Source organism: Ruditapes philippinarum, unplaced genomic scaffold (assembly GCF_026571515.1).
Source record: "Ruditapes philippinarum isolate M1 unplaced genomic scaffold, ASM2657151v2 ctg367_1_1_1_1, whole genome shotgun sequence".
NCBI lineage: Eukaryota > Metazoa > Mollusca > Bivalvia > Venerida > Veneridae > Ruditapes > Ruditapes philippinarum.
The window spans coordinates 183,811-327,989 of record NW_026862689.1 but is presented as its reverse complement, the minus strand read 5'-3'; the positions used below and the strand labels follow the sequence as shown (position 1 = coordinate 327,989).

The following is a 144,179-nucleotide window of genomic DNA, read 5'->3' as shown; positions in this document are numbered from 1 at the left end:
GCAAAATAAGGTTTAAAAATTAACAGGAGAGGGTTAACTCCTTATATTATTTAAAAAAAGTTAACCTATTACTGCACTTAGTTGACAATATATCTTCAAAAATGTGTCCAGTTTGATTCAAAGTGTAATTATCAGATTTTTGGTTGAAATAACCCAATTTTGTTTATATGTTTTAATTTGATGTGCATGTTAAATCAAGATTAATTAACTGAAATTTAGCTCAGGTCAAGTTGACTTCTACAACATAAATGCCTTTATTCTGCATCAAGGCATGGTGAAAGATTAACAGAAGATTTTTAAGATGAAATATATATAGCTTTTTTTCAAGTTTTTCATCTTAAATATCCATAACTATAATCAGCATAATATCTAATGAGGTGTCAATACACAAATGGTATAAAAGAGTTAATGTACATACTATACTTACTTGACAAAGCTTTGGAATGTTATTTTTAAATATTTTTACCTGATACATACATCTATAAGGTAACTGAAAGAGTTCATGATTTTATTCTATTTTTTCAGTTAAATGTAAAGCGAGCTCAGGAGAGAAGGAAACCAGACGTGATTGAGTCAGTGAATCAACCATTTAATCCAGCATCTTTTAATTTCTTAAAAATCAAGCCCCCAGAAATCCTTCTAGAACTTGTAAAGGAAGATGATTCAAGGCCGAACAATCAGATTAACCAGGCACAGCAAAATGGTACTGATAAACAAGCAGTTAAGGTATCAAACTTGGGTTCTTAAATTACATTTTAAAAATATTATATGTCATCTGCTGAATTTCTGAAATAAACTTGTTCAGATTCCATTGTTGGATCATTCCATCAATCAATTTTAGGGATAACAAAATGAAAATTTGAAGGTGGTCAACCAACAGTATAGAGCCTTCACAGAACTGCAGACTCATCTGGCTCTGTACTGGTGTCATAGGCTAACTTATAAGTTTCAGCATGTTAATAGTTAAAGCATTAACAATGCCATGAATATAGGTATTTAAAATACAATAGTTTAGAAAGTACATGTGTAATATATGTTCAAGATACTGCATTGCTTTTGTCATAAAAAGCATTGAAATACTCATCTTTTTATGTCCAAGGAGATAATGATAAAAACTGTTTTGGTGATAAGACATTGATCAGGAACAAATAAATAAAAACTGTTTTTCGGTGATAAGACATTAATCAGGAACATGCCTATGTGTATTAAACTTGATTTGAATACTTTATTAATGGATATATAAAAGTGACTTATTAAAATGACATTTGACCTTCATTAAAATATCGACAAGTACACACAAAAAATGTATGTAAATATGCCACTGTTACAGGGTAATTAGGTGGAAGCTTAATGATAACATTTCTAGTTTTTCTATTAAAATAATATGACCATTTTAATATAGATTTGTAACATGCAGTAAGGGCTTCTCATATAATATCTAGCCAGCATTTATTATTATGTACATTAGAATGATTGTATTACATTTATACATTCATTTAGATCATAAAATTGATTCTTATGTTTTTGAAAGGTATATTTGCAGTTAATTGGTTAAGATAATTGACTTTAATTGACTTAATTACTGTTGTGTATGGAATCCTGCCAAGGACATCATAGGAGGAAACAAGTCAATTAGTGCATTCAGGGTGGTTGATTCTACATAAGAACCTATTTGTGCATAAATTGATCCATAGTGGGGCACATCAAGTGGTTATTCTTTGAGAAAGCTGGAAAATTCCCCTCAAACTTTAAAAATATTTCTGTGATATAAACCCAAATAAATGAAGAGGAAACAGTAAGGTAGATGTAGTACATAATATGAAGTTACAAAAATTAAAAGTTACAAAATGTTTTGTTTGTACAGAAGAGAAATTTGGTAGTTATAAATGTAAGCCCCCTGGAGTATGGACATGTTCTGCTGGTTCCCGACATAGATGCTTGTCAGCCACAGGTAAATTAATTGAGCCGTGCCATGACAAAACCAACATAATGCATTTACGACCACCATGGATCCAGACCAGCCAGCGCATCCGCACAGTCTGATCAGGATCCATGCTGTTCACTTACAAACCCTATAACAAGTAGAGAAACTGATAGCGAACAGCATGGATCCATGCTGGTCGCAAACCCATTATGTTGGTTTTGTCATGGCGCGGCTCAATTAATGTTTTAAGCTGCACACCTCTAGATATGAGCCAAAATATTTCAAGAAATTAATTCTTTACAAAAATGTATTAAGATCTTAAGAAAAGTAAAATTATTCAATATTTACATGTGAAGTGAGAATAATAACTGATTTTACAGTATCAATCACTAAAATTCTACTGCGTTACTAAAACAGTAAGAGGTATTTATGCATATTTTGACCTTGTTTTGGTAATTGACGTGGATTGTAAGTGCTGTTTGCAAAGTGTAAATTACTTTCTTTGTTCACTTTACAATATTTAGCTTTTAAATACATTTTCAAAATTTTCATGAAAATTCGCATGAAACTAGAGGCATGCTGCTTTAAAATTAAAAATTTCATTGTCATAGAAACTAACTTAGTTTGTCAATGTTTTCTTCCAAATTAAGTTAACTATCATGTCACAAATTTATATTTTATCAATTTTAGTATAATAATGTTTTGCATGCAAATTCTTTCACTAAACAATGTGATATTATCCTAGTATTTTTTATAGAAAAATAAGCATAAAAGGTTTTATTTTGTATGAAAAATTTGAAAAATGTGTTTTGACAGATTATTTGATGTAGGAATGTTCTACAGATTATAAAGAAAAGTATTAACACAAGTTTTGTTTTTAACTCCACATGTATATGTTGTTGTTTGTTTTTCACAGGTGTTAACAGAATCTTCAATGAGGGTATCCTTAGAGATGATGCTTTTGAGTAAACACAGGTAAAAAAAAGATAAAACTTACCTGTAAGACTTCAGATTATATCATGTTAGGAAGTAATGCAGCTAGTGTACTGTACAGAATATCGTTGGTCCTACTCAGAGATTGAAAATTCCACTTGTCTGCTCTTAATTACGAGTAGAATTTAAGACAATTGATGCAGGATGAGTAGAAAAATGTTGCCTGCACATTGGATTTAGTAGCTACTAGTCCTGCAGAACGAGTGACTCTGAAAAATAATGTTTGATGCCTGGTCCTGCTCAAATGCCTGCTCTTGCCTGAAATAATTGACTTAGAGACATCTGAGGTATTTCTCTACCAGTAGAGCTTAAAGTTGTCATAAAACCTGTACATTTTCAGTGAGTCTTAAATCCCCAAACCTAGTTTAATATCACTCTAAGGCTAGATATATTAGGATAAGGTACAATATATGGGAAGAAAAGTGTTAGAATATTAATGCAGTCTTGTAAGAACTGTAATTTGATTCGTTTACTAGACTAGCTTAACATATACACGTATATAGTAAATAGATTAACTGACACATGTTTTGTTGGATCTTCAGATATACATGTTTTTTTCTTGGTACATCCAGCTATTTTTGCACAGTGAAAATTTAATTTTGAAGTCATGGACCTAAAAACGCCATCACAATATCTTTTCTGTAACTTACTTTTGCTAAGTGTATTGGTGTGATAACACCTAATGTATGATTTTCTTTTCTTTTCTTTTTTGTAACATAACTAAATAAGTTTATTTAATTTATTTTCAGAGGATTTAGAATAGGTTTCAACAGTTTATGTGCATTTGCCTCAGTAAATCATGCTCATCTACATGCATATTACCTAGATAGGGAACTTTTTGTAGAATCTGTAGTAAGTATATTTTGGAACACTGTGTTACAGATTGAGCCTACTTAGCTCATAAAGGAGAGCATTGGATTAATCTGACGAAGCAAAATTTACTCCATGACATTGACAATTTATCTTTGTCATTTGTCTCTCACCACGTTTTAGAAATCATGGTGGATTAGTAGTCAGTCACTTGCAGAGAAATTGCTATCTGGTACTAGTTAGTTATCAAGGAACTCCGGTTAGGTGCATGGACTGCCAAGATATAACCAAAATTGTTTTTAAACCAGCATAAAAACAAGAAATAAATGAACTGAAGGAACATACATGTACTTGATTTATTCTAGTGCTTTAAAAAAGAAGAGAAAATAGTTACTTTATTTTGACAGTTTCAATCGAGGATTAGCAAAGGACCGTTGGTTTTCTTGTATGAAGTATGGAATATTTGAAAATTTTAGTAATGAATCATGAAATTTTTTATTCATGTTTTGTATAAAGCTCAAATCCATTGCAAAATTTCAGCAGGTTAAGGGTTGATATATTAAACCCTGGTACCAGTAACCAAATGCTATCTATGTGCATGAGATATATAAAATATCTTATTTTGTTACAATGCAACATATCAAATTTTTTTTTACAGCCTGTAAAGCATATATGTGGAGATTTATATGAACTAGATGCTATGCCAGCTAAAGGATTTGCTTTTCAGCTACATAAGACTGGAGTAGACAAATTATCAAAGTAAGAATCTAACTATCTTTAAATCAAAAATAATAAAAACCTATTTTATTTATGGCCAGGTGCATTATATTACAACTTACACCATTTTATTTTGTAAATTATCTTTAAAAAAAAGTGTTTTGAAATTTAAGTATTGTGACAAGCAGGAATATCTACACATGACTGCCAGGCCTGCAACATCCCAATTGCTTGACCTTGCCATTGTTTAGCCATTGAAAGCTTTACATCTGAAATGTGTGTTTTGGGTCCAAATACTGATTTCAAATGTAATTACTATTGATTACTGAGATTATTTTCTTGTGCAGAATATTGAAATTGTGATATGTCACAAAGGACAGCAAACACATTTCTTTATTTAATTGGTTAAACATTTCTGGCATGTGAAACATTTTTTGGGGCACTAAAATTATACATGTATTAATCATTTGTAAAAATAACGGATATATTTTTGGTGATTTTCAGGATTATATTCCATATAGCAGATTACTTCCAGAAACATGAAGTAGCACATAATATGTACATGATTCGAGGCCCGGTTTTTAACGAGGATCAACACAGTACTAATAGAACTATACGAGTTTATTTGTGGCCAAGGAAGAAGTTTATAGGTAGCATGTGTATGTGTTTTGCATATATAGCTCACTGGACCCTATTCTTCATTTACAGGCTGTTTTATAACATTTCAAAACAAAATTTTTCAATATGTTTGTTAACATTTGATTTTTACCCTGTAACTACTAGTTAAGTGTTTTCTAGAACATATTTTGTTTTAAGATATATCTTTTATTGGCATTACATTAGAATTTGAAAATCACATCATGTTTTTAAAGTCTGCTCTTTAACTGAGAGTTAAATGTTTAACGGAATGAACATATTTTGTTAAGCCAACTCTTATAGGCATTCCATTAGTATTAGAACATTAAATTATCAATGATTAAAATATTGATGATAAATAAAAAGGCAGGGCTTGGATTGATAAAAAATAAAAAAGTTTAGTATAGCTATTCAGCTAGCTTTTGGAACTTCGGTTGTTCTACTCTGGGTGCCTGTTCATGCTTGAAATAATGCACAGACTGGCACCTGAGGACTTCCTTCACCAGTAAAGCTGGAACGTCGCCATATGACCTATACTGTGTTGGTGCAACATAAAACTCTACAAACAAAAAAACACAAAATAAAAATATTGCTAGATGATCATCTTATTCTTTCACATGTTACCATATATTTCTAACTTTATAATATTTCAGGGTTGAAAGATGAAGAAGCTTTCAATGTAGCACTAGTGGAGCTGGCAGGACATTTACCTGTCAAAGGTATGGTAAATAACTTAATTTTATTGTTATCTTATTTTTTGCAACTCTTGACATAAAACACCATGATTTTCTATCATTGATATCATATTATGGGAGTGTTTGTTTTTAATGTAATATAATCTGTATGGATTTCTTTATCTTACACATGTTTAACATGAGTAGGTTATTTTAGGATGAACTTGATCTAGAACTTACACTTAACTTGATTTTACTAGGATATCGGGTGGCACTTTTTTTTTATTAAAATAAATCAGTCTGTAGTTCCAGCTGAAAAAAAAAATTCTCATTTTTATTATCAACAAAATTCAGGCACCTAGGATTTTGCTTTTAATTAAGTTGCAATGTTTAAGTTATATATAGCATGTATCATTTAAAAATTGCTGTTTATTTTCAGTTAAAGAAATGTTTTACGACTTGGATGAAGAAAAGATAGAGTCGACTATACGAGATGCAGCTCTAGAAGACAGAGAATATAACAGTATCAAACAGGATGTTTCCAACATATGTCAGTCATTTATAAGTTGATGACGACCTCTATTGCTAGAAAATGCCGGTCATTGTGATACTGGATAGACCATTATAAGATCTGTATTTTATCTTCACACAATTATATTGCATTGTATAGTATGAATTATTCATTGAACTAAACTAAAATGTTACACAGTTGTGAAATTTTTTGTGATAGAAGTAGATGGGATGTGGAACTTGTATGGAATTGAAGTTTTCTGATGTGATAATGTCCGCAGGTGCAATTTTGTTTTACTTTTTTAAGAAAATGAATGATACAATTTTTACAGAAATTAATTACACTCATAATGGAATATATAAATTATTGTGCAATTTATCATATATCTCGCTGCTGAATAGGTTTTCTTCGCTCTTTTAAAAGAAAGAGAAAAGAGATGTGCTTTTTTTTTATATTAGAATCTTAGAGAGCTGAGATACTGCCTCTGAAAAAAGGAGAATCACTGAAAGTGATTACAGCATGAATGTAAATCTTATATAACTGTATTTATTTACTTGATTTCCTTGAAACATCTTATTTATATGTATCATGTTTTGCTCTCTTCCATTATTACTTAAAGAATCTCAGAATACTTTAATCCTCAAGTGTTAGTACATTTGATGAATTTAAATTTACACAACATTCTGGTACAGTAGAACAATATACAGTCATATATTTCTCAGTAGAATGTTGTTAAATATATTTACTTTGATTCACTCTCACTATCAAATTTATTGGCTAGAATGGAACTAAATTTCAATTTTTAGAGTGTTTTTGTTTATTTTTATCATTTATTCAATGTATTTAAAGATACAATGCATGATTTTGTTATAACGTAAACCAAATGCCTCAATAGCATACAGATTTGCCATTTGATAGCTAATGATGGCAGTACTTGTTGTGCAGTTTCATGATAAACTTGAATTTTTATTTTTATTTGAGAAAGAGGAACAGTATAATAATTATGTTAAAACAGTTACTTATCAATAACATGTATGTCAAGAAAATGTTGATACAATTATCATTTTTTACTCAGGGAGTAAAATTATTTTAAAGGGTGTTTAAAGTGTATAAAGCTATATCTAATTAAATTTTATCATAAAATGTGAAAAAACAGTTAAATAATGTTGTTTCCAAAATCTTATGGTTAGTTATCGAAAGAGCTGTAACATATAATGTTTCTGTTAATTTTACACTCCTGAATACTGTATGTAAACAGAATAAAATGTTCTGGAACATAATATTATCCTGCTATTTTAATGAGGGTTTTCACTGTTTATTAATGATTATATACATGTGCCATTTGCTCAATAGAAAATATACCAACATATGTTTTTCATACAGGTATTATGAAACTAACCTGTTACCAAAATCCTGTAAACTGAAGACAGCACAGATATAGCTTTATACACTTAAAATTTGTCATAGTTTCTGGTAAAAATGCCATATTTATTATTTTGTATTTAGATGTACTTCGTGTTATTTATTATGATAGTGGGTTCAATCTTGTTTCATACACTGCTTTGTATGGTGGGATAGCATGTTTTGCACCTTTGTTTTATATTCAAACAGAATCACCAACCAGAGTCATATTGTATTGCACCATATAGGCTCTTACATTGTCAAAATGTTTTAAAAAAAATCTTTAAAAAATCCAAAAGAAGTACTGGTTCCAGTTAAATGTTTAATATGAGACAAATGATTGTCTGGTGACCTTATTTACATTATAAACTTTGAAGACAAATGAGGCCCTTTGACATTGGGTGTTAAAATGACTCCACTGAATCTTTTTGACATGACTGGACTGGAATAGTTTTTTTTTGAGATTTTTATACCTTTAATGCGGGTCTGTACCAATAACTTGTGTGAAAAATTTCTGTTCATCTGTTGTTCCTGAATTATCATTTTAGTGTGCAAAATGACTGAGAAATGGGAAATGTTTTTAGCACAAATCAGGCCATCTTCTTTTTTTTTCCATATTAAATGTCCCAATTGATTTATATGTCAAAGATGATGTTTATGAAAAGTAGTTTTTTTACCTATTTTTAGCTCACCTTGCACAAAGTGCAGGTGAGCTTTTAGGATGGCCAACCAAATGGCGTCCGTCGTCTGTCGTCCGTCCACATTTTAAATATTCTAAGGACATCTTCTATGATACCGCAAGGCCAATGTTAATGAAACTTGGCAGGAATACTCTTTGTATGAAGCTCTATCAAGATTGTTCAAAGAATTCCATTTCATGCAGAACTCTGGTTGCCATGGCAACCGAAAGAAAAATCTTTAAATATCTTCTTTTAAAGAACCGTAAGAGCTAGAGCTTAGATATTTGGCATGAAACATCTTCTAATGAGTGTCTACCAAGTTTGTTCAAATAAAAGCCCTAGGGTCAAAATTGGCCCGGTCCCAGGGGGTCATTGATTTTCCCTATATGCATATAGTAAAAACTTAAAAAATCTTCTTTTAAAGAACCCAAAGAGCTAGAGCTAAGATATTTGGCATGAAACATTTTCTAGTGAGTGTTTACCAAGTTTGTTCAAATAAAAGCCCTGGGGTCTAAATTGGCCCCGGCCCGGGGGGTCATTGATTTTCCCTATATGCATATAGTAAAAACTTAAAAAATCTTCTTTTAAAGAACTGTAAAAGCTAAAGCTTAGATATTTGGCATGAAACATCTTCTAGTGAGTGTCTACCAAGTTTGTTCAAATAAAAGCCCTGGGGTCAAAATTGGCCCCGCCCCAGGGGGTCATTGATTTTCCCTATATGCATATAGTAAAAACTTAAAAAATCTTCTTTTAAAGAACCCAAAGAGCTAGAGCTAAGATATTTGACATGAAATATCTTCTAGTGAGTGTCTACCAAGTTTGTTCAAATAAAAGCCCTGGGGTCAAAATTGGCCCCGCCCCGGGGGGTCATTGATTTTCCCTATATGCATATAGTAAAAACTTAAAAAATCTTCTTTTAAAGAACCATAAGAGCTAGAGCTTAGATATTTGACATGAAACATCTTCTAGTGAATGTCTACCAAGTTTGTTCAATTAAAAGCCCTGGGGTCAAAATTGGCCCTGTCCCAGGGGGTCATAGATTTTCCCTATATGCATATAGTAAAAACTTAAAAAATCTTCTTTTAAAGAACCCAAAGAGCTAGAGCTAAGATATTTAGCATGAAACATCTTCTAATGAGTGTCTACCAAGTTTGTTCAAATAAAAGCCCTGGGGTCAAAATTGGCCCCGCCCCGGGGGTCATTGATTTTCCCTATATGCATATAGTAAAAACTTAAAAAATCTTCTTTTAAAGAACTCAAAGAGCTAGAGCTAAGATATTTAGCATGAAATATGTTCTAATGGGTGTCTACCAAGTTTGTTCAAATAAAAGCCCTGGGGTCAAAACTGGCCCGCCCCGGGGGTCATTGATTTTCCTTATATGTGTATAGCAAAAACTTAAAAATCTTCTTTGAAAAAACCCAAATAGCTTGAGTTTAGATATTATACATGAAACATTTTTAAGTAAATATCTACAAAGTTTGTTCAAATAAAAGCCCGGGGGTCAAAACTGGCCCTGCCCCAGGGGTGTCATTGTTTTTAACTATATGTGTATTGTAAAAACTTAAAAAATCTTCTTTTAAAAAACCCAATGAGCTAGAACTTAGATGTTTAGCATGAAACATCTTCTTATGGGTGTCTACCAAGTCTGTTCAAATAAAAGCCCTTGGGAAAAAATTGGCGGGGGGGTGGGGGGCTATATACAGGTGAGCGACCTCAGGGCCATCATGGCCCTCTTGTTGTTATTAATTAAACTACAGATCTTGCTTGAATGTTGCTTGGCAACAGAAACTACATGTATCCAATGAGACTACTATATTGACAATGTAAGCAACATTTAAATGATAAATTTTCCGTAGTGTAGAGTACATGGGTTTAAGCAGTTTTGTGAATAAACATTGGGCTGAAGGCCATTTAAAGGTATACATGTGAATTGATAAATTTCACTATGCAAATAAAAACATAGATATTTTATGCCATGTTAGCAATATGAACACTGTAGTAAGCCTTTGCAAAATCAATACTTGCAAAATAACATCTTTGTTTAACAAGATAAATGGCTCCTTTTAAAATGATGTTCTCCACATATCATTTTAGCCCATTATGTTTAAGATCAGTCTGTATGTACCACCTTTTTTCGGTCAGTATGTAGTCTTAGTAAGAACACTTATTGTAATTAACTCACCAATTTGTGCCGAGATAATGTAATTTCATCGCTGTTAAATTTGTCATTACATTTCATGTGAGGTAACACTGCATAGAGTGGAAGTCAATTCTATATCCCATTTTTAACAATGTCAAGCAGGTACATGTCAGAAGTAATCAAGATCTAATTTTCAATTGTTCCTACTTCTGAAATTTGTGTTTTTGCTGTTGCTGTTTGTTGATGGTGCTGTGGTTGTCTACAAGGTTTGTCTTGTTCTGCGGTAAATCTGGTGTTTGTATAAAAAAGATTCATCATCTTGATAGTAATAGAGAATAACAGGTTACTGTGTTTTGAGAAAGGGTTTCTCAGACGAGGTTAGATATGGTCCTGGAAGGGGCGAGGCTTGCCGAGCCCCTTCCGGACCATATCTAGCCGAGTCTGAGAAATCCCTTTCTCAAAAGACAGTAACCTGTTATTCTTTTTATCATGCCTCTATTATGATTTTGCATCTTATTTTTTTAATTCGGGGTGCTAATTTCTGAAAGTATGGTAACCACAAGAGGGTTATACGCCAAAAAAGTAGTCCGAGGGTTTTTACCAATAATTTTATAACACAACGCAATTTTTGGTACAATTTGCTTTAACAATTTATTTACTGTGTATTATCATAAATATTCAGCAAAGTCAATTAAACAATACCAACAATAAACATCATCAGTGCTGATCTGGCGTAGGAACATAGTGTTCTCAAGTCACTGACTGAGAAAGGTTGCTGTTCTCAGACAGGCTTTATCAGGCAGTTGTCATAGTAATGGCATGATAAATGCTGGGGCCTGCCCGACTGACGATGTGTGAGGTTTTTTGTGATATGAGCTTTGTCATGGTCTTTTGCTCTTTTCTGACTTGATTTGTTGCCAGATACCATGTCCTTTTACTTTCAGTAATGAATTTCAACTCTTTTTTTCAAGATCATCCCTAAACAGTTGATTTGTAAGAGGCATTAGTGTGGGGTACAAAGCTTTTGATATTTCTTTGCCATAGTTGGTTTTTACATTTCCTTCTTACATTTGACAAATCTCAGTGTGCAAATGTAAGCAATTGGATACTTTCTGTAGCTAGTTCAAAGAACTCTTCACTTCCTGTTTACTTTCTAAGCATAATGTCCATCATTTTTACTATTTGAATCAAACCTTGTGTGAGCAAGAGTTTATTCTTCGTAGGGGTGGTATCATTCTTTTTTGTATCAGGAATCAATACTGTCTTGACAAAACAGCTCCTCATTTAAGTTTGGGAAACAGTTTGGCAGCTCTCTGGTTTTTGGTATTTCTCACTCATTTCAAGGCTTTCCCTCATGTTGAAATGGTTCTCTTTATATAGACTTTCATTTATAGGTGGAATAAAGTTAGTTATTTTGTACAAAAAGTTCATCAAGTCATTGTATTTTTCCAGAATGTGTGTTGTCCTTAAAATTAGCCCTTGTGACGCTCTACGTGTCCTATGAATAACCTATATACTATGAGTCATCATCAGAATCAGACTCTGATATGCATGATACCTGCATTTTTCAGGCCTTGAAAACAACAATCCAGTATGTTCTTTGTTCGTAGTAGTAATACAGCATTTAAGATTCTTTGACGGCTGTTTTTCTACACTTTTATCTAGTGATGATAGTGTTTGCTGCTGTTGTTGTAAGAGAAGACGTGTCTATGAAATCTCTGCATCAACGCTAGATTTTATGCCCTTTTCATCCTGTTTCTTTTCTTTATTTTGATGAAATGGATTTTCTAGTTTGATAGCAGAGATAGTTTCGTTGAAGAGATAATATTGGACCTATAGTCCGCAAACTCTGGTTTTAGAGGAAGAATTCTATGAGTATCTTTCACCAGCGCCTCAGTGTACCTACTGTTTGGTATACGTTGACTGCGGCTTGAAGAAAGCGTAATCAATGGAACAAGAAAACGTTGTCTTGAGAAACGCCAGGCACAGTTCTATAAAAAAACCAAGGAAAAGGAAATTATTAATCAAAAAACAAATAAAATAAATCCAAGAAATTGTTTCACGTTTAATGGTAATGCGAAAATACTTGCGAAAATATTATTTCTTGAATTTAATACTGTTTTTATGATATCATTAAATAAGCAAGTTTATGTTTAGAATATGCCTTTATTGCTTGGAGATGGTAACCTTTTAGGTTCTTGTACCCTGATGGTTGTTGTTTTCATAAGGTACTATACCTGCATCTCAACGATGGTATCTATAATCTTTGAGATTTCCAACACAAATGGTCCAGAGGCTGGCTCCGACCTATCCCGGCATCTCTTTCTATCCAATTCTTGTTGTCTCCTGCTTCCATTTCCCTCATTCTCATATTTTCTCGCTTCTGTTTTTTGTCTTTTACTTGGCTACTCCCCACCATATCCACCACCATTATGTCCTCCACCTCCAAAAAACATTCTGATCAATTGGAAGTTGACCCCAACATGCTCCGTCTACCAATACTCTCTCCGTCATCACCTCGTCACCACAAGCCTCGCTATGTTGGAGGAAATCAGTAACCTGATCCTTGTCTGGGCCTATGCTGCTATAAAATTTTGAAAATTAAATAAATTAAAAATTTTTCTTTTTAAATTAAAACTTACTAGGGTTCAAAAAATTCCCCGAAATTACGGGCCAAATAACCCCTGAATCCCTATCCCCGACAAAGCTTTTTGCATTCGGGCCCATTTTCCCTTAGTCTTTCTGGGTTTATTTTCCCAAATTTTTTTATTCCCCATTCATCAATCTGATGTAGGGGTTTGCCGCCGAGCTCCCCTGCAAAGTGCTAACGGTTTTAATTTCCCGGGAAAAAGGGGAGATATTTTTTAATAAAGTTTTTTCTTAAAAGGTACCCCGGCCCAGGGAAAGTGTACAACCTTTTTTTTTGGCCCAATTACCAAAAGTTTATTTATTTTAACCCCCACAAAAATTTTTATTACAAGCTTATCCCCCTAAACTGACCGGGGGGTTTCTTTCCCCAGCCCCCCTTATTCTTACCCCCCCTCAGTAAGGTCCCACGTTTTAAAAATTTTTTTTTTAAAGTTTAAAAACCGATTGTTAAGAAAGAAAAACCCTTTCGTTTTAAACGTTTTTTTATTTTTGATCTTATGTAAAATAACTACTATCCATGTTATTCGAAACGCAGAGACGGATCCTAACATTCCTATTACAAAACAAACAAATAAATAATGTTCAGGGCTCGTCACGATTGTGTCGGCACAAATTTTTCTGCAATGAATCTCCTTTTCTCTATTTTAAAAGATCAAAGGAAAATAAAATTTTCAAAAAAATGTATTATGTCACAAGCGATTATTGCACAGCAATGCTGTGTGGAAGGTTGTGAACACACATTTTCCGTTTTTTGACCTTGGAATAAACCAATTAGAATGGATAAAATCCATGATTACAGGCAATGATCAAGATATTTGATCAAGACAATATGGTCATTTCGATTAAACGGTAAAAAATATCGTAAACGTTTACGAATGAAAATCGAAACGAATCCGTTTAAACGTGTAACCGTGGGGGCCTTACTCCTCAGTGTGTCTGTAGAAGACTCACTGGGCGACAACATCTGTAAAAAAAATTAAAATTAAATAAAAAATAGGGAAAAATTTAATTTTACCCCCCTTTTTTCCGGCCTCACCCAAACTTTTTAATTAAAATTTATCCCGGGAGCAGCACCTCTTCCCACTGGGAAACATTAAAACCCATTACCAAAGTCCCGGGTTTTCCCCGACTTATAAAAATATCTTTGGGCCCAAAACCATTTTCCCCCCCCCTAATCCCTTTTTTGTCGATGACCAAATTTTTTTTCCCCTTTGCCTGCGTTTCAACCCTGAGGGGGCCCAATTTTAACCTTTTCCGGGGAAATCTTTTCAATTTTGGGTAGTTTTTTATGTTTTTGTATAATAGGGTGAAATCCTTTCCCCTTTCCCCCCCAATGCGGGGCCCCTTTCCCAAAGGCGGGGGTCGTTTTTTTATATTGCCCTTTAATCACAGCACTATCCAAAAAAACCTGGTTCCCCAAATAAAAACCCTTTTTCTTGTCTATTTCTTTTTGTTTATCCCCCCAAAAGCAAAACAATTTTTAAATTTACAACTCACTGATGAAAGCAAATCCCAAATTTTTCATGAATTCAAAAAAAATTCCCCAAAGATTACTGATATAAGAAAACTCAATTAAAAATTTTTTGGAAATTCTAAACCAAATCTCAATTTCCAAATCAAAACCTCTGAACGGAAAAGGGAAAATTCGGTTTTCCAATAGCCAAAACGCAAATGTTGTAAACCCTTCCCGAGTAAAAAAAACAAAGTGGCTTCTGAATCTTCTTGGTTAAAAACCTTTTGCCCACAGCTCCCTGGAAAAACCCAGCTAGAGGGCACCAGTTTAAATTTCAGGTTGGAAAAAATTATAGGTTCGGGTTTTTTCCCAAAAAGGAAACATTTAATAGGAAATCGGGACCTCTGCGCTTTGCCACCAATGGACATTAGGCCCATCCCAATTCTTACCAATATTGGTCGTACCAGGTTATTTTCACTATAAGTTCTACATACACATTTATTAATAGTACATGTAAGTTCATAGAAAGAAATAACACTCATTATTTCTTTTGAATATTAAATGTGTTCTATTGATTAATTTTAACTTAAAAAGGATGGAAGGTGGTTAAAAACTTTTGAAATCCATAGATGAGCCGCGTCACGAAAAAACCAACATAATGGGTTTGCGACCACCATGGACTCCAGACTCGGCAGCCTGCCACATCTGCGCAGTTTTGATCAGGATCTATGACTGTTCTCTATAAGTTGTCTCTATTTGTAATAGAGTTGGTAAAGCAAACAGCATGGATTCTGATCAGACTGCGGGGATGCAAAGGCTGGTCTGGATCCATGCTGGTCGCAAACCCATTATGTTGGTTTTGTTGTGACCCGGCTCAGATTTTTATTGCTTTACATTTTGTATATTATGTTGTTGCTTGTCTCACATTTTATTTATTTAAAACTCGTGTAAACATTACATTGAATTATGTTATTACAATTATTTGCAGAGTAAAATACAAAATAAAAGATTTATATTTTATGATTTTGTTCTTGACTTTTATTTGACCACAAAAATTCTTACCAGTAATTTATTTAATAAACCACTGAGAAAAAACTCTTTTAAGCTTAAAGTTACTCTCCCAAACAAAACAGGTCCAAAAACATCTGCATATTGTATACAGTTTTATAAATTTGCATACAAGTAAAATATGCTGTTTTTCCGCAAGATAATTTTGAACTAGGCAGTTATGTTATGCACAACGCAACTTTTTTTGATGATCAGTGGGTAGATTTTTCTTTAAAAAAGAGGGAATTTTTCGAATTTTATCAATAAACTAAGAAGAAATTCTGACATCAAATAATAGGGAGATTTCTTTAATTTATGAAACAAATACCCCTTATTTCAAGAGAAATCTTTGAAAATATGGCTGCAGAAAGTTGGGAGTCTCTCGCGTAAAATTCGGGAGAGTTCACATGTATGTGTTTGAACAGTTTTCACTTGACACAGATAATAAACACCCCTTTCACATAATTATGAACATGTAGCAGAGCAGGTAAGTACAGCTTGATTGCAGGTAATATCAGTTTTAAACTGTATTATCAAGTTATTATCTTCTTTTTTGTCTCGTTTTATAGACATAATTTTTTAAATTATGATATATTGTGCAGCATTGCAGGATAAACAAGGAACATCGCAATGCGATGCAACCAGGTTTTCAGCAAAATATTTCACAGAAGCTTTGTCATGAAGGGGCATTTGTTTTTAATTGAATTTTTAGGAGGAATTATGGCTTTTTTTAATATTCCTCAAACAAAAATGATTGAGAAAATTTTATTTTGTCTATTCGCATTTTTTCCCCAAATGTTTTAGAAAGGTAAACAGTACTTTATTTTTGCTTAATTTTTGAAGTTGCGCTCTGTAGAAATTGTTCACTATATATTCTGTATGCATAAAATTCGGTCAAATATTATCCAATCACAAAACCCCGACAATATGTGCCAGGCACTTGATAACAAAGCTTCTAAGAAAGTTTGGTCAAAATCCGTTGAGAAATGTAGGAGGAGTTGCGCACAGAAGAAATTGTTCACTATATATTCTGTATAAGGAAAAAATATACAAAGGGCCATAATTCGGTCAAATATTATCCAATCACAAAACCCCGACAATATGTGCCAGGCACTTGATAACAAAGCTTCTAAGAAAGTTTGGTCAAAATCCGTTGAGAAATGTAGGAGTTGCGCACAGAAGAAATTGTTCACTATATATTCTATATAAGGAAAAAAAACAAAAGGGCCATAATTAGGTCAAATATATACCAATTGCAAAACCCTGGCAATATGTGTCAGGGCACTTGATGACAAAGCTTCTGAGAAAGTTTGGTCAAAATCTGTTGAGAAATGTAGGAGGAGTTGCGCACAGAAGAAATTGTTCACTATATATTCTGTATAAGGAAAAAAAACAAAGGGCCATAATTAGGTCAAATATTATCTAATCGCAAAAACCCCGACAATATGTGTCAGGGCACTTGATGACAAAGCTTCTGTGAAAGTTTGGTCAAAATCCGTTGAGAAATGTAGGAGGAGTTGCGCACAGAAGAAATTGTTCACTATATATTTTATATAAGGAAAAAAAAAAAAAGGGCCATAATTAGGTCAAATATTATCTAATCGCAAAACCCCCACAATATGCGCCAGGGCACTTGATGACAAAGCTTCTGTGAAAGTTTGGTCAAAATCCGTTGAGAAATGTAGGAGGAGTTGCGCACAGAAGAAATTGTTTACACCCGCCCGCCCGTCCGCCCGCCCGCCCGCCCGCCGACATACCTCAAATCTAATAACCAGTTTTTTCCTTCGGAAAACCTGGTTAAAAACTTACCAAGCACACAATTTTTTTAAACCCCAAACCCAAAGGTCTACTTGCAACCCGGGTTAAAAGGGGGGTTGGGCAAATTTACCCCCCCATAAATTCGGGTTTGGGGGATTAGTGTTAACCCTGTTCCATCTTCCGTATTAAATTCAGGTTAAACCCTTCATTGTTTTTAAAAAAAAAAGGTTTTTTTTTAAAACATGTTTTTTTAAATGGGGGAGGCCTTTAAAATCCTGAAAATTTCAGTAAATTAAAAGGGTTTAAAATTTTAAATGAATAAAAAAAGTAAAGATAGAATTTTAAAAAGAAAACATGCAAATTCTTAAAAATAAAACAAGGGGTTTAAAAAATTTTTAATTGTTCTTGGGGGGATAAAAATAAAAAAATTTTCCCCCGTAGTTTAATCAAAAGGGCATGTTACTTTCTGGCTTTAATAGTACTGGTACTAAGTCCAACTCTGCATTATATCTGGCGGGGGCTGATATCTTTGTTGAATTAACAATATCCAGTAACACAAGTAAACAACTGTTTTTACATACATACTATTACAGTATGTTTATCTTAAGAACAGTATATTGCACTAGTAAATGTCCACTTATATTTCCCTCAGGTTGCACAACTTTTGACTGATTGTTTCTGGAAGGCACCTATATTGTCCAGTATGAATGTCCTAAAAACAAAAATAACATAGGAATAACAAAACCATTTTGGATGGAATAATGTTTTATAATACTAGTATGAAGTAATTTCTCATAATATGAAGTAATGTTTAACAATATGATCTTCGATGTATTATACCAGTATATTGTTTAACCTTAGCTTTATAATTTTTAAACATACAGAAAAACACTACTACTAATGTACTTTGGTTTCCATAGTAACTGTTTGTTTTAAACAAACCAATTTTTTTTTACCCGAAAAAAACTTCAAAAACACCATTTTGTAACCCCAAACTATTTTAAAGATAAAAAACATAAATTCAAATTTAAAGAAGGTTCATTTTTAAAAAAAATTTTAACCAGTTTAAAATATGTGTTTTAACCAAAGTAAAATTGCGGGGTTTTATTAATTCAAAGGGAAAAAAATTCCCATTGGCACAAAAACTTTTTAAGGGTTTTCTTTTTAAACACTAAATATTAATAAAAGTTAATGCCCCTTTAAAATTCCTTTTAAGGCAAAAAAGACCCAAAAATTTGTAAAATTTGAATTTTTTTAAAAACAAAATTTCCAACGACCAAAATAACCCCCCCTTTCTAGCAAATTTACTCACATAATTGGTAATTTTATTACAGAAACTTGCCAAAAAATGGGTACATGGAAGTGTTCAAATTATGAAAAAATCAACAGAAACCATTTTGACATTTAAGGCCCATGTGACATTGACCTTTGACCTAATGACCCCTAAATCGTTAGAGGTCATCTACTACATATGACCAATAACTAGGTGAAAATATGAAGACTTTGTTGATGAATACTTTTTCAAGATAATCAGCGAAACCCTTTTGACATTTAAGGCCCCTGTGACCTTGACCTTTGACCTAGTGACCCCAAAATAAATAGGTGTCATCTACTAGTAATGACCAATCAACTATGTGAAATATGAAGACTTTGTGATAAATACTTTATCAAGATAATCAGCGGAAACCATTTTGACATTTTAAGGTCCCTGTGACCTTTGACCTAGTGACCCAAAATCAATAGGGGGACTCCCAGTGATGAACCAAATTTTAAATATGTGAAATTTGAAGGGCTTTTGTGTAAATTTCTTTTTTGATTAATCAGCGGGAAAACCCTTTTTACCCTTTTAAGGTTTCCCCGTGGGGCCTTTGACCTAAATGACCCCCAAAAACAAAAGGGTCATCTTACTACTATTTTACCAATTTTAATAGGGTTTAAAAATGGGAAAATTTGGAAAGAATCTTTTTTAAAAATAAACAGCGGGAAAACCCTTTTTGGAAAATTTTTAAGGGCCCCCGTGACCTTGACCTTTGACCTATGACCTCCCCGAATCAAATAGGGTCATCTTTCTTTGTGGGGTGACCAATACTAAAGTGAAATATTTTGACTTTGGGGATACATTTCTTTTCAATATAAAACAGCGGGAAAAAATTTTGACATTTTTTGCCCCCTTTTACCCTTTACCTTTTACATTGTGACCCACAAAATTCAATAGGGGTCATCTTACTAGTGATTGACCAAAAATCCCACTGTGTGGAGAATATTTGAAGATTTGTGTACATTACTTTTCAAGATTAATATCATCGGAGAATTCACCATTTTGGGAAATTTTAAGGTACCCTCGTGACCTTTCTGACCTTTCTCACCTTGTGACCCCAAAATCAATTAGGGGTCATACTATATGATGACCAACGACTTATGTGAAATATGAAAGGACCTTTGTGATTAAATACTTTTCAAGATAACAGCGGGAAACCATGTTGTCTTATTCCGGGACGGACAAAAACGGGACCGAAGGACGACCCGACATTAGCAAAACAAATAAACCCCCTTTTCTTTGAAGGGGGGCATAATTTAAAAATCCTGGTAAGCACCTTAAAGGGTCTATTGACTATTTAACCTTTTACCCCATGGAGCATATTGCGAAAAATGGCCGTTTTCATTGAAAAGCCTCCTGAAACAAGTTTCAAACTGCTATGAAACTATGAAAAATGCTTCAATACTAATGAAACTTGGCACAAATATTGACTACACCATAGGCGCTGTAACAGCATGCTCAATCGTAAATTTCCTGTTACCATGGCAACGGGGGGATGTCTCAAAATTGCCAAAAATCACTATTTTGCATAGTTTTTTTTCCATCAAAACTGATTTCAAAGTGCTGCAACTTCTCAATGAAATGAGATAGAGTAAAAGGCTTTTCAGCGTCGGTTACTAGTTACCCTAAGATTGACCTGAGGCCATTTTTAGCCTGTCACATGTCCAAAATTTTCTTGGCGATGAAGGGGACTTCGCCCAACAGAAGGGGGCCCACCCCTTCTGGCAACCCCTGATGTAACATTTGGATGGGGGACGGCGCCAAAAAAGGTCACTTTTTTTAACAACATTTCTCAAACGAAAACCAGTGTTTGGGGCCTAAATAGGGCATTTTTTCACTGTTTGAGGCCTCAAAAAAAGGGGGGTGGGGCAAAAAGCCGTCGAAACACGCTTATATAAGGGAAAAGGTTAAAGCTCATATTCAACCACTAGGATAATGAGACATCTTAAAGACTACTTTGTAAAAATAAATCCTAACATTTCTTTTTTACTGAATTTTAAAGCTGCACACCTGAGCCAAAATATTTCAAGAAAAGCAATATTGAGAAAAATGTACACAACTTTTAAGAAAGATAAAAACATTCAAGATCCAAGTTATATTTTACATGCTATGTGCAGTTTAACACTGATTTTTCAGTATTTTATCACCATATTTCTACTGCATTACTAATGCAGTAAGGGCTGTTATGCATATGTTGAGCACTTTTTGGTAATTTTCATGGATTGTTAGTGCCGATTGCAATATGTAAATTACTTTTTTTGTTCATCTCACATTACTTTACTTTTAATTACATTTCCAAAATTTTTATGAAAATTAACATGAATCTGGAGGCGTGCTGCTTTAAGACCTGTTATCTGGTCCAAATAATAACGAACCTTATTCAAAAACTCAGGGCTGGTTAGGCTGGACATACTTTCAGTCGAATCAAAATTTTAGCTGCTGCAACTTTGTAATTCTTTAAAACCCACCATAAACATTTAACATACAAATTAATGGATTTAATGCAGTGCATGTCCATTAGAAAGAATACACTAACAGTGACAATGGAAAAGGATCACACTATTTTTTTTGGACATATTCTTACTTAGCACGTTCAGCCATCTCGAGTCCACTCCATCTAGGACTATAGGGATAATCATCTTGATGGGTTTCCGAGTAAGGTTTACCTTTAGTCTCATGATAAATTGATTGAAATGTTAAAAATGGCTGTTCCTTCGGAAAATAAGTGGGCAACTCAACTAGAAAAAAAACAATCAATTTTATAATATATTTAAATAGAAAGCATTCCAGTAAGAACCGAATTTTATGTAAATTATTAACATGTAATTTTCATTTGAAAAGTATTTAATGACTTACGAAAATGAAGCTTAATCAGGTTCAGAATTAAAATGAAAATTTGTTATAACGTAATATCTTGGGGAAAATATAATTATATACAAATCATATAATGAACATTACAAGTTTTATTTGAATCTCTGATTTGATTTTTTGTTATATAACATAAGAGGTAAAATCAGAGGAAAATATCTTTGGCAACTTATGATTTAACATATTAAGAAACTCAGACCACTCTGTATTTTGAAATACAGGTCACATATACTTACTGTTTATAATGAAGAAAAAGTCATGCCACTCAAAAAGAAATGAAACTTTAGTAAACCCCTCAGCATCATATTCCAGGATAGACCTGTATCAAAGGAAAATGAAGAATTAAGAAGTATAAAATTAATATATTTGTGATTAATTTTAATGTCTTAAATTGTAAATATGTTCCATATGAAATCAACCAACTAACTCCCTGAATTTACATTATGAGAAACTAACTCCATACTATTGTGTTAAAACTGTTTACTGCATTTATGTTATAACAAGCTAACTCCCTGCACTTGAGTTAAAACTTACTAACTCCAACTAAAACTCTGCATTTGTGTCACATCATGCTAACTGCATTTGTGTTACAACAAGCTTAATCCCTCCAAGAATGTCAAAAATCAAAATGCATATACATTGTATGACAATTCAGCAAACTTTGTCAGACTTCCAAGCCATGCAAGCTAGCCTTACACTATTTTGGTGGCACATATCTGGTATTATCATAAGTAACACTTAATTTGTATTAAAATTATTTCTAAACATAACGTGTCTCACCTTCCAAACATGCTTAAGAATGCAGCTATGTATTCTTTTCTTTTTTCATAACACTGAACAATCTGGTCAACCTAAAGGGTAAAGTTTATATACAATATTGTTATTTATTCAATACAAAGTGTAGTCATTTATTCAATACATAATATAGTCATTAATTCAATACAAAAATACCAAATTTCCCCAAAAAACTATTAATTACAAACAAATAAAAAATACATGTATATTTCAAGAAATCTAGGTGAATGATTTCAAAAAGATTTCAGCGAGGCTAAATAAAAACATGGCTGTGTCTAAAGGAAAAGTTTTCAAGATCAGCTTAGATTAAACCTATTTAAGCTTAATAATGAAAACTATTCTTCTGATTCTTATCATCACTTGAATGATGATGAAAGGGAAACATCACCATGACCTAAAAAAGATCAAATCGGCAATGTCTGGGTTGGAAAGCAGACAGGTTTACCACTAGACCACTCATCTTCTTGGGTCTTTTAACAGACATAATTTAACAATAATTGGTTTCTTTGAGAAATTGAGTTTTTCAACAGAGCCTTTATTTAAAGAAATAATTTTAACAAGTAACTTCAAGAATGTAATGAAAACATATACAGAAAAGCATAATATAAATTTATGTTTTCACATTTAATTCAAGAAAAAGTTGTAACTTCTTAGGTAATAAATACCTTATTTTTAAGAAGTAGTGTAACATCAGGAACATATTCTGAAAGGCATGAACCAACAGGGAACCCTGGGATTCTGAGATTAGCTGATCCACCAAGTGCTCTAAATAATAATATTCAAATAATATTAATAAACATTAACTTATTGTATTCATCTCATGCATTACGATTAAAAAAATATAATAATGTAACTTGCAATCTTTAAAGTAAAACAATGAAAATGTAATGTGTGAGAATTCTCTCAGATATATTTAACTGTGTAATCATTTCTTCATTTATCAAAATATACAAGCACCTCAGCTGAGATATTTATACTTGTATTTTTAAATGACACATTGACAGTTATTCAAATGAAAACAATTTTTCATAATAATGATATGTATACCTGTAATGGAATAGAACTTAGCAAAAATAGTTTTTAACATATGAAAATATTAAAGATAAGGGTATAAATTTGCAACTTATATTTTCACTTGGTTGGTTAGACGATTATATCTTATAGGAAAGTATTCTATTTAAAAGCTATTTATGGTCTACATAGAAAGATTTCACTGTAAATTGACTTAAGAAATACTTTTACGAACACATAACTGCACAAACCTTTCAACTCTTGGTGAGAGGTATAACTGGGGTGTTATTCTAGTTCCCTCAGGACTATTAAATGATACCAGTAATAAAGCTGCATCTTCACCTGGGTCAAGCTGAAATTAGCAATACCAAAGGCAATATCAAACACATTAGCACAGAAGTAGTTATTCAAAGACTTGTTTCAAAATACTTTCTCATAAAAATTCAGGTCCGACATTTGTACCAAGTTACTTGAGAATCTGTATATATATGGCACAAATAAGTAAGTTAGAGCTCTAAAAGGCAAAAAGCACTCATTTTTTTACCTATGACTAAAAATGACCATGACCTTCATTTGTGGTTAATTCATGCAATAACTTAGCATTTGTGCCATTTGTGTAAATCTATGACTATGGAACATTCTTTGTATGATCTTGACCTTTGAATCTTGTATACAACACCCTTCTAATTTAGGCTGATATTTGTTATTTGAAGTTGAAATTTGTTGCTTGATGGTGACATTGTTATTTCTGAATCTATAAATCTACGGCAAAATTTTAGCCAACACAACATTTGATGGACACTCTACCACTAGCACAAACCTACTGCATTGTGGTGACTTAGTCTTCAGTCCCACAAAAAAATATTAAAATAACACACAATGTATTCTTCAAGCTCATGTTCAAAAACAGTGTCTTAAATCCTATCTATAGTACTTATAGTCAAGTTCAATTTTTACAACAGTGTAACACATCAATAGAAATAACTTAAAAGATTACAGCTTAGAAAAGGTTGTGTAATTCAAAATTGATAGACATGGTATAGAATTTAAAAAAAAAACAACAAATAAATAAATAAAATTAAAGTTCTTTCTCTTCAAGTTCTTCTATAATAATTATGTAATATATACAGCTATAACTGGCAAAAACACACAATACTGTCGTGGTTATCTGCATATGAACTGTTTTAGGAAACAGTATGAAATATTTCCTGACAAAATATAACAAGAGCTGTCGGTAGGACAGCATGCTCGACTATTCTAAGTGCTTGATAGTAAAAGAGCCTTGTTCACAAAAGGGCTAATTTTTTTTTATAAATTCATGTTATAGGCCTTAGAGAGAGTCATATTATACAGTATTGGCTTGACTATTCGGAAGGTAATGTCACAAGGGTGTTTTATTAAGTATAATAATATCAATTACCTATGAATACATAAATTTGACAGAAAAGGTACAAAGGCTTGTTATTAAGATGCTTTATCAAGTAAATTACTGCTTTATTATTATGAATGCATAAAATTGTCCCAAAAAAGGCACAAACTCTTCGGTAGTTATTGAGATAACAGCTTACAAGCACAACTTTATCATGAATTTCTAAGTTGAAAAAAGGGGAGAAAAATCAGCCTAAATGCAAGATAGAATTATGGATCTTTGTCAGTGACCTACAATTATGACCCTAAATGCATATGTGAAGTTTTAAATTAATATCTTTAATAGTTATTGAGATATGTAAAACTTGCATGTAAACATTAACCAAGAGACTAAGTAGAAAAGGGGATATGAATCAGCCTTAATGCAAGATAGAGTTATGGAACTTGGTCAGTGACATACTATTATGATCCTCCAATTATGACCCTAAGAGCATGTGTAAAGTTTCAAGTTAATATCTTTGAAGACCATTAACCTGTAACCAAAATTTCTAAGTTTCAAAGGGGCAAATAATTCTGCAAATATTGATGGCAGAATTATGCAATTTTGCAAACTGATGTACATTGTTACTATAAAAAAAAGATTTTAAATTTCAATTGAATATCTCAAGCAATAATTGAAACTTTAACCAAAATTTCTAAGTAAAAAAGGGGCATAATTCTGTCAATATTGTAGGCAGAGTTATCCAACTTGTCAATCTGATGTACCTTGTTACTATAAATAAGTATTGAAAGTTTCAATTGAATATCTCAAGCAATAATTGGGATATTTGACTTTACAAAAAACTTTAACCAAAATTTCTGAGTAAAAAAGGGGCATAATTCTGTCAATATTGTAGGCAGAGTTATCCAACTTGTCAATCTGATGTACCTTGTTACTATAAATAAGTATTGTAAGTTTCAATTGAATATCTCAAGTAATAATTGAGATATTTGACTTTACAAAAAACTTTAACCAACGCAGACGCCGACGCGGACGCTGACGCCGACGCCGGGGCGACTACAATAGCTCTCATATTCTTGGAATAGTCGAGCTAAAAATGTTATTAGTTAAATGCCAACCACTTTTCATAAACTAAATCAATCTTTCAAGTTTGGAACTTTGCTATGATTTTTATCAAGCAACAAACAGACATTCTACCAGTGACTTACCATGCTGATAATCTAAAATAGACTTGTCCATCTTTCAATCTCAACAAAACCATTTATCTTTTATTTTCCCCAGAAAATTTCAAAATATTAACTGACTGAAAATCATGATCCGATGATACAGATATGATTCTAACAATCACTGCCATAAACTTACAGCTATACTTTTTTCAATTTTTTTTTTATATTAATATCTGGATTACCTTTATTATATAGGCTGGTATTCTTGCAAAGTCTACATGGAGTTTCATCAAAAAGTTAATGGGTCCCATTCTGTTCTGTAACATGCAAGAAAATTATAGCAATTTGAGGGGATGTTGACATATTTGACATTCTTCATTGAGAAAAAATTACAATATGCATAGAGTTGTAAACAATAATTGTAATTTATTCTGAAATTATGTTTATTTTGCTTACAGCTCTCTTTCATTTTTTTCAAAGTTTTTAATTATGTTAGCCATAGGTTCAGTAATTATCTATATATAAGCTTTTACATGAAATGTCATTTATAATAAACTTTCATTTTCATTAAAAATGTCTTAATAAGTTTTTAAAGCATGCTTGTGTAGAACTTTCTTAGAATGTAACTACCGGTATGTTTACATGAAATTATAATAAATCGAAGATTCTCATTATATCATAAAACAAGAGCTGTCGGTAGGACAGCAACGCTCGACTATTCTTAGTGCTTGATAGTAAAAAAAATGCTTGATAGAGTTACCTCCTCCTGTTTACAGGTTGGGGTCATGATGGTGAACAAGTGTGCAAAGTTTCAAAGCCATATGTCAATGGACTTTGAAAATATTTGAACTATTACAAAAACTTTAACGTAAATTCTAAGTCGAAAAAGGGGCATAATTCTGTCAAAATGCTTGATAGAGTTACCTCCTCCTGTTTACAGGTTGGGGTCATGATGTTGAACAAGTGTGCAAAGTTTCAAAGCCATATGTCAATGGACTTTTGAAAATATTTGAACTATTACAAAAACTTTAACGTAAATTCTAAGTCGAAAAAGGGCATAATTCTGTCAAAATGCTTGATAGAGTTACCTCCTCCTGTTTACAGGTTGGGGTCATGATGGTGAACAAGTGTGCAAAGTTTCAAAGCCATATGGTCAATGGACTTTGAAAATATTTGAACTATTACAAAAACTTTAACGTAAATTCTAAGTCGAAAAATGGACATAATTCTGTCAAAATGCTTGATAGAGTTACCTCCTCCTGTATACACATTGTGGGCTTGATGGTGAACAAGTGTACAAAGTTTCAAAGCCATATGTCAATGGACTTTGGAAAATATTTGAGGTGTTACAAAAACTTTAACCTAAACTTTAAGTCAATAAAGGAGCATAATTCTGTCAAAATGCTTGATAGAGTTACCTCCTCCTGTCTACAGGTTGGGGTCATGATGGTGAACAAGTGTGCAAAGTTTCAAAGCCATATGTCTATGGACTTTGAAAATATTTGAACTATTACAAAAACTTTAACAAAAGTGGTTACGCCGACGCCGACGCTCGGGTGACTGCAATAGCTCTACTTATTCTTATCGGATAGTCGAGCTAAAAATGATAAAATCTGAAAAAGCCATGGTTGAATTAAGAAAATATAAGATGAAATACCTCTGTACGTGACACATGTATTTCCACATCTTCTGATTTAACATCTGTATCCTCCACTAAAGAACTGTACTCAAACTTTAAACGATGTGTTCCATTTATTATATTTTCCTAAATAAACAAAAAAATCATATTACCCAACATTTATAAACAAATTTCGATACTGTAACCTAAACTACACATGTATGTCAAATAAAAAACTATTAAACAATTTGATATACACAATAAACAGTTACACTCTAAATTAGTCGAACCAGACTGTTGGCTGCTCAGTTTTTTAGTCCCTGGTAAAAATATGAACATCACCCTTAAGCAAGTCCATGTCATGATAAATTCAGCAAAGTAAGTATCTCTAGTGGTTAATTTGTTTGTATGTGTATTTCAGATTTTCTTATGCAAATTTTAACAAATCTAGTCATATCTTGGTGGTTGGTCCAACTAACTGGCTTTCCTTGATAACTCATAACAGGTTATTTCTAATTTCTAAGCAAGTAACAGATTTATAGTATCATTACTTGAAAAAATTATTAATAGTGTATTCACAACAATATTCAATTTCTAATCCAACATGATCTCTGAATCAGCAGTGAGAAACAAATAACCAATAGACTACATGTCCAAGATCAATTGTCACAGAATAAATTCCCCTTACTGGGGGATCCACCCAGAGACCCTTGCCCAGTTACAAATCTGATGCTCTCATTGAGTTCAGCAGACAAAATTAAGTGATTTACAAGATGTCATGTTCAACACATTACATTAACTAAGTGACTGGCTAGTGTTATGCCAAGTTAAAATAGCAGCATATATGTTCATCACTCATTTCTTTCAAGTTTAAGCTAGAAGTATATAGTCACAAATATCACAAAACAACATCATCATTCATAACTAGTACCTGATATTTTTTATACTGATAAAGTAATTCTTCAATCACCTGTCCCAAACAGCAAGGATCTTCATAATCCCATTCCACTAAACTCTGAAACAATTAAATATGAAAAATAAACAATTAAGAATATTTTTTCTTTTATTCCATAACAGAGTACAGAGGTAAAATAATACTTCAGTTCCAAGGACAACTGGTTATAATTACACATTAATTATTGAGAATATCATTAGTATCAAGTTTTACCTCAATTTTAAAAACATTTAATAGCATGTAAAATAATATTGTCGGAAACCATGGGTAAACTGATAATGATGAATCACAGAATGAAGTGTATAAATAATGTGTGCATATGGTAAAATCAGAGAAATAACTGTAACCTGTAAACTGTTAATATCAGGGAAGAAGTCAAGATCTTCAGATCCAAATATAAAATCTGGGGGTCCTTCTGGAAAGTTGCAGTCAAATAACACCTCCCCTACAACAGAATATCAAAATACTGTAAAATTATAATATATATTCAATTGAAACTGAGAAATTTTATGCGAATCTAATCATGCAATTTTAATTTATGATGTTGAATTTATGACATTTACTAGTATGGAAATCAGTTCAACACAGATGTAACTACATGTACATGATTTGATACAAGTCACACCATTGTTAAATGAGCACAGATACACAGACATCATACACTGGTCAACAGCAAAAAAGTGTATCTGTACAAAAAATACAAGTATTATCACAGCATTCACAGAGCTAGATTACATAAAATATTTGGTGTGTTGAAAAGTTGCTTTATCTTATTGTACATAATGCAATTCCAACTTGGAAAATAAGTTTTGTCTGATGAAATTGTATTTAATATATACCAGTATACATTTAATACATATTCAATGTAGAGAGCAAAGATTAACCTGACTTATTCATTTTCATAAACAGAATGATTTGCACAATTAGAAAGAAAATATTTCACAGTTTCCAAACAACAATGTTGAGGTATCTGTTATTATATACAATACTGCAGTGGGTTTAACTTTTTGCAATTTTATTTAATGCAAAAACAAATTGTGCTTGAAAACAGCTTTTCAAGGTACACTGTTTTGACTTCTGTCATTGATGTTCAATTCAAATTACATATTATTGTACAGTACTATATATTATGTTCAAATAATATAATATTTTTACAGCTAGCTGGGAGAAACATAATATCTGGCATGGTATTACTCTTATTTTAAACAGCTAAACTTTAAGTTTTTGTATACATGTACAATCCAGTAAACCAGTACACTTTCTTTAATTTTCTTATATGTACAACAAATAGGTCAATCAAAACCTATTATGACCATATTGTACATATGTACTAATTTTGTGAATCTACTGAAAACTTACAAGTGATTGTCTGCCCAGCAAATGGAATGACAACTTTAAATCTGTCACAGTTTCCTGGACTCATAGCTGTCAAAGTTGTGCAACTGCAAAATTCAAAACATTTCTAAATTTTAGGGAATGTCAGACATGAAAAAAAATGTTTTCTTTGTTTTCTTCTACATAAATTAGGTTTTGCAGAAAAAAAAACAATTATAAGAGACCAAGATGACAACACATAAGAAAATGAAAGATACTGTCTGCAATTCCTTATTTATTAATCCAATGAACAATTAAACCTATCTAATGTCTTTGACTAATTCTATAGTATAATACACACTCAAAAGAAGACTCAAGTTTGTGGATTCAGTATTTTTAATCTGTATAAAAACATTGATATTCCTTTGCAGTTTTCCAGCCTTCTATCACAGGCAGTTGGTGCGTGGCTTGGATAGTATACATGTACATGACCACGCCCACTATATAATATAGTACTACAATAAAAACTCTCAATTAAGACCACCATCAGGACTGGACCAAAGTGGTCTTAATTGTGGGTGGTCTTAATTGTGAATAATCTTATCATTGCTTACATACTTTATGACCATGGTCTATTTTAGTCATTTTGTATGAACAAACAATATGTATCTTAACCTACAAATACAATATATGTTATAATATTTAATCAGATGAGAAAAAAAAAACATTTTTTTTTTCTGAAGAAATTTAATATTTAATTCTATTTGTTCTGATTTCAATATTAATTATTATATAATGCATATATTTCACCTATCATATAAAAAATTATTTCTTCACAAAATAAATGTGCTGAAAGCTACATTGAACCAAAGTAACTCTAAAATTTACTTTTACATTTTATTTCATACAATAACCTTATAATAACAGTTTTTGACACCTTGTTAAAACAAGTATCATGCCTAAGAGCATTCAAGCAGAATCAGATAATAACAACAAATATGTGATCTTGGTAAGTGTTGACTTCAAAATCAGTGGTCTTAATAGTGAATTCAAATAAAGAATAAATCAATGAATTGGGACTGAATCTGGTGGTCTTAAAGTACATAACCAGGGTTGTCTTAATTCTTGAGAATGTAACTATTGACATAAATAACAGAAAAGTCTGTTCTTTTAAAAAATGGTCTGAATAGCGGGGTGGTCTTTAATCTGAGTTGGTCTTAAGTAGGGATTCTTCTTTATATTTAAAGTATATATGGATGAAATTTTTAAAAACAACTTTCCTTTATTGTTTTATTGAAAATAAGATGTTTTAAAAACATTTTGAGTGAAAAAGTATTTTATTAGTTATTTTATTACATGCTTTTCGGTGGTTTATAGAAATATATCAGTGAAATATAAAACTGATAATTTCACTGTTTGAAACAGTAAAATTATCAATTTGTTAATTTCACTGTTTTGAATTTAAGCCCTTTAAGTTGTTCTGATAATACTAGCGTGCACAGTACTGGGAACCAACTTAATGATGTGACGTTGTAAATGACATCCCGTTGTATTATCAATTGGTGACCTTTGCATTTAGTACAAGGTTAAAATGTCTTTTTAAGCATTTCTTTGCATATAATAATCAAAGGGCTGCAAGCTCTGTGGTGTTTTCTGATCTTTGCAATCTAAATCATACTGACTATCTGTATGTATTTTCCTGTATAAGTTTATTTTTATATACTATAATTCATCTTATGCAGCGACTGCGTTTAGATTTTTTACTATAACAGTTTGAGATTGATACATATGGAATTTTGCATGACTAGAGTTGCATAAAAAAAATCATTTATGTTCATTTTTTTATGACGGCCACACTTTATCCTTGCATATCGTGGCTACTTCCTTAAAAAAGACGCTTCAAAAAAAACAACAAGTTGCCTCGACTAGGATTTGAACCCCAGACCTCTCACATCCTAAACGAGCGCGCTTCCCCTGCACCACGGTGAAGTTATATGTAGATAGCCTTAATAAAAACAAATACATGTACATTGTAATTCTAAATTGAGAATTTCCATTTCATGTTTGTAATCCTTATTAATTTCGAGGTACTTTTTTCACGATAAACCTGTTATTTAACACTGATGAAAATAATTTAGCGAAAATCTTCTCGCCAAAACAGTCTGACATGTATATTTTCCACTACTCGACAGTCAGATCTATTTGTGTACTACACTATGGAGTATTGGGTCATCGACATCGCTAAAAATAGCATTTTCATTGATTAAAATGATATTCATCCGCGTAATTTGGCCAATTCTATATTCTTTAAAACTTTGAATGCGTTGTAATTTGTTGGATACATGTAACAAAATAAAAATATTTCTTTTACATCGCTAGTTTTAAGCTGTTTGAGAACTACTTGTTGTTAAGTTTGTCGTGAAAATTCTGTGTCTGAGATTGAATGTCAGCACTGAATTTTCTGCTCACAGATCAGAAAATACAAAAAAAAATTTGTTTCCTTTACTGTAAGATCGAAATATATTTTACTTTGTGAATACCAAAAGTTAATATACCTTTTGTTGCTCACTTGGTGAAATATATTCCGATCTTACACTGAACTAAACAAATATCCTCTATTTATTTATAAAATTAAGTGGGCGTGTTCATGTACATGTTTACTATCCAAGCCACACACCGACTGCCTGTGCCCTTTATCACTTTCCTTGTGTCATATTTTTTTCAAATAAGAGAGATGTATGATTTCTTGGAAACTCAGGAATTAAAATAATCAATTATAAGAACAGTTTCGAAAACAAGCTTATGCTGGACAGTTACCGGTGTATTTTCAAAGTTAAATCACTTTATACAGTGAGTCCTGGCTGGTTTCTGTTTTTTAAACAAATATTTTGCATCGCGAAATTATGTGACAAAATATTCTTAATTACATTAACTACCTTGTATTTAGATCTGTTATCTTAATCTTTCCACCACATATGCCAAAATATCCATCTTGAAGTAATTGTAATATCTGATGACTTATCTTTGGAGATATCAATGTAAGAATTTCATTTTCGTGCATTTTGTTCGTTTTTGTTGTTGTTGTTGTTGTTTTACATCAAGGGAAGCAACTCTTTCCAACTGCAAGGAGATGATGAAGAAGAAGAATGTCCTATCTTAAGAAAATTCACCCTGGAAAAGTCTTTGCCACTGCTGTGAGTAAAAGTTTAAGTATAATCTTTTTTGTCATCATTTCTACATATAGCCTTTCATTATTATTTTAGTGTTAATCTTCATTTATTTTAGAATGATTTAGAGATGATTCGAAATATTTCGATACTCGAACATTTAGAAGCATTATTTTAGTGTTATCTTTATCTTGCCTTGTCTAATTATCTGATAAGCCTTCATTATTATGTTATGTTGTCTTAATTCTTGTTCATTTTACTTTTCAAGAGAAAATTATGATCAAACATAGAACAACTGGTGAAGTCTATTAGAACAAGCTGGATAGGTTTGAACCACCTGTCTTATTCCTTTTATTATAAGTTTGTGATTGTTTACTTATAAAATTTGCAATTTTAACTTGTTCATGTTAGTAAAAAATTTTACCTTAAGTGAACTTTCAATGAATTTGTCAGCATGTGTACTTATGCACCTTGGGGTTTGCTTGTTGACACATTTCTAGTTTCATTTTATTTGCCAGTAAACTGTAATTTCATTTTTGACTGTCTATGACAGGTACATGTATGTGTTTTAGTGTGACATCGAATCACTGGCCAAATAAATCTACTGGCATAAACAACACTGTTTCTAGACATCTGATTAGTTGAATCGCGGTATTAAGTGTACAAGGTAATACATCAATATTGCTGACTACATGTTATAGTGAACAGTTTGTTACCTTTGTTTATCTTTAAAGGTATATTTTCTAGAAGTAACTTTTAGAATGATTACTTTAGGAGGATAATAAAGTAACTTTACAACTTACAACAAATTATTTAAATATTCATACTTTAGCTCAACTAATCGAAGAATAGGGAGAGCTTTTGTAGTCACCTAGGTGTCGACATCACCATCACACATTGGTTAAGTTAAAAATTTGCTTATACAGCCTTCGCCTATATTATTAACCAGTTCGCATTGAAATACATTGACAGATATGAAGGTTCCTAGAGCATCTATTGCCTTTAACAATATTCTATTTATATGATATTTCTTTTACATTAAGAGCTATAAATGTATATAAAATTGCAGCTTAATTGTTTACTTTCAGGTTATTGTCATGGGATCATTTTCTATGGTTAAATTATTCCAAGAATCCAGATTTATGAAGAAAGACTTAAACGTTCTTTCAAAATCAGTAAGTATGTGTTTCATAAAAATGTTTATTGTCCCTTCTGACCACTTCTACATATGTAAATTTTTTTTTCATGTAATCTGAGCTGAGCACAATGTGGTAAAATGTGTAGGTATTGTGTTCAGGACCATCATGCTTCTTTAACCTTTACTTCAAACAACATCCCCTTTTTAGCTTGACTATACAAAGTATAAAGAGAGCTGTCCTACTCGCTCCAGCATCAGCGTCCAAATTTCAGATTAAAGTTTTGGTGCAGTAAAACATTTTTCACTATAACTTTTTCATTTCTTAAGGTATCACTTAAAACTTCAAATATATGTTCCTTATCATCAACCACGTTCTATGTGACAAGATATCACATGGGATAAGTGGTTGGTCACTTGCAGAGAAATTGGTAAATACTCAGGTTAGTTATCCAGGAAAGTCTGTTCAGTGGGTCAAATACTGAGATATGACCAAATCATTTGTTAAAATTGGCATAAAATAACAGAAAAAAAAAATCAGACTGCACAACAGTTTTTGATAAACCTTGGGTGGAACTGTAGTAGCAGTGAAAGTTGTTCTAGTCTGCTGATGGAGATAGATGTAAGGTTTATATAACTTCAGCTTCATGAGAGATTTTAGTGAAATTTGATTGGAAAAAATCAATCATGCATATATTATAAGGTGTTGCTGTAAAAATGGTTTTAATTTGAAAAGAATGGCTAGTAGATCATAACAGCTGAAATAAGCTTTAAAATGTATAAGATATAAATAAGTTTTTATTGATAATAGCTGCCCAAGTGTAGGTGTATATTTACCCTTGATAACCTTTTAGATCATGGTCACTCACCTGCCTGTGATCATACATAGTAATCCACTGTTTCACACCATCTCCTCCTTATCTCTTTATGTACCATTCACAGGAATAAACATGGGGGTGACCCTTTATAAACATTACTGACTTCATACATGTAAATGGTTCTAGTCTGATGCATAAGAAGCACAGCAACTAAGAAAAGACTCAAAAAAATATATATATAGATTTAAATACTACAAGAATAATGAAGAGCAAGATATTTGGCTTGTAGCATTGCTCAGTGGGTGTCAACAAAAGTTACAGAGTTTTGCTCTAGTGTCAAAAATGACATGTCCAAATTCACCAATCCTCACAAGGGATTCTCCCTAATGTGACTCAATGACTTACTGATCTGACTTTTCTAGCAATGAGTCTCACGTGAGCACTCAGGACCATCAGGACATTCTTGAAAAACTATTGAGACAATTCTTTTTAAAACTTTTCAGGATGTTTGTTATTATGAGATGATTACTCATTTACACTGATTTTAGGATAGCCTTTGTTTTTATGTTTTGAAGATGTGTTGTGTCTTAAGAAAAAACATTTTACTGTTTTAATTTATTTTTACACTTAATTTTCAGCAATTAAATGAAAGAGATCTTGAGCGAGTGAAAGAAAAATATAAGTTCTCTGCACTAGACATAGAATCCTTAAAGAAAGCAGTAAGTTCTTCATTTGGATATATATGATGAGTAGAATGACATTGTATAAGATTGTAAGCCCAGCCATTTAAATTATAGAATGCAGGATATTTTGTTCTACATTATTTTCCCCAAAAGTTTTATTGAATCTATGTCACATGCTTCTAACTTTCTGATAAAATCATGGTGGCAAAGATTTAATATCTGTGGAAGGATTCAGCACAGCATTCATAGATGTATATCAAACTGGAATATCTACTCATATGATGATCCTGACTCGGGTTTAAATTTAAAAAACATGTTAACTTCAGGTCAAAGTTGAAAATTGCATACTTTGGGATATGTCATCTAGGCAAATTGGGTTGGGTGGCCATGTGAGAGGGGTTGTGGTGGTGGTGCTTGCCAGCATACAACCCCCTTACAAAATCTTGCTAGTGTATTAAATGATAATTCTTTATTGAATGTCATGCATCATTTGATACAATTTCTTTTACACAAATCAATGTTAGAGAGGGCATCAAGGCTTATATTAGACTTAAATATGTCCCCTTGGCCACACTACTTTCCCAATGAAGCTATGAAAGTCCTGCATCAGGTCCTGTATTTTGTGATATGTTATTAACAGTTCTTTCGTCATATTTTATAACAATTAAGGAATATTTTTAATCGTAAAAAAAATCAAATTAAGAAAATGTGCACGTATTTCAATTGTATGGCAAATCATACTCTCTTACTTAACTGAGATAAAAGATGAGAATAATGTCTTGTATTGAATGTTGTGCATTTGCAGAGCATGTTCAGGCTGACATACATTATGTGTTAATAACAAATAGCAAGAGACATTCAGTTTATGTGTAGCTTTTTGTATAAGTTGATGAATTGTATCTACATGTATTTGAAATATCTAGGTATAAATGTTAAGTACTTTGACAATAGTCATTCCAAATTAAATTTAGTTTTCTTGCCATTATATGATTGATAAGATAAAACTTTCAAGTACCAATAGGTACTTTAATGTGCTTCACAACAGTCACATAAGATATGTTGGAAACTACTCAACCACAAACATGCCAGAACTAACAAGAGCTGTCGGTAGGACAGCAACGCTCGACTATTCTAAGTGCTTGATTGTAAAAAAAATGCTTGCTACAGTTACCTCCTCCTGTTTACAGGTTGGGGTAATGATGGTGAACAAGTGTGCAAAGTTTCAAAAGCATATGTCAATGGACTTTGAAAATATTTGAACTATTACAAAAACTTTAACGTAAATTCTAAGTCGAAAAAGGGGCATAATTCTGTCAAAATGCTTGATACAGTTACCTCCTCCTGTTTACAGGTTGGGGTAATGATGGTGAACAAGTGTGCAAAGTTTCAAAAGCATATGTCAATGGACTTTGAAAATATTTGAACTATTACAAAAACTTTAACGTAAATTCTAAGTCGAAAAAGGGGCATAATTCTGTCAAAATGCTTGATACAGTTACCTCCTCCAGTTTACAGGTTGGGGTAATGATGGTGAACAAGTGTGCAAAGTTTCAAAAGCATATGTCAATGGACTTTGAAAATATTTGAACTATTACAAAAACTTTAACGTAAATTCTAAGTCGAAAAGGGGCATAATTCTGTCAAAATGCTTGATACAGTTACCTCCTCCTGTTTACAGCTTGGGGTAATGATGGTGAACAAGTGTGCAAAGTTTCAAAAGCATATGTCAATGGACTTTGAAAATATTTGAACTATTACAAAAACTTTAACGTAAATTCTAAGTCGAAAAAGGGGCATAATTCTGTCAAAATGCTTGATACGGTTACCTCCTCCTGTTTACAGGTTGGGGTAATGATGGTGAACAAGTGTGCAAAGTTTCAAAAGCATATGTCAATGGACTTTGAAAATATTTGAACTATTACAAAAACTTAAACGTAAATTCTAAGTCGAAAAAGGGGCATAATTCTGTCAAAATGCTTGATAAGGTTTCCTCCTCCTGTTTACAGGTTGGGGTAATGATGGTGAACAAGTGTGCAAAGTTTCAAAAGCATATGTCAATGGACTTTGAAAATATTTGAACTATTACAAAAACTTTAACGTAAATTCTTAGTCGAAAAAGGGGCATAATTCTGTCAAAATGCTTGATACAGTTACCTCCTCCTGTTTACAGCTTGGGGTAATGATGGTGAACAAGTGTGCAAAGTTTCAAAAGCATATGTAAATGGACTTTGAAAATATTTGAACTATTACAAAAACTTTAACGTAAATTCTAAGTCGAAAAAGGGGCATAATTCTGTCAAAATGCTTGATACAGTTACCTCCTCCTGTTTACAGGTTGGGGTAATGATGGTGAACAAGTGTGCAAAGTTTCAAAGCCATATGTCAATGGACTTTGAAAATATTTAAACTATTACAAAAACTTTAACATAAGTGGTTACGCCGACGCTGGGGTGACTACAATAGCTCTACTTATTCTTATCGAATAGTCGAGCTAAAAATGATTAGTTTTTACCACCAGTATTTCGACTTTCATACAAAATAGTATTTTGAAAATACTAAATAACTGTAACTGCACTAATTGCTAAAAGGCAACAGAAATGAAGGATTGTTAATGAGTAACTTTTTTAAAGTAATAACAAGACACATAAAAATAAAAAGCTGTTGAGAAATAAACATAAAAGCATTTCTGGGGCATAATGGGCCTTTAAGCAACATTAAATGTTTTGTTCAATTGATATGTTTTTACTTTGTACATTTCAGAAAAAGCTTAGAAAAACTGCGATGGTAGAAAACGTTATAGAAAAAGACCCAAATTTTGAGCATAAAAGGGCTGAAGGAATGGATTAATCCAAGATTATGAACTTTAAAAAAGTATTAAAGTGATTTTTGTTCAGGTTCAGTATTCTCAAGACTTCAAACTGACTGCACAAAAAAATAACAGTCTAGTGTTGATAACTTTAAGGAAGCAGCATATTAAAATCAAAGAACTTTGTGAAAAGATGCAAGTGAAACAGACTTCTAGAAAATTGTGTCAACTTAAAAATTTAGAAATAAATGTGAGTTATTCTTAAATTGACAAACTCTTACAAATTTCTTTAGTAATGTAGGAATACATGGTATATTTTAAATGTTCCGAATCAAGGCATGAAAACATTAAATGTTATCGACTATGCTTTATTCTTACTTCTAATGATTTATTTTATTGTGTGGTAATGATCTGTGATATTTACGATGAATAAAATAATGTGTTTTTATACATTAATTGTGTCTTTATACATTGTCTGTATTTTAAGCTCAGCTCAGCTTAGTTTTCAGAGGTGAGCTTTTGTTATAGGTTTTTAGTTTATTGTAATGTAATTCTAGGCCTTTGGCACACAATACAATAACCACCAGAAACAACTGCTTATCAGTGTTGGAATGTCAATATATTCTTATATTAAATTTGAGCATAGAATATGTTTAAACAATGATTTGAAGAAATGCCATGACCTGGGGCATTTAAGCTTTTTTTTTAAACAAGGCTTATCAAATTAATATGAGCAAACTTGATAAAAGACTACCTAAGAATGCTACAAAGTTTGGTGATCATCAATTAATCTTTAATTAGTTCTGTAGGAGAAGATGTTTAAAGGTATTTCTATTTTTAGCCCGAGAGACCCCTAAAAGGGGCCAATCAAATTAATATGAGCAAACTTGATAAAAGACTACCCAAGAATGCTACAGACAAAGTTTGGTGATCATCCATCCATTAGTTTTGTAGAAGAAGATGTTTAAAGGTTTTTTCTATTTTTAGCTCTGCTGACCCCTAAAAGGGGCCAATTGGAATGACATGAGCAAATTCAAGTGTGACTGTCACAAGGATGCTACAGACCAAATTTGAAGTAAATCGGCTTAGTAGTTTCAGAGAAGAAGACGATTGTTTACGCAGGACGACGGACGGCTGACGATGGACGCCGGACCATCCCCCTTTGATACTAATAGCTCACCCTGAGCATTCGGCTCTGGTGAGCTAAAAATACACATGCAAAGTTCCAGGTGCATAGTTTCACAGTGATGTTGATCATTATTCCTGTAATTTAGTGATGTTGATCATTACTGTAAAGTTGGTCGATTCTAACTCAAGCACTCAAGGAACAAATAACAACATAATGAAACGGTTTTTACTAAGTCAAGGGAAATAACTCTACAAATATTGGATAAATCCACAAGCGAAACCCCAGGTGCACAACTACATATGCTGAGCAACCTTCCTGTAAGGTTTAATGACTCTATGTCAAATCCTTTTTGAGTTACATGCGACACAAATTGAAAATTGCAAAAAATTTCTAAGTCAAGGCCAATAACTCTAAAAATACTAAATAAATCAACACGAAAATACCCAGGTGCACAACTTCACATGCTGATCAACATTTCTGTACAGTTTCATGACTCTATGTCAAATTATTTTTGAGTAACATGCGACACAAGTTGAAAATTGCAAAATTTTACTAAGTCAAGGGCAATAACTCTTAACAAGAGCCACCGCCGGGCGGGGGCAACGCTCGACTTTTTACTTTTTCTAAACGCAAACATAGAAAGGTTTGAACATATATTGATGTTTCCTTTTTATAAATTTAGTTGGTCTGTCTTGTCACATTAGTTTTGTTTATATATTTTGTATATATATGAATAGAAACATTAAGCATATTTCTAAAAATAGCAACAGTACGCAATTTCTAAAAATAGCAACAATGACGCTATTTCTAAAAATAGAGAAAATGACACAATTTCTAAAAATAGAAAAAAATGACGCAATTTCTAAAAAAAGAAAAAATGACGCAATTTCTAAAAATAGAAACAATGACGCAATTTCTAAAAATAGAAAAAAAAAATGACGCAATTTCTAAAAATAGAAACAATGACGCAATTTCTAAAAATAGAAAAAAATGACGCAATTTCTAAAAACAGCAACAATGACGCAATTTCTAAAAATAGAAAAAATGACGCAATTTCTAAAAATAGGAAAAAATGAGGCAATTACTAAAAAAAGCATCAATGACGCAATTTCTAAAAATAGAAAAAATGACGCAATTTCTAAAAATAGAAAAAAATGACGCAATTTCTAAAAATAGAAAAAAATGACGCAATTTCTAAAAATAGCAACAATGACGCAATTTCTAAAAATAGAAAAAAATGATGCAAATTCTAAAAATAGCAACAATGACTCAATTTCTAAAAATAGAAAAAATGACACAATTTCTAAAAATAGAAAAAATGACGCAATTTCTAAAAATAGAAACAATGACGCAATTTCTAAAAATAGAACAAAAATGACGCAATTTCTAAAAATAGAAAAAAATGACGCAATTTCTAAAAATAGCAACAATGACGCAATTTCTAAAAATAGAAAAATGACGCAATTTCTAAAAATAGAAAAACATGACGCAATTTCTAAAAATAGAAAAAAAATCAAGCAATTTCTAAAAATAGAAAAAAATGACGCAATTTCTAAAAATAGAAAAACATGATGCAATTTCTAAAAATAGAAAAAAAAAATGACGCAATTTCTAAAAATAGAAAAACATGACGCAATTTCTAAAAATAGAAAAAATGACACAATTTCTAAAAATAGAAACAATGACGCAATTTCTAAAAATAGAACAAAAATGACGCAATTTCTAAAAATAGAAAAAATGACCCAATTTCTAAAAATAGAAAAACATGACGCAATTATATACATGTATATATATGTATATATATATATATATATATATATTTGATATTATATATCTATATATGTATATATATATATATATATACATGCATATATATATATATATATATATATATATACACACACACATTTATATATATATATATATATATATATATATATATATATATATATATATATATGTATAGTACATATACTATACATACACACACACCAATAAATGCACAATCTGAGAAAATTCAGTAATATAACCTTCAAGGTCAAGGTCATTAAAGAGCCCAAGCAAATTTGGGTTTGATAAACAACAAGGTCTGGTCCTTAAGAATGTTCTGTTATAATATGAAGTTTATCCCTTCAAAAATAGCAAAGTTACAGTCAGTTACTGCCAAAACAATGAAAATTTCAATAATTTGACCTTCAAAGGCAATGTCATTAATGAGTGAAGGTCAAGGTCTTTCGGTATATTTTTAACAGTTATCTTTGAAGATTATTATGTTCAAGTTTGAAGACAATCCATTCAAAAATAACAAAGTTACAGCCAATAATAGCCAAAAAAAATGAAAATTTCAATAATTTGACCTTCAAAGTCAAGGTCATTGATGAGTGAATGTCAAGGTCTGAATGGTTATTTTTAAGGGATATCCTTGAAGATTATTATGTTCAAGTTTGAAGACAATCCATTCAAAAATAACAAAGTAACAGCCAATAACAGCATGAACAAGCAAAAATTGGACTTTTAACCTTGAAGGTCAAGGTCATTTATGGATGAAAGTCAAGGTTAGTGTGGTCTACTGAAAGGTCTTGTCCCAAGGGTTGTTTTGGCCAAGTATGAAGACAATACACCAAGAAATAAAAAAGTTATGATCCAGGTACAAGTTTTCGGACGGCAACGGCAACGCCGACCTGACTATAACAATACCTCTACTTTTTTTTTCAAAAAAAAAAAAGTCGAGCTAAAAATACTATATAAATCCACACGAAAATACCCAGATGCACAGCTACACATGCTGATCAACATTCCTGTAAAGTTTCATGACTCTAGGTCAAATACTTTTTGAGTTACGTGCGACACAAAAGAGAACGGACGGACAGATGGACGCACGGACAAGGGTAAATCTAAATGCCTGTCACTAAAGTGGGGGCACAAAAATGAAAATTTCAATAATTTGACCTTCAAAGTCAAGGTCATTCATGAGTGAAGGTCAAGGTCTGTTTGGAAAACTTGTAGGGCTATCCTTAAGATTATTATGCTCAAATTTGAAGACAATTTATTCAAAAATAACAAATGTATATAGCCACTTATAGCAAAAAAAGAGCAAAATTTGAACAATTGACCTTGAATGTCAAATACACCTACAACTTAGAAAAGTTATGGTCAAGGTTTGTGGAGGGCAACGACAACATCAACATGGCTGTAACAATACCTCTATTTTCATTTTTTTTTCTCAAAAAATCGAACTTATAAAAATAATTTTTAAAACATTGCATTGGATGAAATAATTACACATTGTAAACAACAAAACAATTAAATCCAAACTGGGATTTGAACCCAGGCCTTCTGTTACAAAGTAACAGCTGTTCTACCATTAAACTATCTGGATGCAAAGTGTTGCTTGATGTTACAATCTGCATTACAAACAAAGTCCTCACCTTGCTCATTTGTATATTTCTTTTTTCTTCTTCGATTGCTATTTATTTGGTTATGAGCTTGACTGTTTTGACTTAAACTCAGTCTTTTGTTAAACTTAATGTTCTCAAAAAGCCTTGTGTAAAGAACACACTGAAATCCGCTTAGTTGAAAAATATCTAAAAACAAAAAGTTAAAAGGAAATAAACAACGCTTGACTTTTTTTAGTGCTTGATAGAAAATTTTACATTATCAAGGCTCTTTTACTGTGTTCAATTGGGGCAAACAAATTTTTTTCAGATCCATATGACAGTTATAGGTCTTTGAGATTGACCTATTAGGCTCTCAAAAAAGTGTATAAAATTTCAACTTGCTTCAAATCCAGATGTCAATGGAAAATGAAAATATTTGAGGTGGACTACACCAAAAGGCAAATATAGTTGGTATGTAATAAATGTAAATAGGAGTCTAAAAAGGGCATTAGAGTAGAGTAAGCTCCTCCTGTTACAGGTTGGGGGCATGATGGTGAACAAGTGCGCAAAGTTTCAAAGCCATATTTCAATGGACATTGAAAATATTTGAGGGGGTACGCAAACTTTAACAAAAGTGGTCACGCCAACGCTCAAGTGAGTTAAAAATAGCAATTAGCTCTATTTATTCTTGTTAAATATCTAGTCAAGCTAAAAATGCCTTTTAAAGGATTCAATTCAGGGTCAATTCAATTTCTAACTATAATCACAGAGCCAACACTCTACCAGTCTATGAAAAAAGGATGAATAATGAGTAATTGATGTAAACAGATAATGAAAGGATACTGAATTTGAGCTATTTTAAATGGACTTGCCTATCTTTCAATCTTATCATTTTAGGGAAAATTTCAAAATATATACTAAATGAATTGTGAACCGAATGATCAGACAATTTTTGTGGATATTACTATAAAATCTATTAACTTCATTTCTTCCCCTCTGCTTTTATCATGGCTTGGGACATGCTAGTTATTAAAACTAGGCAGCATTGGAAGAATTAAACCTTACCATGTTTAGTGTGTTAAATGGACTTAAATCCATCTTTCAATTTAATTACTTTTTTTTTCGGAAAATTTCAAAATATGTTCTGTCTGAATAGTGAACAGTGCAGACCATGATCAGACAATTTTTGTTGACATCACTATAAAATCTATTAACTTCATTTCTTCCCCTCTGCTTTTATCATGGCTTGGGACATGCTAGTTATTAAAACTAGGCAGCATTGGAAGAAGTGTAGTCATAGTATAAGTCGAACGGTTTATACGCGCGACTGAATGGACGTTTTGTTTTTATTTTATTTTATTATTATTATAACGCGCTACACTTCTCCCACCATTCAGTAAACGAAGCTTAATTATGTTGTTGGTATGTGATTTGTTTGTTTTTCTTATTTGTTTTTTTTTTGATAATTATTAATTTTATGTTATTATTATTATTATTATTTCTTTTATAAAAAAAATTTTTATAACTATTTTTATTATTATAACTTATTTATTTATTTATTATTTTTATAATAGTTTTTATGTTATATTACTTTCATAACACGCTACACTTTTTGTTTTCTTTTTATTGTTTCTTTTATTACATGAAGCATCTATTATTATTTTTCATGTAATACTGTCACATTGATTGAAATTCAATTAAAAAAAATATATAGAGGATATTTGTTAAGTTCAGTATAAGAACGGAATATATTTCACCGAGTGAGCACCAAAAGGTATATTTCACGAGTGGCGCAGCCACGAGTGAAATATGAACTTTTGGTGTTCACGAGGTGAAATATATTTCGATCTTACACTAAACTAAACAAATTTTCTTTTTATTACATGCTAAGAAACGTTTAAAAAGACATTTTATCCTAGTACTAAATGAAAAGCGCGCCAAATTCTAATACAACGTGACGTCATTTACGACGTCACGTCCTTAAGCTGGTTTCCAGTACTATGCAGGCTGGTATTTCTCTGAGACAACGTTACGGGCTTAAATTCAAAACAGTGAAATTATCAAATTGATAATTTCACTGTTTCAAACAGTGAAATTACCAGTTTATAAATCACTGATATATTTCTATAATCCATCGAAAAGCATGTAATAAATATTTTTACGTTTCATACCCAGAACATACTTTTACATAACGTACATATAGCTCTTTAAGAGCTTGCCAGAAACATTTTTATGTTAATTTTATACCTTTTTTTATATACACATTTTTCAAGCATATTTTTATAACACATTTGTTAACATTCTGGTATATTTTAAAATTCTTTTAAAACATTTATTTTTACCACCTATTGCACCTTAACTTTTCATATTATAAAGACAATTCATAGCATATCATACCAATGTTAACATGTGTTAACCCTTTGGCCATCTTTGTGTTTAAAATTTCTAACTATAAAACAGAAAGCGCATAAAGTCGCACAATGAGCTCAGAACCGAAAGTTAGTATGTGTTATACCAACATCAAAGATGCACACTTTTTACCTAATACTTTTTTTTAAATTATAATTTTATGATATTTTTTTTTACCACACAATTCATATCATCTTTTGATTTCATGGGGAATATTATGGAGCATACAGCCTACCAGAAACAACTTTTAAATAGATATTCTTTATTTCCACATTCTCATACAAATATTTTTATACACATGTTTTTATTTTTACTATTTATAAAAAAACCTTTGACATGTTAAACAGGATTTCCCCTGAAACAGCCAACCAGAAACCAGATACAATTTAATACCCTTTTATGATACCTTTTTCATACAAATTATTCATACAAGTTATTTTAATACACACTTTTTTTTTACAAATCTATAAACAAACGAAAAATCCACGAAATTTCCACATTGCCTCCGCAGGCACGAACCCAAAAATTATTGTCTGCATGGTGGGTACAAAATGAAAATATTTATTACTCATTTACAGAAACTCTTTATTTTACATAGTTAAAAAACAATCTTTGATATGTTTAACAGGATTTCTCCTGTTTAGGCTTTTTGAAGCAGTCAACCCGAGGCTGAGAGACCCGAGATACATTTTAATACCCTTTTATGATACCCATTTCATACAAATTATTCATACAAATTATTTACACATTTTTTTGCATATCTATAAAAAAAACTTTGACAATTAAGTTTAATAGGATTTCTCCTATAGAATTACCACTTTTTTCCAATTGAACTAGAAACTGTCGATTAGAAACATTATCTTTCTTTAACCCAATTTTATACCCATTTTTTATACACACTTTTTTTTTTTTTTATACCTATTTTTTTATTCACAATTTTTATACACAGTCTTATACACATTTTTTGAAACTCATTATTTTACATATTTAAAAAACCTGCTTTGACATGTTTACAGTTAAACTATTGTTTGTGATATTTTCCAATCCTTTTTTTGCATTTAATACCCATTATACATTTAATACCGATAGTGAAACAAAGATATCACCGAGCCGACCAGTAACAAATTTATATCCATTTATTTTACCAATTTTCATACAAATTTTTATACACATTTTTTCAATATACATCCTTTTACATATTAAATAAAACCTGTTTGGCCTGTGCGAAATACATGTATTAATAATCAGAATGTGGCGGGAGTGTTTGTCATTTAACAATAAAAAATAAACAAAAAACGCCAAAGTAATTGCTATGTCGCGCGAAGTACGTTACATGGAGCGGCTGGTCAACCTTGTCCGTAAAATTCAACATCAACCATATTTCATCAACACGATTACTAGCAAGTCATGTGGGCGCAGGGTAATGAAATGGCCAGGTGTCTAAATTATCAGGAGCAATTATGTATACAAATCATCAATTTAAATAATAATAAACAGGCATATAACAAAGGCATTCAATATGATAGGCTAATGAAAAAGTCAAATGACACAATAAAGTTGTAAAATATCAACACACCTGCACGCCATTTCTTCCATCTTCGCCGTGCAACTCTCCCTCCTAAACAGGCTCTTCTTCTTTTTCTTCTTCTTCCAGTTAAACCTGTGACTGAGAGATCAAATTTTTTTTATACCTTTTTATACATGTTTTTACGTAGAGAGTACGGACCCCAGCCAACCTGCGGCTGAGAGACCAGACATTTTTATACCTTTCAATACATGTTTTAAGTTGAGAGTACGGACCCCCAGCCAACATGCGGCTGAGAGACCAGATTTTTTTATACCTTTTTACACATGTTTTTATGTTGACAGTACAGACCAACCTGCGGCTGAGAGACCAGATTTTTTTATACCTTTTTATACATGTAGTACTGACCCCAAGCCAACGTGCGGCTGTCAGGGACCAGATTTTTTTATACCATTTTATACATGTAGTACTGACCCCAAGCCAACGTGCGGCTGAGGGACCAGTTTTTTTATACCTTTTTACACATGTTCTTAAGTTGAGAGTTCGGACCCCCAGCCAACCTGCGGCTAAGAGACCAGATTTTTTTATACCTTTTTATACATGTAGTACGGACCCCCAAGCCAACCTGTGGCTGAGAGACCAGATTTTTTTATACCTTTTTATAAATGTTTTTATGTTGAGAGTAGGGACCCCCAGCCAACGTGCGGCTGAGAGACCAGATTTTTTTATACCTTTTTACACGTTTTTATGTTGAGAGTACGGACCCCCAGCCAACCTGCAGCTGAGAGACCAGATTTTTTTATACCTTTATATACATGTTTTTATGTTGAGAGTACGGACCCACAGCCAACCTGCGGCTGAGAGACCAGATTTTTTTATACCTTTTTACACATGTAGTACTGACCCCCAGCCAACCTGCGGCTGAGAGACCAGATTTTTTTATACCTTTTTATACATGTTTTTATGTTGAGAGTACGGACCCCCAGCCAACCTGCGGCTGAGAGACCAGATTTTTTTATACCTTTTTATACATGTAGTACGGACCCCCAGCCAACCTGCGGCTGAGAGACCAGATTTTTTTATACCTTTTTATACATGTTTTTATGTTGAGAGTACGGACCCCCAGCCAAACTGCGGCTGACAGACCAGATTTTTTTATACCTTTTTATACATGTAGTACGGACCCCCAGCCAAACTGCGGCTGACAGACCAAATTTTTTTATACCTTTTTATACATGTTTTTATGTTGAGAGTACGGACCCCCAGCCAACGTGCGGCTGAGAGACCAGAATTTTCTTTTTACCTTTTTACACATAATTTTATGTTGAGAGTACGGACCCCCAGGCAGGTCCCAGCCAAGCTGCGGCTGAGAGACCAGATTTTTTTAATACCTTTTTACACGTTATTACCTTGAGAGTACGGACCCGCAGCCAACCTGCGGCTAAAGAGACCAGATTTTTTTTATACCTTTTTACACGTGTACGGACCCACAGCCAACCTCGCGCCGAGAGACCAGATTTTTTATACTTTTTAATACCCTCATGTATTAATAATCAGAATGCGCCGGGAGAGTTTGTCAAATAACATAAAAAAAATAAACAAAAAACGCCGAAGTAAGTTATCTCGCGTGAAGTCAACAACACGATCACTAGCAAGTCATGTTGGCGCAGGGTCATAAAACGGCCAGGTGTCTTTAAATTATCAGGAGCAATTATGTATACAAATCATCAAAGGCATAGGATAGGCTAATAAAAAAATTAAAATGACACAATAAAGTTGTAAAATATCAACACACCTGCACGCCATTTCTTCCATCTTCGCCTTGCGACTCTCCCTCCTAAACAGGCTCTTCTTCTTTTTCTTCTTCTTCCAGTTAAACCTGTGACTGAGAGATCAAATTTTTTTTATACCTTTTTATACATGTTTTTACGTAGAGAGTACGGACCCCAGCCAACCTGCGGCTGAGAGACCAGACATTTTTATACCTTTCAATACATGTTTTTAAGTTGAGAGTACGGACCCCCAGCCAACGTGCGGCTGAGAGACCAGATTTTTTATACCTTTTTACACATGTTTTTATGTTGACAGTACAGACCAACCTGCGGCTGAGAGACCAGATTTTTTTATACCTTTTTATACATGTAGTACTGACCCCAAGCCAACGTGCGGCTGTCAGGGACCAGATTTTTTTATACCATTTTATACATGTAGTACTGACCCCAAGCCAACGTGCGGCTGAGGGACCAGTTTTTTTATACCTTTTTACACATGTTCTTAAGTTGAGAGTTCGGACCTCCAGCCAACCTGCGCTAAGAGACCAGATTTTTTTATACCTTTTTATACATTAGTACGGACCCCCAAGCCAACCTGTGGCTGAGAGACCAGATTTTTTTATACCTTTTTATAAATGTTTTATGTTGAGAGTAGGGACCCCCAGCCAACGTGCGGCTGAGAGACCAGATTTTTTTATACCTTTTACACGTTTTTATGTGAGAGTACGGACCCCAGCCAACCTGCAGCTGAGAGACCAGATTTTTTTTATACCTTCATATACATGTTTTATGTTGAGAGTACGGACCCACAGCCAACCTGCGGCTGAGAGACCAGATTTTTTGATACCTTTTTATACATGTAGTACGGACCCCCAGCCAAACTGCGGCTGACAGACCAGATTTTTTTATACCTTTTTATACATGTTTTTATGTTGAGAGTACGGACCCCCAGCCAACGTGCGGCTGAGAGACCAGATTTTTTTATACCTTTTTATACATGTAGTACGGACCCCCAGCCAACGTGCGGCTGAGAGACCAGATTTTTTTATACCTTTTTATACATGTTTTTATGTTGAGAGTACGGACCCCCAGCCAAACTGCGGCTGACAGACCAGATTTTTTTATACCTTTTTATACATGTTTTTATGTTGAGAGTACGGACCCCCAGCCAACGTGCGGCTGAGAGACCAGAATTTTCTTTTTACCTTTTTACAATAATTTTATGTTGAGAGTACGGACCCCCAGGTAGGTCCCAGCCAAGCTGTGGCTGAGAGACCAGATTTTTTTAATACCTTTTTACACGTTTTAACCTTGAGAGTACGGACCCGCAGCCAACCTGCGGCTAAGAGACCAGATTTTTTTATACCTTTTTACACGTGTACGGACCCACAGCCAACCTGCGGCTGAGAGACCAGATTTTTTTTTACCTTTTAATACCTCATGTATTAATAATCAGAATGCGCCGGGAGAGTTTGTCAAATAACATATAAAAAATAAACAAAAAACGCCGAAGTAAGTTATCTCGCGCGAAGTCAACAACACGATCACTAGCAAGTCATGTTGGCGCAGGGTAATAAAACGGCCAGGTGTCTTAATTATCAGGAGCAATTATGTATACAAATCATCAAAGGCATAGGATAGGCTAATAAAAAAATTAAAATGAAACAATAAAGTTGTAAAATATCAACACACCTGCACGCCATTTCTTCTTCCATCTTCGCCGTGCGACTCTCCCTTCTAAACAGGCTCTTCTTCTTTTTCTTCTTCTTCCAGTACTGTACATACCTTAAAAAAATCAAATGACACAATAAAGTTGTAAAATATTAACACACCTGCAAAATCAACAGAGAACGCCATTTTCCATCTTCGCCGTGCAACGTTCCCTCCTAAACTGGTCTTTTCTGTGCTCAAATGATCACGTGACCTGTAATGTGTGAAGCGGGAAAATTGTCCGGTTTTTTCCGCCGTACTTCGGTCAACTCTGACCTTTTCATTATTGAAAACAACAATAGATTTATCTGTTAAAATAAATATGTTGGGGTCGCAACTTTTCGGCCCTTTCCGTCAGTCTTCGGACACAATAGTATGAATACACAGAACGGAAACGGTATTTCGGTCAAACCTACGCTAAGAAACTAAACGCATAGTAATTTAATGTTGTCCAATATATTAAGTAAAAGTCCACCTAAAAGATACAAAAGCAACAATACATTATTTATATATTTATTATTATAGTTGTGTAGAAACAGAAAATACAAAATGGCAACCCGTTGACATTGATATAATTGTACATCAGTGGGCATATTTAACCTTTTCCCTTATATAAGCGTGTTTCGACGGCTTTTTGCCCCCCCCCCCCTTTTTTGAGGCCTCAAACAGTGAAAAAATGCCCTATTTAGGCCCCAAACACTGTTTTTCGTTTAAGAAATGTTGTTAAAAAAAGTGACCACTTTTTCGGCGCCGTCCCCCATCCAAAGGGGGTTGCCAGAAGCCAAGAAAATTTTGGACATTTGACAGGCTAAAAATGGCCTCAGGTCGATCTTAGGGTAACTAGTAACCGACGCTGAAAAAAAGCCTTTTACTCTATCTCAATTCATTGAGAAGTTGCAGCTCTTTGAAATCAGTTTTGATGCAAAAAAACAATGCAAAATAGTGATTTTTGGCAATTTTGACCGTTGCCATGGTAACAGGAAATTTACGATTGAGCATGCTGTTACAGAGGCTATCGTCTAGTCAACATTTGTGCTAAGTTTCATCAGCATTGAAGCATTTTTCATAGTTTCATAGCAGTTTGAACTTGTTACAGGAGGCTTTTCAATGAAAATGGCCATTTTTCACAATATGCTCATGGGGTAAAAGGTTAAATTAACAAGAGCTGTCCGTAAGACAGCGCGCTCGACTTTTTTAGTGCTTGCCTATAATACAAAACATTGACAGTTAAGAGCCATAATTCAAATAAAATCTTTGACAGAATTACCTTCTCCTGGACATGTTTGGGAATCATGATTGTAAACAAGTATTCCAACTTTCAAATTAATATCTCAAACAGTTCAGTCAAAAAGTGGACTGGTACTAAAAACTTAAGCAAGATTCTAAGTCGATAAAAGGCCTTAATTTTTAAAACAAATCCTTGACAGAGTTACCTTCTCTTGCGTACAGATGGGGGTAATGATGTGAAATAGCATTAAAAGTTTCAAAGCAATATCTCAAAGGGTTAAGGCAATAAGTGGATTTTACCCATATTCAATGTATTTTCTAAGTCAAAAAGGGGCATAATTCTGTCAAAAACCTTGACAGAGTTATGTCCTCTTGTCTGTTGATGAAGGTCGTGATGGTAAACAAGTATGGTCAGTTTCAAAGCAATACCTCCAATGGTTTTGAAATAAAGTGAGGTGGTACAAAAAACTTAACCAAGATTCTAAGTCGATAAAAGGCCTTAATTTTTAAAACAAATCCTTGACAGAGTTACCTTCTCTTGCGTACAGATGGGGGTAATGATGTGAAATAGCATTAAAAGTTTCAAAGCAATATCTCAAAGGGTTAAGGCAATAAGTGGATTTTACCCATATTCAATGTATTTTCTAAGTCAAAAAGGGGCATAATTCTGTCAAAAACCTTGACAGAGTTATGTCCTCTTGTCTGTTGATGAAGGTCGTGATGGTAAACAAGTATGGTCAGTTTCAAAGCAATACCTCCAATGGTTTTGAAATAAAGTGAGGTGGTACAAAAAACTTAACCAAGCTCAATACACTTTCTAAGTCAAAAAAGGGCCATAATTCTGTCAAAAACCTTGACAGAGTTATGTACTCTTGTCTGTAGATGGAGGTTATGATGGTGAACAAGTATGGTAAGTTTCAAAGCCATACTTGTAATACTTCTGAAATAAAGTGGGGTGGTACGAAAAACTTAACCAAGGTGTGACGCCAACGCTAACGCTAACGCCGACGCCGACGCCGGGGCGAGTAGGATAGCTCCCCTTTTCATAGAAAAGTCGAGCTAAAAATGGTTGTCAAACATATTTTTAAACCCCTTTTTCGATGAGTGTCACAATTTAAGCAGAAGAAGAAAATAAAAAATTCTTTTCTGTACTGGCTACAAATACTAAAGAGGAAGTAAGCTGGTGAAAATTAGAAACATATAGATCTTATATTGTATACTTATCTGAAAAAGAAAAGTGGACTTGAAAACGAGTTTGGTTAATGGTTTTCTCTCATGCAAAGTTTAGAGCATTTTTAATTCTGACTACGTTAATACGTCATGGAATGTTATCGTTACAGTATATCTTTTGACTGTAAACTATACTTATTTTGGAAATGTGATAAACAGAATATTTTGTTCTCATATTTTCTATTACTTAATTCATTGAAGTCGTTGGTTGAATAAAGTAGTAATATTTTATGAAACGTGTTCAATAAATCAGTACTGAACCCACAGCGATCATGAGGAAAAACCCGGACACTTAAAAGACTGTTGTTAACTTAATTCTGACACTAAGCTTCATTTTAACAAAATGTAAGATTTTATATATGCAAAATAAAAACACGTCCCCTGTTGTCGCAATATAAAACCCAAGAAAAAAAGTAATCAAAGAATGAGCATCTGAATATGACATTTCTATCGTTGTCCATTTCTCTGTCGTCACATTAAGTAAACCCCAGAAAAAAAGGAGCAAATCTACGGGCATGCTCCTAAACACGCACTGTGCATGTATACGATTCAACTCTGCCAGAAAGGTCCCCAAACTATAATACACTTATAAATTGGTGTTCCTCAGTATGATAATATAACACAGTGACATTTAAAACTGAGATTGTTCTTCATATTCAATAAGTATGTTTTGATAATCTTCACGAGTATCTCTTTTATATGTTTGTTGTTGAACCTGGAACTAAGGTCTTTTTACGTAGAATATTCTACCAATGAAATTTTCAATGGAAGGTAAATAGAAGCAGAACGCCAACATCTTTTTTTATTAGTTCCGATCATTGTTGTGTTCGTGGTATTTTTTAGTTTTTACTTTTCATCATTTTTCTACTTGGGTGGTTCCGATATTCCTAAATCACCCTAAGGATATGTTGCCTGCTTTTTAAATTTGTCTTTTGACGTCTTATCTGTGATATGCAGGCTTCACAACCTCAGACCCCCTTTCAAAATTCCATTTTATTTTTTAGTTCCGCCCATTGTTTTCTCGTTTAGGGCACACACATTTTTTTTAATTGGGGACCATACGCCGCTTTTTATGGAATGGCACTAACATGTCACATTGAAGGTTCCATGATTCTCACCGTATGAACACATCTGCTGATGTATCTAAATTAAAAATTCACTATTTTTATGTTTAAATGTTGAATTCTGCTAAAGCCGGTGCTAGGGGGCGTGGACGGTAGTTTGCACTTGACAGTACCGTCTATGAACAGGCTTAATCAAACCGAGCCTTCAACATTTTCAATTTTGCCTTGTTAGGTAGGGATTCTTATTTTCTCTATTTTAGTAACACAAGTAATGTCATAGAGGAAAATAGCAAAGCTTTACTACAAGGTTCATTTTCTCTTTCTAAATGAACGTGTTATCTTATGACAATACTTATCATGCAAACATTTATACTAGTCACCTTTAACTATGTAATTAATCCTTTCTCCAGCATGTAAATATCACACCATTCTTTTCCGTTGTAAAATTACATGTATGAAATCCACGATTTTCACGTGCATGGACCCACCAACTCTCCCTACCAAAAGAAACTAAATAATCTTTGTAGAAGACACTTAGTTGATCCTAATAGTTTATAATAAAACATATATTTGCGCAAAGAACTCGTTGATAGTAAATACAATTGATTATACCATTATTGTTCATGTGTAACGAACTATTTCACGTTGCGAATTGTATATGTGCTTTGGCTATCGACTTGAGATTACAAGACGCATTATTTAAGCTCTTTGATAAATGTTTAGTATAAAACGAATAAATATTTAATTATCTCATAATTTTTTCCTACGTAAAAACACACTTTATTTATATTTTTATTTTACATTATTTTTTATTTGCCTGCTAGTCATAATCAGAATTGATTGTTAAGCAGTATCATGTAGATTTATCTAATTTTGTTAAGGACACTAGCATGTTTCCTACTCGAACTCTTTATATAGCTTGCAGATTATATTTGTCTTATGTATCTGAGACTAATCAAACTCATGTATTTCTGTATTACTGTACATTTAATGGTTATCTTTAAGGAATATTTAGCCTATCAAATTTTAATCTTTTATTTAAGTCTCACCATTGTACAATGCATAACATCAATATTTTTATACATATACATTGCTAAGAGACTATTAAGCATTATTTACGGACTTTATTACATTACCAGGTTGAAATGATGCATTGGTGTAACAATGGTTTAAAAATCCATCACCACTTGAGTCTATGAGTCTAGTAGTAGACAGATTACCAATTAATGATCAATGTTAAAATATTAATGTCTATTGTGCTATTGTTTATTTTCTTTTAAACATACAATAGTAATCATTTGAAAGTAATATGACATAAACTTATTTTCTCCAATAAAAGTTTACTTTTTTCTTTATATTTATATATACCAGAACAATATCATCGGATGAATGTTGCGCGTATATCAACTTTACACTGAAAATACATTTTAAAGTACGTTTATAGAAAAACTCCAAAAAATATATTTCAGGATTTCTTAAATAAGCGGCTTTAAAGCAGTTTAAACTGAACGTCAAATTTTACACAAAAACCACACGTTCAAATACCGTTTCTTTCCATTGTTCAAGTATTTGCCGGCGTAAAACAATAAATTTTATATCAACATGACGGAAACAGTATTTTCCGTCGGATACTGTTTAATTTAAGATAATCTATTGGCGGGTGGCGTTATTGTACCCGTAATATTTACCAAGGATACGCAGCGACGTCATGTTCAAAAAACGGGCTTTGATGGTCAACTTTGACGCCATGTGTACAAAAATGGCTGAAACAAACGGAATCTAATCTCAAATATGGTCAACTTTTAACATGCCGGAATGGAGGAACATTCCACAGAGATGTCTATGGAACTATGTAATGTCCACGAGACAGAGGTGTATGAAAGTTATACAAGCTCAGGATCTTAACTGTTTAATACATTCTGTGATAAGTACTGTGATAAAACAATCATTTCACATCGTCGTGTTGTAAATTTTGCGATTTATTCTCTGTTTCTCATGCTTTATTTCTGTTAATTTTTATACTTTTCATTCATTAACTACAATAAAATTTTCACAATTGAGATGTTCATTTATCTAAACTCTTAATTTCATCAATGATCATTCTTTAATAACCCAAATAAGTGTTGCGTTAGAAGTCTTTAGTGTAGACAAACAATTTGGTGTATAAAACGTTTTGGCTGACATAGACCGACTTTGGCAGAAATGTTAATCATGAAATATTGTACAGAACGCAGATTTAGGCTTCACCATAGCCTGGGTTCTAGTCTGTCGACTTTCTTATGTCCTTCTGTTCGGGAAATCGACATTGATATTATGGAAACAGAACGAGTATATAATAGGGTGTATGTTATCAACACTAGAGTGTTAACAAGCTTTTCCTATTTTTAGCTCCTGTGACCAGTAGTTTTTCATCGGAGGTCACCCATGATCGAACTCATCCGAGATATTATTAAGACAGATATCCTGACAAAGTTTCATGATGATTGAGGAATAAATGTGACTGCTAGAGTGTTAACGAACTAAATGTGGACGGACGACGGACGACGGACAATCATCGATCCTAAAAGCTCACCCTGAGCATGCTCAGGTGAGCTAAAAAGATGTACATTTGGTTGTTCCACAAAGAATAATATGCAAAATAATAGCAAAATTGTGAACATTGTACAACAAGGTAGAGAAAAATACATAACCACTAATGTACAACACTTAGTGTCAATGGCATAGGTTATGCAACACTTAGTGTCAATGGCATAGGTTATGCAACACATAGTGTCAATGGCATAGGTTATGCAACACATACTATCAATGGCATAGGTTATGCAACACTTAGTGTCAATGGCATAGGTTATGCAACACTTAGTGTCAATGGCATAGGTTATGCAACACATACTATCAATGGCATAGGTTATGCAACACATAGTGTCAATGGCAAAGATTATGCAACACATAGTGTCAATGGCATAGGTTATGCAACACATAGTGTCAATGGCATAGATTATGCAACACATAGTGTCAATGGCATAGGTTATGCAACACATACTGTCAATGGCATAGGTTATGCAACACATACTGTCAATGGCATAGGATATGCAACACATAGTGTCAATGTCATACATTATGCAACATATAGTGTCAATGACAATAGGTTATGCAACATGTAGTGTCAATGACATAGGTTATGCAACATACAGTGTCAATGACAAAGGTTATGCAACACAAAGTGTCAATGGCATAGGTTATGCAACATACAGTGTCAATGACAAAGGTTATGCAACATGTAGTGCCAATGGCATAGGTTATGCAACATATAGTACCAATGGCATACATTATGCAACACATAGTGTCAATGGCATATGTTATGCAACACAGTGACAATGGCATAACTTATGCAACATATAGTATCATTGGAATATGTTATGCAACATATAGTGTCAATGGCATAGGTTATGCAACCCATAGTGTCAATGACATAGGTTATGCAACATACATTGTCAATGACAAAGGTTATGCAACACTAAAGTGTCAATGGCATAGGTTATGCAACACATAGTGTCAATGGCATACGTTATGCAACACATAGTGTCAATTGCATAGGTTATGCAACATATAGTGCCAATGGGATAGGTTATGCAACACATAGTGCCAATGGCATAGGTTATGCGACACATGGTATCAATGGCAAAGGTTATGCAATACAAAGTGTCATTGACATAGGTTAATGGCATAGGCTATGCAAAACAAAGTGTCAATGGTGTAGGTTATGGCATTGATTCTGTTTTTTGTCATTATCTACAATTTCTTCTAAACCACATGGTGGATTTTGAATTCTCTACAAAAGTTATCGAGTATATGATTTTGTTTTTCAAAGTTTTAAATCAAAACTCAAATTTTATGTAAAAAGAGAAGTTAGAATTGCATTTGTTGGTTTGGAATTGTTCAATTTTGGTGATTTGGTAGTAACTGATGCGTTTTAATGCCAAATTTGCATATAATGCCAAATTTCCATGAGGGCATGGTGGCGCTAGCTATTTATTGGGAGGGGAAAAAACCCAACTCAGATATATTTAATATTCAAAGGAAGGCAGCAGTTATAAATTGCATGTTAGCTGATGACCTGCATTTCATTAGATGAAATAAATATTTTGAAATTTTTGTGCAGAGTAAGAAAGCATTGTGAATTATCATGTTTTCCACAGATAGACACTATAAGTGATTTAACAGGGAAACAATATTAGTATATAAGTACTTGCACCTGATATGTGTCTTATTATAGGATGCTTCTGAAGAAAGTAAAATATACATTAAATTAAAAGGCTAATGAGCAAAACATAAAGATCACCTTATATATGTGGCAAAACATTCTCAATGATTTCTTTAAAAAACAAATTTGTTTCCAAACTACTATTGCACCAACCTCATTAAAATCATTTCAGATATTCTTAACTGGTGCTTCATTACCTTTAGATTTGTAGCATACAGTAATGGAGTGCAAACAATGGTCTGATTTCAGAGCTTTTTTTCCTTTTCTATAGCAGGGGCTGTTAAAGGGCTGCTTCCCCAAAGAAAAATTCTTTAAAATCATGCAGTTTTCCCCAAAAATTGAATTTACATCAAGTTTTTTCTTTTCCCCTTTTGCAAATATATTGTGTAATTTTCCCCAAAATTAATGGCAGGGCTATTTCCCCAATCTGTGAAAAAAAATCCTGGCTTTTAAGGAGATTCCTATATCATGTGCACTGTTTAATATGGATACCCTAAAGTCTGAAGAATTACATGTACAGTTGAGTTCACACTAAAGGTTACACAAAGTGCACTAGGAGTGCACTAGATGTGCACTACTAGTGCACTTCAAAGTGCACTAGTAGTGCACTACTAGTGCACTTCATAAGTGCACTTTGTAGTGCACCAGACCTATTATATGTATCAAGCAGTTACCTTTTATTTCAATGAATAGCAATCTGACTTTTACAAAAAGATAGATAAATATAGATATCTGTATAATAGTTTTTCATAATAAATTTGAATTTGTGAATATTGGATTTTGTAAAATATGGCGTAAAATATTAGAACAATAATTTTTCAAAGTCATTAATTTTACTGATTTTGTACTTTAAAACTTAATTGTTAGAATAAGTAAATATAAACAATTATAACTTTAATTGATATTTAATATGATTCTATTTTATTAAAATCTGGTAATGAAATATGAAACATTGATATGCTAATTAAACAAAATTCAGTCAGTTTTTTTTTTGTTGTTGTTTTTTTTGGAGGGAGGGGGGGGGACAAATTATACCAATTAGTTATTTTTGATCTTAACTTATGGTTGTTTTAGTTAAAGGTAATGGTTTTAAGCATTAATAGCCTTTAATACATTAAAGAATTAATTTGTTTATAATTGGCCTAAATTTTGTCAATTTTGTCCCATTTATAATCTTTCTTACCTTCTCAAACTGAGAATTACCTAAGATTGATATAAATGATATATATTATTCTTAAAATAAATATTTATATATAATGGTGGTATGTATGAAATGTGGATTAAGTATTGATATGTACCTGTGGGACACTAGTAACTGTATACTTTAACTGACATGGATATTAACAAAAAGATTAGAAAATCTTTCAATTCCATTTTTGAGACGACACCAATCTTTTTTCTTTTTTTCATGCATTGCAACATAATTATGCTATATGATTATTTTTATAAGTTAATTATAAACTGCAAAAATATTTAAGTTTTCTTTTTTCTTTTTGTACTACTTGTAATGAAATTTATTTGCACCAACATCCAGAGAATACAGAATTCCCTACATTGCCTACTTATATTTATCATCTGCCTTTTGTTATTTACCCTGAGGGGCTCTCTTATCAGCAGGGTACTATATTAAAACACCAATACACAGCATGACTTTTGACACTTTAATCTTCTGTAACTGTTTTCTGCTCATGTGTGATATTTTAATTAAAAAAAAGAAAGATCTGCATTAAAGTGAAAAGGAAGTTGCAAAAGTTTTATAATCATGTATTTAAATATTTTCTTTAAAATATATTATTTTCTAAATGTGTTAAAACTGACAAGGCAAATATGTCAAATCTATAATATAAAAAATTAACATTTCCCAGTTCAGAAACAAAAAGATGCTGTACATTTAAATGCAGAATTGCAAGAAATGTGGACAAATATTGATATGAAGTCTTTCTAGAATAGTTAACACTCCCTATATGCATTCCCTTTATACATTAAATTTTTAATATAGAAATCTTGAATAAAGTTATCAATTTTATTTATTTCATGGAAAAATTTTAATTACTTATATCTTTAAAAATTATGCAAGCATTTCATGGTTGAAAAACATAATATCACAGTGTATGGATTGTTTTAATATATTTATATATCCATTTATTCACATTCTTGCCATTCTGCATAATAATATATAACTTAAGAGGCAATTCCTCATGTTCAAGATTGAAAGAGAATATTAATTGATTGATATTAAAACAATCCATACACTGTGATATTATGTTTTTCAACCATGAAATGCTTGCATAATTTTAGTATGCATTGAAATTCCTTGGTTTTTTCAAAATGCATGTTTGACACAAGCTTGGGATTCATCAGGTATTCCCAAGCTTGTGTCAAACATGCATTTTGAAAAAACCAAGGAATTTCAATGCATACTTATAATCTGCAAAATTGACTGTACTTTGTTATTTACCCTGAGGCCCTCTTATCAGCAGGAGTGTTGTATAATGAAAACAGTCCCTCTCAGATAATACCAATACACAGCATGACTTGAGATTTTCCTCTTCAATAAAAGTATTCCCTTTATACATTAAATTTTTAATATTGAAATCATGAATAAAGTTATCAAATTTATTTATTTTATGGATAATATTTTAATTATTTATATCTTTAAAACATATGCAAGCATTACACAGTTGAATACTAAATTATCACAGTATATTGATTGTTTTAAAATCAATGTATTAATATTCTCTTTCAATATTGAACATGAGGAATTGTCTCTAAGTTATATATTATAGAAATAATATTTTAGCTTAAATATAAACCTTTCCTTGATTTGTTTGAGCTTATGAAAAAAAGTTTATGTTGTTACAAACTAAATTAATTGGGCCAGAATTATCACATTGATTTTCCCATTTGTACACTAGAAAAATTGAAATACATGGCCATTAAAAAAAGCTTTAAAACACTTATTTAATTATCCATTACGGAGCATATTTAAATTTAACCTTATTAATTCTATAAATTTGATTTTAAGGGGTATTATTTTACACTTACAGTTAAATACTGGTTAATAAAAATATGATTACAATAAATAAAAAAAAATAAATTTTTAGCTTTAACATGATATCACCTAAAATGTTAAAACTGCTGATTTTAAAATTTACTTATTTATATTCATGAATAGGCCATATATATTCCCAAAGTTTTTTTTTCTTACAGCAGCTTAACAATGGATGCCCCCTGTCACTTGATATGCAATTATCCAATAAACCATTTAGGTGTCACCTTCCCTGGCCAGCCTGGTCATATGGTCTAGTGCACTAGAAGTGCACACGGTGTGCACTTCTAGTTCAGCTCTAGTGCACTAGAAGTGCACAAGGGTGGGAAGTTTAGTGTGAACTCAACTGTACCAACTATGCCAAAAGTACTTCAGTATTAACATGGTTCATATTTAAACTATATCAGTACATGTAGTTTACATTTACATGATTTACATTTCATTGACTAAAATAGATGAGATATCAAATATTTGATGAATATATGTCAGCAATTTATACACCTAGTTATCACCTGTTATCAATTTTTAAATGTAACATAATAATTGTCAATTGTATAAGTACATGTATACACAACAGGAAGTAAAAATAGAGTATTTGTGTGATATTAGATTAGTTGTAAGCAGATATTCTTTGTGTTGTTTACAACCAGTATTCAGTGTATAAGCTCATAATGACTGACAGTTTAGTTAATGATTTAGTGAAAAGGATAGGTGCTCTTGAAGAGAGAGGTGAGATATTATAAAATGATTAAAATACAATTTGAAAAACAAAAATAAAAAAACAACTTTTTTTCCATGTTGCATTCTATATTTGTGTTAAAAAAAATCAATCCTTAGACTAAAATGTTAAAATAAATATTAATTATGATAATTTGTTTCCATTTTTCGAAAAATTGTTTTTTTTTTAGGAAACATGAAAGACATTTTATGATATTTTATTATGATTGTCAACTGTGTGTTGCCCACACTTCAAGGTTAACCAGAATGTTTGTGTCAGTGAAATCTGTGACAAGGCTGGTCATAATGCAATCTTTGGTTTATAATAAAGCTAAGTCAATAGGTCAAATCAAAGTTTAATCTGTTTACAATTTAGCCCTTCTTGCGTGGTCAGTCGCAAAATGAATGTTTCACGTGTTAGTTTTTGTAAACTTGCAAAATCATTTTGACTTGCAAAATCATTTTGCTATAATAGTCAACATCAGAAGAACATCATGTTTCATTGCCTGTAGACTGACATTATAGAATGACCACTATATCAATTTAAAAATGTATGAGTAAATTGTCTTTGGTTAAAAACCAGATCAATTGTTTTGAGGGGGAAGATATTAGTCATAAATTTATGCTTACTCTGTTATGAAATAAAAGCTGTACATAGTTTCATTGGAGTAAGCGATAAATGGCTATTCATCACCTGGCTATCTTGGTTAAATCACAAAATATGACTATTATATAAAAGTGAAAAAATGCCCATAAGCATTGTATCTAAATTAAAACTGCTTCTTAGTTTATGGCGTTTCAATAGCAAAATGCTAAACAAAGCAGATTTATACTATAGTGTCTAGTCAAATTACACAGAGGCATAAGCAAGGCTGGCCTGGTGGCATAGGCCAGACCTTGAAATGTCAGATTATACATTTGAGAAAGCTATCCGGCAAGCTTATCGAACATCGGTTGGTTCGACATGGGTGCCAGAAATAATGTACATCTGAGGTCTTCCTCCACCAGTAAAGCTGGAAAATGGCCATATGACCTATACTGTGTTGGTGTGACATAACACTCAACAAACAAAATCTTTTTATAATGAGGAATACACTGGTTTACAAATCAATATGACTGTCTATATTTTCTTTCAATTTCCTTTTATAAAACAAAGGAAAGGCACAGGATCTGCTAATCAAAGATCTTCAAGATAAAGTTGACGAGTTACAGGGAGAAAAAGACAACAAAAATCAAAGAGATGTGACTTCTGAACAAAATGATGACAAAGAAACGGACACTTCTACAATGAAAAGAGTGAAGCACAGCCAAAATACAAGAAATAACAATCCAGATACTAATGTTACTGCTGGTAAGTTAACAATGATTTAAGGCCAGCTTAGTCTAAGTCCTCATGTTGGAAGAACAGAAAACAAACTGATATTAACAACTTATCAGACTTCATATGCCATTTTTGACACATTGAATGTAATTTTTTTAACTTTTTATCAGTAATTATCATTAAACTTTACAACACCTGCCAGTTCAGACAGCATGCCATAATATATCTGGTTTAAGTGTAAACACTTTAGGTGGTAAAGGAAGTGTTAAATAATATTTTTCCAGCACCAATACAAACATTCTGTGTGATATGAGAGAATGTATTTACTGAATCAGAAAAATACAAAACAGTTCATCTGTTGCCTGTCATCAGTTTTCAGAACTGATTTATGATGAAATGTTGAAATTTTTGTAATTTTGATGATTTTATCAAACACACTTTATTTTTCAGATTATCCTGCAGAATGCTTAGAAGCTGTAAGAGGATGCGGTGGTGGCTGTAGTTCTGCAACCAGTGGCCCTGGTAGAGTAGCATTTCATGCTACAATAGACATAAATACAGGGTATCCGTATGCAGTATCTCATCTAACAGTTGGCCAAGTGATTGTTTTTGATCAAGAAAAGGTTAATATTGGAAGAGGATATCATAAATCCACTGGACTTTTTATTGCACCTTTGCCAGGTGTATACATGTTTTCAGCTTCTGTGATGACAAAGGGAGAGATACATCTGAATATTGTTAAAAATGAGGAACCAATAGCCAGTTTATATGCTGCTAAACAACAGCAAGGGTCTGTTACTATGGTGACCGAGCTACAAGCTGGGGATGAAATATATGTTAGAGTACAAAGACCAGATGATACATATATCTGGGGTGACCGTCTTACAAGTTTTTCTGGATGTTTGATAGCCTAACACTCTCTGATGTGTTAAAATCCAATATTAATAAGCTTAAAGTAGTGTCAGGACAGTTCCAATTGAATAAATTATGGTAATTTTTTAAAACACAGTGACTGGTAGATATACTAAATAAATTTCATCTTTAAAAAAGATAAAGACTGGATACAATGAAATAAGGACATTTACGGTTTCATTAACTTTGAATTTGTCAGATCAATCTAAAAGGTCTAACCTGGTTTATACAAGTCATGCATGTTTTATATAATAATGATAAATAATTATTTATCTTAATGTTACACGCTTAATTTATTCATATTACTCATAGATTTTGATTTTTTTTTAACCTTTGCTACTTATTTGGAGGCTTTTTATTTATATTAAATTATTATTACAATGTACATGTAATTTATAAGAGATGAACAATTCTTAAAACAAGTAATTTTTTTTTAATGACATTGTTATGATCATATAGTGACTGTAAATTCATTTAATACTGATAAAAAGAAGTCTCTTTAACTATTTAAGTTAATATTGCTCCTGTTTGTAAAATAATTCAGGTGGTTAGTAATTAAGAATTACCACTCAAACCTAATTCAGCAACCTTATAAAGCTGGTGTAATACTCCGCTTTAATATATAGTGAACATGTAGTGAACTATCATACTATGCATATCATGCATACAGTATAATTCAAATACTTATAAGTCTCCTGCTATTATAGGAAGTAAGTGCTGAAAGGTTAATAAAAGTATAAAACTACCATCTATTGTTATTATTATTTAAAAGATAGTCAAGTCAGATAAGTTTCCTGTCGTGATAGAATAAAGCATGTGTGACAGAACTTGAATCTTCAGGTTTTAGAGACACTTTAAACAACTGAGACTAAAACACCAATAAACAACAAAGTGTATCCTATATTGTGCATTGTATTAAAGAAATAACATTTCATTCTGAGACCTGATACTGATTTTGTAACTGTTTATATTAGTATGATCCTAGATGAGATATCAAATTCATACATCAATGTACATGCATTTTAAGTTTTATCATTTTTTATCAATTTTTTATCAATTTTTAAGTACCATGTGTAATACATGATGATGTACATATATATTTATGTATGCTATTTAACAGTGTGAACAAAGATGATCATTATCAGTAACAATATGCAACTGTTAATAAAACAAGAGTTTGTGTCATCAACAGAACAATACAAAACATGTTTTCCAAGCAGATTTTCTGGGCTTTTGTCTTGTTACAACCATTAATCATTAGTGCAGTAGATGTGAATGACAATTTACTCAATGATTTAGTTGAAAGGATAGGTGTTCTTGAAGAGCGAGGTGAGATATTTTTTACTTTGAAATATTCATATTACAAATGTATATTTAAATTAACAGGACTTAAACTCACCTGAATTCATTATGACAATTAAGGATGCAAGCTGTGTGTTGTTTGCACAGAGGAAGTTTTATTTGACTTAAAAGATATCATATTTTCACCAGTAGATTACAGTTCCATTCTTAAAGCTGCCTGATTCCATCAAGTTTGATGAGAGTTGTTGCCCCTTAAAGGACTGATGTTGACACCAAAATAGTTATATTGAAATACCTGTTAAAGTCTTTTTCTCCCAGTGCCAAAATTTGCACAGAAATGCTAGCTCAGACCTTACTTAAAACTCTTGCAACAAAGCCATTGAAAATGAATGTTCATAACAAATTACAACTATTTAATCCAGGTTATTTATCAACTTGTTTATTGTTGTTATTTTATAATTCCCTGTTATAAAACAAAGGAAAGGCACAAGAATTGCTAATCAAAGATCTTCAAGATCAAGTTACTGAGTTACAGAGAGAAAAGACCAGAATGTTGAAAAATGACTACCAGCATGAAAGAAATATGAAATTTTACAATGATCATGTGACACCTCAACAAAATGGCAACAAGGAAGCTACTAGTTCCATCTTGAAGATAGTGAAGCGCAGCCTAAACAATACCTTACCAGAAACAAATTTAACTGCTGGTAAGTTCATAATATTTAGCCTGTCATTTAAAACTGTTTGAAGTGGAATAACACATTTCTTTAATAATAAATTCCTAAATATTTATATTTAAAGATCCTGTATGTTTTGTGATTGATATTGTTACTGTGTGTATACCACACTTGCAAAAGATTATAATGTATATACATGTAATTATGCAAATAAAACAATTTTCAAACATCGAAGAATATGTAAAATGTGTACTGCAAATATTTGTGCACATTATAATTATGTTATCAATAAATTGCATGCATTCATTTCTTATTGGAAAATTTGACTTAGAATTTATAGAAAATAACTTTCTAATTACCTCCCTTTATTTACATGAAATGTTAAATTGGGTAATATCATTATAAATAATGCTTATTAAACTTACAATATTGACAAATCTTAATTTGAGGATCATATTTTTGAAATAAAACCATGAAAAAATTGTGTTACAGGATCTTTAAGTTTGTTTAATTAATCAATTATGAGCTGGTCCTTAAAATCTAACCCAAAAATAAATAACAAAGTTATGGTCATGCAATTGTAGGAATATTCACTATTTCGACCTTTTTAAGTGTCAAGATGAAATGAAATTAAAGATCAAATTAAAATCAATCGTCTTTAGAATGTCTTGTCATAAGGATTGTTGTGCTCAAGTATGAAGATAATCCATTTATTACTTGTAACAATAAAGCCAGTTAGGGCAAAAATCAAGCAAAATTCACTTTTACTGACCTATAATGTCAAGGTCATTGATGAGAGGTCATAATCAGTTTAATTTACTTGAAGACCTTGACCAAAGGATTGTTCTGTCCAAGTATGAAGACAATCCATTTATAAACAAGCAATTATCTATGCATTGCAAACCATACAAAAGCTCCCTACCAGTTAGAACCTTAAAAGGAGTATGTCAGACACATCCCTAATAAATGGGTTCAAATATACATGTACATTGTATTGCTGCTTTACAATATTCTAAGTCTATTTGTTGTATTTTACAAAATTCTAAGTTTATTTTTTGTCATAGCAATCAGATCTCTCGATAAAGGAAGAAAATCAAGAGCACAGACTCGTCTGTATAGAGTAACCACTATCATTAACCAATTTCAAAAATATAAAAGGGGCATAACTTCTTAAAGTATTCATTTCAAGATAATGTCTATTGTCTTACCACTGTGCCTTGTCATGATATTAAGTAATAAAGTTTCAAGTTAATAGCTTAGATAGTTTTGAAATCACATTATTAATAATAAGCAATCTTGACAAAAAAAGTTAAGTCAAAAAGGGGCATTTTGTAACTCAAGAAATATAGCTTTAAGAATAATGCCCCTTACCTTTCAACTGTGCCTTGCCATGACATAAAAGTATTCCAAGATTCATGTTTAACTTTCATACTTTTGAAAATCATTCTACTTAATAGGTAATTTTGACAATAATTCTGAGTTAAGGGGCATAACTCAACATATATTGCTTTCAAAATAATGACCCTTGTTGAATAACTGCCAATTGCCATGATCCTGGGACAGAAAGTTACATTATAAGTCCAAGCATGATCATAAAAAGTTTCATAAGTTAAATTTCATAAAAATGTTTTTAGTACTGTATGAATTATCACAATATATTGGAAGATCTATTATAGCCATATTTTAGGTCTTGTTGTTATCATAGCAACCAGATTTTTCAACATAGGGAGAAAAAAAGACATGCATAATTTCCATTCTGCCATCTACCCATATTTCAAGTTTCATAAAAATATTTCAATACTGTTTGATGTATCACAAGATCCAGTTTTTGCAGACGGACAACCCGACTGATTGATGAACATTCTACTGAGAGTTATTTATGTGGGTCCTTCATTGTACACTCTATTCTTTTTAGTCACATAAAAGTTTACAGAATGTATGACATCCAAAGAAAAGTACTGCAACCTTTAGCTATTGTTCTATCCAAATATTAGTTCTGACAGACAGACAGACAGACAATACAGACAGGCAAACCTATAGTGCTCTCCTGTTAAACTTATAGGGGTCTAATTAAGTTGAATTCTTGAGGTTACAATAAAGACATTTATAAAGTAAAAATTGAAGTAGTAAAATGAGAAAACAACCAAGGAGATCTTAATATTATTACTTCAATAAACTAAAGTTTAGTATAATTTGAAAAGTTCCAATATATATTTTCTTCAGCTACATAAATGTTATTTTCAGAGTACCAAGATGCATTATTACTTTCATTTGGTGGTGGTGGTGGTAGTGGTAGCAGTAATTACGGTACCAATAGTGATGGCCTTGGTAGAGTAGCATTCCATGCTACAATAGACAAAAATACAGGGTATCCATATGCAGTATCTCATCTTACAGTTGGTCAAGTGATTGTTTTTGATCAAGAAAAGGTTAACATTGGAAGTGGATATCATAGATCTACTGGACTTTTTATTGCACCATTGCCAGGTGTGTACATGTTTTCAGCTTCTGTGATGACAAAGGGAGAGATACAACTAAATATTGTTAAAAATGGCGTACCAACAGCTGGGATGTTTGCATCCGATAGACAACAAGGATCTGTTACTATGGTAACAGAGCTTCAAGTTGGGGATGAAATACTAGTAAGAGTGCAAAGTCCAAATGATGCATATATCTGGGGAGATCGTCTTACAAGTTTTTGTGGTTTTTTGATAGCATAATGTTGAAAGCAGTCCTAGTTTGAGAATACAAGTTGCTTTAACTACATGTGCATGTAACGATTACTCGTACATATTCTGGATTTACTATTACTGCATCAACTGTTTGCATTTTCTATTTCAAATCCTTACTACTAGTAAAGAAACAAAACAGCTCATTCTTTATTTGCTTATTTCGTGCACTAAAACAACTGATTACCCAATCATTTATCTTTTTTTTTAAAAATCTGTGTAACGTTTTCATAAAGAATAAAATTCAAGAAAATACGTCTTAATCATAAATTCCCATATTAATGAGATAGGGTTCAGAAAATTTCATTTAAAGAGTTTAAATAAAATGCACTAAGTAATTTGTAAAATATCCTTTTATTGAATAATAATATTTTCAATGGAATTGCTAAATGCAAATGCATCAATACGATTTAATTATGAGAAGTTTTAAAACACTTAAACAGGTACTGTAGTTGAATAGTTATCTATAATGTGGTGTTTGGATGTCTTGTTCTCCATTCCCTTTTTCTTTACTTGAATTTAACATAATTGATTAGATATAATAATAAAATTCAAAGTTGATTGCTGAATCATAAAAACTTTCAAAGTAACAGAATAATTACAATTTTCACATAAATCTCTAATGTCTTGGTCATTTTCACGTAAATCTCTGATGTCTTGCTGGTATTTAATGTCACTTTCACATAAATCTCTGATGTCTTGCTGGTATTTAATGTCACTTTAATGTCATTTTCACTGAAATCTCTCATGTCTTCCTGGTAGTTTTTTCTTCTCTTTCTGGGCATTCTTTTTCATTTTCTTACTCATATACTGGTCCACTTTCCCTGATTTCTGTAACTCCTTAAACTTCTCTGCTAACTCAAGTTTCTTCTTATCAGCTGGAAGGCAAATAATATTTGTAAAAATAAATTAAAATATACTTTATAATTATATGCTACAACACAGAACCCTTTCACTGAAATAATATTTTAATGATTAATATACATTAACTTGCATTTTCTTTGCATGTATTTATGTTCTTTAATGTACCAAATATAGTTTGTTGTATAAAATTGCACAGAGCTTATCGCCTTCAATATAATACAATATTACACATGTAGCTTGTTCAATAATTAAATAAAATACCCAGGTAGAGAAAATCGGATAAGATAAATAAAATGTAAACTTATAAAATATGTTCAGCAGAAATGCATTAGACTAAAAACAAACTCACATGAATGATTTAAACAACTGAGACAAAAATCCTCTTTGCTGGAGTTTATTTGTTATTATTTTTTAATGCAAATTACAACACATTTTTGGTCATATCTAAGCAGTGGGTCCATCAGGGAATGTAAAAACAGGCTGTTTAAAAGTCAAACATGTAAATAGGTATAAAGTCATATAAAACAGAAATCTTGATTAATATCTGTAAGTGAACAAGAATAGAATTAAAGCTTACATTTCTTAAGGAAGTATGGCGTCTTCCCTTCTTTCACAAGCTGTTTCTCTTTCTGCTTCCATTGCTGCTCCAATTCTATTCTATGTCTCTTTTTCTGTTCTAATTGCTCTTGTTGATTCTAACATTAATAAATAATACCGTAAGAAACTACATACATTTATCACACGCTTTTCAGTAGATAGTAAAATTATATTTTGATAATTTCACAGTGAAATTATAAAACAATAATTTTCATAGTAGCCAGACAATAATTGAATGTGGATAAAAAGAATATCGTAAATACACTATGTTGTAAGTAAAAAATGCATATATCCTGTTAAAAATGTAATAAAATGGGTCAAAGACAGAAAAGGCCGGGTTGCATTTGTACACCAAATATCATGAGGCTGTGATGTTACGAAAAAAAAATTCCATTGACCCATTAATGTCGAAAATTTAATTCAGTAGGGTATACAGGAAGTGGATGAGCTACACACCTAAAATCGAATCCCACAGTATGGGACCATGTGTCAATGCTGTATGCCAAATATCAAGAGGCTGTGATTAGTAGTTTCTGAGAAAAATGTTACGAAAATTTCCTACCATTGACCATTAATGTCGAAAAATCTAACTAATTTAACTAAGTGGATAAACAGGAAGTGGATGAGCGACAGACCTGAAATCAAATCCCACGGTATGGGACCATGTGTCAATGCTGTATGCTAAATATCAAGAGGCTGTGATAAGTAGTTGCTGAGAAAACTGTTACGAAAATTTCCTACCATTGACCATTAATGTCGAAAAATCTAACTAATTCAACTAAGTGGATTAACAGGAAGTGGATGAGCGACAGACCTGAAATCCAATCCCACGGTATGGGACCATGTGTCAATGCTGTATGCCAAATATCAAGAGGCTGTGATAAGTAGTTGCTGAGAAAACTGTTACGAAAATTTCCTACCATTGACCATTAATGTCGAAAAATCTAACTAATTTAACTAAGTGGATAAACAGGAAGTGGATGAGCGACAGACCTGAAATCAAATCCCACGGTATGGGACCATGTGTCAATGCTGTATGCTAAATATCAAGAGGCTGTGATAAGTAGTTGCTGAGAAAACTGTTACGAAAATTTCCTACCATTGACCATTAATGTCGAAAAATGGGTCAAAGACAGAAAAGGCCGGGTTGCATTTGTACACCAAATATCATGAGGCTGTGATGTTACGAAAAAAAATTTCCATTGACCCATTAATGTCGAAAATTTAATTCAGTAGGGTATACAGGAAGTGGATGAGCTACACACCTAAAATCGAATCCCACAGTATGGGACCATGTGTCAATGCTGTATGCCAAATATCAAGAGGCTGTGATTAGTAGTTTCTGAGAAAAATGTTACGAAAATTTCCTACCAGTGACCATAAATGTGAACAGGAAGTGGATGAGCTGCAGACTTGAAATCGAATCCCACAGTATGGGACCATGTGTCAATGCTGTATGCCAAATATCAAGAGGCTGTGATAAGTAGTTGCTGAGAAAACTGTTACGAAAATTTCCTACCATTGACCATTAATGTCGAAAAATCTAACTAATTTAACTAAGTGGATAAACAGGAAGTGGATGAGCGACAGACCTGAAATCAAATCCCACAGTATGGGACCATGTGTCAATGCTGTATGCCAAATATCAAGAGGCTGCGATAAGTAGTTGCTGAGAAAACTGTTACGAAAATTTCCTACCATTGACCATTAATGTCGAAAAATCTAACTAATTTAACTAAGTGGATAAACAGGAAGTGGATGAGCGACAGACCTGAAATCAAATCCCACGGTATGGGACCATGTGTCAATGCTGTATGCCAAATATCAAGAGGCTGTGATAAGTAGTTGCTGAGAAAACTGTTACGAAAATTTCCTACCATTGACCATTTATGTTGAAAAATCTAACTAATTCAACTAAGTGGATTAACAGGAAGTGGATGAGCGACAGACCTGAAATGGAATCCCACGGTATGGGACCATGTGTCAATGCTGTATACCAAATATCAAGAGGCTGTGATAAGTAGTTGCTGAGAAAACTGTTACGAAAATTTCCTGCTATTGACCATTAATGTTGAAAATTTAACTAGGTCAGCAAACAGGAAGTGGATGAGCGACAGACCTGAAATCAAATCCCACAGTATGGGACCATGTGTTGATGCTGTATACCAAATATCAAAAGGCTGTGATATGTAGTTGCTGAGAAAACTGTTACGAAAATTTCCTACTATTGACCATTAATGCTGAAAATTTAAGTAGGTCAGCAAACAGGAAGTAGATGAGCGACAGACCTGAAATCGAATCCCACAGTATGGGACCATGTGTTGATGCTGTATACCAAATATCAAAAGGCTGTGATAAGTAGTTGCTGAGAAAACTGTTACGAAAGTTTTTTCCCCGCCCGCCCGCCGCCCGGACGCCCGCCCGCCCGCCGCCCAACATTCACCATACTATAACCCGGATTTGCACCAGTGCAACCCGGCCAAAAATCTAACTAATTTAACTAAGTGGATTAACAGGAAGTGGATGAGCGACAGACCTGAAATCCAATCCCACGGTATGGGACCATGTGTTAATGCTGTATGCCAAATATCAAGAGGCTGTGATAAGTAGTTGCTGAGAAAACTGTTACGAAAATTTCCTGCTATTGACCATTTATGCTGAAAATTTAACTAGGTCAGCAAACAGGAAGTGGATGAGCGACAGACCTGAAATCGAATCCCACAGTATGGGACCATGTGTTGATGCTGTATACCAAATATCAAAAGGCTGTGATACGTAGTTGCTGAGAAAACTGTTACGAAAATTTCCTACTATTGACCATTAATGCTGAAAATTTAAGTAGGTCAGCAAACAAGAAGTAGATGAGCGACAGACCTGAAATCGAATCCCACAGTATGGGACCATGAATTGTTGCTGTATACCAAATATCAAAAGGCTGTGATAAGTAGTTGCTGAGAAAACTGTTACGAAAGTTTTTTCCCCGCCCGCCCGCCGCCCAACATTCACCATACTATAACCCGGGTTTGCACCAGTGCAACCCGGCCAAAAATTCATGAAATTTTACAGAATAAAGTTTTAACAATAACAATGTGATGATGACATGTTTTGATGACGTATTTAAACCTGGATTAAGTCATTACACAGATTCAGCAGGCCAAGTGTTATAGCAGAAAATACCTAGTGATGTTTCAAACAAACAAGCCCTCTCAGATTCATAATACATGAAGTAAACTTCTCCTAATGCAGATATATAATAAATTATTGATAATTAAAGTCTTGCGATCTTGTTAAAGACATATTTAAGTCTTAATAAATATATTCATTTATTTATTTATTTATCTTCTCACTTATTTATTTATTTTAACATACATGTATCTACTAACCATTCTATTAAGCAGTTTTGAAAGTTCTTTCTTCTTTTCTTCATCTTTTGTCTGTTTCATTTTTTTCTGTACAAGCTGAAATGTAAATGAAAGGTGAACATAAGTGTACTAAGATACATGTTCTTCCAAATTAGTCAACATCTCTATTTACTATTTAATCACAGACAAAAGGTATGTTTCAAGTCATAACAACATATGGCCATATGGTGACTTTAAAGCTTTCCTTGCAGTTTTTGTTGTGTTTTATGCTGCATTAACACAGTATAGGTCATATGGCGAGTTCAAGCTTTACTGGAAGAGGAGGACATCAGTTGCCCCACCATGCATTATTTCAGGCACAAACCGACACTAATTAGAACCACTGACATTCTATAAGCTAGCTAGATAGCTTCCTCACATGCAAGATTTCAAAGTCCCTGGTGGGATTCAAACTAACAACAGTGTTGGGCAAACAGTTTGAAGACAACAATCTTAACCTCTTAAATATAATACCAGGCTCAAGGAGGAACCTGAGTAAGACCATCAAACTGCCATAAGCTAGCTGAATTCCTTACATGAAAGGAAGTGCTTGCAATTTTCCTAGAAAACAAAGCTTCAAGAGGAACTCAAACTTGCTTGTTACAGGTCAATGGAATCAACAAGATCATTTGCTGTTTTGATTTTTTTTTCAGTTGGGTTTTACGATGCACTAACATAGTATAAGTCATATGAGGACTTTCCAGCTATACTAATGGAGGAAGACCTCAAGTGCCCTTCCATGCATTATTTCTGTCACGAAAGTTCACCCAAGTAGATTGGATAAAACTGGAAAAGCCCAATTAAAGAAAATTTAGAATATACATGTATTATCATCCATGTAGTTATTTTTAAGTCACTGTACTAAAAATGTGACATTTTATTCATACCAATTTCTCTTTTTGTTTTACGTCATCGAGAAAAGCATAATTTTTCATGAAATGCTTGTCCTGGAATTCTCCTGATAAATCGTCAAATCTTGGATCCCTTCGTACCTGAAAAGCAAGTCAAAACAATAAAATGAAAATTTTAAAGTGATAAAACTTCAATGTTGATGACTGTAAGCAATGCTTTATTACTTGGTGTATTCTAAAGAAATCCCTCAATATTTGAAAACAAAGAATCAGTTCAAATCATGGGAAATAACACAAAACTGCATCTACACACTAAAGAATTTGGGGGTTCAGTAAACTTCAACAAACCACAATAATACAAGTACTTGTTAAGACATGGCCACTCTGAAAGGGTTGGAAAAATATAGTCTTAAGACATATAAAGGGATAAAAAAAATGTAAATTTGTATTGCTATGATTATCTTAGGTTAATCATTTGTGTTGTGTTTCTGTTGTTAATCAAGAAAAATACAGTTAATGTCTATAAGGGACACATGTGATTCTTAGTTAAATTGTTAATTGCCAGTAGCCCATAACAGATAGATGTTAAACCAAGATGAGTGCAGAGGTCCTATAATACCTATTAACATCATCGATATGTAAAAATATACCTTTTCTTTGGGAACCATTGCATTTCTTATGACTGGAATCCGTTTCTTTGCTGATATTTCCATTGGTCTGAAAAAATAAATAAAAATCATATGCCATAACCACAGAAAAAAAAATTAAAGCCCTCTTACAAAACATCTGACTGTGCCATAAATTTCCATTGTTGATTATATTTGTAAATGTTTATCAATTAAAACCATGAATATTAAAGCTATGTCAATATTTCTATCGACATTCATCTTGTTTTCATAATTACCTGTTTTTGTTTTCTCTTTTAAAAACTTTTTGTTTCTTTTCCTCAAATTTATCCCCATGCATAATTTTGTTGAACCTGTAAAAAAAAAAACATTCTTTTATCAATAAAAATCCAGTATTCTTTTTCCCTTCAGGTACTTTATTAACTACACATATGACATACTTAAATGCAGAAAAAAAAATAAAGTTCATCAAGAAGTAAAGAAAAAGGGAAATAACTCAAACTTAAACCATGAAAGTCCATTGAAAATAAGTTCTCTTTCTTTTCTTAACTATGATCCAAAGCTTTATTTGTATTTTATCATGAAACAATTGTCTAAAACTTAAAGTGCATTGGTCTACAATCTGCCATTCTGCAAGTATTTCAAATATCGATTAAAACTATAAAAATGTATCATTTGGATATTCTTATAAAATATTACTTGAAACAATAATGTACTATGCGATTTACTACTTACATTTTTTTTTATAAATAATAATATTTAAAAGGAGTTATTATGTAACAGACTTTAATATTCCTTTTGTTTAAAATATAAGGAGATAACAGTCTCAGAAGCGTTTATTCAAACTTACGTTTTAAGTCCAAGTTTATCTTTTATTTTCATTAAATCCTCTAATGGAATATCTGCTAACTCTGAAACAAATGAATAAAAACCTCACCAGTAAAATCTTTTATGAATAAGAAAATAAAGGAGGAATTCATAAAAGTTTAATTGTTGATATTTTTAAATGCACAACTGATTTCAACAAATATCATCATCACATGCTGGTCAATGATTTTTATTAACTGGGAAACAAATTGTGCATATCAAATCATAAAATACATCATAAAATGAATTAAGATTTTTTGCAGCCCAAAAGAACAGTCAATCTTCTATAAACAAATGTGAAAACATATTCTTTTATTTTCCTGAATAAAGAACTAATACCTAGTAAAGGGCAATACATTTAATACATGAATTATAGATCATTTAATATTCCAAATAAAAATCCATTATCATAGAACAAAAACTATCCCTTTTGTTTATAGTTTTCTTTTTTCCCTTGAAAAAGTAAAGATTGTAATAAAGTATGATAATGAGTGACCATATATAAATTTACATTGTAATATGATTTGTTCAAATTAACTTTGAAAAGTTATAAAATCTGAAGATACAAATATAAGTATAACCAAATCTAGCCTTTTTAATTTAGTATTATTTTATAACATTTATACAGTATTTTTTTTTTCATAATAACATAATATACTTTACCTTTCTTTACTGCTGCCTGAAATAAAGAATGAAAAAAATTGATTTAAAAAGTTATAAAATCATCAGACATTTTCTGTTCTTAGTTAAAGGCCATCCTTAAAAAAATGTTTGTTTGCAGTAACCCGACCCAGAATTTTCAAGGTGGGTAGGTAGGTCGATTTTTTTAAATTTTTTCTTTATTGAACTGTACTCCCAAATAAACATGGAATTTCAAAATGCTGGACAATATATGCTTTGATAATCTGGTAACAATTTATAAATTGATAACTGAAATCTAATTTAGTAAGACCTACATTTCATTTCTTCTATTAACCTTTAAAAGAACGAAAACAAAGCACAAGGCATAATTTTCTGATTCAAAAAAAAAAAATTTTTTATCCAGACCATGAAAAAAATTTTTGAGTAGGGGCAAATTTTGTGAGTCTGTCGCGTTACTGCAAACAAACATTTTTTTAAGGATGGCCTTATGCAAAATTTATACAGCCTAAATAATATTAATAAATCTCTATTAATAGGGAGGGAGACAATTAACGTCAACTCCTTTTTATTATTTAATTCTAATATTGCAATATGTATCATGTTGCAATTTATTTTTTAATCTTGAAAATTCTAGAAGGAAAAAGAAGAACAACAAATATTTATCAAACTTACAAATTCATCTTCACTTTCATCATTTTCAGACACTTTATTGCCTTCATAATTTTTGTTAGCATCATCACTTCCATCATCACTTGAATCACTGCTATCACTTTCTGATGATGATTCTTTTATGTTATCTTTGACAGCTTGTTTAACCTCTTTGTCTAAAGGTTGTTTATTGCCAATTTGAACCACTTTTGAATCAGAATTATTTTCTCTTTTCATTATTTTATTACTTTCATCATTAGACTCATCACTACACTCATCACTATTCATACCAGTGCCTTTTACAGTTAAACTTTTTCCTGCAGTCTGTAATTTTTCATTAACATGTTTTACTTCATTAATATTATACTCTGCATCATCATCATTTACACTGGAATCATCACTAGAAGAATCATCAGAACTTTCAACTTCATTTTGCTTTGTTTTACCTGTTTCCAGCATGACTAATGTACCTTTTAATTTTGAAGTAGATTTGTCTCTTGTATTTATTTTAGTGTACTCTTCCTGATCGTCACTAGAACCTTCTTCATCTGTACTAGAGTCACCACTTCCTTCATCTTCAGATGAATCAAGCATATTTTTATCTTTTTCATTACCAGGCAAGTCTCCAATTTCTTTTAAATTTTTGTTAGCTTTAGACAATTTTATTTTTGCAGATGCTGTAATTTTATTGTCATCATTTCTTTTGTCAGTACAACCAATACCCTCCCTATTGTCATTGTCATCATCATCATCACTTTCTTCTTCTTCGCTGTCATCTAATATTTTATGAACAGTATCATCATCACTACTGTCACCTGAATCAAGCTCTTCATTTTCTTCACTACCAGATTCATTTCTGTTCTTTCTTAACTTTTTGAAAAGTTCATCTGCAACATCAGAGTCATTTTCCTCACTACTTGATGTCTCATCCCTACCAATATCTACCGTACACATTGGAATAATTTCTTGTTTTTTCGGGGAACAAACTTGGTCTGCATGATTTGATGCATTCTTCCTTTTACCTAATCGCTGCATCTTTAAATTGTCCAGTATTAAAATTTTTAATAGTCTAAAATATACTAATGTACCATGTGGAGTTATAACTTATATTGATATTTAAACAATTTATCGAAACAAATGTTAATGAATTTCAATAAAGGTAACAGATTATCAACATTCAAACACACTCAAAAACACTGAAATTATGTTTTTTCATGAAATCATATGAAAAGGTCTCTTAAAATTAGCCTAGTACCAAAATAATCACAAAATAAAATAGAACGTGTTCCTCGCGAAATTATATGGCATCAATTTACATGTTTAACAAATTTTACGATACAATATTTTAATGACACCGTTCAAATTCTATTAGACGCTTTCTTTCTGAACATTCAAACGTTATATTGATCAAGATTAAAGATGTGGCAAAATATTTTTTAATTTTTGACATTTTAAGCCCAAAAAGCAATGACAGGCGACCCAGTAAAAAGTGTACCGTTGCCAAGTGGACCGGCATCCCTCTGTTTTGACAAGGATGATTTTATGAAGGTAAACATATTAACAGTGGCTTCAAATATAATGTCCATCAATAAATGTTTTGACAGGTCCAAACTTACAGTCCATTGATTATTGAGTGAGTAAAACATTTTTTTATAACACGGGCATGTTTAGCAGTAAACATGACCGCGTAATAAGATTGTGGTAAATGTAGGTAAAGGTGGCACGATAGCTCAGTTGGTTTGGCCACTGACTGTCACTCCTGAGGTCACGGGTTCATTCCTGGGTAACACCCTTGGGATATTTCAGAGACACTTTCAGTGTTTCCCACCTACCAAGAGGTGTACTGGTTAGAAATCAAGGAAATCCTCGCATGAATCAGTGCTATACACTGGGCATATAAAAGAACCAAGGGGTCTATTCAATAAGAGCTAGGGACTGGTTCTCGGATTCCCTTGTATCTCATAGCTGTCTCTGAAGTCTAGTCATGTCTACATCCCCGCAGGGGGTTTGACATCAATGGAAGGTAGGAAGATAGATAGAAGGCTACATATCACGATACTTGTTTTTCCAAACGATGCGATTCATGATTTGTATTGCATACTTTGAAGAAATGCGATGCATATTGTGCGATTTTTATATTGCGATGTGATACATATCACAATACTGACTTTCAGACTTAGTATATAAAAATTTGGCCATTTGTTTACAGCATAATTACAAATATAATATGAAACTATTACAATAACCAAACAATAAACTTTTAAACTTGTTGTTATAACTTTGTTTCCGATTTTGATCTTTTAACAATTTACTTTTCTGATTACTTAAGGATTAAAGGTATTTTTAATTATTCCATAACAGCATATTGATATCTACTATTCTAACACTTTTAAAAGTCCACTGCTGTAAATATGACAGTTTAACAATTTCAGTCTTACAATACACCACAAAAGATTTTTCTTGTGAAAAAAATATAGTAACAAGTGATTTACAATTAGGTCAACAACTGTGAAAATAACAGTTTCACTCTCAGTTTTCTCGAAAGATGTGTGCTCAACCCCAGAGTATTTTATTTTGAGTTTGTAAATTTTGCAAACACTCCACGTCCGGTCTTCCACATTATGCAACGCTGTCTGTTGGTTCCCCGAAAACCACAATGTTCCCAAAACTCTTGAATAATATGACGAGGGAGGATTAACTTATTATTTAACTATAGTTTACCCTTCTAAATACCGTATAAGTGGTTTTTTCTGCGGTGACTTTATTTCTGCGTATTCTGCGGTCAGTTTCAGCACCGCAGAAATAAAAACCGCAGAATATTTCTCCATGTTTTGTTCTTTAACCTGTTACGATATGTGTCCTACATATCTGTTTCGTCTAAAGTCATAACGACTAACAGATTATTTAAACATCATATATAGTAACTGCCGTTACGCTAAAAGTTTTGTCTACCACTAAATCATTCAAACCATTTAAACCCTTATACTGCTAAATAATCTTCGTATACTTGAATTGTCGTCTGATTCACGGTAAACTTCTATCATTTTCATTAAATGAAATACACTCCCAGGGTAAATTTTTCACACGTCATTTCACGCTGATAAAAAGATGCATACTTTTCTATTGTTGTGCATTATATTTGTTTGCAAGCAAACAATATAATTGTTTGTAATTACTATACAGTTTTGCGATGACGATGATAAACAAATGCGAATGTGTACATGCAAATAAAATAGGTAAAGAAATGTGACTTATACTTTGATAAGACGAGTCGCAGAATTTAAATCACGTTTTTTTCAAAGAATGTGCCGCAGAAATAAAGTCCGCAGAAATAAAAACATGCCAAAATTTTGAAAAACCGCAGAATTTGGAGCCCGCAGAAAAAACCACTTATACAGTATTTTGCAGTCTACATGTTTTCTGTTTGTTTGTTTTTTTTACGGAAAAATATGTCATCGGATATGAATGTATAAATACGTGATGAATATCACATGGGCGTGTTGTCACCATCACTATTTTAATCCGACATCAAGTGTGATTAAATAAAATTACAAATTCATGTTTGTGAGTTGTTTTTTTGTTGAAAACGTATAGATCTCTAATTATTTTTTATTATAAACAAGTTCAAAGAACAACAGCCCATTTATATAGAATTAATAAAACTTGGTTGGTTAAATGATTGCGGTTAATGACAACAATATGATAATAGTCGTGCTTGTTCATTATTTTCATCCGAGCTTTTTTTCTTTCTTCAGTCTTTCAAAAAATACATTTGTCCTTATATTCCTGAAAGATATTGTTAGTGCGATACTTTCCCACTATATCGATACATCAGGATATGAAATATGTATTGCATCGCGATATATTGGAATTTGTAATTTCATTTTGATGCATACATCGAGGACAGGACAGATCGCGATGCATTGATGAATCGTTATACCTCTAGGTGCTACCTATGGCGCGGAAAGCTTTAGGCTTTAGGCTTTAAGGATTTAATATCAAGCATAACATGTTCAGATTACATGTAAACCAAAGGTGCTAGTCACATTGATTTGACCTAAAATATGTTTAACCTTGTTTTTTTCATGTTATACTAAAAAAATTAAAAATAGAAAAAAACAACTGATTTTTGTTATATTGTTGTAGACAAGGTATGCAACATCCGAGTGGAAAAATTATGGGTATGTCCATTCTCTGTGTCAAAATTTTTTCACCGTGTGGTAATATTGTCAGATTTCCTCATGGAATCAATGCAATATATATTTTTCTGTCAAAACTGACTATGAACAGATCCTTATTTACACACAAATTACTGCAGTAAAGCCTGAAAGTAAAAAACCACCCAGGTCTGAAAGATAAGACTGTCATGGCATGTACATTGTATGGTATTTAAACTTGAAATGCATCAACAAAGAGATGAAATGGGTCGAACACACATGCTAACAACTGCATTTTAATTAATTTTTAAGGGTCTTATGTTCTACATGTAAAATTGTTGTGTTGTGTGAACTTTGTGTGTAAAATACTGCAGAAATTCATGAAAATGAATTGCATAATAATAATCTCATTGCATTGCCATTTAAAATAGTTTATTCTCTTGAATTTGTCGGCAAAATTCATGCATTTAGAGGAGCTTACAAAAAAAAACCAAGACATTTTAGATTTTTACTTCTCTTAGGATATATGGCTCATAGTAAAGTTATAGAAATACTCTTTTATACCAGAAGAGCTTGTTGAGAATTCCTTTCTTGGAAATTTATTTTTCTATTTTTGATACATACATGCACTGTGTATATTTCATCTCATTTTCTCTTCTTCAGGATGACTTCAATGTTGACCATTTTGTGTTAGAGTGCAGGAGGCGTGTACAGTTAGAGGATTTTAGAGATGATCTCTCTGTGTATCTTAAAATTCTCAGGAGTGCTATGATAGAATTGATCAACAAAGACTATGCAGATTTTGTCAATCTATCAAGCAACTTGGTATGCTTAAAATAGTTTTCTTCAAAAGTAGATTATTATAAAATAATTTTGAATAAATTTTTTTTCATATGTAATGAAAGTTTAATATAAAGTTATAGTTATTGATTAAACATTTACAAAATTTTAAAAGAACTCGAGCATTGAAATGTATTTTGGAAAGTAAGAAAATACCTGTAGAAAGTTTTGTTATAAATAATTGATATTTTTTTGTCAAAATTAATAAAATGTTAAATGTGGCATTTTAGGTTGGAATGGACAAGGCCATTGGAAGTTTAACGTCTCCTCTTGAACAACTCCGAGATGAAGTCTTAGTAAGTTTTACTTTTATGGTTACAAACAGTAAATATTTATCTACAATTTTCATTGCTGAATTTAATGCCTGTAAATAGGAAACTGATGTCTCCAAAAAAAGAAAAGCAGATATTAATTCTTGTTTTGCTTTTCTAACATGTAACAGCAATAAGACTCTATATATATATATATATATATATATTACATATTTATGTTATCTCATTCATTCTCAGGAATATCTTCTTTTTCCAGAAAGTAAGAAAGTCAATGGATGACGCAATCCTAGCAGTAGAAGACAAACTGAGAAAAAGGCAACAAATTAAACAGGGAAAGGTAACAACTGGTTAATGTATATCTAGAAATAGATGATTATGTATATGTAGAGCGAGAAAGTTTGTATATTTTGATTAGTCAATTTAGTTTGGCCAATTTTGTCATCCTGACTTAAGTAAAAAAATCACTTATATACACCAAATTATAGAGGAAGAAACAATTTATATCTTTAGTGTACCATATGGACATTATAAAGAAATAGGCTTTTCATTTCTTAACTTGTATGAAAATGGTTTGTGATTTTCAACAAATTTTTATGAAATCAAAATCTAGCAGTTACATGTATATCCTAAAATCTGTGTACAATGTAATAATTTTTTTGAAGGTAGCAGTATAGTGTTTAAATAACAAGCATTTGCTTAAAGTGTGTGCTTCTTGAATATGAAAATGTGCTAATTATAGTTATAAAGGGATTTTCACATACATGTAGGCTTGCGTGCAGAGATTGATAAACATCACAGAATCTGTTGACAAGATAGAAAGATTGTTAGGTATACACACGCCAAATGGCGGGGGAGATGGTCTGTCACATGCTGGGTTTGTATTTTATTACATGTACATACAATACAAAACTTTTTTTGAAGTCCTCTTTGTAATAAACTTTGTAACAAAATATATTAGAAAGGATTTAACAAAATGATTAAACAAAAATCTTATTTTAGTAAATAACTGCATATATCAAGCTCATCCTGTTTATATAATGAGGAAATATTTTATTGATTCATAAGAATGTGTTATTTTTAACAAATTTTGTTAAGAAAAAAAGTATTCCAGTTTAGATAAATGAAACATTTATTAATTTAAATTACATGATTGAAGTTTTAATTGTATATTTTTACAGACCATTGAATGGACAGTTGATAGAAAGAGTAGCAACAGAGTTCAACAAGCTTCAGTTTTATGTGACAAAAAGTCGAGGGTTACCTCTTGTTGAACAGATTAAGCCAGTAATTTTTTTCTCTTTTTTTTTCTTAGTAATTCAGAATAAAAGTATTTAGATTTTGTACAAAGTTTAAGTTTGAAATAGCTTTTTGGTAGCACTTTATGAAATTTATATTATTTATATGTTGCAATGCCTTAGGTTTGGTGCTCGTTTTCCAGATTTAAGAAAACAAACTATAGCCACTGCCAAAGTCTCAAATGTTAACTTGTACATATTCAAAGTTTAAGTTACTATTATAAATGTGGTCCCTCACACTTACAAAATATCACCACTCTTTAGAATTGATTTCATCAAATTGTTTCTACTTTCTTTGGAACTAATGTATGGATTAATCAAGGCAAACTGAAAATTCTGTTCTTGTAAACAGAAAATTTTCGTTTGCTGAAACAATTGCATTGAGATTCTGTTATTATGTAGCTATAATTATGACATTTTGTATGATATATTACCAAAGAAAATCACTATTATTGATAAAGATGGTAAAATTATTACTGGGATGCCTTTTACTGATGAAATATATGTATACATTTCTATATCTTGAGTTGTACAACTTTGAAAAATTACAATCAGATTTATCAACTTTTTTTCCGTCTATACAGAGAATAGCTAACATAACAACAACGCTGCAGTTTAGTTTGGAGGGATCTTTCCTGGAAGGTCTAGATGCTGGCAATGTTGATATACTGAAGCAGTGTTTGAGGACATACTCTCTCATTGACAAAATAAAAGATGCAGAGACTTTGTATAGACAACATATTGTAAAACCTTACATGGAGGAAGTAAGATATACAGATTTGGTTTATACAGAATTTGTTTTAGTTCAATTATGTAGGAAACTATAAGCTAATAGACACACTCTTACATCTGTACCTAGAACCAACCAGTACTGGACAATGAGTGTGATATTTCTTGCTCAAGAAAACTTTGGCTTGCTGCTGATGGGGATTTGAACCCACACAGCTAGCATCCCTTAAATTTCTTGTTGGCACCTTTACCACACAGCTCATTGTTTAGATATTTATGTTATGGATATTTAAAGCTTAATTATTTCATACAGCTTAAAACTATTAACAATATTATTTTTCAAGAAAACAAATAAATAAATAAATAAGAATATCTAAATGATACATTTCTATTGCTTTTATCCATTTTAAGAATACTTATGGACAATGTGTACATTGTGAACCAATTCAGTTTAAGATAATTGTACTCAATTTTGACAAATATGAACACTTTTAGAACAAGCGTTGTTATAATATTGAATAAAAAGGTAAAATAGTTTTACTAATCAAATTTCAGGTGATTTCAGAACAGTTTATAAAATCTAACCATAATGGCCTAAAAGGCATGTTTGACAAAGTTTTACAGTTTATTCCACAACACTGTAAACGTTTAACTGATGTAACATCCAGGGTCACAGCAGGGTAAGTAATGTAATGTACTATAATTTCTATCAACATTTATTTGAATATATATTGTATCGCATAAACCAAGATGCTGGAGTTTAATAAAGCCATTTTAATAATCAAGGCACAGAAGGCGCTGAATTTGTTTGGGTCTCAGAATGTCAGAAAGGTGAAGGTTGTGAGATTATAAACCAATTTGTTTGTATAGTGTCACCAATGCTGTTTCCAGTGTTTGTATAGTGTCACCAATGCTGTTTCCAGTGTTATAACTAGTAAATTGGCTATAAGACTAATTGCAACACTTCAATTCAATGTTTATTTGGCTTAAAACAATTTAAAAAGAAAAAAAAAAAGAACATGAGATCAATTGCCTTAATTAGGATATGAACTCCGGACCTTTCGCTTCCAAAGCGAGCGTGTTAACCCCTCGACCACGGTGAAATTTTAAGAGAGCTGTCTGAAGAAAACCATATTATTCTAAATTAGAGTTTGTAACCTTTAATAATTTCGATATATTTTGTTCACGGTAAACCTGTTGTTTAACACTGATGTAAATAATCATGGAGCTTAATATTAGCATGTATATCTATAAGAATAACACAATATTAGAAATCTTTGACCAATCGGGAACTATTTTTTCTTTACGAAAATTAATGGGCCTGTCATTTGACAATCTTTACGCAGTGATCTCCCCTTAATTTTTCAGCGTTAGTGTACATATATAGGGAAGTAACCGCTTTGAGGAGTTTGGACTACTTGCATTTGCAAATAAGAGAATCAGCGTCTGATGACGTCATTTATGTTATATACAAATGTAACATTAAAGCGCACTATTGTTATCATTACACTTTAGATGCCTCAATAAAAGTGACTCATTATAACTGTAACTGTTTGGATATGTGATATATTGAATATTTGTGTAGATTAAATACTAAATTTATTGAACTTGTGGAGTAAAACAATATTATGCCTGCTAGAGGCTCGCATAATATGATTTTATTCAACCTGATCAATGAATTTAGTATTTAAATCATTGAATATCCACTAAATACATTTTTTAAATTATGAACTTGGTGGAGTCTTAATTCCAAAAAAAACAAAACAATTGTAAGACTAGGCTTGTGATATTCTTTTCTCTCCATAAATCTTCATTTATGATTATACTTCATTATTACACAGATGCTTTGCACAAGATTGACCACATCAAGTGATGGGTATCTATTATCTAAAGATACAATTTTATCAGCTAACATAAAATCATATCAAGTAAAAGAAATGTAGTTTTTATGAGGTTTTTTAAAGCTTTTCTTGTCAGTCATGTTTCACAATCAGTATCCTTTTATTTCTATATTTCCAGGAGTTCTGATGCTGTTAGAGGGTATGATTTTATTGTAAATTCTGTCTGGCCCGAGGTTGTGAGTAATATAGAAGCCAAAACAAGCTCAATATTTGCTCCAGGAAATCCAAACATTTTTCATGCTGTAAGTTATTAAAACTTCTAACTCAGTTAAACTCTTTGTTTTATGTAATAAGTTATATTTTTCAAATAGAAAACGACCTTAAACAAATTTCTCTTTAGTGTGAAAATACAATATATTACAGTGGTTTTTTACATTACATTTGATAATGGTAATTTACAAATCATATTATGATAGTTTAATCTGTATATTTTCTGAGATCTAAAGTTGTTTTTTAAATGTTTAAAAATTTATATGAAGTAATGGCAACAAGTACCGATTTCAGTACTTGAGTACTCAGTCACTCAGAAATGTATAAGTTAACCATAGTCTATTTGTCCAGTTACTTGTTGCCATCCCTATTGATATGCATGTGAAAGATTAATTATATTGAATGAATAGGAATATGTTTTAAAAGTAAAGTGGCTTAAACACAGTCATTTAAATGAGATACATATATACATCACATTTATAACACAAGACAGAGTTATATATAGATATAGTTTAGTAAATTAAATCGTTCTCCTCTTTAATGGAAATAATGTTTAACATTCGTTATGAAATTTGTCATTTACAAATAAAATATATTTTCATTTAAATATCAGAAATATCTGATCAGTATGGAGTTTTTGGAGAGGTTTGAAACTCTGTGTGGCTCACAGGCAAGTGTTCAAAGATTACGAGATCATCCTAGCTATCACACATTTATCAACAAATGGAGCCTTCCTGTCTATTTTCAAATCAGGTAAATTATATTTTAAATTACTGTCTTTTATCAGTGGATATTGTTAAATGAGTTGACTTAGGTTTAAAAGTATCAAAGTCTTGCTGTATGGAGCATCATTGTAAAACATTAGCGAAGATTTCCTACAACAAAATTTTATAGTCTTTTCTATACTGAATAATATAGGTTTCACACACAGATTAAATTATTTTCAAAGCTACTATGTGTTTATTGCCAGATTGTGGTGTGCTCTTTCTGAAAGACTTGTAAAAAATTTTTTTTTTTCTCAGGCATTAATTGCAATAAATAATGGCATGTTTGGAGACAATGTATTAATTGGTAATTATATATTTACAGGTTTCAGGAAATTGCTGGAGGCTTTGAATCATCTTTGTTTACTGCTTTTAATAGAACACAAGGTATATTACTTTCTACATGTTACTTCTTTATGGTGTTTTAACAGAATTTTATACTTGTTATATACCCTAAAAGAAGTTGGGGGGGGGGGTATATAGGACTCACTTGCTGGTCGGTCAGTCCAGCCCTCCGTTGCATTTTCCTTGTCTGTAGCATAACTTGAAGACTAATGGTTGGAATTCAATACAACTTCATACAATGGTCAGGCGCAATGAGAGGAAGTGCAGTGTACAATAACCATAACTCCATCTTCAGTATTTGTAAAGTTTTTTGCCCTTTGTTCCTTTTCCTTGTCAGGTGCATAACTTAAAAATTAATGTTTAGAATTCAATAAAACTTCATTCAATGGTCAAGTGCAATGAGAGGAAGTGCAGTGTTCAGGAAGTGTAACTCTTTTTGGACTTATTACAGAGAAATTCAATAAATCTTCATCAATGGTCAACCACATTGAAAGGAAATGCAACATACAAGCACCACAAATATCTTTAATTGACCACAACCATAACTCTATTTCAGTTCTTTTGCAAGGTATTATGTTACTAGTAACTTCCTCATTTCCGGAGCAGTCTTGCAGGGGTATTTATCACATTTAGTGATAGTTCTAGTTTTGTGAGGCAGCAAAGAAAAGTACTACATGTACAAAAAGATACAAGTTAAACATTTTTTTGTTTGCTAGATATTTGGATTGTGTTTGTTGTCCTCTCATAAATATAATATTAACTTGCAGGTTGTAGTGCTTGAGGAAAATACAATTTTGCATTATAAAATGTTTACGGAGATCGGTGGTTTTACCAATATGTCATGGTTCAAATAATGCATGCAGGGTTACCTGGGATTTTTCATTTCCCCGCCAGTAAAGTTGGAAATGCATAAAATTTGATTTTAAAAAATCGTTTATCAGTCTTTTCTTGATTGGAACCTCCAATGTTCTCTACCATACTTTTAGCTTTAGCTTATAAACATAAGAATCTACGTTATATAAGTAAGTTAATTCAATACATGATTACATACATGCCATAATGTTCGGGACTGTCCCAAAAATCTGCTGACTGTCCTGGAAATTAACCTAGAAATAATGGCATGTATGCAACACTATGAGAATGTTTCATGACTTGATTACCTTTGATCATTTCAATCAAAATATATTCTGCATTTACTTACCAACCAGTACTCTTTTATTTAGAAAAAGAATGTATAAAATCTATCGTCATTTACTATTTATTTTTAACAGCTGGATCAGAATTTCATTTACATTCAACACATGAGCTATGGAAGAGTTTACAGACATGTTGGGATGAAGAAGTCTATTTAAAACCACTAGGCTACAGATTCTGGAAGTTAAATGTACAGATCCTTGCTAGATATTCAACATGGCTAGATGAGGCATATAAAGAACAGGTAAACTGAAAGTTATAGATGTTAGTTACAAGAGTTCAGTACAAGAAGAAACAACATAATTCATTTGTTTATGATATTGTCAGTTCATGCAATTAATGATAGTGTAAAACATAAGTAGTCACATTTTAATGATTATGAAAATAGAAAAAAGAAGAGGTGAGACATTGATTAAACTTGAATTAATTTATAAATGATGATGTCATTGCCAACTTTGCAAAAGTTTGCTTTTCTCTTTTATTCATTATTTATTTTATGTGTATGTACATGTATATTTAACAGATAACCGACAGATCTGACAGTGTAGTAGAAAGTAAAACAAAGTCTGGTCCTGATAGAGCAAATAATGGACTAGACACACTGCCCCCTGGTGGCCAAACAGAAGGGCGAATCACTCCTACTGTACCACAAGCTCCACCTATAACCATTGGGCAAATTATTTCCCTTATATCAGATGCAGGAAAACTTCTGGACATGGTAAATAATGATTATACTCTTCATATTCTATTCCCAAGTTTTACAAATAATTTATTTCATTTACCATAAAATTGTTATTTTAAATGTTTTTGGAATGTTTCATTAATTAGAATGTTTTAAGATATTTCAATATTATAGGATGATTATGCATTCAGATAGATACATGTAATGTAACATGGGTAATAATACATGCATTAATACTGGTATACAATATCCAAATATTGGCCAATATGTAATTTATCAGGTTGAAAAGATGTGATATTAAAATTCAAGATCAAGACCTGACTTATATGATGCCTTTTGTGAATGCCATATACTTGTATACAAAATATAGGGCTTAAGCTGTCTTGCAAAGTTCTTTGGCAAAGTAAGTGGATGTTACGTACCTAACAATTTAATTTGTTTCTCTACGTATAGCTTCCAGGTTTCCTAGAAACAACTGTGATAACAAGATTTAGCGGCCTTAATGAAGAAACTGTTCATTCCATGAAAGGTAAAGTTCAAATATATATTATGTTTATCAGTATACAAGCTTGCTTTACTGTTTAAATCATTTTTGAATTTGAAAGAATTTGAGTCCTATGGTAGTGAAGTTCAAACAAACTTTAAGGCTTTGTCTCTGATTGATATAATGGTAATACTATCAAATTATGAGTCGAGTTATTTGGCCACATTATCATTTGGTCATTTTTATTATATACATGTACTAGACAACAGCAAAATTTAATTGATTATTATACCCCCGTACAACAAAGTTGTAAGGGGGGTATATTGGAATCAGCTTGTCCGTCCGGCTGTCCGTCCGACCGTCCGTCCGTCGGTTTTTTCTTGTCCGCCCAATAACTTAAGATTCCTTTGACCCTTAGTCTTCATATTTGGCATGATGGTTAGTCATGATTAGTAGATGACCCCTATAGATTTTGAGGTCACTAGGTCAAAGGTCAAGGTCACAAGGGCCTTGACTTCAAAAAGCTTGTTCGCCCAATAACGTAAGATTCCTTTGACCTACAGTCGTCATATTTGGCATGGAGGTTAGTCATAATAAGTAGATGACCCCTATTGATTTTGAGGTCACTAGGTCAAAGGTCAAGGTCACAGAGGCCTTGACTTCAAAAAGCTTGTCCGCCCAATAACTTAAGATTCCTTTGACCCACAGTCTTCATATTTGGCATGGAGGTAAGTCATGATTAGTAGATGACCCCTATTGATTTTGAGGTCACCAGGTCAAAGGTCAAGGTCACAGGGGCCTTGACTTCAAAAAGCTTGTCCGCCCAATAACGTAAGATTCCTTTGACCTACAGTCGTCATATTTGGCATGGAGGTTAGTCATAATAAGTAGATGACCCCTATTGATTTTGAGGTCATTAGGTCAAAGGTAAAGGTCACAGGGGCCTTGACTTCAAAAAGCTTGTCCGCCCAATAACTTAAGATTTCTTTGACCCACAGTCTTCATATTTGGCATGGAGGTAAGTCATGATTAGTAGATGACCCCTATTGATTTTGAGTTACCAGGTCAAAGGTCAAGGTCACAGGGGCCTTGACTTCAAAACACTTGTCCGCCCAATAACTTAAGATTTCTTTGACCCACAGTCTTCATATTTGGCATGGAGGCAAGTCATGATTAGTAGATGACCCCTATTGACTTTGAGGTCACCAGGTCAAAGGTCAAGGTCACAGGGATCTTGACTTCAAAAAGCTTGTCCGCCCAATAACTTAAGATTCCTTTGACCCACAGTCTTCATATTTGGCATGGAGGCTAGTCATGATAAGTAGATGACCCCTATTGACTTTGAGGTCACCAGGTCAAAGGTCAAGGTCACAGGGGCCTTGACTTCAAAAAGCTTGTCCGCCCAATAACTTAAGATTCCTTTGACCCACAGTCTTCATATTTGGCATGGAGGTTAGTCATGATTAGTAGATGACCTCTATTGACTTTGAGGTCACCAGGTCAAAGGTCAAGGTCACAGGGGCCTTGACTTCAAAAAGCTTGTCCGCCCTATAACTTAAGATTCCTTTGACCCACAGTCTTCATATTTGGCATGGAGGTTAGTCATGATTAGTAGATGACCCCTATTGATTTTGAGGTCACCAGGTCAAAGGTCAAGGTCACAGGGGCTTTGACTTAAAAAAGTTTGTCTGCCCAATAACTTTAGATTCCTTTGACCCACAGTCTTCATACTTGGCATGGATGTTGATCATGATTAGTAGATGACCCCTTATGATTTTGAGGTCAATGGATCAAAGGTCAAGGTCATAGGGACTTTGACTTCAAAAAAGTTTGTCCACCCATTAACTTAAGATTCCTTTGACCCACAGTCTTCATATTTGGCATGGATGTTGATCATGACTATAAGGTGACCCCTATTGATTTTGAGGTCACTGGGTCAAAGGTCAAGGTCACAGGGACCTTGACAAAAAAAAAAGCTTTTCTTCTTAATTGCTAAAGAATGTCCTGTCCGCAATGTATTGATTTTGACATTTTCACATTTGAAGCATGTAGAATACATAACTTAGCAATGCACTGGCTTAGTACGTCAGATTTGGCAGGGAGGTTGTCCTAGAGCTCTAAATGGCCACTGTTGATTCTGACAAAGTGGTATGCTGGGGTATTCACGCCATGATAGTGGCAGTTCTAGTTTACTGTTGTTTTCAGTATGTTTGAATGAATGTAGCAGTGCAATAGAGAAAAGTTTACCACAGTTTCGAGACTATGTTGTAGTTGATGTGACCAATCAATGTGCAGTACATCTCAAACAAGTTAATGACATTCCACGCTTATATAGAAGAACTAATAGAGAGGTTTGTATTACTGTTGACTTAAAGGAGATCCACTGAGGTTCAAAAGCCCTAAAAAAGGAGACATGAAAAATGTCATGCTATGACTCAATTACTTGGGGCATTTAAAATGACAAACTAAGATAGATTGTAAAGAAATGTATTTAGAAATAAACTGGAAATCATTTTTTTCGAGCCTTTGTTAAAGCATTTAAATGCTTTTCATTTTCTGGACATTTTGCGATATTAATATGATAATTTTGGTAAAACGGAGTGAGGTTATGATCTGATATTGTTCAAACAAGTTATTGGTCAAGACCTTCAGCAAATGGTACATAATTCCCCCCAAAAGAATATTTTCAGTCCCTTCATGTCAGAAAAAAAACCTCAGTGGAGCCCTTTTAATAAGTTGGATATTAGAGTATTCATATGCTATAAAGTTCTAATGAGGATTTCATAGTTTACAAGAGGAGCTTAACCTTTGATGCGTAATATGTTCATGGAAATGTGGACACCTTGCCTGGACTGACCTTTCTGACCTCTCTTAACAAATTAAATTCAAAAACTTTCTCATACCAAGAAGTTCAACACCCTAGCATCATTTGAATTTAATATGTTGAATAACCCAAAATTGCCTGAAATATATTATATTATATACCTTATGATAGATTTGTACTTAGGCAGTTGGACTTTTTTATTCAGTTTCACAGGTATGTAAAGAGTACTTCATTATAAATCTGAACATGTAATTTATATTTGACCAGGTACCAAGTAAGCCATCTCATTACATCACAGCAGTTGTCAAACCTCTCACTGTATTTATAGAGGAACATAATGATGTTCTAGGGGACCAACAGAAAATAGACATGTGTGCTCAGGTCTTCTCTAATCTTGCTGAACAGTAAGTTTACAATTTAGATACCCTTTAGATCTGTATGTTTTCTTTTTCCATGGATTTATATTATTATGTATTAAGATTTTTGACAGGTTATATGGCCATACATAAGCATTGGTTTAGGTGTATAACTCTCACCTGTGAAGCTGGCCAAACATCATATTTGTTGCATTGGCAACTAGTTATTGAGGGTCTAGCATACAGAGCATTAAAGCCAAGTTGTAGAACATTTATAGCTAACTTACTCTACTTTAAGGGCATATCATGCCCAAGAAATGCTTTTATTTTTATTTCTCAAAAGATTTTTATTTTGTGGTGTTCGGATATTATTTCCAAAAAGTTACACATATCCCAACAGCTTCTGTTGTTATTTGTTAGTATGTAGTTACATGTATAGTGATTTAGTATTATGTATGGAAGTCAAAATACTTCTTTGTTTACATTTAGCTACTTTTATGACAAATAATTACTTATTCAGGGCTACATTCTTGGGTACAAGCCTTTGCCATGCTCTAAATCTATTATCTAAACATTATAAAACTCATGTTTGCCTTTTCCAAAGAAGAAAAAAATCCATTGTCGAGGCATAATGTGTGCTTTGCAGTAATTATAATTACTAAAGAGATTTGGATCAAGAGCATTACAGATTTTTTTTTCTTACTTATAAGTTTGATACACAAAGATGATTTACATTTTTCTGGACATTTTTTTGCATTTCAGGTACTTTACTGTAACATCCGATGTCCTGTCATCTGTTAAGAAAATGGAGGAGAGTTTAAAACGTTTAAAGAAAGGGCGTGGCCAGGAGAAATCTTCAGGATCACAAGGAATCACTGATGATGATAAAATTAGGCAACAACTTATTCTAGATATTACAAATTATGGAATACAGGTATAATTTTGTATCTGTAAGAAGGACATGAAATTTTATGTACTGTATCTTTCTGGTAAAATTTTTAAATCTTAAACGACTAGACTTTCATTGATATACTGCAAGTTGATCCAATAATGTACTTATGTTTAAATATAATTTTAAAGATATAAATACATATTTGAGCCGTGTCATGACAAAACCACCATAATGGGTTTGCGACCAGCATGGATCCAGACCAGCCTGCGCATCCGCGCAGTATGATCAGGATCCATGCTGTTCGCTATCAGTTTCTCTACTTGTTATAGAGTTGTAAGCGAACAGCATGGATCCTGATCAGACTGCGCGGATGCGCAGGCTGGTCTGGATCCATGCTGGTCGCAAACCCATTATGTTGGTTTTGTCGTGACGCGGCTCATTTTATTTATATTTCTTTTATGATTAATTTTCTACTATTCAGCAATATCTTTTTGAAATTTTGTTGTAAGTAATTTAATTTGGTATCTTTATATTCAAGGAAGTTTTAATTTCAGTTATTTGTAATTAAATAGATCAACAATTAAATTATTTAATGCAATTATTACATTTTCTAGAAAATTGAGTTTGCTAAATTTAGTCATTATATATTGTTGTAGTTGTCTCCCTTTGACCATGATTATTCATCACTATTGCAGTTACCTTGTTAATTATATATTTTAGATGAGCACATTTGGTGTAGAAACTAGCCAGGTGAATTACTATAGTAAATTATTGGAACTATCAGAGGAAGCTAAATCATCAATGACATCAGTGACTGCCAACAGTAGCTAATGTTTACATAACTCATACTGAGCCGCGTCATGACAAAACCAACATAATGGGCTGGCTGGTCTGGATCCAGTGGTGATACCATCTCTATGCTAGTCGCAAACGCATTGTGTTGGTTTTGTCGTGACGCGGCTCATACTAACAATTACATAATCAGATCACAGATGAGGAATGAATAAAACGCAGTTGACTTGTAGGATTTACCTCCTGTTAGACTAAACATATTTTGCATTGTGAAAACCTGGGGGATTTCGAAGCTTTGTTGTTCCCTGCAACCCAATAAAAACTTTATCTGTTTAAATTCAGAAACAATATATAGAACCCTGTGGCATATGTGTGCCATACCAGAAACCAATTGAATGAGCTTAGTGTCGGTAGAGCCCAAAAGGATGGTAATCACCCACTGGTCTCCACCTAAAAAAACACTTAATAGCTTTTTCTTCAGGTTTGTTTGTACAGAATCTTAATGTTGTTTTAACTGCAGATAACTTTTTATTCAGGTCCCAGGGCTACATATAGATATGCTCTGAAATGATTTCTTTTTAAAACCAGTGATATATAATCTAACTTGGTATTTAGCATCTTTACCATATTAAGAATTGAGTTTCTTTTAAAAACCACCTGGGATAGAAAAGAGAATATTCAATATTTAAAACAGACCCGATGTAATAATATTTATTGACACAGAATCATTTTGGTCTACTTATTTGTAGAACATTTATTCTGTAGCTTTGATTTTGCATGTTCAAGTAAAAAGTATAGAAGTTGTTATTTTTTATGTTTCAAATACTGGTTCATGTGTTTACCTAAACAGATTAGATTTTCTTAAAACATATCATACACATATTGGTCTTTTCTTGATGTCTTTTAGTATCAATCTTATGATCGTAAAGCATTTGGTTTGATAGAATTTCAGATATATAGAACACTTGCCATCAGCCCAGCTTCCATTATCAGTTTTTGAAACTTAATTTATTATGTGTCTTTCAGATAGTCATAAATTTGTAAGACACTGATTTATTTGATAAAGAGAAAAATGTCAGCCAGAAATTCTATTTCATTCCTATGATATGTGAGGACAGTTTGTGATTAAAATGTTATCAACATCATAATTTGTTAAGCAATTTTTCAAAAGAAAAATATTTTATCCTTTACCCTGCTGGAAAAAGTGTTTAGACCATGCCACTAGTATAGAGCCAGGCCAGCCAGCATGTTTGTACAACTTTAATACAGTATGACCAGGCTGTATACTGTTGGCTAACTAACTTGAAAATTTTCATAGCGATGTCCTCAAATTGATATTGGACAGGTCCAATTAAGAAATTCACTACAGATTAAGGGTTAAACTGTATCTCAGGCATCTACATTTTAGTTTCATTACCTTGAAGGTTAAATTTTGTTTTAAGCTTTTCAAACCTATGTATTTCAACTGTGTTATAGATTTTTAATAATGTAATCTACCACATATAGTTACAATTGAGGGATACAAAAAGCAGATCACGAGTTATATACCTTTCACTGTAGGATATCATCAACATCATTATCTCTTGTATAAATGCATTTGTTTTAGGAGTTTCATTTGTACATTAAATGATGAACTGATTATTTATTTTTTATTGAAATATGAGCCATGTCATGACAAACTCAACATAATGGGTTTGCGACCAGCATGGATCCAGACCAGCCTGCGCATTCGTGCAGTCTGATCAGGATCCATGCTGTTCGCTATCAGTTTCTCTACTTGTAATAGGGTTTGTAAGCGAACAGCATGGATCCTGATCAGACTGCGTGGATGCGCAGGCTGGTCTGGATCCATGCTGGTCGTTGGTTTTGTCGTGACACGGCTCATATATGTTATATTAATGATTTGTTGAATTGTATCAACATAACATATGTACTGTTATAAAGTGGGTCCTATCACAAAAATTGTTATAGTCAATACATGGCACATTGTGGCAATGCTATTTTCTAATAAAGACATTTTACTGACAAATTGAATTCTTATTTTTGTTACTTCATATGGAAGACCATTTCTGATATTACGAAATAAAATCCGAAAGAATCATATACATGTAACTGCAGCTTTGGCCTTCCATAGTTTTGTCACATTTTCCTACCTTATATATCACCAAATATTTCTCATATTTGGTAGGGAGATACTTTGGTGGTTCTCTATGGAAATTGTCTACAACATAGCAGGAAATGATAACCTTGTAGGAAATGATCTACAAAATATTCAGAACTGTAAAATAAGAAATCCCTTCCAAAATATACATTTATTTTTCCCAGGATAATAACATTTGCATAGTTACAGATATACAGTCATGACGAGTAAAATACAAAATTTTTTGACACCCAACACCTTTAAAACAATTAAAATGGTGATATCTAAGGAAATAATCTAAATATTGCAAAACTTCATAGATACATTGTACACATATAATAACCAAAGTAGCAGCAACTTTTCAAAACAATATTTTCTGTAATGTTAACAGATATTCAGTATATACTATGGATGTAAAATCCAAAGCTGCCTGTACTGTTCCTAACTGTTAGGATATTTTTGTCTTTAAACAAGGTATAACTTTCAAAGATATGTGAAAATTCTACAAGGTACATTTACATTTGTGAGATTGACTTAAATTTATGAGATTCTTTCATTTTTCTTGAAATCCCAATTTTTTTTTATTATTAAAAGTGTGTTCCTGTTAACATTTAAGTAGATTGTTGATTCAAAGAAAAGAAAGGAAATTCTGTTGATTATTTAAAATAAGCATAATTAGGTAATTATACATGACAGGTTTTGACAAAAAAATAAATATGTTGAACAAAAGAATAACTGGATGATGTTAATATTTGATGTTGGAATGACATGAAACGACTTTTTACAGCTCTTCCTTTGTTTTCTGGCCTTTAGAACTTTTCATCTTTTTAACTTTCTTTGCATCTTCTTTTGGCTGTTTCTTTTGCTTTTTCTTAGATTCTTTAGACTTTTTACACACTCTGTTAATGTACTGTTCAGCTGCTCTAACACCAGAGTTATATGCACCATGTAGTGAGTCAACATGTGACACAGTTTCTGTATACGCACCAGCAAAGTAAATATAGGGACAGATAGGTTCTTGTAATGCTGTCCACATTTCTGGCGTGTTGCCAGTTTTTGGATAGGAAACTGATCCTAAAATAAACTCATCTGTTGACCAGTTGGAATGTATGAATGTTTTAATTTCATGAGCTTTAACTAACTCTGCACCAAATAGCTCACTGAGGACTTCTATCACTAATTCTTTCAGTTTTTTTGGTTTGGATTCCCATAATTTTGCTTCTGAACTAAATATATTTCCAATCAGAAATGGATTTCCACTAAGTCTATAAGCATTGGTCCAAGTTTGAAGAAAACCGTATGATGCCAGTTCTGAGAAAACATTAAATGTGCCAACATCTTTAGGCCAGAATGCTTTATCAAATCCAACCACTACTTTAGTATTATATCCTAATCCAATATCTTGCAAAGCTTTCTTCTTCTTAGCTGGAAGATCAGGCTCAAATATGACATTTTTATTTTGTAACACTCCAATTGGTAAAGCAACAATGACTGCATCTGCAACTATTTGTTTCCTATCCACTGTTCTGATTAAAACTTTTTTTCTGTCACTATCAATTTTTATATTCCTTACAACTTTATTTAATTCAATCTTTACAGGCAATTCAGTCCCAGAACCAGCAACTATCCTGTCTAGTAAAGCACCCATTCCATCAAGAACAATTTTATCCCAGCCAAAATCATTTTCAATCCTATACAATAATGAAGAAAAATTGTGTAATACAGCAACAGGTAATGATGTTATGACAGCCTTAACAATGTTCTTGTCATATTTCTGTTCATCTGTTTCATAAGTAAAATCCAGCGCTTCTAGCATAACATCAATGACTGGTCTATCTACACCTTCTTTCTTCACAGAGTCCAGTGCTTTTATTACAAGTTTAAACACTTCAGTGTACAAATCTGTTGCATTATCTCCAAAATAAACTTTCTTTTCACCATTCTTTTCAACAAAATGAATCTGAAGATTTCCAGAACTTGCTGTATCCAGTTCAAATTCTTCAGCCATCTTGATTAGGCTGTTATTTTTTGCCTTTGTGTTTAGAAAACTTGCCCCGATATCAACATCAACACCCCTGACACCTCTTGCACCTTCTCTATAAGTCCAAATTCTTCCACCATACCGGGTTTTTTGTGCCTCAAGAACTTTAACTGCTAGATTGCCTTCTTTTAGAAGTCGACGAGCTGCAGCCATTCCTGCTATTCCACCACCAACTACTACCACATCCTTTCTTTTATAACTGTCACTTTTACAGTTAACCTCTAACAATGTGCAAGAAGTAAATGTTAAAAAAATGACTAAGAAACAACGATACAGATTCATCTTGAATAAAATAAGTAACAATGTCAAAAGAGAGTAAAACCTCTTGTCCAAAAAATAAATTTAACAAATGAAACTATGTAATACTTGCAATGATAATATTAGAAAAAGTAAGTTAGTCAGCTGTTTTAAGAGGATATAAATTTCAGATCTATCTAAATTCAGATTCAAATCAAGCATATGTTGTGATTATTAAATGTAATCTATGAAAAAAACCCAGAAAAGTTATATATATGATATAAGCAAATGAAAGTTCACACTTATATGTATTGTGAAAATGCTTCATTTAAACCCCATTCACACAATGAGAAAACTTTCAATATTCACATAACTAAAGTCAACATAATACACCAATCAAAAACATAAATATAGCAACATGGCACAGTAAAACATTCAAATTTGCAAATATTTCATGTTTATTTGACAGATCCTGCTCCCATACGTAACTCTTTTTCAAACTGTTCAGCTGTAAATGTTCCATCCAGTCTCTCCTGATTTGGATTAAACACAGAGTATGCACTTAGTTGTCCTCTTCTTCTAGGTTCTGTCTGAGTATTTGTGTACATCAAATATGAGCATGAAACCACAAAGTAAACTGCCCCAAAACCTATTTCGATAAAAAACTTCCACAGACACAGCCACAAAAGTACCTTCAACCCTAAAGGAATATAGTCTCTCCAATTTTTTTCAGTTAATTCATCAAAGTGTTCTTGAACGCTTGTTGCTGTCAATATTTCATTGGTTGCAACTGGTCTTTTCCTACATGGTGCCTGCTGACCCTATAAAGAGAAAAATATTTTAAGCACTTATTCCGACACATTTTATTTATCTTGATGTTAAGCTGTTATAATTTAAAACATATTGATAATGCAGTTATTCACAGCAACTTCATACTTATAAATTCTCATTCTTTCCTAAGACAATATACCACTGGAACCACCTTGCCCCTGCAGTTGCCCAACTCCCTACCCCAGAGCAGTATCTTTTCAGTGCAGCCATAGCTTGCATCCAACATGTCTCACCCTAGTTTTCCAGACCCTGTTTTTAACATTTTTAAATATTCTTTCATCTTCTTTTAACTTTCTTGCGATTTTTGACGCACAGACATGTCTATGTCACTGTAAGTGGTTTGACATTAACTGTCTTAAATGTAATCTATGCAAACACAGATAAGTTATATATACAATGTATGATATAAGCAAATGAAAGTTCACACTTGTATGTATTGTGAAAATGCTTCATTTAAACCCCATTTACACAAAGAAAAATCTTTCAATATTCACATGACTAAAGTCAACATCATAATCCCATCAAAAACATAAATAAAGCAACAGCGCACAGTAAAACATTCAGACATGTCTATGTCACCGTGAGTGGTTTGACATTAACGGAATATAAATAGATTAAATAATAATATACCAGATATCTCTTTATTTTTCACTTAAAAAAGCTTGCCGTGATAACACAATCAGAAAAAAGTAATACATTCAATATGTTTTTTTTTAAAGTGGGCTGAGTTGACCTGTGCCAAGTTGACCTGTGCAGAGTTGGTATAGGGCCGAGTTGACTCTACCAATCAAATTTTGTTTTCCAAATAATGTTAAAGTACTAGCAAACAAGAGCCACCGCCAGGTGTGGACACATATGTCCAATAAATTTATACAAACCACTTGTTTTGACTTTGACTAAAACAGCTGATTTTTAATAAAATAATATTTATATTTGATACTCCCGTTCATATTTGCAAATATGAGTTCATATTCGGTATTTAGACAAACTGGAAAAACTCAACTCTGATATAACTTACAAAAGTTAACAGAAATCAAATAAATGAATCTAGTATTAATTTGTAAAATGTTGCTTAAACGAATGTTCAACTTGGCAGCATTTAAGAAATATCCTTAACAGATTTGAAATATTTATCTGTTGTTCACTTTTTAATGCAGCCGAAACAGAAAGTAGAACTTGGAAGTAATTGATACTTTTCCTGTTGCTATCAATGGGTGCACGGCATATTTATGAGCTTTTAACTGTCTCATTTCCTTGTCTTTTTAGCATATAATAATTATATTTAAAAAGATTTCGTAGTATGATCAAAAATGCATGTACTGACAAATGTTCCATCCGAACTTAACACTATCCGGTTTTAATACAAGTTTTAAAAATGTACGTATATGAAATTCGTTAATACTTCTGTCGGTATGAATGTCTCTGTCGTTTGCTTTGACTTGTTTTCTTTATTTCTATTGCCAAATAACCAGACTGATATTTGCGACCGAAGAGAGTTCTGCTCTTTTTCTTTTTTCGCCCGAAATTCTGCCAACTTCGCCTCCATCGGGTAAACGCTTGCCAGCTCCTATAGCATTTTTTCTGAAAATACATGCAAGCGCTTCGACAAATACAAGGTATACACCACTAAATCATCTCCTAAATTGATTCTCATAAAAGCTAAAAAGAGTCAGATTAGTCTCTTTGTTAAATAAACCACAAGTGAATTAAAAAACAAATCGCCATTAATCTTATATTTAGCAAGAATTTTAGTCAAGTATATACTGTGCAGTAAAGCTGGAAAATGTTGGAAAATGTCTATCCAAAAATCAGCACGACCAAGTAGGCCTAGTTTAATTTATACTCTCCTTAATTTAAATTCAGGAAATAAGTTCACAAAAATCTTTCCATTTTATATCAATCCAATGGCCTCTCCACGGTTTTCATTTTTTTATCCAAAACATGATAAATGTCGGTACGCCCCCATGCATCATCTTAAAAATAATGATAATAATTGATAAATACAAAAATAATTACATTGTAATGAAAACGGTGCGTTCTTAAACATGTATATATGCATTTACCTGGTCCTTATTATTTCACTTTGATACACATTGCACAAAGTTATATTAATTTTATACGATAATAAAATGTATTGTCGATAAGTCACCAAACTTAATCGTTAAATTGTTACTTTGATTTGGCCAATGAGTATTATTTAATCATTTTAGTCCCTCTCGTTTATAACTGACTAAGAACGCTGACTCTGGCTATTATATAACTTCATCAGCGGTGGGAATTGCTTATTATGTAATTGTTTGTGTGTATTTTAATTTGAGCTTATTTCTACTCGCCACCGGTTGCCTATATATGGGCGAGTCCTCCGCAACAGTATTAGTCATTTTATATTTTGGCGGATAGTGCAAGATACAGATACAGAAAGATGCCCCATTTCCACCAATTCTTTAATTAACGTGCCAAGTGTTTAAGCACTCGTACACGGGACCTCGATTTAAAGTCTCATCCGAAAGACTGGTTAGTCATTTTAGTTGGCAGCCCGGAAATTGAACCCACAATGTCGAGCGCTTTTAAAGCAATACGCCTCCAGATTCATGCATATTTTCATGAAAATTTTGAAAATGTATTAAAAAGTAAAATATTGTCAAGCGAACAAAGAAATATTATTCACATGGCAAACAGCACTAACAATTAATTTAAATTGCCAAAAATAGGTCAAAATATGCAAAAATGACCATAACTGCGTTAGTAACTTAACTACAAAATCGGCCATAAATCGCACATAACGAGGAAAGTGTATCTTTTATTTTAAATCTTTTTTTACTTTTCATAAAATGTCAGTACTTTTGTCTCAATTTTTATTTTCTTGAAATACTTTAGCTCATCTGGAGGCATGGAGCTTTAATATGTAATGTACATTCTGTCAACTTATGTACATTATGTTCAATGGTTGACGACACAAGCGATGCCGTTTAACCAATTTTCGTCCTTCAGCTGACCAAATATTTCATTACATGTTTGTTTTTGCAATTGGTTAGCAGGTCATTTTTACAACCTGGAAAATATGAAAACATTTTATTATCAATTTATATTGAATCACATTTGACGACCGTAAAATGAACTTGTAAACCATAATGAACGTTGAATGATTGGCTACTCAAGGGGCACAAGGGTACATTAAAGTACATGCATTGTAATCATTTTTTTAACGGTTATACGATATATTAATGGTCCCAAGTCACTACAATAACAAACTACTCTTCTTAAAGCAGTCAGGAGTCAATAAAACTTTCAATAAAGCTTGTTATTAATTCCTGTACAAGCAAATGGTGTCAAATTTATTTTCTAATCTACATTTGTATCGCAGTTGGTCTCAAGTCATAATCAAAACTTACACCAAGGTCCATTTCAATATAAAAATATTTATTTAAGTAACAATCAGCTAATAGATAGGCCCATTTTCTTTTTACCAAAGCAGATGAACTGCTTATCAAAAGTATAAGAGCCTTTCATGAAATTGTTAAAATGAAATTAAGTTACCTTTCAATAATTTAATGTCTTAAGTAAATATAAAAACCAAACACTGCTTCTTCCTATTAATATGTAATATAGTCAAGGGAAATAGTATAATTACAGCAATTTAAGATTAATAAGTACAGTCGAACTTCGTTCGCTCGAACTCGGAGGGCCTGTGCAAATTTGTTCGAGAGATCGGTAGTTCGAGCCAACCGAGGTTGAACTATTATTACATTGATCATATGCATAAAGGTTTTCCTAGCTTACATCGTTTGAATGATAAATGCGTCAATATAATCATTTGTTACTATATCTGTTCGTCGAATATTTCATACTCAGAATTATTATCCCAATGTTTAAATTAAGTATTAACGGTTCGCTGTGTTTTATCTATATTCAGGCATATTGTAATTGGTTGAGTTCGATTGGGCAATCACACCAAACTTGTTGAACAATGTATAAAATATATTTATATGTATATAATGGGATGAATTTAATTTTAAAAAATAAATTAATGAAATATTTATTAAAAACATTTACAGCATCATCTATTTGTAGTCATTTACTAAAATAAACACACATACAAGTATCATTCTATAAATAGATAACACTGTTACGATTCACTTTACATGAACCACGGTTGTAATTAAAGCCGTCCGGGTAACGTCATTCTTTATTGGCATGCATATTTCACTTATTTCACAAGTTATTTTCTTTTAATCGTTACCATAAACGGCAAATCAACAATATTATCATACAAATAAATCGGTTACAACACCTCTTTTTTGTATCAATCTTAATTACCTTTGTCACGATCACGAGGTGTTAAAAACATGTGTCGCCGACTGTCATTTATTTAGGACATACCAACTTGTCTTTTTGTGTTCGACCGAAAAGGTGTGATTTTCACTATATTTCTGCCGAAGGGACCAGAGATCAGGTTCGAGAGTTCGAGCGATCGGTGTTCGAGCGATCCGAGGTAGAACAATATATATTATATAGGAATTTTGCCGGGACTGGGCGATGAGTTCGAGCGAAGGAAGGTATTCGAGCGATCCGAGTTCGAGCGAACGAAGTTTAACTGTAATATAAAATTCAGGCCATGTAAATAAACAGATATTTTAAAGCGAATCTTATACTTATGGTTAGTAACAGAACAGCCCGTAAACTTTGCTAATAATAGAATTGTCATGTAACTTTGGTACAAACAAAATCGAATCGTGCAATATATTTGTATATAAAGTAATAAGGAAATTTTTTGATATGCTAAGAAAAGGGGCGTGTATTTGGTTAATAAAATAAATAATGATAATAATATCTGATTTTTTTAATATCATAACTATACCGATACAAACATAATTAAAATGCCACGTGTGTTTCGGTCATCTAGGTCAGTCCCTACATTCGGCGTTTAAAATTGCATTAAAAAGCGGATGATGGAAACAATGCACAATTCAATTTTAATAAATAGCAATGATTCTTCTTTTCCCGGTAAGTATTTGCGTTGGCTACATTGTGGTGTCCGAGTGTACCGGAAACCCACATTGGCCACTGATTTTAATTTTAGTTATTTTTAAGGTACGACAGTTGCTTTTTCCAGTAGAAACATTTGTTTCGCTGACGTGCAGGTTTCATTTCGAAGACTTGTTAAAAGATTTAATTGCCTCTTGAAATATACGAAAATACAAAAATACAAAAATGCATCTTCATAGGGTTATACTTGTTATTTGGCTATCTGAGAGCACGTCTATATACATGTACGTGTATATACATGTATTGTGAATAGCGGTGATTGACACGGTAGTGCAGAAAAGTTGCATTCCAAACGACATGGACAAATAGAATGGAATAATATATAAATGTATAATACTTGAATGCATTTTGAATGAAATAGAAAGAGTGTTATGACAGTGCCTTGAATAGTTTTGCACCTAAAAAGCCCCGTAAAATGCGTGTAACACGGTCATATGTAGTTATTGTATTATCTGGTACAGTATTTATTATATGTATCGTACACAAACTTAACAGAACACGTATTTCTGTGAGTCAGAAATAAAACAGTTAATTTATTATAACATCAAAGAACACGGGCAGTTATAAAAACATTTTCTGTTAAACTTCTTTTGTTATGTTTATTAGCTAATCACTTTGAAGTTTGATATCAATGAAAGTTTCAAAGAACGTTTATCAAATTCTAAATAAATCCATTTAATAAATCAATCACACCACTGGCCCCTATAAATAGCCAATGCTAAAATTTTATCATAATTTTCAATTTATATTCCCTTTGAGGACTTTAAATGGAAGAAATTGTCAACAGAAATATTTTTATTTTTGGAAAATTATCGTAGTGGAAAGCAGTATCTGCAAGTATAGATTCCAATATGTTTAACTATAGATGTCGACCTTGAAATATCTGCATGGATGACAATAGCTAGGAAATCATGACATTTTTTTTTGTAGTTCAATTTATTAACTGTATATGTTTAAAGAGAGAGGTGTGATTGTTGACAGTGCTCCGAGTTTCTGAATACTCTTTGATATATATTTGTATAGTAACTTTTACGATGACTTTGATATTTTATAATCTTTTCTTTTTTCTAAAACCTTTTCGGATATTCAAATACGTTAATGCATTTCATTCCAATAGTGATTCAACTGCTTTTTGTAACTTTACGTTTTTATGTGAAATTGCATAAATGAACAACTTAGATCATTTTATTTGTGTACTACCTTACATTTTGTGGAAAAAAAAGGTTGGACTATGATATGTTTTCTTGTATTGCATTTCAGTACGGTTGTATAACGAGGATAATGTTCATATGTAATTGAAATACATTTGTATTTACATTTGGTAAAGTATGCATGGTGTTACGAAATCAATCGAAACACATGTCCTTATAATTAGAAATTGTCATTGCCAGAGCTTCGGTCATGTGAGGTCGCGGGTTCAATACTGGGCCTTTATCTGTCCAAAGAAGCAAAATGGGAAAATTTATTTCAATCTTTCGTCCTATGCACTAAAGAGATTAAAATGCAATGAATCCGGTGTTTTGCGCAGGAATTATTTTCTTACGTGACAAGTTTGAATATTTTTTTTAACTATTGCCCTTTAATAGCGAGAAACTTTCTCCGAGAAAGTGTAGTATTGACCAGTCGTTGGTGATATATTAGCATCGCTATACTGCGAGATAGGATATCGATTTGGGTTGATATAAATAGAATATAATCAATCCGCGACCCAGGTATCTCTGTGCGTCCATCAAATATTTTAATGTTTTCTTGTCAGGACTGTTGAACGGTGTCGTGGTTTCGAATAAAACACATTTCATCAATCATTTAACCATAGTAATTTGGGAAAATGTGAACTGTTTGTTATTAATTCACGTATTGCACGGTGTGACAATATAAACTTTAATTATTAGATGGCTGGAAATAATATACGAAAATACAAACTAACCATATCAGGATCTTTATGAGATAAAATATATAAATATATATATAAGCTTTATCATTATTATCGGTGTTTATAAGCGGAACTATTGATTACTTAAATTAGACCGGATCGATTGTTTTGGGCCGCGATTCGAGTGTCCGTGCCCTTTGTCTTTATTATTTACCCAGTGTCAATAAAGGAATTCGTTACACGTTGGCTTTTCAAATAGCACCTTGACTACGAACTGATACGTTGAACGAGGTCTGAACAGCCCGTATTGACACAAGTATTTATTCCCGCAGATAGCAAAACTTATTTGGAAATAACTGACCACTCTTGTTAGAGAGGAAATGAGCTGAAACTTTATTTATCCAGGTAAGTAGCTCATGGTTAAAGTTAAAGGGTAAAATCTGTGGATTTTCATATCTTAAAGTGATTCGAGATAGCTCACCGGATATTAAATTCGAACAGCTTGGATTTTTACAATGGGGTAAATATGGTTTTGAAAAGATTCAGCATGCTTAAAATATTTTTTTTTTCAGTTTATTTTTTGCGTTAAGCAATGAAACGCCTCTTGAATCCTCAACCAGAGTGTACATATATATAACTAGACCACTTATATAGAGTGGCTCGTAATTTGTCGTGAGATTAAGATTTTCCACGGTACATTCAAATGACTTCGTGTTTTAAACAAATAGTTTTTGCACTACTGGTAATTATTTCTATTGTGGTAGATTTTGATCAGATGATCCGGTCTTTGTTAGACGATCAGTGTTCAATAAACTCGTATTATCGACATACAGAATACTGACGTGAAACTTTACCACTTAAACTAATGGGAAAACCTAATCATTTTTTAACAACTCGTTTTGCTTTAAAATAAGAAACAAGGACATTTAAGAGGGAAATTTGTTTTTCGGATATATCAGTTTTTGTAAATGTTTTTGGTCACTTTCCAACAGAAGTGAATTACGATCCTTTATACGGTAAGTAAAATACAGACCAATTACTTGACAACGAAGTTATGCCCGAATAGCATGCGATCGTGTTACATGATTTTAAGAATAGCTTTAAAATTCTTTATTGCATTGTAGGAGAGAAGTATCAATGATTTAAAATTTACATGTGAAGAATATACAATAAAGAAAATTAAGGAATGCCAATTCGAATCTATTACAGGTCTCACAAAGCAAGGTCGGATAATTATGGCGGAATTAGGACTGGAACGGCACCATGCAGTCAGTCATAGCGAGTTGACTTCAGGCCATGATGTAACAAATCTGCTGTCACAAATCAATCAGAATTTTAAACAATCGAAGGCGGACCAAATACTCCGATTGTTACAAGATCAGGATAAGGTAACGGATAATTCAACAGATTCCGTGGCAGACGACACTGAACTGCTTAGAGAATACGATCAAATAAAGGAAGAAAGGGTTCTATGTGACAGTGATACATTAACTGACTCTAGTTCTGATTCAGGGGATACTTTAAACACAGTAAATATTCCAGAAACGGAAGTAAGTAATTCACGACAAAACAAACAAGCAATTTCAAAAAATATGCAGGAATATAAAACAGAAGCTGTTGAATCACGAGATATGCGAGGATTTAGGAGACACAGGGCACGAACTTCTTTCGGTTTTCATGCCGACATGAACGATGAAGTAAACAATGAAAGTGTGCCCGTTAATTTCGATACAAGGGATTTAAATATAAGACCAAAATCAAGTTATGTACGGAGACATCAGTTTAAAAAAAGAGAGGAACCTGATCACGTTCAAGTTGAACCGGATGTTGTCGAACCTCCGCCTCAGAGGCCGTCAAAGTCTGCAAGACCGAAAAGTAGGCTAGGACGCTCGTCCGTACCTAAAACGGAACGCAAAATTGTGATGATGGAGGCAGATGTGGTTGCTACTGAACCTGAAAATGTTCCTCCGTCACGTGACGAGTCTGTACGAGGAGGTGCTAATAATATGTATGATAGGTTTTCAAGCGTAAGGCAGCCAAAACGTGAAAGTAAGAGGACCAAAGCATTCTGTGATTCTAATTTTGTTACGCAACAACAGACTGTTGAAAATGTTAATGTTGACAGTGCCAGTTTAATGGACACAGGTGATGACTTTACCGAGGTACAGACGATTGCACCAAATTCAAATGTAACAAACACACGCGGCTCTTATTTGTCTAATTTTACAAACAGTCAGGTTCCGCGAAATTCGCCTATTCAAACAAATGTTCAGCATGTACAAAAACGTCCCAACAAATCTTATTCAAGACCGGAACAAAACCATAACAATGGAAGCTATCAAACACCGGCAGTTCCGTACGAGTCACATCTTATACGTACTGACACTATGACAAGCAATGGGACATTGAGGGCGGAGCGTCCGGATAATATTTCTCCAACTTCTCAGATTCCTTTGAAACGGAATAATTCTAATTTAGCGTATGCCAGACCAAAGAATCCGGAACCGGTTACGTCACGTCCCATAGAACGCCCAGATATACGACCTAGCACACGCACACGTCGTCTGCATAGACGATATATGGCTCCTACGCAGTCCCACATGTCTCAAGTAAGACCTACATCTGAGTCAGTGATACTCGCTAGACAAAAGACTGAGAAAAACTTGATGAAAAAGCAAGCAGAAAATCGACCTCATTCTGAGAAAATAATTATAAATTCTCAAAGCAAAAACATTGACTTGAACCTCAACCCTACACAGGGTCCACAGACTTTTGTGACGTCCAAAGGTGGCGTTACACAGGCATCGCATGTTCACGAAGGAGGATTCCGTGGTTATGACCCAACTAGTCGATTAAAATCGTCAGTACAAGCGCGTGATCTCCCTAGTGATTTGACACTTCCTCGACGTGGTCAAAATAATGTTGTTATGGGTGGGCGTCAACCTCTAGCAGCATTAATGAAATTGCCGTCCTTGGAGGCGTCTCTTGCGGCGAAAAAGAAGGAAAGGGGGCTAACTCTAGCAGCACGTGAAACTTGTGTATGATAATGTTTCATGTTTGTGTTTATTTTGAAATTGTTTTTCGGATTTACCATGTGTTAAGAAATTCAGCATTAAACCGTCTGCATTTGTTTATGGCGAGAATTGCCGCGCATTTCTGGATGAATGATTCAATTACATAATTATAATAATATGAGCCGCGTCACGACAAAACCAACATAATGCGTTTGCGACCCGCATGGACCCAGACCAGCCTGCGCATCCGCGCAGTCTGATCAGGATCCATGCTGTTCGCTATCAGTGTCTCTACTTGTTATAGGGTTTGTAAGCGAACAGCATGGATCCTGATCAGACTGCGCGGATGCGCAGGCTGGTCTGGATCCATACTGGTCGCAAACCCATTATTTTGGTTTTGTCATGACGCGGCTCATTGTATACTACAAAATTAAATCAGAAACTATTTTATAGCTTGATATACGATGTCGAATGTGATAATTTTTTATGTATAGTTATAAAACAAAAAGTATGCGTTATTATTTCATGGACCGATGGATATATATTTATTCCTACTTTTTACAAAATCATTTAACTTTTTTATAAGTGGAGTTTTCGTCTCAAACTTTCTATTTACCCATTAACGGTACCTAAAATATTCACCAGGCGATAAATAAAAAAATATATTTAAATAGCCTGAATATCTAACTTGGCGTTCAGAAATTCTGTCGCTGAGACAGAACTATTCTGAATAATTTAAATTCAGTGTTTAGTATGTCATAAAGCTATTGTTGCAAATAAGCTGAACTTTTGGCAGGGACTATCGTGAGTAATTGACGGATTTATCTATTATTGTTTTATGTCATGTAAAGTACCTATGGTGTTAATGTCATTAGATATACCATAAATTGTTAATGAATATAACAAAAATGAGGAACAATTAAACCACGAAAAGGTTACAAAGACGTTTTCTTTCATCTTAAAGTCAAACTTTTCTGTAAAAAAATAGCATTTTTAAATTGGACATGGTGAAGAGACATTCATAACCGATGTTATATATAGCACCGTGATTTATGTAATTTTTGTAACACATGTAATTGTTTTAAGTTTAAAAAAGATCATAGGGAATGTCTTCTTTTACCAGTTGTGTTCGGATGTGGTCTTATACACAGATACAACTGTATTGTATTTCACCCATAACGATTCCGAACGTTACATGATTTTAGCATCTATAAAAGTATGAAGGTGAAGTGAGACAGATATTAACCATTGAAATGACCCTGGCTTTTTGTTACAAAAATAGACAAAAAGTGACTTTCTATGCAGAAACATTTATTTAAGTCATTCGGAAATAATGTCGGATAATTTTTCAACCCATGAACATATTAACATAAAGAAGCGTCTATTATATAGATTTGCCTCACATTTTGTATTGCATTAAGTCTTCAAAACCATTTTGAACAGTGTACTCTTGACAGAGTGAATGTTTAAAAATATAATTGCTATAAATTGACAAAATAGTAACAATTATTGACAGATATTATCTGATATTCAAATTAATAATCATAGGCTACTATAAATTAATAATAATGTTAACGTTATTAAACGAATGTTTGACTTAAACAATTTCTCGTTAGGATATAGAAATGATTTATCATTGAATCATTTAGAAGTCAGGGATATTATTAGTTGATATTAACCGCTATTAAAGCAGACCAAGAAAATTCGATTAATACACTTGACCGTTCTTAAAGAAGACACAATGTCCAATAACATATTTCAACTTGACTTGAAGAAGGAACTGTCTAGAATAAATAATAAAAAATGTCGGGATTTGTAAACAAACAATAAACAAATCAAGAACATATATCTTCCATGCAAATAGCATTGATAGATTATTTCAGAAGAGACTGTATAATTTTATTGAACAATTCAGAATCTCTGTAATCACTTCACTTATTGTCATTTTTATGTATAAATATCTTATATAAAATACCAACACGTCAATATAGACCAAATACTGAAGTTCATAGCAAACATTCAAAGCCAAGAAACGGGATACTATGAAAAAATGCGAAATCTTATCTAACTGTCAAGCCGAGGACGACTTTATGGGGATCAATGGTTTAAAGTGTACTATTTCCTTTGTCTGTTTAAAAATTCTCTTTTAAAAGTGAATATTAGCAGACGACTTGAACCGGTAAAAAAATAAAAGAACATTGTTGCGCTAATATAATTGGTGGTGAATCTTTAATAGAAATCAAATTTCCTTTATCTTTTTTCCGTAACGACCCGTAAACGTTGTCTTTTTATATAAAAATGGGCTTTAAAAGGTACCAGGTATATATTTTCTTAAGTTTGTTTTTGAATAACATGCCACTTGAGGGTTTAAGATAAGACTCTTTCGGTTTTATTGATTTATATCTATTTGACAAAATTGATAAAACTTTGCTACCACGGATCAAAGAAGCTTTTCAAAGGGTTAAGTTATCGTTTGTCAAATAGTTTGTATGAATTAAGATGTCTTACGCCTGTTTAACCATCTTTAAAAAAACGTGCTCTTGTCTTCAATAGAAGAAGCACCGTGATAAAATTAGATTAAAGCTGCTAGATCTGAAACGAATAAAATATAGAGGGATATTATTACCGATGTTATAGTTATTTAATAGCAAAAGTAGATTTAATTGATTTATTCTAGATCGGTATTTCAATAAAAGGCCGTCACGCGATCATTTGAGTAGCGGGGAGTCACATTTATCCGTTTCCTATATATTAGAATATACAAACCGCAATTGAATAAAAACAAATAAAGTTTAAAATTACCTATTATCTTAAAAGGTGCTCTTAACATTAACTTTTCAAACTTCCTTTTACCATGGCCCCAGCTTTCACTGAATAAGGTTATATTATAGTTTTAAATCTTCCTATTTCTACAATTATGACTAGAATGTATTTATATGTTATGTTTTAAGTTGTCTGAGTCAGATTAGGAACGAATATACTCTGGTCAATTATATATGCATATTTAATTTTAGAAGCAGAATGTATGCTCTGTGTGCATATTACGCATGGCTGCTTGCCGTACCCCACCTATATTGGGAAAAACAAAAGTACATGTTATTGATAGGTTATACATATTTTCCACCTTTTTTCACATATTGTCTTTCCCATTGTCTAAAATAGTATTGTAATTGAATCCACCAGTAGTTAGGGTGCGTCCAGTAGTGACTAAAGGTAGAATATCAGACATGTATAAAATCCGGCTAATTTATAGGTCATATAAAATAACCTTCATAGAAATATGTCAATCGATTCTTTTTATCAACCCTGGTATAATTAATTTACGATACTTCCTGAACCGTCTTATCACTCAATTAAAATGTGAAATTGATAAATTGATTTAAGATTTTTAAATTAGCTTTGCAAAATCGATTACTTAAAGGAAAATAACGTTGTTATCAGCGTGGTTTAGTTAAAGTTAGAAAGATGGTCACTTATATATGATGAGGGTCAATTTTTACTTTATTTAACTTCGGAATTTAACAGCATTCCGTTAATCACTTTTGTTTACTTGGTAGTACTCGATGCTGTTTTTTTTGTGGCATGCTTTTTTTTAGCAACTTTGATAGTGTAATGTTTATGCTAAAACTTTTGCAAGAGCTAACAGAGGAATAGTCCGAATACAATCACCGGTCTTTCATCATTTAGTTGTATAGCTTAAGTCACTTTTCAGTTTTTAACGTCCAGCCAAAGTGCGATTCGAACAGACAGCGTTTCCAATTTTCGTATATAAAAAGTGGCGTCTGTCACCAACTCGTCAATATTCCCTGCTAATTTTTTATTTCAATCTTTTTCATCTAAATAATTTATTGATGATATATATTTGCAATTTTTCTGTAAACTTGTGTGTTGTCTTGCTATCTGAATTTATTACAGCGAATATTATCTGTATTAATACGACGAGACAGATCATGCAAATTCTCATTCATTTACGCTCATCTTATATTTATGTTATCTTATGAATAACAATGCGATCTTTAAACGTTCGCTTATTGCATCCAGTTTTTACCATGATTAAAATGAACCTCGGTTGTAAATATGCAAACAACTTTCCGATCGTTTCCTTTAAACAAACGTGAACAAAAAATCGATTACGAATCATCGGCGAAAGGTACGAATAGTTTTCTTTTTAGAATAAATCCTGTTCTGCGATGCGCGATCCATTAAGTGTTAATTTTGACATGGAGCTTAATATTATCTGTAATAAAATCCCCTATTTTGAGACTCTGGGATTAGAAAGAATTTCAATACCCTTCAGATATGACGGAATCAGTATACATAATTTTATGTAATTTTTAACCTGTGGTCACTTGTTGTGAAGAACGTGTGCAAACAAACATGCACATGAAAGTTGTGTAACGGTCACCGATTTATCAATAACATTTGAGCCACGCCATGACAAATCCAACTAAATGGGTTTGCGACCAGCATGGATATAGACCAGCCTGCGCATCCGCGCAGTCTGGTCAGGATCCATGCTGTTCGCTACCAGTTTCTCTACTTGTTATAGGGTTTGTAAGCGAACAGCATGGATCCTGATCAGACTGCGCGGATCAGGATGCGAAGGCTGGTATGGATCCATTCTGGTCGCAAACGCATTTAGTTCGTTTTGTCGTGACGCGGCTCATTTGATTACAAGCGCAGTTAGTAATAATCAGTTTATCGTTTTATCTTTCCACTAAATCAAACAGGCAACACGTTTGAACGTCACCAAGCACAAAGTAATAGAAGTATACATTTTATTAATAATTGTTAAACTAAACCATCCTGTAATCGCCCGGTTAGCTCGATAGGTAGAGCGTTGGACTGAGATTTGGGCGTCCCGGATGATGAAGGTATTGGTCATGAAATCCTTCTGCGGTCATCTGTTAGTAAAGGGAACTAGTTGTTGTAAAGTGCTTGACAGCCTGCCCAGAACGATGCGATGGCTGATTTATAAGCTGGTAAATTCAATGTGGCTTACTGCCATGATCCGATCCAACACCACCACTACCACCACCATCGACTTGCATTACTCCCTCTGATTACAACATTAAGACACTGTTAGTCCAGAAATCTCTGGAGGATTACGGAAGTGTAATTCAAGGATAGCAAATGCAAACTTACGGCCAACATTCAGATAAAGATAATTAAGAGGACGGGGACATAATCAAAATTGGTATCACCATGAGGATTGGGCATATTCATTTTGAATTTTGGTGGGTAATGTAAGTTGTTTCTCAGATTGCACTATATGAAGCAATGAAAGCAAATGTTTACTTTCTTTTAATGTATGTCATATTCCTTGAGTAAGTTTTCCACATGTGTATAGAATTAAGAAATATTTGGAAATGTGTTTAACAGCCACACGGAACTAAAAATTGCTAATATTTAGTCCTCTGTCCATTATGAATAATCGGCAAGAGATGTTCCGAATGATTAATTGACTTGACAGCAGTCGCAACTTTTTGTATTTTTCCGACATTCTTTGGATAATCGGCGAGGCGTTCCGAATTATAAGATACGGTAACACTGTCAAACAGGCGTTTTTTACCGTATAAAGTCGTATAAAAATGGGCCTTGAAACGGCTTAAAGCCACGAATAATTTACAACTTAGATAAACATATTAATCAAGGATGATCACCTTTATTGCTAATAAATCATAATCAAATAACAGCAGACTAACTTTACTGACAAATGCAGTGGCAAAAATGTTATAAAGTGGTTATTATTTGATTATATTTTGCTACAAACATTCTTTCACTTTACCTCATAGTGGTCGTTACACATTGATTTGAAACCGTTATGAATTATAGCATTTGATTTATTGGTTTTAAATTGGTCTTGGTGTACTTTTTTCCTTCGGTTTATCAAAAAAAGCCTGTAATAAAGATGAAACATTACGTATAGTTAAGCCACTAAGATAGGACAAGCAAGTGTTTTATGTAGGAAATTTGTCATAGTGGCTTAAGTTAATCATTTCGATAAGCGTTATATAATGCTTACATCAAGATTGGGAAAATCACTTTTTACTAGATTGAAAACGAAATTTCAAACCTAGCTTTACTTTACACTTGATCATTCTATGTAAAAAAAAAACAACATAATGCTTGACGTCTTAAACCAAGCACTTTGTACTTCCTGAACTATTAAAAACATTCAAAATGTATTTATTTAGATCCATTTTTAATCGTTTCTCAAATAAAATATAAGATATTGACGTTAATAAGCCTTTGATTATTTTATAGGAATGCACCGGAATAGGTGTGTTTGTTTTCGCAATGAATACTTGAATTAAGAGTTTATGTTGTAAATTACTCTGTCTGTCTCACCTCTTCAAATGACACTAACAGTTTTTCAATCGTTGAAATCGGTTTTAGAGAGGGTCTTTTAATATGCATGTTCATCTTCCACACTTTAAGCTACTAGTACATGAAATAAATAAAACTATATTCTATTCAGGTATAATATTGGATACGTATCTTACATATACATCTTTTCGTCAAGGTATTACAACATAATATTTGAAAATATTGAGCTTGTGTATTAATAATGACACTCTTATGGTCAGAATTTTTTATAAAATTCATATGTTATACATAATTCGACAACCTTTCGACAATATTCGACATTATATTCTTCTCTATCAAATTTCCATTGTATACTTTGTCGTATTCGACCATTTGTCCTTTCTTTTAATTGTCACATTCTATCAATTTTCTTTCGACGTAACGTCGTGCACCGGTTATACATGACGTATAGGTTTTTATTCGAGTATCCTAATATTTAGTTTACAGTTTACTCGAGCCAGGTTCAAATCACTGTAACTTTAGGACTAAAAGCCATCTAGACATATACATGATTTATCTTATTTATTTATTTACAAAAAAGGCCCTTGAGGGCATAAAAGTGAACAAACAGTATAACAAATAATAATACATGTACAAACCTGGCAAAGAAGTAAATAAGTAAGATGACTCAATGGACTTTCATCATCATGGCTTTAAAATATAGTTAAATTTAGTAAAGGTTTTCTCTAATTACTACATATTAAAGTATGAAGATTTAATGTATAATGGAACCCAAAGAAGTAAGTACTGATATATAGAGGGTATCCTGAAATTTGCGTTTTCTCCCTTTTTTGCAAGTGCCCTCATATCTTTTGAAGGGAAGGACATTTACTTTCTTATCTCTTATTAGAGGAAATACATGTATTTCATTTTTATTGACATAATTATTTCAATCTTTCTTTTCTCTTTTTATTTATAAATAAACATTATTAACCTTTTCTTCTTTCATCATTTCAATTGACTGATATGAGTGTATACAAATGCTAACACACTACGAGAGCACGAGCACCTATGAACAATTTAGACATTATTGAAGAAATTTGAGACTTGATCGATATATGGAACAACTGCTTTCTTAAATAAAGTGACATGGTTTCGTTTCGGAACTGTGTTGTTTTAATGTGAAACCTTAGAAGATAAATAGTTAAAGATTGATTTTCTAGAAATATCTGACCCTGTTATGGAAAATTTATTTCTGTAATATTATCGTCAATCTGTAGCTCTTGGCGGGAAGTTATTTGGCTGCAAATTGGACCAAAACGTTGCTTTTTTGTTGTTTTTTTTTTTTGGTTTTTTAAGAAAATTAAAATTCGATTTTACAGCGAATTTCAGTGTATTATTGTAAATTCGGGAAATTTCAAACCTTATTTGATTTTAATTTAGTCTACACTTTTTAAAAAAAAGTATGTATATAAAAATATGTAATAATCAGACAGCCTTAGACACTTTCGGATTCCTTTATAAATTGACAATATATGAAAAGGTATTTCTTTCAAGAAATGTGTTGGTCCTGAAAAGGACCTTTGTATTGAAGAAATCGAAGATAGATTTCATCTAGAAACGCCGGAAGAACGCTGTATCTACATCAGCATCTAACATGTCAGCATCTTCTTCGTCGTCCTCGTCGGAAAAATAATTATCCTCGTCGTCAAAGTCGACAGTTATAAGGACAATTTCACCCGTAGTTCTCCAGAGGATGTCACTTAATTCGTCTGCAGCAGAACGAGCAGTTTCGTAAACCATGTTTCGGATGCCCTCTGTTATGTCTATACGGATAGCCAAGCTTTGTAGCAGACTGGCTCTCTTCGCCGATTTGTAGCGAGCAATGAGGTCCCGGAGTCGACGTTTTAAGTGAAGAATCTGATGCTTGGAACGCTGGAGCAGACGAGACAAGTAAATACGGCGTTGAGTATCAGTAACTATCCTCAGTCCAAGTAAGAAGTTAGCGTAGAACGGGTCACGAGACATCATCTGGTAAATTTGTAGCGTATTCATTTTAAGAAAGATTTCTTAATGAGGTAACGTTGTGATTGTTTCCGTAACTTTTTGTTTAATGGCTAAACATGCTGATGTACAATATGACAATATTTAAAATGACTGCTAGGCTGCTATAGCGGAATACCCCGTGTAATGTCACCTTAAGGATAAACAAGCTGACAGCACGACCCCGTCGGCGACAGTTGAGCCTGCCCTTGGTCTAATATACATTATATTTGACACCGAAATAAATGTCAACACCAATTTATTTCGAAATGCTCTTGTTTTAAATAATATTTATGAATTTAATTCTGTTTATGGTAAGATTTTCTATGATTTTTATACGATTAGTCTTTTATTTTAAACGCGTTCAAAATAAATAATTAATACAATTTTAATGATTTATATATAAAAATATTATATCGAATATCACGGACTTTAATTTATTGTAATTCAAGTCCTAGCCAAACTCAAGGGGGTCGTTCGCACCTTTTTAATTGGCAGTATGACACATAAAGGGTGTAAAAGGGGCCATCAAGCATTCACCTCTTCTAATCTACATTCTGCATTCTACAATATTCACTTATTGAAATAATTTCTGACGCTTAACATCATAAGAGATACAATTTTTCTGCGATTACTACACTACAATTAAGATGATCACTACACGAAGACAGTCGGCAAGAATTCGCCGGATAAATAATGCGGAGATGAAGCTTCTAAAAGTCAGCGACCAGATTCAAATATTGATTTCAAGGCTTCACGAACTTGGTCGGCGTCGGGAACATGCAAGAATGGCAAACCAACGTAACTTTGTCTACAGTATCACGTTACGTATGGCGGTTATCGACGGCGTCGTGAACGTACTTCATGAGTATATAAGAAATACTGCCGACGAAATTCGAGAACTCCGATGGTTGGCTTATCAGCAAATAATTGTCGTCGAAGCTGGTGATTCGGATACTGACGATGATCAAATGGAAATAGCCGTATAAAGTCTTCATCAAAAATAAAACGGCCCTTTTCAGGGCCACAAAAAATACTTACGGAAGTTACCTTTCTCAATATTGTCTAAGTTATAAAAAGAGTTATGACCACACATCATATGCGAACACCACCACTGTATAACACCACAAAAAATCAATTTTGATATATATTTAGTTGTTTCACGAACGAAGAAGAAATTAAAAAGCACCGATAAGTGTTGCTTTCCTTTCTCGGGGAATATTGAATTTTATTTTCCTAATATTGTCTGCTATTCAACTTTCTATATTTCATTATAAGACTTCTGTTTTCTCTTTAACAGGAAACTCTAACCGTTTTATCTTAGATAACATATTAAGTTATCACATGATAAGAAGATTAATAACATATAGGTTTAATTTTTATACTTCTATAGGTGCCCCGCTTATAATATTTAAGGCCTTGTTCGTTTCTCCAAAAAAAGCCCACACAACTGAGGGGCTTTTGGTTTAATGGTCTTTTAACAGATAACTTTAAAAAGTTATCATTATGTCATTAGAACATTTTTGTCATATACCTTAAATCATAGTGTCTGTTGTTTTGATCTTCAACTACTTAAGGTAATTTTTTGTCGGTATCATTTGACTGTGGTAATAGCTTTAATGGTGATATTTGGTCCAAATTTACTCGATGCCACCGTAATTAAGACGGTTGTTCCTATAGTTTTATTGAATTTTATCTCTTATGACAACTATTTATCGACCGAAAGAATCAACTACATCTATTATAGACGGTCAACCGTCATGATTTGCAATATTTTTGTATAGTTTAATATTTCTATATCATTTACTAAAATCCATTGAAAACCCATCAAAATAAGATTATCTTTGTAAATAAGTTATATTGTTTATACGCGAATGAACGCGATCTAATTTCATAATAATTGATTATTTTAAGACACATTTCACAAGGGACCAATTGTTTTGCGAGGACGTGCTTTAAGTGCGACTTTTACGACATCAAGATCATTTGCCGGTTTATTGTATGACTCGATTTGTGGCAATGTTTTGATTAGATTTTTATTTATTAATACGATTTGACACTTCTGATAGGAACAAGAAAAAGAAGAAAGAAATGCATATTTAGTAAATTTAGACAGCCATCGGTCATCATGGGACTATTATTGTCCGTGATTTCTTGTTTCCGTAGTGCATTGCAAGATTTTTTCTATAATTTTCATAAAATGTTTTACATTTATAATCATCGTCATCTACTCTATCAACAATGGCCATTGCTAAATTCATCACTGTAAAGGTTTTTATTATATCTCAATAATCCACGTCACCGAAGACATCATCATCATCATCATCATCATCATCATCACCATCGTCATCATTATTGCCATTATGTTATGTAACTGTTATTTTTGTTTTTATTTTAATGAACCTAGACTAGAAATTAGGTACTGCAACACGCACCTGAATGCTCACGCGACAATTTGATCTAGACTAGAAATTAGGTACTGCAACACGCACCTGAATGCTCCGCGACAATTTGATCTAATCGATTGTGAAATTATCTTGTAATTTTCTGCAATGTCACGACTGTTATTATTGTAATTATTTTCGCTACATTATCAATTGATTTAATTTGATATAAAACATGGCAATTATCTTCGTTGGAGGTCAATTAGATTATATCTTACACGATTTCAAGTAATTGAAAATTAACCTTTCAGTTCCTTCAAAATGTAAAGAAATCTTGTACCGTCAAGTAAGTTAAATGGTAGATAACCTTGTTTTAATCGAACATAAACCACGCTGAGTTATCTCCCATAAATACATGTATAAATTATAATAGAAAGCCAAGTTAAATGATATATATACGTCATATATATATAGTTTTAATGATGCACTGTTAATTGGAAGGCATGGTGTTGTTGTTGGCGTGTGTTCAATTGGAAGGAAATCCTGATATTTGCGAATTAATATAATCTTTATAGAAATCTTTCGAAAATACTCGAACAAAATTAAAGTTCAATTTCCTTATGGGAATAAAATTCATTGTTTATTAATTGTGATTTTTATTTTATTATTATTCGTTTCATTATGTATTGATGCTACTATACACATCCGATGCTTATTTGCTCAATTTACTGAAATGGCTTTAGCGAGAGTCTGTTGGTGGGTTCACATAATATCCTCCCCACCTCGAGAAAAAGAAAGATTAAAAAGAATGATCTCGATGGGAACATTTAAAATCAAAGCACAGAAGGCGCTGAATTTGTTAGGGTCTCAGAATGTCAGAAAGTTGAAGGTTGTGATATAAACCAATTTGTTTTTGTATAGTGCCACCAATGCTGCGTCCAGTGTTATAACTGTATTAAATTGGCTACAAGGCTAATTGCAACACTGATATTTTATTCAATGTTTATTTGGGAAGTTATAAAAAAACAGTCTGAAGAAAACCACATTATTCTAAATTAGGGTTTGTAACCCTTATTAATTTCGAGATATTTTGTTCACGGTAAACCTGTTGTTTAACACTGATGTAAATAATCATGGAGCTTAATATAAGCATGTATATCTGTAAAGAATTACACAATATTAGAAATCTTCGACCAATCGGGAACTATTTTTCTTCCCCGAGAAGGCTTGAAAATTAATGCGCCTGTCATTTGACAATCTTTACGCAGTGATCTCCCCTTAATTTTTCGGTGTTAGTGTACTTAAAAAGGGAAGTAACCGCTTCGAGGATTTCGGACTACTTTCGGATTTTGCAAATAAGCATATCAGGGTCTGAAATTTTGCTACCATTATTTGTTTGGTCTGACGACCCAAACAAGTAAAAATGGTAACGATTTAAGCTGTGGGAAGGTTTCTTCCTCGAAATAGAGTCGTTTTCTTAGGTTTTATGATTTGCCTGTTTTCGTTAAAATAATCATGACGTAATAAAGTGAATCATTTTTAACGAAGCCAAATAATGTTTGACACTAAGTATGTTAGTATTCATCTGTAGCTGTTCTACAGAAATTAGAAACATATTCTCCGGTTGCTATCGCTCCGTTCGTTTTAAGTTGCGCCACGTGAGTAAATGTATGTTTAAAGTTTCAAAAGAAACTGTGTAATTATCTCATTATTTTTTTAAGGGACACTATTAAACTTACTATTAGATAATTTGATAGTCACTTGCGCATTTTTACTTTCTTCTTTTCGTACAAGGCACGCCAAAGGAAACAAAAATAAATATATAATTTTTCAAATGTTCAACAATTATTTATTTATGTGTTATCCTATACAACTATATCATATGGTAGCTGTCTAGACATCGCTTAGATGATCACTTAATAACTGCAATCACTTTTGAACGATTGTGGTTGAAATTATAGTGGGCAAACTTTCGAACACTAATTCTAACACATTATAACATCGTAACTTCCGTATAATAATAATATCACGTTTCAATATAATGATTAATAACAACTATTATCTGTTTGTGGACTTTCTCAACAAGTTCATTTTTATAGTAGCATGTGTATAATAGACTGAACTAGTAGGTGGTAACTTTTCGGCCCTTTCCGTCAAACTTCGGAAAAGGACATCGAACGTGACACAGTACGGTTATGGTATTTAAGTCTAACCTACGCTGGTTGGTTTGATTTCAAAATACATGCATCGTGTAAAGGTCGACTCTAAGTAAAAATACAAACGTATTTTTTTTGCTTAATATTATCTTTCCATATTCATGTATGTTAAGTTAATTTCTGCCTTTATTTACATCAAAAGTCACGCGGTAGACCGATGCTGGTAACTGATAGGCAACCGGTTCATCATTCGCCAGAGATGCGCAAGATGCGGGGGGGGGGGAAAAATTTTTTGGGGGTTTAAAAAATTTTTTTTTTTTTTATAAAAATTTTTTTTTTTTTGGGGGGAAAAAAAAAACCCCCTTTCCCCTTTTTTTATGGGGGTTTTTTTTAAAAATTAAAAACAGGGGGCCCAAAAAACAAAATTTTAAATTTTTGGTTTTTTTTAAAAAAAAAAAAAAATTTTTTTAAATTTTTTTTAAAAATTTTTTTTTTTAAAAAAAATTTTAAAAAAAATTGTTGGGGAAAAAAAAAAAACCCTTTTTTTAAAAAAATTTTTTTTTTTTTTTTTTTTTTAAAAAATTTTTTTTTTTTTTAAAAAAATTTTTTTTTCCCCCAAAAATTTTTTTTTTAAAAAATTTTTTTTTTAAAAAATTTTTTTTTTTGGGAAAAATTTTTAAAATTTTTTTTAAAAGGAAAGGTTTTTAAAAAATTTTTTTAAAAAAAAAATTTCTTTTTTGGGGGGTTTTTTTTAAAAAAATTTTTTTTTTTAAAAAAAATTTTTTTTAAAAAAAAGGTTTTTTTAATTTTTTTAAAAAAAAAAATTTGGGGTTTTTTGGTTTTTTCTTTCCATTTTGGGGTTTTAAAAGGGAAAATTTTTTTTTTTTTTTTTTTTCTTAAAGTTTTTTTTCCCAAAAAATTAATTTTTTAATTTTTTTGAAAAAGGGGGTTTTTTTGGGGTTTTTTTTTTTTTAAATTTTTAAAAAAAAAAATTTAAAAAAAAATTTTTTTAAAAAGCCCGGAAAAAATAAAATTTTGTTTTAAAAAAATTTTTTAAAAAAATTTTTAAAAAAAATTTTAAAAAAAAATTTTTTTTTTTTTTAAAAATTTTTTAAAAAGAAAGGGGGGAAAAAAAAATTTCCCAAAAATTTTTTTTTGGGTTTTTTTTTTTTAAAAAAATTTTTAATTTAAAAATTTTTTTTAAAAAAAAACCCTTTTTTTTAAAAAAAAAAAAAACCCAAAAAAAAAAAATTTTTTTTTTTTTTTTTTAAAAAAAAAAAGGTTTTTTAAATTTTCCCAAAAAATTTTTTTTTTTGGGTTTTAAAATTTTTTTTCCCAAAAAAAAAAAAAAAAAGGGTTTTTTAAAAAAAAAAAATTTTTAAAAAAAATTTTTTTAAAATTTTTTTTTAAAAATTTTTTTTTTTCCCCTTTTTTAAAATTTTTGTAAAATTTTTTAAAAAATTTTAAAAGGGGAAAAAATTAAAAAAAGGAAAAAAAAAAAAAAGCAAAAAAAAAGGGGGTTTTTTGGAAAAAAAAAGGTTTTTTAAAAAAAAAAAAATTTTTTTAAAAAAACAAAAAGGGGGGGAAAAAAATTTTTTTAAATTTTTGGGGGGAAAAATTATTTTTGGGGGAAAATTTTTTTTTAAAAAAAAAAATTTTTAAATTTTTTTTTAAAAAATTTTTTAAACCCAAAAAATTTAATTTTTTTTTAAAAAAAAATTTTTTTTTTAAAATTTTTTTGGGGAAAAAAAAATTTTTTTTTTATTTTTTTTTAAAACCCCCCCCTTTTTAAAAAATTTTTTTAAAAAAAAAGGGGGAAAAAAGGAAAAATTTTTTAAAAAAAAAAAAAAAACTTTTTAAAAAAAACCCCCCCCCGGGGGAAAAAAAAAAATTTTTAATTATTTTTTTAAAATTTAATTTTTAAAAAAAGGGAAAAAAAAAAAAACGGGGGTTTTTTTTTTAAAAAATTTTTTTTTTAAAATTTTTTTTTTTTTTAATTGGAAAAAAAATTTTTTTTTTTTAAAAAAAAAAAAAAAAAAAATTTTAAAATTTTAAAATTTTTTTCCCCCGGGGGGAAAAAATTTTAAAAAAAAAAAAAAAAAAAAAAATTTGGGAAAAATTTTTGGGGGAAAAAAAAATTTTTTTTTTAAAAAAATTTTTTCCCAAAAATTTTTCCTTTAAATTTTTTAAAACCCAAAAATTTTTTAAAAATTTTTAAAAAAAAAAAAAAAATTAAATTTTTTTTTTTTAAAAAAAAAAGGAAATTTTTTTTTAAAAAAAAGGGGGGAAAAAAATTTTGGGTTTTTTTTTAAAAAAAAAAAAGGGAAAAAAAACCAAAAAATTTTTTTTTTTTTAAAAAAAAAAAAAGGATTTTTTTTTTTTGGGAAAAATTTTTTTTCCCCCTTTTTTTTAAAAAAATTCTGGATAATCTATTGGGGGTTTTTTTATTTTAAGGGTATTATTTTTTATTTTTTTTTTTTTTTTTTTTTTTTTGGGGGGGTTTTTTTTTTTTTAAAAAAAAAAAAAAAAGGAAGGGAAAAAAATATGATAAAAAACCCTATTAATAAAAAAACTTAATAGAAAACAAAATATTAAAGTGACCACCACAATTTTGTGATGTTAGAGTAGATTCAACATATATACAAAAAAACATTTGCTTTTACCAAATTGTTCGGTTTGCATGTTAAGTGAATTATATATGTTATGTTAAATATATGAATAAACATAAGTGGGGAAAAAAACAAAAAAGTTCACAACTTTCACCAGTCACCTAGTGTAGAAAATCACATTCTACCCTTTTTTTTTAAATTCCCCGAGAAAATAATTATATGGATTATTTTGCGGATGCAAAATGCTGCCTGTTTATGGAAAAACATCTTTTACATTATAGAAAATGATCAAACAACGACAAGCCCTGTAAAAGGTCAATCTCGGGTTCCTCTTCTAGAAATTTGCGACCACATTGGTTTTCCGGGGTTGGAAGTGAAAACGGGGTTGGAATTATTTTTCACGTGATTTGGGGGGAATTGTTCGTAAGGATTTTTTTGTTTACCCGTTTTTCCCCGTTTCGTGTTTTTTCCGGTTATAAAGCTGTTTTGGGGAGGAATTTAAAATTGTTTTTAAACATATCAACATGACCTTGAGGAAGAGAGCGCGAAATATTAAAATCATTTGGAGTTTTTTTGTAATAACCCACGTGGCTCGTGAGGCATTTCTATCAAAGGGCCGGGTCAAGTTTGGGCGGCAGATCTTTTTCTGTGTTGAATATAGAATTTCATTGTCTAGCATATCTTCATCACTATCAAGTAGAGTCTGTTGCACGATCAAAGAAATCCAGAATTTCGCACGTTGCCACTTTTAATGCAATTTTGTCCAATACTCGGTAAAGGCGCCTTCTTCTGGAGGCGCATTGAGGTTGGAACACGTTCGAATTGAATATCTCGGACAAACTCGAAATAATTTCGTCAGCGTTTCTATCGTTACATCGTTGACGTAAAGATTCTGTGCGTGTCACCTTGCCGGTTCAAAGTAGGCGAATCACCACGTGGAGGCCTCAATGACCAAGTTCGTGCGGACAGGTTTTAGAGGTTTTGTCACTATGAGCATCTGAAAATATATTTAATGCGCATTTAAAGGAATGTAAATTTCATAACAAAAACAATATGAAAATTGAAACTCATATTTACTTTACTTTTTTGTTGATTTATTCTAACATCATTTTTTACAAAAGAAAATACCACCATACACTTTTTCTGCTTTTCTTCCATGTTATATATGTACTGTTAATTAACACAAAAAAAAAATAATCAGTCAGCAAAGAAGAATCTTATTCAACCTTTATTAAAAAGAAATACATCCTCTACCAAAACATCTTTATATGGTAAAAAATATATCTTTACTAACCAAATTTCAATCAATTTATTTTCATTTCCTTTTTCTTTCATATAAACATAAATTCTCAATATTCTTATTCTAAATTAGATTTCAAACAGGCAATATTTGTTTCATACAACGAACCTTCTTCAACAACAATTTACTGAACAAATATTTTTTATCCGGCAAGGTACTGAACTTTTCTAATCGTAAGTTCGCGCTGAACTATCTTTTCTATTTATAAACGATCGATCCCAGAATGCACTTGTCCAATCAAGTATAACCTGTCTCTGCTTAATTGTTTGTTGAGGAAATAAATATTAATTTTTCCACTGAAATGACTGGTGTAAACATTTATATAGCCTATATTCTATAACAATAACACGTTTCACAGCTTGTAGTTTAAAAGGTAAATCATTAAGGCATTTTTCAGCCACTTACATTTATAACTATATCAAAAGAGCCTCTTTAAGCCAAATTAGGTACACATTCTATCTTTATTAAAATGTGTTGTAAAACGTACTTAAGGTGTATGCTTTCACTTAATTCGATCTAATTGGTATACATTTCGACTGATTACCGTTTTAAAATTGCGGATATTTTCTCCACCTAACTTCCTTCACATGTTTTTTAAAAGCGATACTTTCAATCATTTACCTTTTATAAACCATCATTCATTTGCCTTTATTTATCAGAATTACATTTAATGACACAAAAATAAATTGTGAACGCATTAGAGTATAACAATATGTAATGTATATTTATGTAAAATAAAGTAGAATTCGTGGTGTGTGTGTGTGGGGGGGGGGGGGGGGGGGGGGGGGGGGGGGGGGGGGGCTAAAGACGGAACACCCGTACCACGTGTAAAATTAATTAGAAGCAGTGTAATGTAAGCATAAGGGAAGTCATATATTATATATTTATTTAATTTATAAAAATATGAAATGTAAAAATGTCACGATTATCCAATGAAAAGCGACGTTTACAAACGTGCAGTATTAGAACAAGTTATATAATAAAGAAGTGCAGACACTACACGATATCTTTTACAAGATCGTAATTAAGAAGCTTTTGTTTATTAAAATTAGCATCTCGCAACATATTAAGTGTGTATTTATAGAAAATACATTGTAGATGAGATATCATGATTTCAAAGTAAAGTCTATATTTAGATCATAACATTTTCAAAGACTCATTTAGATCATTTAATGTAAAAGCTAGAAATAAATTCTGTTCAAAATAGAGATATATTTTCCATGTGATGTGATACATTAATATAGAAAACACATAGCGGACATCATTCCCATACAATGTTAACCTTTGCTATATTTGAGCCGGGCCATGACAAAACCAACATAGTGCGTTTGCGACCAGCATGGATCCAGACCAGTCTGCGCATCCGCGCAGTCTGATCAGGATCCATGCTGTTCGCTTACAAATCCTATTACAAGTAGAGAAACTGATAGCGAACAGCATGGATCCTGATCAGAGTGCGCGGATGCGCAGGCTGGTCTGGATCCATGCTGGTCGCAAACCCATTATGTTGGTTTTGTCATGGCGCGGCTCATTTCTGTTCTATAAAACACACAACAACAACAAATTTCTAAACTGTATTTTAATTCGGATTATCAACAGTATTGTTATAAACATGATCCCAATCTTCAATGAAAATATTTACATTGTATACCGGTCACTTCGAACATTAAACAGAGAATCTTTCTTGTAGTTAAAGTATTTTTATCAACTTTGTCTGGACACTAATATAAGAGGAAACATCTTATGCACGAAATGTACTTATTTCTTTTTTTAGTATGACAATTATAAAATGCAGCTATTTTGAATTAAAAAACAACAACAACAATACATTCATATATAATTTTGTATGCCTGATCATATTCCATATACACCATACACGTATAACAATATTGACAAGATTGTGCACTTTTGAATAAGTTTTGAAACCAAAGTTGAGACACTGTTCTCGCAAGATGTATTTGGATTTGCTTGTTTCTTTCTGTTGCATTTTTTCAAGGCAAAACAAGATTCCGAGTGATTTATAGAAACAGAACGGTACCGCTTAAAACTAAGATATTCGAAAATAAGACAGAATATACGGATGCAGTTATTGACAAAAGGATATCCATGTAGCATAAACCCCTCTTAATGTCAAATGTTGTGAGACAATGAACGATTGCATTGAGCTATTGTTGTTTCAGTCATGGACTTAATTCATGGAACAGATCAATTAGCGGCGAACTTAATACCTCGTCCTCTATAGCAACATGTGACGACAGTAAAATAACAACAAAAAACAAGAGAAACAGATATAAATAGAAGAAACAAAACATGGGTTGAAAGTTCACGGAGCGGTGCTTTCTCATTAAAAATTAACGCTCTAAAACGGGTTGTACACCATTTATATTTGTTACTTTTCAAGGATTTTCTCAAAGACACGTAAAGGTTGAAAGGTTATACGTCATATTAACAAATCTTACTGTTGTTTTATTTTTCATTGTCACTGGACAAAAACAAAGCTGATATAAGACCATGATACGATAATTATGGACATTGACCCTTCGGGTTAAAAGGTCACTTTCAATTTTATTTACCGGTATCTATTTTTCCTATGTTCCGAAATATTTACCATTTAAAAAAAAGTTTTTCTCTTTCTTTTTTCGCAATTGTAATAATAAATTTATAGAAGCTCCGTCTATGAAATACATAAATCATCTGAATTTATTTTAACAATTCAATCTAAAATATGTGTAATAATTATGTGCAAAATAAGTAAATAAATATAAAATGAATAAATAAATAAATACATAAATAAATAAATAAATAAATAAATGAATAACCGCACAAATGTAAAGCAAGCAACAAATTGTACATGGCTAAAAACTATTTTAATCAAGACTTAAGTTGAACAAAAAATGCCCACACAAATAGTTTCAGTTAGTAACTGCATTATCGGAATTTTATATAAACTTTTTTTCTTCAAAAAACACATTTAATGCACAAACGGAACTATATATACGCCAAGCATGATTTTGCTAATAAAGATTATTTGATTATTCGGGGTTTTAATTTTGTCAGTAATGAAAACCGTTGAAAGCAGCAGTAGCATTAAATACCACCCACTAGGATCAGTTACCTAGCTGTTGGAATTTCAATCACCATTAAAAGTATGGTCCTATACCATTTTTTCAAGTGATATGTTTGAATAAATTACATACACTTGACTTATGTATTTGACAGTTGTAATAAAATCTTTACAAAACACTGATTTTCACTTCCAGGCAATTTGAAGTTGGAATTTTCATTGACGAAACACTCAAAATAGCTTAGACCGAACTAAAATTCAAGAGAAAATCCCACGTTAGCAAGATTTTCATTTTAGTGAAGTTATTATGTGTGCTTTTATTTAGCATGATGATAAATGGATTCAAATGCATTTAAAAGAAAAAAAGGAAATCATGTATACAAATTCTAAATCTTTATTGAAGCACATAATTATGTAAAAGGAGAAATGGATCTAAAATGGCAAACAAACAAATATAAATAGCTTTCTTTTTTTTTCTTTTTTTTTAAAAAAGGCCACTTAACTTATTTTTTTACAATTTCAAAGTTTATCTCCGACGTACGCTGTGTAACAAAGGGAGTTACTCTAGTATACACTGTATTTTGTAATTAGAGAAGTTTTCAATGGTTCACTTAAACATATGCACATATATGCAGTCTGACCAGCTTCTAATTTGATATTAACTTTGCGTTACCATGGTACATTTCCAAACTGAAATGGGGAGGGCGACTCCATTACACAAATATGGAGTAAAAGTTGACATTTTGACACTCAACACTACCAGAAATGAACGACAATTTAGAACATAAGCATATATAATACCATGCATGCGATTTAATGTACATGATTCATGATTGATGATAAGCTGAATATGCTTAAGTCAAAATAAATATTCTGTTATGTTCTAATTTGTAAATGTGTTATTCCATTACTAATTGTAAATGTCAGCTGGTGTTTAATTATTTAGATTTAGCGTTCCGACGGAAATGTAAAGTGACCGTCTCAGCATGTGATATAATGGGCTGCAAATATTTACAAAATTTTTTAATGCGTTGCGCTTATAAATCCCAAAATGTGCAAATACCTTGAAAGTAAACACAGTTTGATGACTGTTGAAAGTTGTTTCAATTTTCAGTTGTTAAAGATGAAATAAAGTTTCTGAAGCAAATACATAATTTCTTCTTGGAAAGTTTCTGTGTAAAATATAAGAAATACTTTATGTTACTTTGGACCTCATAGCATTATAGGGACCAATCTGTCAACCCTTCGGCTTCGGTTCGGTTTGTTGGCTGTCTCGTCGATTACTGTTATGCATGGAGAACCATTGATTTGTGCACCCTTTTCTTAATTATAGATTAGTTATTATAATATGACGCCGAGTTAGGACTTTGTAGCTTGTTGATATAAGAAGTTTTGAACTGTAGCGTATTGTTCGTTAGTGTAATGTCCTATCTCTAAAAGTACAAACAATCCGTCAATTAACCGACTTCGTGTACAATATGTATATAAACAATACCCACAAAGGATTATACAAATATTGTTAGTTTGAAATAATTATATCATCTTATGTACTGGAGATAACTTAATACACTGTCAGTAAATCATCAAAAAATGGGCCAAGTTTTGTTGACAAAAACATCGATTTTTATTGTCAATATGGTTCAACAATACGTTCTCCCCTTTCTCTGCAAACAACATAGGTTTACTTAAACCAGGGCACAGTTTAGCTCGACTCTGTAATAAATGTCCGTGTTTCGGTCATTTTATAGAAAGAAATGTTGAAAAATTAAAGCATGCACTTTTGCGGTATGATTTATCACGACACAGCGTTATATACATGTATATGATTATGGCGACCAACAATTTTAACGGAACCGCTCAGCACTTATAACATCGAATTAAATAGCACATTGTCATAAGCGAAATAAATAAATAAATAAATAAATAAATAAATAAATAAATAAATAAATAAATAAATAAATAAATTAAATAAATAAATAAATAAATTTAATGAAATCAGATGCCGTAAATAAGAAAAAAGTCGTACCTGGCATTTCAGAAATTTTAGTCATTTTCAAAACACGTTTTCTCACAATTTTCTCAACTTTAACGAACCATACACTAAACTGTACAGAAATTACCACTGATTTTATAAGAATCCAATTGTTATGGACTAGCACCTTCAGGTCACTAGGTATAATTACGAGTGTAATGTATTATTTTTTCGTGCTAATAATAACTATCAGAGGCTGTGGGTCTTCGGAACTGCTGTCTTATTAATATTTTATAAGCAGACGACACTTGCGAAAATGTGGGCGCAAAACGATTGTAAATATAATCAACACAACAATATATTTACACGCTTTTTGCTCTATGTTTTCAATCTGCACTCAAGACGCAGACGACAATGACAAGATTTTATCAATTGACAAGCTTTCTGTCTTAATTTGCCTCTCTTGAAGTCACTAAAATTTATTAATTATTAATAAACTTAGTGCATATAACAGATAATGAAAAGGTTATCAATGACGTAAATATTGTTTTGAGAATATATATTGATTGATATGATAAATTTGTTTTTATTACAATAATAGAGAAAGGCCAATACAAGGCCATAGAAGCTTGAAAGAAACAATTTTCACGTTGTGTACTATACACAAAATCTTTTTTTGTATGACCCCTTTCAATGTCTGCCAATATCATTAAAATGTTTCTTTAACAAACCGAGCAGTTTCCAAAAATGTTCGTTTTGGATACTTTTGACATTTTCTATGTATATTATGTTAGTTCGTAAAAATGGATTACGTGTCTTATATAAAACCACTTATGGTTTTCGTTATGATTAAATAACAAGTTAAAAGATGATACATATTTCTGTATGAACTTTTTGCCTCTTAAATACATTTGTATGCCATAACATATTTTGTATAAGATGGCTACAACATAGTTGATACAAAGCCTTGTCCTAGATGACGATAGTACTAGTTTCAAACATACACATCAGTTATATGAAAATGGGCTGTTTCTGGAGCAGAAAACTTCTGCAATATCTCACCATTATCACCTTCAACATCTTTAATATCGACAATATTCAACCCAGTACAAATATGGTACGACAATGACAGAACTAATTTCCTGAAAATGTTTTTCTCGGTTTTATTTAGGGATAATAATCACACAAAATTGTCGAGATAGCCTATCTGAACTTGACCCAAGAAATAATTTACAACCACGCGTTAGCATTTAATGTTGGTAAAATGTTCTTTACATGATTTGTATTTGCCGGAACGCTGATACGTGACTTTTATGCACGTGAATTGACACAAGGCCATCATGGCTATATGACGTAGTCTACAAATCAGGAAATCTAGAAAATAGTGATAGAAATGTGACCGTAACTTAAAAGAGCGTATTCCCAGTTAAGTGAAAACTAATTTGAATGAAAAGTCTGAGGCATGTGTAATTATTCTTTATCTAAGTGACAAAATGCAAAATTAAACTGCTCTTATGTATTTTATTGTCATAATGATATTCCATTACTAATAAAGTAAGGGATTTTCTACTTTTTATTTTAATACATTATAAGTTTTTTTTTCTCTGGATGTAATATAGATTACTTTCTATGTGCACTTAACTTTTAGAACAGTTATTAAAATCGTCACATAACATTACCAAAAATTTACCATATTTTTCAAAGAATGATTTGCCTTTTTAGCTGATATGAAGTACTGAAACCTTTTAGATTGTCTCTCACTTCATGAAGAAATCAATACACTATTAAAGTTTTTGTATAGAAGGTGCATATTATTTTAAAGTGGATCATGACTATAACATTACCCCATTGTAAAAGTAAAAATGTGCAATTATTTTCACGAGCGTCTTATTGAAAATTAAAATGTACATTTATTATAACGTGAAGTCGCAAAAAATCGCATGCTAGGAGATAATTTGAATCATAATCATTCGACAACGGTTAAAATTCATTAACCTTCTTTTGACAGCTGGCGTGTACTTTCAATACAAGGGAATTGTCTTTTTTATCTTAAACTAACAAATCTTTAGATGATATTTTAAATGCAATTTCTGCAAATTGATTATTATTTAATTATTTATTTGTTCTTTTTCTTTCGTGTCATATTCTCATTAATTTCTATTACAACAAAAATCACATTTTCGTTCTACGTCTGGTGACATTAATATTATAGTTATTTAATCAATCGGAGCTTCTGTTTTTTGTTAAAGTCAACATTGTCCTACTATAATTAAAACAATGACACGAGGTACCGTTTGTTTAACGAAAAAAAGCGGTTCTTGGTATAATGAGTTTCGTTGAATTTGTTTAAAATATTATTGTAAAGTCGTCGTGTCCCTTATCCTGACAAATGTGCGTGAAACACGCAATAGCTGGTAATGAAGATATGTTAATTCTCGCGTTTCCAGGACTAGTAAAGACAAAATATTTCATATGCGCAAGACACGCATTAAAATTAAATCAAAACTAGAAAAAATATAACTCTTAAACTATAAATTATTACACAATAACATAGAGTACTTACACTGTACTGTATCCCTAATTTAAAACTCGTAAAATAAATCTAGCCCGCCTTACGTATGCCGAAGTTCAATAATAATTTATCAACAGGGGGAAAAGGGAAAATGTTTTTATCGATCTTAACCCCGTCGATGTCGTGCTGATTATCATTAAACTCTGAATATGCATTTAGAAAACGAAATCTTTGAATAAACAAAACCTTGTTCCAAAAATCTTGTAACTCCAAGATAAACCCCAAAGAAGAATTTGGACTATCAGGGCTTCGATCGCTTTAATATTTAAACACAATTTGATATTGTAAGGTCAGATTTTATCATTTATTTTATATAAAACTTATACTTCGATCGTATAAACAATTAGGAAAGAAACTGAAAAGAATTTGCATTTTTAAATTTTGCCTTACAGTATTTTACTTCTCTACTGCCAGGTTTTAATATCGTTATTCTACTATGATAAATCAATTGAAAAGAGGGTTTTCTGTTAAAAGGCACTATAGATCGGAGGGATCTCGAATTGAATTATCTTTTAAAATCGACGGTTCTTAATAGATTATGATAACTTTTGACATGTTTTATCAAATGTATCTAATTATGTAAAAAAAACTGGAAAAGAAATAAAGAAATCTTTTTAATGGATCTACGGTGCAAAAATATAGATAACATTTTTTTTAATTTAAACTCAACGATATAGAAAATGGCACGAGAAATTTGCTTTCAGCTTTATTTTAGCATAAAATGAAGGGCATAGAAGTAGTTTCAATAGTTACCTCAAACTACTTTTTATCTGATACATAAACAGAAGTTTTACAAATAAAAAATATATAAAATAATTATCTTAGAATACTTACCTGCCAATAAAAAGCCTCTGAATCTTGAACGTATTTGCTGCTCCGTGTATTTTATCTTTTTTGAGAGTACACTTTCACAACTCGTTCAATATAAAACTTTTAAAAAATATACCGATAAAAGAATTTTTCTAATTGAAGACCTGTTCAAACAAAAGCGCAAAGTTTTCAGGACAATAAAGTATCTCCCGTAAATTGTTCCCCGGTTCTCTGTCGTTGCCCAACAACACCATAAGCCTCTTGACCTAATTGCATTTAGTTTGACAAGGTTCCAATAGATCTATTCTGCTGCGAATTTATCCAATCAATTTCTTATTTCTTTTGATCTATAAGTCAGTAGTTGACAAAAGCAGTTATTAGATATTTGCTGTCCTTTTTTGTTATATATTTCAAAGTCAAAACTGTAATTTATTTCCCATAGAATGGAAAAAAAATCGGAAACATGAAAGCATCCCTTTCATTAAACTGTAAATGTGTCCTTTGTGATCCACCACGCCTCAAACGGAGTGTAAGCTTATTTTTGGCTTGATTTTTTTTCTCCAATCATTATTTTTTAGGCCAATAGAAACATTTGGTTCATGTCTTTGTTTGATAAGGCTTACATGGATGATTTTTGGTTATTTTTGTCCGCATTGTTTGTTTTTTTTTATTCTAAGAAAGTCACCAGTGACCTATGTGTAATACAGAAAACGTATCAAAAGATTTCTATTAACAAGCAAATTAAACAGTGTCTAGCCCTAGAGTGTTTTGTGGTAACATTTCAAAACATGTAGCCTACGTGTTGGCCAATTATTAACAATTTTAGGTTATACATTCCAATTTTAGATTATACATTCCATCATATTAGTTATAAAACTTTTCACAGATTGTATGCCATATAACAGTCGATTATTATTTATATGTGTATATGCTCACACCCATTTATGTTAATCTTTAATCTTTGCAACAATATATTTTATATGTGAATTACGAAATATTTTGTATACGAATAAATCATTTGCTAAGTATTTATTTATAGTTTATTATTTTATAAAAACTACTTAGTATCTGCTAGTAAAAAGTGTTTATAATACAATTGTGATCTTATTTTCAATAAATTTGGAAAATTACAATGGAAAGAACCGCACATAGTTCTGACATTTGGCCTTATTATTTGGCTTAAACGGACCTGTTTGAATGTTGTCAGCTGAAAGTAAACATGAAATGGCAAATGTTAATGAGGCGTTTTGTATTCAATATTTATACAGTAGTATCTAATCACGTGTTTCATAGATAAACTAAAGTTCAAACTGAAATATAAAATCCAAACAGCCTCGTATACCTGAGATAAAATGTACTTCTTGCAGACCGTTCCTGAATTTAACGTCATTGAATTGTAATCATGTTCAAGGTACGTTGTCTGAAATAAATCTACTCTTTCATTATTGATCTAACAAAACTGTTTACGTCATCGCCATGTTCATTTTGACGTTGATTTATATACCAAGTCCTATTTTATCCTATGTTTTATTATTAAATATGAAGATTGGAAACTGCCAGAATAAAGATGATGATGTGCATCATCATCATCATCATCATCTTAACATTGCTTACATCAGACAACATTCTAGAAGTGATGTGTACCGATCCATTACTTCTTTCCGGCCGGATGACGAAAATAACTGAGTGTTTAAGAGGTCTTAAAAATATTCAAATCATATAATAGAATGACAAATAGCTGAGAGGTCGATATAATTCCGTGGACCACAACGTACACTGCCCATAGCGGATTGGATCCTCCCCCAAGGAGACCGGTAGATGGCGTCTTGTTGTCCCATTATACCAGAGGTGAAGCTATAAAGTCGCCAACCGTGTCATGTGCATTGACCATGAAACATAGACTATATATTACTGACACTGACCTGTCTTGTCTGTTTGACCATAGGTTACACTACTTTATAATTCAGCAGATTACAAAAGACCTATCTAACCAAAAGATAAGGACTTTGACATCGCCGTCATCAGATTGACCACCATTACCTTGTTATATGAACACATCAGTGACACTCCGTGGAGTGTTCGGCCATATCAATATTTACTTACGTTTCATCAGAGGGACTTAATAGTCGTACGTCATGGAATTAATGCAAAGTTAGTGTCGATAACCCTTGTACACCTACTTCAAAATTATACACTAAAACTTAAGAACACATAAATAATGAAAAATTATGTTTACATTTCTATTATAAGTATGTCAATTCAAATTGTTTATCATTCAAAATTTATATCTAAAAGCAATATATAACCAATTTTGAGAGATGAATGCTTGTCCAAGATTATGAATATCAATGATATGGTTCAAAATATTTGCTAAAGAAGTTTATTGAACGACCTTTATGTTTGCTTACTGTTGACTCAATAACTGTGGCATTTATACAGGATGTTACCATAACGCTTACCAAAGTCAACAATCTACATTCTATATCTAATAAATAAAGGATAGCTGTCCAACCTAACGGTTATCTAACAAGTGTAACGTTATTTTATATTCCGCGGACAGAACTTGGATTTCTCATAGCATCACCGTTCATTTCATAATGAATTTTGTATATTTGAGAATATTTCAAATTTCACTTAATTTCGAGTTCGGCCTTGCTCGTCTAATAATAACAACTATCCAACTTGAGTTTCTTTTGAATTTGAGCAAACTCAGAGACAGAATCTGATATTAAATGTTTAAAATGTCGAACACGGTGCTTAATTTGAATTTCAAGCCTGCTCAACAATCATTTCCCAAATTTTCAAAAGATAAATATCAAGCTTCACTTGATCTTGTAGCTCAAAATTCAATATTGTAAACAAGAACGAACCTCACTTCGATTATGTTTTAGCTGTTAAAAATCAGCTGTGGTTTGAAATTAAGGTATGACCCACCTATTGCATTACCTAGAAGAGTATTCATATAGGCTAGAGCATTGAAACTGAGGGGCGCGGGTTCAAACCCCAAAGGAAGCAACTTTTTTCTTTTCCTTTTTTTTCTTTGAACATAATTTATGTGTCTCTCGGAGTGTTTTATATTAATTCGTTTGGCTTTATTATGCCAAATTTATTATCAGATATGGTACAAGATGTTTTCAAAATCTAATAAAATAAAAAAACTAGATGGTAAAAGTATTTTATATTTGATAATATCAACCAATATACTTTTAAGAAAATTTAGGTAAACTTTGGAAAAAAACCCTTCTTTTTGGTAAATGTAAGTTATATTTTGAATAAGGCCCCCCCAAGTAGGAAAATTGCCAAACAACTATTTAAAATGGTTGGGGAAGGCTTACATTTTGATACATATTCAAAACCTTTGCGTAGAAACAATAATTTTGCTTGTGTCATTTGTTAGCTGAATGCTATTTCTTGCCTCTTAACAATGTTCGTTTCATAATGATTATATAATAGATTCTCATTTCTGAAAAAGTCACTTCTAATAGCTTAGTTTTAAGTTAGAAAAAATATCCATAACTCGTAAACCATACGGTAAACTTTGGTAAGATTTTGTATGCAGGTGTCCTTTTAAAGTATACAACTGACCTATGTTGTCCATTTTATTGTTTCTTATACAGCCTGTTAGGGGACTCATACCTTAAACTGAATATAGGTACAATGCATGGTAATCATTTCACCACCAAACTGAAAAAAATGATTCAGTTTCAATGATTGTATCATAGTTTGGGGACCTTTCTGTTGAAAATGTGTCGGAGTTAAATCGTATACATATACATGCACAGTGCGTTAACTGGAGTGCATGTATTAGTTACCCGCACTCCAGAGCATGCCCATTGATTGGCTCATTTTTGCTGGGGTTTACTTATTGTGATGACAGAGAAAGGGAAAGCGACAGAAATATCATATTAAGATGCTCGTTCATTGGTTCCTTTTTTCTGGGGTTTCATATTGTGACAACAGGGAAGGTATTTTTATGTTTGACTATGATACAAAAGAGAAAGAACATCAAAACACTCGGCAACCTGATTAATACTCGGGGGCTACGCACCCTCGTACAAATCAGATAACCTCGTGTTTCGATGCCTTTTCTATTACTTACAATATGGATTAACTCGAAAACTTGCATTCGTTATGAAGAGCACAACTTAATGTCTTTGTTTAGATAACAGATATGTAAAGGATATTTAAAGTATCTAAAACTGTAAATTATTTCAATTGCTTACATAATTTTTTCTTTGATATTTAAATGATATTTGGCATTCTTCACTTAATGTTTTTAATAAATCATTGAGCACTTAATATTTAAAGAAAAGTAGACTAAATGTTTTGTGACACTTATACAGATCACAAGATTTAAGTGTTTCAAGTAAATGCACACTTATATGCGAGATCGAAAAATTACCCCCACCTCCACCCCCAAGCAAAGAAACAGTAAGTTTATTTCGCTTTTTGGAACTTAAAAAATTGATTAATCTTAATTTGAGCATCATATTTATGGTATAAAACCAAAAAAAATTGTGTTACAGGATCTTTAAGACCATTGGTTACTAGTTTAATAATCCGACATCTTAGATTGTTTGACATAAATCGCCCTCTACCGTGATGCAAAGGTATTGATGAAGATCAAAATCTCTTTTTAATTATAGCCACGAATATATTAATAAAAGTGGTTGTTGATTCAATCCTGGCATATTTTAAAAGGAATGGCGTTAATTTTCAAGCAGTTGAACAAATATTTATTTTGAATGTTTTGTTTTTATCACTATGGTCTTTCTGCGGTTGGCGTTGTAGTACTAACGTAATGTTTACTACTTTTTGCGGTTTGCTTTGTAATACTAACGAAATTTTTACTACTTTTTGCGGTTGGCGTTGTTATACTAACAAAATGTTTACTACTATTTGCGGTTTGCGTTGTAGTACTAACGAAATGTTTACTACTTTTTGCGGTTGGCGTTGTTATACTTACGAAATGTTTACTACTTTTTGCGGTTGGCGTTGTTATACTAACGAAATGTTTACTACTTTTTGCGGTTGGCGTTTTAATACTAACGAAATGTTTACTACTTTTTGCGGTTGGCGTTGTTATACTAACGAAATGTTTACTACTTTTTGCGGTTGGCGTTGTTATACTAACGAAATGTTTACTACTTTTTGCGGTTGGCGTTGTTATACTAACGAAATGTTTACTACTTTTTGCGGTTTGCGTTGTAATACTAACGAAATTTTTACTAGTTTTTACGCCGTCCTATTTGAAGCCATTTTAAAGAGGATAAAAACACAGTTCAAAAGCAGTTTAAAAAACTACATCGTAGAATTAATATTTCATTTTTTTAAATTTATTTTGTTTCCAACATTGGCACATGTAATAAAGACACACATATTTTTGTTTTTCCGTTGTTGTGCAGGAAGAATCCGCTGTTTATTTTTATTCTCTTCATAAAACAGTTGTAAACTAACAATAAATTAAGAGAACAATTTATGTTCCAATTTATATTGAACTTTAACAGGTTAATAGAACGTGGTTCGAAATTCCTTGTTACAATAATATGTTTAGAATTGTTAAAATATAGCACAGGCGGCTTAAAAGGCGTGTGTACGTTTGCAGTGTGATTGCACCATAAATACACACCAACTAGTGTATCTGGCAAGCATGTTTGCAAATGATGAAGCATCATAAAAATGCTGGTGGAAGTACCTGGCAGTGGTTTAAAATGGTGGAAGTACCTGGCAGTGGTGGAAAATGGTGGAAGTTTCTAGCAGTGGTGTAAAATGGTGGAAGTACCTGGCAGTGGTGGTAAATGGTGGAAGTACCTGGCAGTGGTGGTAAATGGTGGAAGTACCTTACAGTGGTGGTAAATGGTGGAAGTACCTGGCAGTGGTGGTAAATGGTGGAAGTACCTAGCAGTAGTGGTAAATGGTGGAAGTACCTGGCAGTGGTGGTAAATGGTGGAAATACCTAACAGTGGTGTTAAATGGTGGAAGTATCTTGCAGTGGTCAGGTAAATGATGGAAGGACCTGGCAGTGGTGGTACATGGTGGAAGTACCTAGCAGTGGTGGTAAATGGTGGAAGTATCTTGCAGTGGTCAGGTAAATGATGGAAGGTCCTGGCAGTGGTGGTACATGGTGGAAGTACCTAGCAGTGGTGGTAAATGGTGGAAGTATCTTGCAGTGGTCAGGTAAATGATGGAAGGTCCTGGCAGTGGTGGTACATGGTGGAAGTACCTAGCAGTGGTGGTAAATGGTGGAAGTATCTTGCAGTGGTCAGGTAAATGATGGAAGGTCCTGGCAGTGGTGGTACATGGTGGAAGTTCCTAGCAGTAGCAGTAAATGGTGGAAGTACCTAGCAGTGGTGGTAAATGGTGGAAGTACCTAGCGAGTAGCAGTAAATGGTGGAAGTACCTGGCAGTGGTGGTAAATGGTTGAAGTATCTGGCAGTAGTGGTAAATGGTTGAAGTTTCTAGCAGTAGCAGTAAATGGTGGAATTACCTGGCAGTGGTAAGGTAAATGGTGGAAGTACCTAGCAGTGGTGGTAAATGGTGGAAGTACCTAGCAGTAGCGGGAAATGGTGGAAGTACCTGGCAGTGATGGTAAATGGTGGAAGTACCTGGCAGTGGTCAGGTAAATGGCGGAAGTACCTGGCAGTGGTGGTAAATGGTGGACGTACCTAGCAGTAGCAGTAAATGGTGGAAGTACCTGGCAGTGGTGGTAAATGGTGGAAGTACCTAGCAGTGGTCAGGTAAATGGTGGAAGTACCTGGCAGTGGTGGTAAATGGTGGAAGTACCTAGCAGTGGTGGTAAATGGTGGAAGTACCTAGCAGTAGCAGTAAATGGTGGAAGTATCTGGCAGTAGTGGTAAATAGTGGAAGTTTCTAGCAGTAGCAGTAAATGGTGGAAGTACCTGGCAGTAGTGGTAAATGGTGGAAGTACCTGGCAGTGGTGGTCAATGGCGGAAGTACCTAGCAGTAACAGTAAATGGTGGAAGTACCTGGCAGTGGTGGTAAATGGTGGAAGTACCTGGCAGTGGTGGTAAATGGTGGAAGTTTCTAGCAGTAGCAGTAAATGGTAGAAGAATCTTGCAGTGGTCAGGTAAATGGTGGAAGTACCTGGCAGTGGTGGTAAATGGTGGAAGTACCTGGCAGTGGTGGTAAATGGTGGATGTACCTAGCAGTAGTGGTAAATGGTGGAAGTTTCTAGCAGTAGCAGTAAATGGTGGAAGTATCTTGCAGTGGTCAGGTAAATGGTGGAAATACCTAGCAGTGGTGTAAAATGGTGGAAGTACCTAGCAGTAGCAGTAAATGGTGGAAGTACCTGGCAGTGGTGGTAAATGGCGGAAGTACCTAGCAGTAGCAGTAAATGGTGGAAGTACCTGGCAGTGGTGGTAAATGGCGGAAATACCTAACAGTGGAGGTAAATGGTGACAGTACCTAACAGTGTTGGTAAATGGAAGAAGTACCTGGCAGTGGTGGTAAATGGTGGAAGTACCTTACAGTGGTGGTAAATGGTGGAAGTACCTGGCAGTGGTGGTAAATGGTGGAAGTACCTTACAGTGGTGGTAAATGGTGGAAGTACCTGGCAGTGGTGGTAAATGGTGGAAGTACCTTACAGTGGTGGTAAATGGTGGAAGTATCTTACAGTGGTGGTAAATGGTGGAAGTACCTTACAGTGGTGGTAAATGGTGGAAGTACCTGGCAGTGGTGGTAAATGGTGGAAGTACCTTACAGTGGTGGTAAATGGTGGAAGTATCTTACAGTGGTGGTAAATGGTGGAAGTACCTTACAGTGGTGGTAAATGGTGGAAGTACCTGGCAGTGGTGGTAAATGGTGGAAGTACCTTACAGTGGTGGTAAATGGTGGAAGTACCTTACAGTGGTGGTAAATGGTGGAAGTACCTTACAGTGGTGGTAAATGGTGGAAGTACCTGGCAGTGGTGGTAAATGGTGGAAGTACCTTACAGTGGGTAAATGGTGGAAGTACCTGGCAGTGGTGGTAAATGGTGGAAGTACCTGGCAGTGGTGGTAAATGGTGGAAGTACCTTACAGTGGTGGTAAATGGTGGAAGTACCTGGCAGTGGTGGTAAATGGTGGAAGTACCTTACAGTGGTGGTAAATGGTGGAAGTACCTGGCAGTTGTGGTAAATGGTGGAAGTTCCAGGCATTGATATAGTTAATGTGTAGTGCAAGCTACCGGTATATAGAAAGCTGTTGGAAGTACCTAGCAGTGGTGGTTAATGGTGGAAGTACTTGGCACTGGTCGTAATCATGTAGTGCAGGCTATATAAGAAAGCTGATGGAAGTACCAGCAGTGGTTATGTGTAGTGCAAGCTTTATAATGTAATCAAAGCTTAAAATCCCGGTTGATCTGAAAATAGTCTCAGGCTCATCATTCTGCGTTTTATTTATAAAATACATTATATGAAGCACTTTCTTGAAGCCACATATCTTTCATCAAGACATGTTAAGAATAGATCAAACACAGATGATAATATTATATAACAATGCACAATGGCATTCGTTTACAAAGTCACTAACTCACTTGACTTTATATTAAGTGGACTCACGACTACATAGAACTAAAAGTTAATAAATTGCATTGATTGGTACAGTAAATAAGACATTGCCTTTAAGGTATGCTTTGACAAACATTATTTATTTACTTAAAGCAGCATTATAAATTATTGTACACTCATAAATTTGCAAATATTTGTCGGAACAACAAAT

At 32.3% G+C, this 144,179-nt stretch overlaps 10 protein-coding genes across 13 annotated transcripts in view; 6 read left to right on the top strand and 4 right to left on the bottom strand.

Annotated features, from left to right (window-relative positions):
• LOC132719921 (GDP-D-glucose phosphorylase 1-like) overlaps window positions 1-7,826 on the top strand; it is a 31,219-nt gene extending 23,393 nt beyond the window's left edge. Inside the window, exons 4-11 of one of the 2 annotated variants that reach the window (XM_060703880.1) lie at window positions 526-726; window positions 1,865-1,951; window positions 2,841-2,899; window positions 3,667-3,769; window positions 4,386-4,486; window positions 4,949-5,094; window positions 5,734-5,799; window positions 6,194-7,826. In XM_060703880.1, coding sequence (XP_060559863.1) covers window positions 526-726; window positions 1,865-1,951; window positions 2,841-2,899; window positions 3,667-3,769; window positions 4,386-4,486; window positions 4,949-5,094; window positions 5,734-5,799; window positions 6,194-6,324 — 894 coding nt within the window. In that variant the 3' untranslated portion in view covers window positions 6,325-7,826. Of the gene's footprint in view, window positions 1-525; window positions 727-1,864; window positions 1,952-2,840; window positions 2,900-3,666; window positions 3,770-4,385; window positions 4,487-4,948; window positions 5,104-5,733; window positions 5,800-6,193 lie in introns of both variants that reach the window. The other variant, XM_060703879.1, reaches the window with a different exon arrangement.
• Window positions 7,827-17,840: 10,014 nt separating this feature from the next.
• Window positions 17,841-32,923, bottom strand: LOC132719919 (BRISC and BRCA1-A complex member 2-like). The gene is made up of 12 exons (XM_060703876.1): window positions 32,745-32,923; window positions 29,854-29,936; window positions 28,842-28,939; window positions 28,471-28,554; window positions 27,579-27,686; window positions 26,164-26,238; window positions 23,638-23,738; window positions 23,041-23,140; window positions 22,361-22,431; window positions 21,817-21,899; window positions 21,297-21,450; window positions 17,841-18,106 (listed from the first exon to the last, which is right to left on the bottom strand). Exons 1-12 carry the CDS (start codon window positions 32,867-32,869, stop codon window positions 18,043-18,045), a joined length of 1,146 nt encoding a protein of 381 aa, XP_060559859.1. The 5' UTR covers window positions 32,870-32,923; the 3' UTR covers window positions 17,841-18,042.
• Window positions 32,896-38,867, top strand: LOC132719920 (uncharacterized). The gene is made up of 4 exons (XM_060703877.1): window positions 32,896-33,002; window positions 34,064-34,150; window positions 35,567-35,647; window positions 38,372-38,867. Exons 1-4 carry the CDS (start codon window positions 32,955-32,957, stop codon window positions 38,456-38,458), a joined length of 303 nt encoding a protein of 100 aa, XP_060559860.1. The 5' UTR covers window positions 32,896-32,954; the 3' UTR covers window positions 38,459-38,867.
• A 22,877-nt stretch (window positions 38,868-61,744) lies between these two features.
• On the top strand, window positions 61,745-65,136 carry LOC132719917 (cerebellin-3-like). Its single transcript, XM_060703875.1, has 3 exons — window positions 61,745-61,899; window positions 63,044-63,238; window positions 63,659-65,136. Exons 1-3 carry the CDS (start codon window positions 61,842-61,844, stop codon window positions 64,120-64,122), a joined length of 717 nt encoding a protein of 238 aa, XP_060559858.1. The 5' UTR covers window positions 61,745-61,841; the 3' UTR covers window positions 64,123-65,136.
• A 119-nt stretch (window positions 65,137-65,255) lies between these two features.
• LOC132719916 (cerebellin-3-like) lies at window positions 65,256-68,974 on the top strand. Its single transcript, XM_060703874.1, has 3 exons — window positions 65,256-65,449; window positions 65,902-66,129; window positions 68,344-68,974. Exons 1-3 carry the CDS (start codon window positions 65,326-65,328, stop codon window positions 68,817-68,819), a joined length of 828 nt encoding a protein of 275 aa, XP_060559857.1. The 5' UTR covers window positions 65,256-65,325; the 3' UTR covers window positions 68,820-68,974.
• Window positions 68,966-78,634, bottom strand: LOC132719915 (uncharacterized). The gene is made up of 9 exons (XM_060703873.1): window positions 77,349-78,634; window positions 76,698-76,713; window positions 76,018-76,078; window positions 75,446-75,520; window positions 75,192-75,258; window positions 74,578-74,682; window positions 73,673-73,747; window positions 70,270-70,387; window positions 68,966-69,706 (listed from the first exon to the last, which is right to left on the bottom strand). The coding sequence occupies exons 1-9, from the start codon at window positions 78,357-78,359 to the stop codon at window positions 69,561-69,563; spliced, it is 1,674 nt and encodes a 557-aa protein (XP_060559856.1). The 5' UTR covers window positions 78,360-78,634; the 3' UTR covers window positions 68,966-69,560.
• Window positions 78,635-78,697: 63 nt separating this feature from the next.
• Window positions 78,698-95,355, top strand: LOC132719914 (conserved oligomeric Golgi complex subunit 2-like). Its single transcript, XM_060703872.1, has 18 exons — window positions 78,698-78,872; window positions 82,145-82,306; window positions 82,552-82,617; window positions 82,850-82,930; window positions 83,361-83,467; window positions 83,772-83,877; window positions 84,473-84,652; window positions 85,173-85,297; window positions 86,637-86,760; window positions 87,342-87,481; window positions 87,818-87,879; window positions 89,109-89,275; window positions 89,555-89,749; window positions 90,167-90,242; window positions 92,403-92,548; window positions 93,289-93,425; window positions 94,140-94,311; window positions 94,990-95,355. The coding sequence occupies exons 1-18, from the start codon at window positions 78,792-78,794 to the stop codon at window positions 95,098-95,100; spliced, it is 2,238 nt and encodes a 745-aa protein (XP_060559855.1). The 5' UTR covers window positions 78,698-78,791; the 3' UTR covers window positions 95,101-95,355.
• Window positions 95,356-97,354: 1,999 nt separating this feature from the next.
• On the bottom strand, window positions 97,355-99,537 carry LOC132719912 (uncharacterized). The gene has a single exon (XM_060703870.1). The coding sequence runs from the start codon at window positions 99,522-99,524 to the stop codon at window positions 97,983-97,985; it is 1,542 nt and encodes a 513-aa protein (XP_060559853.1). The 5' UTR covers window positions 99,525-99,537; the 3' UTR covers window positions 97,355-97,982.
• A 400-nt stretch (window positions 99,538-99,937) lies between these two features.
• LOC132719913 (SAYSvFN domain-containing protein 1-like) lies at window positions 99,938-101,883 on the bottom strand. Its single transcript, XM_060703871.1, has 2 exons — window positions 101,713-101,883; window positions 99,938-100,300 (listed from the first exon to the last, which is right to left on the bottom strand). The coding sequence occupies exons 1-2, from the start codon at window positions 101,854-101,856 to the stop codon at window positions 99,938-99,940; spliced, it is 507 nt and encodes a 168-aa protein (XP_060559854.1). The 5' UTR covers window positions 101,857-101,883.
• Window positions 101,884-107,094: 5,211 nt separating this feature from the next.
• LOC132719911 (uncharacterized) lies at window positions 107,095-111,181 on the top strand. Of its 3 annotated transcripts, none has more exons than XM_060703866.1 (2): window positions 107,095-107,634; window positions 108,439-111,181. In XM_060703866.1, the coding sequence occupies exon 2, from the start codon at window positions 108,465-108,467 to the stop codon at window positions 110,271-110,273; it is 1,809 nt and encodes a 602-aa protein (XP_060559849.1). In that variant the 5' UTR covers window positions 107,095-107,634; window positions 108,439-108,464; the 3' UTR covers window positions 110,274-111,181. The 3 variants fall into 3 exon arrangements, with proteins under 3 accessions (XP_060559849.1, XP_060559852.1, XP_060559851.1); XM_060703869.1 differs by lacking the exon at window positions 107,095-107,634 and adding an exon at window positions 107,635-107,749; XM_060703868.1 differs by lacking the exon at window positions 107,095-107,634 and adding an exon at window positions 107,965-108,245.
• The last annotated feature ends 32,998 nt before the right edge of the window (window positions 111,182-144,179 follow it).

Excerpts from the sequence above, each read along its gene's own strand:
- LOC132719919 (XM_060703876.1), bottom strand. The coding sequence starts at position 32,869 with ATGCACGAAAATGAAATTCTTACATTGATATCTCCAAAGATAAGTCAT. Across the intron at positions 21,900-22,360 it reads TTCTTAAGCATGTTTGGAAG|GTCTATCCTGGAATATGATG; the intron begins GTGAGACACGTT and ends CCTTTGATACAG. Across the intron at positions 18,107-21,296 it reads GAGATGGCTGAACGTGCTAA|GACATTCATACTGGACAATA; the intron begins GTAAGAATATGT and ends TTTTGTTTTTAG.
- LOC132719920 (XM_060703877.1), top strand. The coding sequence starts at position 32,955 with ATGTCCTATCTTAAGAAAATTCACCCTGGAAAAGTCTTTGCCACTGCT. Across the intron at positions 34,151-35,566 it reads TAAACGTTCTTTCAAAATCA|CAATTAAATGAAAGAGATCT; the intron begins GTAAGTATGTGT and ends CTTAATTTTCAG. Across the intron at positions 35,648-38,371 it reads TAGAATCCTTAAAGAAAGCA|AAAAAGCTTAGAAAAACTGC; the intron begins GTAAGTTCTTCA and ends TGTACATTTCAG.
- LOC132719917 (XM_060703875.1), top strand. The coding sequence starts at position 61,842 with ATGACTGACAGTTTAGTTAATGATTTAGTGAAAAGGATAGGTGCTCTT. Across the intron at positions 61,900-63,043 it reads AGGTGCTCTTGAAGAGAGAG|GAAAGGCACAGGATCTGCTA; the intron begins GTGAGATATTAT and ends TATAAAACAAAG. Across the intron at positions 63,239-63,658 it reads AGATACTAATGTTACTGCTG|ATTATCCTGCAGAATGCTTA; the intron begins GTAAGTTAACAA and ends TTTATTTTTCAG.
- LOC132719916 (XM_060703874.1), top strand. The coding sequence starts at position 65,326 with ATGTTTTCCAAGCAGATTTTCTGGGCTTTTGTCTTGTTACAACCATTA. Across the intron at positions 65,450-65,901 it reads AGGTGTTCTTGAAGAGCGAG|GAAAGGCACAAGAATTGCTA; the intron begins GTGAGATATTTT and ends TATAAAACAAAG. Across the intron at positions 66,130-68,343 it reads AGAAACAAATTTAACTGCTG|AGTACCAAGATGCATTATTA; the intron begins GTAAGTTCATAA and ends TGTTATTTTCAG.
- LOC132719915 (XM_060703873.1), bottom strand. The coding sequence starts at position 78,359 with ATGCAGCGATTAGGTAAAAGGAAGAATGCATCAAATCATGCAGACCAA. Across the intron at positions 73,748-74,577 it reads TAAAACAAAAAGAGAAATTG|CTTGTACAGAAAAAAATGAA; the intron begins GTATGAATAAAA and ends TTTACATTTCAG. Across the intron at positions 69,707-70,269 it reads GCCATACTTCCTTAAGAAAT|CTGATAAGAAGAAACTTGAG; the intron begins GTAAGCTTTAAT and ends TTTGCCTTCCAG.
- LOC132719914 (XM_060703872.1), top strand. The coding sequence starts at position 78,792 with ATGACAGGCGACCCAGTAAAAAGTGTACCGTTGCCAAGTGGACCGGCA. Across the intron at positions 87,880-89,108 it reads TGCTTTTAATAGAACACAAG|CTGGATCAGAATTTCATTTA; the intron begins GTATATTACTTT and ends TATTTTTAACAG. Across the intron at positions 90,243-92,402 it reads AACTGTTCATTCCATGAAAG|TATGTTTGAATGAATGTAGC; the intron begins GTAAAGTTCAAA and ends TGTTGTTTTCAG.
- LOC132719912 (XM_060703870.1), bottom strand. The coding sequence starts at position 99,524 with ATGAATCTGTATCGTTGTTTCTTAGTCATTTTTTTAACATTTACTTCT.
- LOC132719913 (XM_060703871.1), bottom strand. The coding sequence starts at position 101,856 with ATGGAGGCGAAGTTGGCAGAATTTCGGGCGAAAAAAGAAAAAGAGCAG. Across the intron at positions 100,301-101,712 it reads AGACATTCATACCGACAGAA|GGTCAGCAGGCACCATGTAG; the intron begins GTATTAACGAAT and ends TTCTCTTTATAG.
- LOC132719911 (XM_060703866.1), top strand. The coding sequence starts at position 108,465 with ATGGCGGAATTAGGACTGGAACGGCACCATGCAGTCAGTCATAGCGAG.